General features: G+C 45.8%; 1 protein-coding gene across 1 annotated transcript; it reads left to right on the top strand.

Annotated features, from left to right (window-relative positions):
• The first annotated feature begins 12,706 nt into the window (after positions 1-12,706).
• On the top strand, positions 12,707-113,915 carry GAS7 (growth arrest specific 7). Its single transcript, XM_027668429.1, has 14 exons — positions 12,707-12,889; positions 49,144-49,264; positions 68,650-68,721; positions 71,035-71,120; positions 74,311-74,364; positions 83,766-83,855; positions 86,497-86,612; positions 91,482-91,556; positions 94,605-94,683; positions 97,525-97,653; positions 99,322-99,445; positions 101,619-101,698; positions 104,774-104,872; positions 105,589-113,915. Exons 1-14 carry the CDS (start codon positions 12,707-12,709, stop codon positions 105,700-105,702), a joined length of 1,422 nt encoding a protein of 473 aa, XP_027524230.1. The 3' UTR covers positions 105,703-113,915.
• The last annotated feature ends 7,447 nt before the right edge of the window (positions 113,916-121,362 follow it).

Raw genomic sequence — 121,362 nt, 5'->3', positions numbered from 1 at the left:
CTGCTCCTCCTTGTCCGGGAGAGGACACAGTGTTCGAAGCACACCGACAGCTCCAGGGGCTCATTGTGAAGTGTCCTGAAACGCTCCTGAACTGTGACAGGTGATCCCACAGACTGCTCCTTCCTGCTGCTGCCCAGCGTGCCAAGGCACAGCCAGTGCTGGCTCCAGGGCCGTGGTCAGGCCAGGCTGTGCCGGGTGGCTGTGCTCAGCTGGGTGGCCCAAGTGACAGCTAGTGGCTCTGGCTGCTCTCGGTCCCATTTCTGTCTCCAGGGGCACCAGTACCGTCACCCCACACCCACTGGTCACCCCAGCCAAGGCTCCTGTCTCCTCCCATTCACATTCAGCACTCAGTGGCCCTTCCTTCTGTCATTCTTTCCTCCTAGTGTATTGATCTGCATCAGTTTTTCCCCTACACTGTGTTCCATTTGAGTTTCTGTCATCCTCCTGTGTTTTATACCCTGTCATCACTGCTGGCTGTAATCCATGTGCATCCTGAGTGGCCATTCATCCTGTTCGCATTCAAGAGTCCTTCGTGCCGGTCGAGGCTCTCCAGTGTGTTGTTTGCTGACGCAGACAGTGGTCTGCCATCTCTGCCTGTCAAGCTAACAAAAATTATCCCATTGTTTCATTTCCCAGCTGCGTGGCTACCTGCCATCTCTGGCTCTGGCTTACATCTTCCCCAGCATGGCACTGTGTGCTGTCAGAGATGGATGTGGACAGCCAGATCACAAACACAGCAGTCTGTGATTTGAACAGTCGTTTTGTCCAGCCCCCCAAACTGCATGTCCTGCCCACACTCTCACATGACACGATGCAGTTTTCATTGCGCAGCTGTGCACATTGGGACCACGTCTGCCTCAGCCAACAAACAGTGCTGTGATAAGCAAAATGCTAGCTGACAAATCAGTAGATTAGCAGGGTTTATCCTTTTGTTAAGTGCAGACCTGTTCTCAATAATCTTATTTGTACATAAAGCAAGAAAAAATGGAAAGAATGAGAAACAGCTCTTGCATGGGAGTTTTGTTCTGTGGGAGTGTTCTTGGGGCTATTTTTTGATCCATTATGATGATGGCTGAAAACATATTTATAAAGCTGAAAGAAAAGCCTTTGTCTGAAAGTTTCTTTGCACTCCCAGAAGCTTCTAGATGTGCTTTGTAGTTGTCATGAGATCTACAGAGCCCTCTGAGTCCTTTGTTTGTCCCAGTATATCAGGAAAGGAGAGGCAGTGGGGTGACCAGATGCATGAGCATGGCCCAGGAGCCAGCACTGGCTGCGCCTTGGCACACTGGGCAGCAGCAGGAAGGAGCAGTCTGTGGGATCACTTGTCTCACTGTAGGAGTGTTTCAGTATAGAAGCCTGTTAGCTTCATTGGCTTCCTTTTGTGACCACAGACCATGCCACTTTAAAAATGACAGCACACACTCATGTCATCTGTTCTTCAGAAACTGCTCCCTGTTCAGCCATGTATCTCTACACAGAGAGAATAAGAAGGCAGGAGAGAGGTGTGGATCTTCCAGAGCCTGGCAAGGGCCTGAACAGAGGTCTGTGTTCAGCAGTTCCATTAGCAACTCTAGACTGTTCCCAGCTCAGTGGTTTTTGTATTTCTATATCTCTCTGCTTAGTTCTTTGCACTCACTTTATCGGATATGCAGGTGTGTTTTAACATTCTGAAGAGAAGCAGGCAATTCTGGAAAATAGAAGGGGACAAAAAAAAATTCTACCTCAAAAAAAGCATGGAAAGCTGGAAGGAAATTGAAATAGGATAAGTGGTGGGTTTTCAAAATAAACTTTATTTATTTCTTTAAGAACAAGAAATGTACCATTTTTCATTTAGTTGACCCAGAGGTAACATGAGATATAAATTATCTCTTCTTGTAGGAAATAAAAAACTCTTTATTTTAGAACAGTAACAAATTAGTTGATTACAAGAGCTGGAGCTGTGTCCTACCTCAATGTGTACGAAGGATAATTCTTGCTAGTATGCCTATCTGCAAAGTCAAAAGAAGGATTAAAATGCTGATTTAAAACCACACCATGCACACACAGAGCTCATCCCCTCTAGGAATGGTGCCTGCTCCTCCTTTGAGGTCCTAGGGGAACAGATAGAAGTGGGATTCATTCCAGTGGCCTACCAGCTTCTCTTTCAAGCCTGCAGGACCTTTTGCTAGGAAGAGGGTAATTTGTGCTGAGTTACAGCCCCTTTGCTTATGTCTGTGACAGACATCAGAACTTCCTGTAGAAAAGATTTCTCAGGTATGAATCAGGGCTACCATGTACCACCGTTGCTCCATATTTGTATTAGTACCACATTCAGCATGAGAGGAATGAGGGTTTAACTCTTTAATGACGTGATAAATTTGTTCTAATTCACCTCATATATTTGTTTTTATTCTCTGAAAAATAAAATCGCCTTATTTTTTCAACCTGGAACAAAACAACTCCATGCGTCAGTTCAAACTGGGGATTGATTGTAGGGTGCAGCCCTGCAGGAAAGGCCTTGGGATTCTTGTGGAAAACAAGTTGGACCTGTGTCAGCAGTGCTTCCCTGCAGCAACAACAGTCATGGGATTGCATTAACAAGTGGTCAGCAAATGGAGGATGTGGTTATTCCCCTCTGCCTGATACTGGTGAAGCTGCATCTGCAGTATTCTGTGCAGTTTTTAGAAAACTCCCCCATTATATGGGAGATGTTGACACACTGGAGAGGCTCCAACAACAGCCCCAGTATTGGTGAGCAGGAGCATGTGCCATGTGAGGAGATGTGATGGGGGTTAGGTTTGTTTGGCCTGCAGAAGGGAGGGCTGGGGGATCTCATTGCAGAGACACTGTTGAAAAGGGAGGTGAGAATTCCGATGCATCCAAGCTTCTCCTGCAAGTGAAAGAATGACAGGCAATGGTCTCATGTTGCAAACCAGGGAAATTCTTTTTCAACAAAAGGAGCACATTATTTACCAGGAGAGTGCTGCAGCCTTGGGAGAGGCTGCCCAGAGAAGTTGTAAAATCTCCATCGTTGGAATTTCCAGGATACATGTGGACAAAGCCCTGAGCGACTTCAGCCAGCTTTGAAGTCAGCCTTGCTTGGAGTAGGAGATGGGACCTCAATGTACATTTTTCACTCATTCAGCTGGACTCACTAATGTAGCAGGAAGGAAGTTGCATTCTGCTGTTTGGGGACTGATCAATTCACTGGAAAGGCCAGAAGCACTGATGTGGTACAAGGCACATGAAGGTCAGGACCATGCAGGGAGCGGGGAGGGTGGTGGTCAGGGAAGGACAGCATGGGAATGAAGCCTCTGTCTCACACACTGTCCGAGTGAGCCACCTACTTCAAATCGCCTACTTCAGCCTGTAAGTCCTCAAAGTGGTGATTCCAGTGTCGTCTTTTTTCCGTGACATTTTTACGGCATAGATTTGTAATCTCCATCACTGGAGACATTCGAAAGCTGTCTGGACGTGATCGTGGCTAACTTGTCTAGGAGGCCATGCTTGTCCAGGGTATTTGTACCAGATCACCTCCAGTGTCATCTCCAGCGTTCCCTTCTAACCTCAACCACTCTGTGATTCTTATTTTATCTGTTAATTTTAATATTCTGTCCATCTCCAGACACTCAGCTTCACTCACAGGAGCATGCTTCTTTTCATCTATTGGTACTTCTGACCCTTGCTTAAACACCCAAAATCCTTGAGAAATTTCAATATCTGATAATAAAATTTCTAATAAATTTTAATCCAATTGAAAAACTGTTTATTTTATGTATTTTTTTCTACGTATGGTTTACATATCTGGAGTTTTCTTACAATTACATTATTAGGATATGTCACCATTTGTTTTAAATTTTCTTGGTCATCTTCAGCCCCAGATTGTCGCCCTTCTGAGGCACTGCAGTATGAGAGCCCTGTTATCTTTTCTTTCCATGGTGTTGGACAAGGGGCCACAAATTAGAACCATCCCTATTAGTCAGAGAAACACACTTGATTTTTAGAAACTCTTCTTTCTGCACTTATTCTGACCGCAGGAGACTGTCTGATAAAATCCTCTGGATACTTCCTTCCTCTCAGCTGAGTACCCAAACCTCACTAGATATTTGAAGTGAATATCATTGTGATTTTTTGATACCAGTATGGATCCCTGCCTCAGATATTCCCTACAGCCAACTTCACAGTCTTCTGGGCAGCCCAAGGTCCAGGTGTAGCTTTGCAAGGGGTCAGGAATAGTGACCCTACTTTTTCCCACTGACTCACTGCTGTTGGCAGAGAAGTAGAGTATACTGGAGATATAAGCAAAGGGACTGGAGAGAGTCCTCTGTGTGGGCTGAGAAGAATGTGGGAGATGGACGAGTTGCTAGTTGGATCCTCATTGGAAAATGGAGTGAGGAAAAGGTTGGCCACAGTGAGCAGGGCTCTGCTGGGTCTTTGTCTGAGGCAAGTGGTGGATGTGCAGCACCCTTTACAGAGACAGTTTGCTGCCAATCTGTTGATTCTAAGTGTGTGTCAGCAACAGCAGACTTTAAAGATTAAAGCTTTTAAGGGAAAACTAATGCTGAGTTTCCAAGACTTTATGAGATTGGATCCTCATCTTCAGTACTACTCAGGATGAACATAATTCTTGCCTAATTCTTAGAGACTTTCCTGTATGAGTTATTGTTCATGAGAGAATAGCAGCTTTATACACAGATGGTTGTAGAACAGAGACACCATTGAGAGGCAAACACGGAGACATCTATGTCCTGCAGATACAGGCACACACACACACAGATCAACAACTTTATCCACAGAAAGCAGTCAGTCCTGCTCAGTGCGGTCAGGCAGAATCTCTACTCTTTCAGGAAATAAGAAATCCCTGATGGAATTCAAGTAATGAGCAATTCATGCTGAAGAGGAAAGCTTAGTGTCAGGGAAATACCAACGTCCAAACTAGCACACCCTGAAGGAGTTTGGCCGGAGGGCTGCCTGGTTGGATTGCTCTTCTTAAATGGCCAGAAGCCTAGCTCTCCATGAGATCAAAAGAGAAGATCAGAGCTCTGGACCCAGCAAGCTGTTCCAGATTATTTGGCAAGCCCAGATCATACCACTAAGACTGATATTAAGCCAGAGAGAAGGATGTTTGAAAAAAGGTTTGGGTGCTTTCATCAGAGTCCTCTTAGGATGTTTTCCTGCTTTTCCAGTGCCTCTCCATGTAATCTTGGACAGGTCATAAGGGACCTGAAAGTAGGTCATGCCCACATCTTCATATGCACGTAATTTTCAGTTCAATGGTTTAGGTTTGGACATCAGTGCAACTCTTAGGTCATTGGGGGTGGGTTGAACAGATAAAACAGGCAAGGGACAGGTTCTAAAATATAGTACCTGCACTGGAAACCCTTGCTACAGAATTTTATGGGTGCCAAAATTTTGCATGGGCTCAAAAACTAAAATAACTACCCTAAATAGTGCAAATGATACCTCCTCTAATGGGGGAAGACCTGAGCTATCATTTGCTGCAAATAAAGAAGATGTTCTCAGAAATGTGTCTCTGCAACTGTCCTTGTCCCTAGACTTCTGCTATAAGATATTGCTGGAAACAGGATAATAAACTATACAGTCCTATCCAGAACTATTTGTCTTACACTGGTGTATAACACTTAGAAGCTGAAATCCAAGTGGTCATGGTTTGCTTGTTATTTTATACTGTAATTATACAATTTATAGATAATTTCTTCCTTTCAATGACTTTTCCATTTAGCATGAAAAAGTTAAACGTTCAATAAACCCAAAAACCTTAAATATTCAATGACCTACTGTTTATAGATCTGGAAGAAGAGATGACAAGGCCACAGCATCTGCTCTAACAAAAATAAATGTTTAGGAATCATTGAGGTGGTCTAAAGTCAGGCTCGTCCTCTTCTTTGTGATCATCCTGACCACCATGAAGTGCCCTGCATGTTTAGTTTGCAGCAAGAGGAATAGCAGCGAGATGGACAGAGGGAAGCTCTCATTTGAAATTCTGTAGGCAGCTAATAGGAGCTGTAACAGCTGTAACTGAGGCTGTTCAGAGCCCCAAGGAAAGAGAGATGAACACTGAACTGCTGGAGAGAAGGCTTCGCATCACCCTTTCAAACAGCGTTTTGTGACAACTGGCTGCTGCTGACACCTAACTCTGAGGCGAAGTGTCAGAGTTATGAGTCACATTTCTATGACCAAGTATGTGCCTGCCACGTAACAGGGTGGGACCTGCCCTGCCTCTCAGTAGGAAATATGTTGACTGGAAGTAGGCTGATGTTATTGGAACGGTTTGTTATTCTCAGCCTGCTTCCAAGAAAGGAAGTGAATGGAAGCAGTCATCTCTCCAGGTGAATTATCCTCGCAGGCAAATCCAGTTTATTCTCAGGTGAATCACCACAAGCTGTTCATGTAATATCGCTGTCCATTTATAGACAGAAACTACGTTTGTTTATGTCTGACTCTAAAATAGTTGATACAGCTCTGGGCACTGTTAAGACAAAGATGACTAAATCTGCCCTGGAATACCACAAAGTTTTACTATGACCGCAGCCAGGCAGGATGCCACGCATCTGATCTCATTTTCAGAGTTGATTGTGTACTAGGGGAGTTCCAAGTTCAGCAAAGCCACCTGAAAAACTTCTGAAGGCAGAAGTCAAAGGTAAAGCCATTCTGTATCCTTTAGTGCTTTTTAAAATTCATGTTTGAATCACATATTTGATCATATGAACATGACTCATAAATCTGAGTCCTCTACTTGGAATATTTGAGGTCCTGGATGCCTACATTTCCAAGTGTGATACCCAAGATATCTGTTTAGGAAATCCCTGACCTGCAATTTGTGGATGATTGGCGAGTATCCACAGGAAGCACTGCTGTGTGCTGTCCTGCTCTCTCATTCAGCCCATGCATTCTCTAGGAGTCGCTGACTGGACACCAGATGAAATTTCCTTCTGAGCTGCTGTATCTGTTCTTGTATCTTGGCCGTTCAGAGCATCGAAATGACCCCTTCCACCAAAAGATAGAGCTTTTAAGAATTTTAACAACTGAAAGTATGCTTTGTGTACAGGCTCAGAACATTTCCTCTCCAACAATGGAACTAATTTCTGCTACTCATTTAGACTTTTAAGGTAATTTAAAGATCCAGTGCTACATGTGGTTTCTTTTTAGTCTCTTTCTTTCCTTGTTGCTGGCCTCATGAGACCTGAAGCTGCTGTCTCTTGCAAACAGGTATCAATTATTCATGCGAATCTCCAGTTCATCATGGTTAAAAAGTTTTTCCATGCACCTATGCTAACCCTCTCTCATTGTGCACTCTGCAGGATCTGTTCAGTGGAGACAGCTGGAGTAATTCAGATCTTTTTCATGGGCTAGACAGATTGTCAAATGTTGCTTTAAACAAAAAAAAAACATAGACCACGCTTTTCCTACAGCTGTCAGGTGTGAACCTTCTTCTGATACTCCCAAGATGTTCTTAGGTCCCTCTTCAGGGAATCTGCCCATCTGTACAGGCCTTGTTTTAGTGGTGTCATTTTAAGCCCCAGGTACAAGCTGTGAAATCATGGAATAGGCTCTCTCTGACTGGATGACCATAGCAGAGGCTCTCTGCAGTATTATATGAAGTTGGCTCTTTCTCATTCACAGATACCATTTCTTGACACTGAGGTTTGTTAAAAAGTTAGATGGCCAAGACTGAGGTCTTCACCCAGGGTTCTTTGGTGATAGACAGGAAGAAAATGGCCCTTTCAAGATCTCACCCTAAAACAGAATATGTCCACATGATAATAATTTAGAACTGGTTTCTTATTGCTAAGTGGAATACCCTCCTAGAACAGATGGCAGAGTGAGTATGACAGTTGTGATGGCTCAGGAAATAAATTCAGAAAGATTTTGCAGACAGAGGGATTGTTTTGAATATCCAGTCAGACCTGCTGTGTACTGCCCAGGGAACACCTGCATCCCACTGAATGCTTTAGCTGAGCTGAAACAGAAGGTAGGAAACAAGGCTGAGACTGAAAGCAGACCAGTCCGTCCCAGTGCCTCGTACCCTTGAAGTGGTAAATCTCCATATTTCTGGGATGGCTTCTACATTCCATCATGACTCTGGCTCTGGTATCTTATGCTAGATAAAAAAGCTGCCTATGCTCAGAAATAATTTTCCTCATAGATCGCAAACTTCTCCCCCTTTAACATCCTTCGCAATACAGACATTTCATGTTGCAGAAGCAAACACGGATCCAAGCCTTTGGCAAGAGCTGGTCTTCTTGCAGGAAATAAAGCCATCCTGCAAGTTGAGGAGAAGGACCAGACGTGACTCAAGAGAAACCAACAGCTGTAATTATCTGCACAATGAAATAAGGACCTGTTCAAGAGATATTTACCTCCAGTGGCTAAAGGGCGTCCTCTGAGAGGAACAGAGCCCTTCTTCCTACAGACAGGACATTCATACACAAGCCAAAGTGAAGTTGTAGTAACAGGTTTAGAAAGAAATTTTAAAATAAAAATTAAGTTAGTGTTTACATTTGGGCTTGGCTACTGAAAAGCTGAAGTTTGTAGTTGCTTCAGGGAGTGGACTAGGACTGCAACTCTGCTAGAGTCTTTCTCGACAGGAAAGTTTAAGCAAAGCAGGACAGGAGCCTGCAAAGATATCAGAAAGGGAGACAGTAAGAAAAAACAACAAGTTGGTAGTAGAGGAAAAAAATATCAGAGAATAAACTGAAGAAAACATCATTGAAGTATTCTGTTAACATCAAACATAAGAAAAGCGGAATTTAAACTAAACTTCATTATTTTACATGAAAGCTCTGACCTATTTGGATCCGAGTTGCAATATAACAAAGCTGGGTTTGTATATACTGAAGAAAAATATGGGATTTTGTTTTGGTTTCAGTTCTTGCCTTCTGTAAATGGCATTGTTAAGAACACCGCTGATAGATGTACCTGGATGTGTGCCATGATATCAGGTCTGTGAGGTTTTGCCAAGCAAGGCACAGCTGGTATGATAATACCACGTAATGGATCTGCAGTTATCAGCTTAAATGCTTATCAAAAGGGGATGATTTAAACAATTTACCACAATTCAGAGAATCAAAAATAGAACTGTGGAAAGTTGTCTGAAATTTGTTGAAAGAAAAAACCTTGACGAGCTCAGCTCAGGTTGCTGCTGTCTAAATGAAAGACAGCTACATTGAAAGTCACCTTTTGAAAGATATAGGAGAAAGGCTACAGTCAGGCTACCTGAGTGCTCATTTCAGAGAAACAGGTATTGTGGATTTCTAAAATTCCAGGAGGAGATAGAGATAAAAATACTTCATTAAAGTGTTACATTAATAAAAAGCTTGTACAGCCCCAAGCCAGGAGATACACACATGATAATACATTATGGGCACAAAGATGGTAATTGTTCTGAACTCACACCTCATTAGTGATTGCAAAGCAAGAACAAATCAAAAGGAGAAACTGGAGGCTCTTCCTCCATGAAAAAAAAAAAAAAAAAAGATGAAAGAGAAACAAATCTGAATCTTAGGAACAGCAGTTAGTGGCCAGATGGGGTCTGTGAAAAGGACTGATCTCCCAGCACAACACCACAAAATTTTGCAGAACTTGTGGAGTGGTTCACAGAGGCACCTGTGACCTTTCCACTGGGACAGAAGCTGATGCAGGTGCCTCAAAATGAAGGACCTGCCCCAGCACCTGCTCCCTGAAGTGAGTTGCACAGACACAGACAGCCACAGGCAGGTGAACACCTGACTGTCACGCACTGCAGTAGGTCATGGACACGTGTAAGGTGACAGAGTTACAGATGGGCAAGGAGCATCACACACAGGTTGCAGTCACGTGAACAGCTGTACACCCAAATGTGCAGCATACAAATGGGACTCTCACGTAGTAGAGCAGGACAACAACCGAATGGTTTCCATGATGGAATATGGAGACTATTTTGTAATGTACACAGGGAGAATCCCTGACACAGACCTCACGCTCTCCAGAGCAGCATGCATGAATACACTGTAGCTTATACAGGAGCACACATTGTCAAATGGAGGATCTCCCCAGCCTGCAGAGAAGTGCCTGCTGTTGTCAGGAGGTACACACACTGGACTGAGGCAAATGATGCATCCCAAGTTTCGTGAGCTGTACACATTGTTAGGTTTTGTCACATTTCCAGTGGACTTTCACACACACAGTGAAGTGAGTGATGTTTACACAGACAAGTGTCGTCCTACACGTGTGTATTCTGGAGTTAGTCACAACCCCTGTACTGCAGTCAGCCTCTCCTGTGGACCAACAAGGTTCTCAAACACATGCACACTGAGTTCAGTGCTCATGCACTTGTGATGCTCCAAAGGGTCTCATAAATGCACTGGAAGGAGACACGTGTTTTCCTGCTCCTCCACAGACACACAGTGCCTGGAGGCAATCTACAGAGTGAGCTTTAGAGGAGACATGGACTTATCTGCTGGGCATGGCTGGCTCCCATCAGTCAGCAGGGAGAAGGACCCATTCCTCTCACTGATGTTGGAACTCAACATGAGGTTTGTTCCCCTCTCCATTAACTGACTACAAAAGGATGATGGGTGGCAGGCTGTCAGACAGGCAGATCCATCCCTGCCACAAGTATGCTGGTGTGACTCTTGCACATACTGAAGCGAGACTCTCCCTGTCCTCCACATGCCACACATACTACTGATGGGTTCCATGTGTGCAGGTCACTGTGCAGCAGGTTGCACTAACATGGATAAGACCCTCATATACACTCGTGGTGCAGTGAGTCACACCAGTCACTGATTCTTACAGATCAGGGGCAAGTGTCTTGTGCACAGGTGTACACAGACACACACCGCCAGCTTACACACAACCACACAGATGCACACATGCAGCTGGATCTCACATGGCTGTCCCATAAGCACACATAAAGGTCAGTCTCCTGTGTGAGCAAATCCTACCCATTCAGGGAAAGCCACACATAGATCGCACAGGCAGCTCAGCCTCAAGGTGTGTGCTTACATGCATCCCTGTGAGTCACACTCACAAAGGGAGTCTCTCACATGCACACAGGTGTCCCCTGCACAAGCAAACATCTCTACACTTTCATACAAGGTTGAGTTTCTCACATAAAGTTTTGTGAGACTCTCATACACAAACACGCAGGTACATATCCCATAAACAACACACCAGATGTAGCACAGGCACTCAGGTATGTGTTCTCTGCCTTGCAGGTACACCTTTGGGCACATGGAGACCTCAAGAACTCTGTGGGCAAGTTTCACAACATGCACATGTTCTCTCACACACACAAGGAAGTGCAGTGGGTCAGGCAGCCCACCCTGCAGCAGGTCACACATGCATATGTGCCTGGGCTTCATACACATGCATCTATACCTGTCCTTGTACAGGTATAGGTTACATCTATGCAGTGAGTCACGTGTGCATACCTGGACAGACACACACACGTGTTCATACACACCTAAACACAGGACTGGTAAAGAGCAAAATCAGGACGTGTACACACACAGATGTGACTTACCCAGACAAACACACAAGTCACACATGCTGCAGAGTGAGGCAGGCAGGCACACCCAGAGCAGGTTGTGCACAGAGTGGGTGTTCATAAACAAATTCACACAGGATGGTGACTCACACACACATATGTACAAGTGTCACCCAGATGAGGATGTCACACATACCCTGACAGTGCATTTCTCACAGACACAGAAGTGCCACACAGAGGTGTCTCATGTGCTGCAGTCAGATGCCCACATGAAGCAAGTTGTGCACTCAACTGAATGCTGCAGAGACACATGCACTTGAGGATGTGTCACACACACACTTCATACATGCTTGGGTGTGTCACACAATGTCTTTCAGGCAAAACGGATTTCACACCTTTGGGTGTGTGTAACAAATGCACACATAGTGTCTCAGACATTCAGAGATGTCTCACACAGACATGAGTCTACAAATCCAGACACAGTGTCTCAGATGCAGGGGGTCATAACTGCTGGTGTTACAGACACACATGGTGCCTCACACACCATCTCTCACAGACAGGAGACAGACACACAATGTCTCACACTCTTCAGACACAGTGTCTCACATGGCTCCTTTCATGGACACACAGGTGTCTTACTGTTACAGATATGGTGACTGTCATACACACGGGTGCCTCTCACAGACACGTGGGTATCACCAACGCACTCACGGGATGAAACAGCGTCTGTCCCTTACACACAGTATCCCTCACACACACACGCGCTCGCACACAGAGGTGTGTCGAGCACACCGGTGACACACAGAGCGGTCCTCGGACAGTATCTGTCACACACAGACACACGCATGAGGTTTTTCCCGTGCACTCGCACACACACGGTGTCTCCCCCTTGTCTCTCAGAGTCATACACGGTTTCTCTCTCTGTCCCGCCGACACGAATGTCACAACCGCGGATCGCTCTGCGCACCCGCGTGGCCTCTCCTCCCCCTGCTTCCTCCCGCTCTCCCCTCCTCCCCCTTCTCCCTCTCTTCTCCTCCCCCTCTCCCCCTCCTCCCGTCCCGCCTCTCCCGCCCCACCCTGAGCCGGCGGTGCCTGTGGGCGCCGAGGCTGCTCCGCTGTCGCTGCCCGCGCTGCCCGCGCCCGCCGCGGCCCCGGGCGGAGCGGGGCCCCCGGAGCGGAGGGGCCGGACCCTCCCGCAGCCCTGCGGGGTACGGGCGGCGGGCGCGTCCCGGCGGGATGTCGGGGACCCGCTGCCAAGCGCTGTACCCCTTCTCCGGGGAGCGGCACCGGCAAGGGCTGCACTTCGCCGCGGGGGAGCTGATCACGGTGCTGCAGGTGCCAGACGGCGGCTGGTGGGAAGGACAGAAGGAGGACGGGCTGCGAGGCTGGTTCCCGGCCAGCTACGTCCAGCTGCTGGAGGTAGGACCGGGGCCGCGACCAGGGCCGCGTCGAGCGGGCGGCGGGGAGCGGCGGCCCGGGGATGTCCCGCGGGGGTGCCGGCAGTGCTGGGGGGGCCCTCGCGGCCCACTCGGCGCTGCTCTTGGGGACCCCCTCGGCATCGCTGTGCCCTGTGCCCCGGGCGGGTGCCCCGGCTGAGGCTGCTGGGTGCTGTAAGAGTCTGCGGCGCTCGGAGGGGGAGCCGCCTGCCCGGCCCCGCTCCGGCAGGTTCAGAGCATTTGGTACCCGCAGTCGTAGCCGTGAGCAGGGCTCAGGTGCGTGGCGAGCTGTGGGATGGTCCGGACACTTGGGTTTTCACAATCGGTAAACAGCAGCAGAAGTCAGTGGCTGCGGTGAGGCAGCCCCTGCCAGTCACTCACGAGGGCCAGATGCTGGGGGAGTTACACTCCCTCCTCTCTCTCCCCTGCCCACTCCCTTTCATTTCTTTTCACTGAAAGTCTCATGGCTTTATGTTGTGGAAGAGGTAATTCAGATATAGAATCATAGAATCACAAGATGGTTTGGGTTGGAAGGGGCTTTAAAGATCATCCCATTACACCCTGCTTGCCATGGGCAGGGACACCTTCCACTAGACCAGGTTGCTCCAAGCCCCATCCAACCTGGCCTTGAACATTTCCAGGGATGGGGCAGCCACAGCTTGTCTGGGCAACCTCATGGGAAAGAATTTCTTCCTAATATCTAATCTAAATCTACCCTTCTTCAGTTTGAAGCCATTCCACCTTGTCCTGTCACTCCATACCCCTGTCTGAAGTTCCTCTCCAGCTCTCTTGGAGCCCTTTTAGGTACTGGAAGATGCTCTAAGGTCTCTGTGGAGTCTTCTTATTCTCTTCTCCCCTTCTGTTGCAGCAGTTCCCCAGCTGGCTGCAGAAACCTTGCTACCATATATGTGGCATGGCTCAGGGAGCCCCAGCAGAGTTAGGGTCAGTCACCCAGACCCAAAAGTTATGGACTTTCTGTCACAATGCTGAGAAGTTCTATTGGTTTTAGTTGTTTTCAGGACCCTAACAGTTGGGGTGACAGTTGGATTCCCAACTCAGGACTGCTTGTACCTGAACATGTTTATTGTTTTCTGTCCCATGCAAACAAGACACAATGAGAGTGTAAAATATATGTCCATGAAGGGTGCCTTCACGATCTCTGCATGTGAAATCTGAAACATCTTGTGCACCAAAGCAAGAACCTGCCATGACCCCCTAAGTCCTCCCCTCACTGGCCATGCCCTGTTGTCATTTGGAGGATATGGGTATGGCAACTGTCTCCGGGAGCATCTCCATGCAGTGACTGGGCCGAAGCCATTAGCAGCACAGCGTTTCTCAGGTCAGCTTCTGTTTGTCCTCCAGGTTCCTAAGGACCAGCCTGCTTTGCTTGTATGCAAGGCTGGCAGTGCCCATCCTAGATTTTCCATGCATACCCTCCAGGGAATTCAGAGGGGCAGGAACCTGCCCACCAGTTGCATGTAGAGCAATGTTCTGTGAGTAAAAGATTCTGTGCAAAAGGACGTTTTGCCCACAGATCTGGCATTGTCTTTTGGTTTCTCATGTCCGAATAAATTAAAAAATCTGTGATGTTTCTGTTGAGTTCCTGTTTGTCATTATTACCTGGACAGACAGGAAAGTAGGAGTAAAACTTGCCCACTTAGTGCTACAAGAGTGAGGCCAGGGACTTTCCCGTGCCACTGAAGCACTTGGGATTTCTTTTGTTAGTTTTAGAATGTGGGAGTCCTTTTGTTTGGCAGTTTTGCCACCTACAAGATCATTTACTGAGATATGTGAATGTTTGTAGTTTCACAAATTCACAACGCTGCCTCCATACAATCCTAAACATCCACTGGTCAGATTATGTGACTAATACATCTGTTCTAGAACAAGCAGCAGTCACAAGCATTGAGGCCATGTTACTGAGAACACAGCAGGGCACATCTCCAGGATGAAAGATTTTCCTCCTCCCTAAGATTTTGCTTTATGGTGAACTTGCCACTGGCTGCTGCATGAGAGGAGCCCCGAAGAGAAGATACAAGGACTCCCTGAAACAACATCTCAACCTTGACCATATTGATCAACATAACTGATCTACTCTGGCCTCAAATCGGGAGGTCTGGAGACACAGCATCTATAACGCTGCTGCTTCCTTTGAGAACGCACGCAGGATCTCGTCTCTCGAGGAGAAAAGACAACGCAGAAAGAATCGTACCCTGCAGAATTTACCACCTAAGGAGTCCTTCTGCTGCGCCTTTTGCAACCGGACGTGCCTGTCTCATATTGGCCTTTTTAGCCACCAGTGCGCTTGTAACAAACGTGGGTAGAGACCCTTCCCAAATCTTCGTTCGCGAAGCCTAGCCATGATGAAATATTTGCACATCTAACCAGGAATTTAGGAATTGTTTGAGGCAAAGTGTATCATTAGATGTGACAAACTCTGCTAAGCAAAGGCAGGGGGGAATCACTTCTGCAAACACCATAACTTTGCTTTCTTGTCATCTTCTCGGAAATTCCCCTTTCCCTGCTTAAGTCTGAGCAAGTTCTACTGTTCTCATATCAGTACCTGCAGTCCCGCACATGTGCCCTTCTGACCCTTGGCTCAGGTACCAGTGAAAACTTTGCTGAAGACCAGTTGTCTATACAGCCTGGCCTCTTTTCTCTTGAGCAAACCTTCAGGAAGAAGGCAAGAAAGATGGCAAGTGCTGAATATGTTCGCTCTGTCATGTTTTCCTTTACTCCAGAGATGGTACCTAATAAGGACTATAAGCTGGAGTTAATAAATATGTCAAATGACAGCTAATTAACCAAATTTATCAAATTTATGGGATCACAGGTGCTTGGCACACATCACAGTAGATCACAGGTACTTGGCACATAGAAGAAGGAAACTCTGTGTATGTCTGTCTGTCATGGTTCTGTGCAGGTAGCCTTTCCCTTGTGTACAGGTAGCCTTTCCTTTGTGTACAGGTGGCCTTTCCCTTGTGTGCAGGTATGCAGCTTCCTCAGGGACCTGATCCAGCTGAAAGACGCCACAATAGAAATACTGTTCTCTGTTCTCTGATCCGAGTCCCTACCCAGTCACATTGACATTGGAGCTGGCTTCAGGGAGGTGATGACAGTGCATGTTCAGATGGGGCCATGGCCATGAGTCTCCCTTCTGTACCAGCCAGTTCTTGCATTGACTTTGGGTGGCCCTGGCCCTTCAGTAAGGTTCCATGCTATGTCCTGAGCTGAACTTAAGCACACATTTTTGTTGAAAGAGGAAGATGTTCCTCCCTCCCTTTGTCCTGCCATCATTTCCCCACACCCAGTTCACTCCAGAAGGTACCTGTGCTCTCTCTGGAGCCCAAAGGAGAAGTAGCTGCATTATCTGCCACGGCAGTGACTGAATGTGGCTTGCGGCATTGTCCAAGGCTTACCAGGGCTGATAGTGTTTCCCCTACATGGCACACACCCTTTCTACTCTCAGCAAAGTTTGTTGAGTGGCTGGGAGCTACGAAAAGGAGGTGGCCTTCTGGAGCCTTTGTGACTTGAAGTGTGCATTGGGTTTAGACAGAAAGGCTGGATATTCTCATTCATAGGTCTTCACATTTATCAGTACTGGCATCTCCTCTGACAAAGCTGGTCTAAAGTCTGTGCTGAGTTTTGGTCCGGAGCTGAAAGAGTGAAGTGAGAAAGGTGTGAAGAACAGCAGAGAGCAGAATCTCTCCCACCCTCGAGTGGTGGCTCAGCAGGTAGTCTGAGGCGTGCTGGTTCCTGCCGGATGAAGGAGGAGAAATGACTGTTCCTGATGCTATCACTGATTTGGGAGGAACCTGATGCACCAACAGCACCTGCATCTCCTCACAGGCAGCCGGGCTTTGGAGCTGCCAGCACTGATCATTCAGCTGGCTCCTCCAGGAGCTGAGGATGGGGCAGCTCTCCCGCCTTGTGTACCCTCACAGTGAGTGGTAACTCTTGGCTCTTGCAAAGAAAACTGGGTAGGCGTGGCTGGTGGGTAACCTGAAGAGGCTGTAATGGCAAATGAAGAGTTGGGCAGCTCTGAGAAAACCACAAAGATGGCTTGCAGGAAACAAAACCCAGTGCCAGAGATGGGTGTTCCTGAGGGCTGTTGCCTTTGCCACCTCCTGAGTTCTCTTGCTAGCAAAAATGTATTTTCAATTCATTCATCACAGAAGATCAAGAAAAGAACCAAAAATGTTGGAAGTGTGGTGCAAGCAAGACACAGAGAGGTAAAGACATTTGGCATCCTTTGGTTCCTGCTCCTGTGGCTGCTGCAAGCCTACAGTGATGGGTTATAGGAAAACAATGACGGCTGGAGGTTCATGCTCAGGGCAGTGATGGAAACAATGAGAGCTGGAGGACCGTGTGGTAAGGATGAGCCAGAAACGACATGTCTCTGTGAGCTCTGGAGAGGATACTGTTGTCATGGAGCAGAAGGGCTAGCATAAACCAAAAGACTATCAAAAACAGAGAGCAAAGTGAGCAAGGGAGGGTATCAGCTCCGTGGTGGGGTTCTGAATGGATTCCCTGAGGCCAGGCTGATTGGGAGAAGTTGGGGAGGCTGCTGTGGTTTTGTTCACAGAATCACTGGATTGGAAGAACCTCAGAGATCAGCTAGTCTGGCTTCCCTGGACATGTCTGTCAGGTTTTGAATGTGTGCAAGGGTGGACACCACAACTGTTCTGGATAATGTGTTCCAGTGTTTGACTGCCCTCACAGTTTTTTCTTGTGTCCCTCTAAAGGGATTTTCTGTGTTTTAATGTGTGCCCATTTAATCTCATCCTTTCACTGGATATCACTGAGAACAGTCAGTCTCGACTTTCTTTGGTGTCCCCCTATAGGTTTTTATTCGCATTCAAAACATCCCTCTCAAGCCTTCTTGTCTTCATGCTAAACAGTCCCAGTTCTTTCAGCCTTTCCTTGTACGACAGATGCTCCAAGTCCCTTAATCATCATTGCGGCCCCTTGCCAGACTCTCTCCAGTATATCCTTGTCTTTCTTGTGTTGGGAAACCAAGTAACTGTTCCTTATACTGTTGTGCTCTTGGAGATAGTAGGTTAATGGAGAAATGGTCCCTAACCAGTATTTCCTGAGCATGAGAATCCGTGGACACCAGAGGAATCCTGAAGACTGCTGCCAAATTCAGCTGCTTTTGCTTTGAGTGATCTTGGTCTGTGCAAGCTGATCTGCAATGCTCAGAATCCCATTGAGTAGATACCATCAGCTTCAACCCTCACCCCTCCTTTGGTGATTAACAGCTACAGACTGTCAGCAGTCCCAGGTTAAGTAGTTGCTCTTCCCAGCCTGGTGCAAGAGGGAATCTGTGCAGATGCAGGTGAGAAGCCAGCACTGCTGTGGCAAACACTGATGTAGAGCCAATGGAGTGTGGTGTGTAATACACTGAGGGATTTTTTGACAGCTCATGCTTCCTACCTACCCCAAGACTGGCTGCCTCCTTACCCCACCTGCATCACAGATGCTTGGGATGATGATACGTGTAGAAAGATCCAGACCTAAGAGCAACCTAGGGCAAGGCTCAGTTGTTTCAGTTTGTGACAAACATTATGGGCAACATAGACGTCAAGAGAGCGAGGTGGTGTTAGACCTCCGGGGTGTGTATTACAGGAGGACCAGCATGGGACCCTCTGGAGAAATCTCTGTTGCGGCTGCCTTTTCTAGATAAGTGATTTTTGGAGGGCTGGGGAGATGTGTCATTCAGTCACATTTGCAAGTGGTTTGTTTTAAAGCTATTTTGGGCCTTGCTTTTTGTATTTGCAGTTAGCTAGAAATCACTTACATAAGCAACAGCAGGAACACATGCAAATTTGCTGGAAATTGTCAGCACTTTTTATAGCTTCAGTCATCCCACAGATGTAAGTCTCTGTATGAAGCACAGCGTGCACTTCCAGCATGGATGGAGGTGGCTTTGGAATCTGACTGGACAAGCTGGACTGAGTAGGACTGCAAGCTGCCACTGATCTTGTCTGCACTTTACACAGCTTGATTTACCAGAACCGTGAGGCACTTAGGAAGGAAGGAATTGTGCCCTTCTCCCTGGGCTGTGCTTCACCTGTGCGTGTCCTACAGAGTGTTCATTGCTTCCACGGCTGTGTAATACTCGAGGGGTAATGCACCTCCCCTAATCCAGCCTGGGACAGCTGCCACATGGACACGCAGATGCGCGAACATTTGAACCTGGAGGTTGAGGCACATCCAGCTGCAGGAGGCATGGCCTGCCATAGCACAGACTGCTTCCTTCGTTGTGCCCAGGGAGTCATAGAGAAAAAGGGTGATGGGAATACATAGAAATTATAATGCCTCTAATTTATTTTGTAATAGCAGATAATGTGTAGAGGATTTCTGTGCCAAACTGTATCTTGTCATATGCTGATAGGATCCAAGGAGATAGTGTCCTAAGGGAGAAACAAGAACCTGCCAGCTGATGAGCAGGGAGGATTCCATTTCATGACAACATTCTGAACATTTCTGTGAAACACTATTATGAAGAAACCCCTATTTTTAGAGAGATTTTTTTTCCTCACCTTAGTGATGGAGCATATTTTCACTAAGAAAAACCCTAAACCATTTTGTCTGAAAATATCCAGCCAGTCCTAGAAGCAAGCATCGCTGCACCAGTGCTATGATGGGATGGCTGTGCTGCCACAGCAAGCACTGGAACAGGCAGCTGCTGGAGCTGCTGTCTGCCATCATGGGAGCTGTATAATGTGTATAATACACTTGAAAGGGAGGAAATGTTGGTACCTGCTGAAACAGCTTTTCCTGGTGACTGTACAAAGGAGAGTAAGGTTGTGTATGGAGAGCACCTGGATGCCCGTATCCTCTGCACACAGTGATGGTACTTTGCTTTCTCAGAAGGTTCTTCTGCATTCTTGGAGTTTGTTATCACAGGCTCTCTCATTCCTTCATCTCCCCACTCAAAAATCAGCTTAACATAAAATTCGTGGAGAACCACTAGGACCAAAGGGATGCTTTTTTCCTAAGGATACTCCATGGAGGAAGTAATGTTCGTATCTGTAGTCTTGTTTGATGGGAGGGAAATCTGGTCTTTAATCCGATGGGATAAGGCTGTGGGTGCTGAACCCTTCTTTGCGGCCAGGGAGTGCACACAGTGTTGAGCTCAGGACACCTGTTCTGGTGCTACAAGCTGAGCAACTGGTGCTCCCTGGAAATGGTGCTCCCTGCCCAGGGATGCTTGTGGCACCCTCCTGAGTGTTTTGGCCATTTTGCTGCCCCTGAGAGATGGTGCTGGGGAAGCAACCATGGCTGAAGTGGGGATGGCATCTCCCGTGGGTGCAGAAGGAAGGTTTTTGTTCTTTTGGTGCAGGGATGACTCCCTAAGGAAGGCAGAGGGGGAGATTGGCATTGTTGTAGATGCAGTCTGCTGTGGGTTTTGTCGCAAGGGAAAGGCGAAATTTTCAAAGTTCAGTGCTCAAAGGTGCTGAAGGTGGTTTGCTCTGCCTGATTTAAAAGCAAATCTTTGTCTAAAGTGAGGTGTTTGTGAGACAGGAGTGACAGTGAGAATCCTGTGGGATTGCCTTGCGGTTTAATTTTACAATGTCTTTTTTGTATCTCTGACTTTCTGTAACTGTATTTTTCAGAGTTTGAAACTTGTGGTCATCTGACCATTGACATTTCTGGCAAATGTGAATGAAATCAAATATAAAAGAGGGAGGAAATTATGTTGTGCTGCCAGAAAATCACTCTTCAATCAAGTTTTCTGGGGGAATTTAAAGCCCCAGGAGAATGTGAAGGAGATGTGATGCTGCAGTTCACAATCCCTCTCCTATAAGAGTGATGTCTGTTATGTATCTGGTGATAATTGTCTCAAACTGTTGAAGTTATAGATAGAATATAAAAACTGAATAGTGCCATAAATAGCCAAAATTTGTGAAGGGAAGGGTCTTACGAAGATAGTTGCGGCACTTTTTGTGAGCTCTTCTGTCTGCTGCACAAGTTGGGGTGTTGCAGAAGCTGGACTCATGGATGCTGCACCTGTAGCAGGTGAGAACAGTCACACTGTTGGCCTTACAGAAACTGCACAGGACAGAATTTATAAAGATGTTTTTTCTTTATCCTTAGCTAAAAGACATCCTCATGGGAGGCTTAAACTGGAGGATATCTTACAGCCTGGTGGTTACAAAGAGAGTCTAAACACAATCTTCCTGCAGATGGCTGCCTTCTAATGTGAAAGATTGAGTTACTATGCACCTGCATGGAAAGGGTGGATACAGAGCGACAGTGAAAAATGTGGATCATTGAAGACTTACCTGAGGATTTCTCAGTTTCCTAAAGAATTCCCAGCTCATTCTGTGCTCTGAATGGGGCACGTCCCGTAGAAAAACACACAAGTGATTTCTGCAGCGATGGCACAGGGAATTCTAGTCTCCCTTTCCAGCTTGGGTGCAAAATGCACCTTTAGTGCCTTGAGTATTGTGCCACAAACACAGCACTGTATACTAAATGTATATAAAGTTTAAAAAGACACAATAGGAATAATGAGAAGATGCCAGATACTTGTTATTTTCTAAAAACAAAACTTTATTTAGGTGTCCAGTATGGAAAATTTGGCTCTGAAACAAGACCAGAAGGTTCTGGCTGTTTGATGAGATTTGATTTTCTCTACTTATTTCACTTTTACTTTTGTGATAATAAATGATCAGATAGAATTAATTGGCCATTTAACTAACCAGATTAAACCTTTGTTTTATTTTCTATGATACCTTATCTTTCATGATTGCTTATGCATATGGAGCCCATTATTATCAGTAATGCACCCTGGTGCTGTATTTTCAGAATCTGAAGTGTCTGAGTATGGGCTCAGGAGTTGGTTTCGGTACTTCACTGACTGCTGACACCAAGTGCGATCCCGAGGATAGGACATTCTTCTGTTTTGGAGAAGTCCCACAACAACAGCAGCAGCAAGTATGTGGTGCTGCAGCATTGCAGATAGTATCTGTCTTTGGAAGTGTTTGGGACTGTTGTGGTTGTTTTCACTGTGGCCACACTACAAGTTGGGGCTGTGGGAGTTTCTCATGTTGCCTATGTTCATCCTGTTCCCACTCTCAGCAGAGTGCAGGGAGCCAGGCACTGCTAACTTGTGTCTTGGAATATTTGACATAAGGCACTGATATTTCTGTCTTTGATTTCTGGTGCTTCCAGGGAGCACTCATTCTGGGCAGCTTTTTCATCATCCAGCACTTTTGGGCTGTGCCTCTCTCCCTGAGCACACACGGCAGGTTTGCTGGAAGCTTCCCAAAATCTGGGGCTGTGGCATGGTGGCTACTCCCTGTGTGCTCATTTCAAGTAACCCTGCATGGCTCATGTTAGCAGTCAGGGACAGAGGACCTGGGGAAACCTGAAAGCAGCATAATGGATTTGGTGGTCCCCACACTGTTCTTTGCATGTTGTCATCAGTTCATTTTACTTGAAAGTGTCATTGGCCGTATTTAATTACGTCACACTCCTTTTATTGGTATGAGCCCCTTAGTGCGCAGAACAGCATGAAACCAGGGGCAACTGTTTGCTCAGCCACTGTTTTCCAAGAACAGTGTGCTTCAATGAGTGTTTATCTTGAAAAATATAAGTATGCTTTAGTGTATTTGGAATTTTTTATGTCACGCCACTGTGTAAAACATTACCTGTTGAGAAGACCTGCTGTACAGGGTTGGTATGTGGCAGGGCTGTAAACAGGTTTACACTGTACCTGCAGAGCCCCTGCAGTGAGAGGTTAGCGAGAGCACCTTGCATACCTGCCATATCTGCAAAAGTGCACTTGTGACTGAGAGGGAGAGCAGGCTGTATGCTCCCTGGGATATAGACTCCCTGGCAGCACTGCCTGCCACGGTACCTTCTCTGTACCTGCCACGGTGACCACCCTGGGAGGCACTCCTTTTACAGGTGTGCAGAGAAAGCTTTTTGCTTGTACTAGTAATCCAGTTTTCCACATCATGTTATCAAAATAGCTTTTGTATTAGCCTAATACATTTGTGGTTTGCTTTTTTGCTGGTAAATTCCAGAAAGGGGTGCCATGGTTTGCTCAGAATCTGCCACTCTGCATTTTGTAGAATATATCTGGTAGTGGAACAGGCCAGTGTCTTTTCACATACACCTTTGTCAGCACTTGTGAGCAGTCCCCCCAGTACTCAGTCATCAGTAGAGGCACTTTGGAGTTCATTTAGGCTGACTGACAGATGTCTTTGGTCACTGATCTTTGAGGTCCTCAACAAGTGCAGACCCAAAGGTTGAAAAATCTTTCTTTGACATCGTTTAAGACCTATCTGGCGCTTTTCCTACATTCATAGTTGGTAAGAGTAGAGTGTGCAGACTGTTCTTGAGCCACAGATATTCCCACTGCGATGCTGGCAGCAAAAGCGCTGTGATCTTCCAGTGTTTGTTTGAGCACCGTGTTTGTCTATTGCACAGATCTCCCGGGGCTTTCCCAGCTCTATGGCACTTGCAGTGGCCTCCTGGACCTCTGCTGCTGCAGTCCCTGAGAACAGAATCATTTCAACATTAACTCTTTTGCCTGCTGTCACTTCTTATGCCCCTATTGATCAGTTCTGTACCTCTCTTCTGCCCTGTAAGTTGGTTTTCCATGGAGGAAAAAACCCTCAGTAATAGGTAATTAGAAATAATAAGTCTTGGGAGCACCTGGGATTTTGTATCATAGAATGGATCAGACCAAGGTCTGTAATGAAGGTATGTGAGTTTTCCATGGCTGTTCTACAGAGTGCTCTGATGAGATATTCTGTGATTTTAAGCAAGGAAAGGGCACAGCTGATGTAAAGCTGCAGAGCATCTGCCCAGCCCAGCTGCTGAATCCAGAGCTGGGCAGCACTGGTGGTGATGCTGCCGGAGCAGGGACAATCTGCAAGGCTTTAGCACATCACAGAGAGGAAAAGCAGGAGCAGGAGCTCCTCTGGGCTGGATATGCAGCCTGGAATTGTCAGGCTGTCCCATTAGCACTGAATCTTGGTCTTTGAAATGCTCTTTCACTCTTGGGGAACCCAGCAATGAGAAAAAGGTAGAAAGGTGTGAGGGTGAGGAGGGATCAGAGGCACATCACAATATAATTAAAAGTCCCAAGCCGCTCCTTTCATCTTCCAAGATTTGCCCCTATCTTTTACTTGGAATCCTGATAAAAACTTCCTTAATATCTGTTAGCTCAGGATTAAATGCAGTTGCTTACTGCACCTGCAGTGTAGTTCTGGTAGTTCGGCACTGCTCCTGGTCCTCAGAGCCCTTCAGCCAGGGACAGGCCTGAGACTGCTTGAGAAAATACAGCAGTGGAATGGGGAGCATGGAAGGGATTAATGTGGAGCAGCAACCTGGGCTACAAGAGACTGGCTTTTGTGGAAGACTGAGGGAAGGAACAAGAATCTTTGGGCTGGTGGATATTGTTTGGGACATAAAAAGTACCTGTCAGATTCCGATTATTACCTCCATATGTAATATTTCACATTTATTACTAGTGTATTTTGTTTCTTGTGTTGTTACCTCTTCTTTGAAGACTTACCAGAGTTCATGTAAACAGTCATGTATAACTTGAACATATATTCAACACACCTCACTTTTCTTTTCCTGAATTGTCTGAGGAGCAAGTGGCATCATCTGACCTTTGTGGCTGACCTTTGATTAGAGGAAGACTCACTCTTTTTTACTTCTGCTCCTTGTCTTCTGGCGTACCTATTTCTTATTTTGCACAGTAGTTTTCTCACTCCTTGACGTCTTCTTTTCTCCTGACAGTCTTCACAGAAAGGAGTTTATACTTTCACAAGCATACCTGTGATAGTTGGTGTAAAAGCAGGTATCACCAGCACTCCCAAGAGTACTGAACACAGATGCTTATGCCACCACGGCTATAGCATTGCTAATTGAGTATATTCTGTCGTTCTGCTTAGTTTTACTGTGGTCTCTATAAGCACTTTCAGAATGTTCTTTTAAATTGGCTGACTGGATTTGCTTTGTCTTCCTGATCCTTTCTAATTCACTTATTTAGCACTTTAGTCATGTTTCCAAAACAAAACCCTGCAGCTGCTGTGTGCCCACATGCTCCTCCTTGAGCCATTGCCACAAAGCCTGACCCACAGCGACAAGCTGGTGCAGAACAGGAGCAGTTCCAGTTGCTACAGAAGTGAGGTTTGGTCATAGAAGAGGCAGTGTCAAGATCTGGCAAGATTTTGGTAGTGGGGTAGAAGGAATCATTGGTATGGAGGAGTTTGGAGGAGAAAAAATGTAGATGAGAAGTGATGGAGTTTGCAAAGGGTGACAGCAAATGAAGAATTAACAGAGTTTGGATTTGATACGGATATGGCAAAGTGCTGTGCAGTAATTGCACAGAACAGGAATTGTGTTTCCAAGGGGTGAGCAAATGCTTAACTCAGAAAGTAACAGACAGAAACTGGGTCGATGGAAGTAGTTTGTTTTGCAGTCCTGGAGAACTGTGTGCAGAGTTCAGTTTAAAAATGCTGCTGAGGTCTGTGTGTGCAGCACACGGCTGAGCAGTTCCAGCCCTGCCCATGTAATGAGCTGCCTGAGCAGCAGATTTGCTTCTCCTGTGCCAGCTGCTGTATAATAGGACTAATTCATTACCCAAGGCCAAGTAATCACTCTCAATAGCAAGATTTAGAGGAGAGCCTGTGACTTGTCGCATTGCACTGCAACTGCTGAGGATCACAGTGATAACGGGCACCAGATGAAGACTGGAGTTGAACCTCAGTCTGTTATGGGATGAAAAATAGAACTTAAGATATTTCCAAAAAGAAATCATGTGTAAATTTTCAATAGGTCTCGTTTGAAAAATAATTTTGCAGTAACTATGAGTCAGTGAGCCCCTGTACACAGTTCTTTTGAGCTGCATTGCCCCAGGGTTGGGGGACTGCCTCAATCCAACTCCCTTCTCTGCTCTTGGCCAGCACCATTTACCAAGGCTGAATATGAATCTTTGGTGAGGGACAAAGCTTTCTCTCGGTGCTTGCCAGAAACATAATCATGGGCTCTAATTCATCTCAGGGATGGGACCATAGCAAATTCTTCTGCTGTGCATCTTGCTGGCAGCGCTGAAAATGTTGGTGAGGAGATTTTGCTGGTGCAAACCACCATTCCCAGCATGTTGTGATCACTGTGGCCAGTGCTCTGTACTGCCCGCTGCGAACCAAGCAGGATACTGCCTGCCTCATCCTAGGAGGTAGGATAGAACAGGGCATTTTCCACCATGTCCATGATAGCCCACTCGAGAATCTTGTCAGTTTGGAGGTGGGACATCTCGGAGGTGGGATTTTCTGCTGGTACTGGCCAGAAGGGCTGGTGGGAGGGGAACACTGAGTGGCAGGCATTGGGTCTAGTGCAGCATCACAGCTCTCAGACTTACAGCAGAAAGACAGTGATTTTGGTGACATGTGGAACAAAGCTAGCTGCACTGAACAAAGTGGCTTTTTGCTAGGCAAGATGTGGATCTCTGGAAATGCGTCTTTTGTGACTCTAGGATCAGAAACACACTAGCAGGGATAGCTGTAGTCCCTGTGTTAGCACTGATTAGTGCTCTGTGTGTGTGTTCCTGATTTATGCAATGTTGTTAGAGCCAGAGGGCTCTTCTGCTGCCTTCTAGGGGCAAGACTGCTCCAAGCTCCAATTTCCTCACTGGGGTCAGAGTGTGTGTCCTGGCAGCCTTTACAGAGATGCTCAGAATCTTCAGCCTGTTTCCAGCCCAGAGTCAGGCCCTGGAACAAACAAATCCCAACATTCACTTCTGCTTTTGCTTTCAGTGTTGGAGGATCCAGTGTTCAGCTATGGTTAAAGAGAATTTGAAAGCCCTTTCTTTACTCCTTCCTCCCCATGGGAGGGAAGTGTTTTGGGAGGTTGATGTGACTTACTCAAGTCCAGGCTTTCTGCTCCCTGTTCTGGGATGGGATGGTTCCTCCTCACCACCAATTGAGAGCCTCGTACAGTCTTCTGCTGTTTTTGTCTTATCTTGGAGGATTCACATTATAACCACTGTGCACCTTCATCCGCCAACACATCCCACCGTTGGAAGAGTCAAAATGAATCTGAGTCACTAGTCCTTTGCTTGGAAATAGCACTGATGCTAGCCACTGACCTCTGCCTTGCTCTCAGTGAGGGAGGCCTTGGAGGTTCTTGCATTGCTCGTTTTAGCAGTGCACCTCTTGGTGGTACCTGCCCGGAGTGCACACCTGTACCCTCCCAGAGAAACGCAGCATTATAGCACCTCAACTGTTTGGCTTAGATGCATCAGACAGCTGCCATGAGGGGTTCTGCCTGCCAGGGACGGGTCATAGCATGTTTTTAGGTAACAGTTTGTCGTTGTCTCTGTGTTTGGGTGGCATGCAGCTCAAAGGGCAGACATCCTCCAGCTTCTTATGATCTGAAATGCAGTGCAGCTAAAATCCTTAAAAATGCTTACTTTTTCCTTCTTCTTACTAATTTTAGCAAATAAGGTTGCAGCTTGGCCTTTGATAGCCTGTACCTCTAAGATGTCTTATTCTGCTCCACAGGGAGTGGTGATTGTGAGAGTATTTCCAAGGAGTATGATTGAATTAGTGATCATCACAATGTAGGACACATTTTTTTCCTCTTTTGTAAGCTTTTTCCTTTATTTATGATGATGCCTTCCTTGACAACTTCCACATTTTATTCTCAAGGTGAGAAACGTATTAATAGCTAAATAAAATATATAAAATTTATAAATCTTCACTGTTGTTTATTTTTTCCCCTGTCTCTGCTAGGCTGCAGCTCCAGCAGTAGGAAGGCAATATCTTCAGCTGAAGGAGTTAAATATATCACCCCGGAAAAGAGCAAGCAAGATCTGGAAGTTGTTCCTGTAACACTAATTTTGATCTCAGCCCTGTTTCGTGTCTAAAGACTTTTCTCTTTCATTGGAGATCATGAAATGTTACGTTCATTACTGTACTCAGAACATGCTGAGTAGTTAGGCAGTAGATTCAATACATTTAAGTATGCACGGCAACTTACTAGAATCAGACCAAAACCAGGATAACCTCCCACATTTCCCACACATAAAGCAGGTTTTATTTTTCTTCACATAGTGAGATCCTGCAGCTGTGCAAAATTCACCAAAAAAATTACTTCTGCAATGACACCAACTTTTTTTCCTTAATCCAGTCAATTACAGAAACTTGGAATGAATAACACAAAGCTTCTGTGGCAGAAGCACCGCTGCACTGCTGACACCTTTGAAGTGCCAGTGAGGGCACTGGTCTGTGGGGACTGCACAGGAGGGCAGCTCATGTACAGATGCCACAGGCACAGTGATCCTGCAGATCCCAGGCTGTCAGGAAACTTTCACTTTTACCGTTCAGCAACAGGCACAGTGATATTTAGAGCCATGTGAAGGGTGTTTGGGATGTGACAGGTGAAGGCCTATGGTGATGGTGGAGAGCTGAGCTGCTCTGGCCTTCCCTTCAACCCTCCTGTGCCTCCTTAACCCCATCTGCACTCAGCAGCAGCCCCATGAAGGCCCTCTTGAACCTCCCTTTGGGCACCAGTCCAGCTCTCAGCACTGATGTTTTCCTGGGGTGGCTTCTGTGTGGGATGAGCTCGTGGGGCCACCGAGTACCAGAGCCTGTTCAGAGTGAACATTGAGGGTGGGGACAGGAACTGCTGTCAGCTACCTCAGTGACTCCCCTGGGATTTTTTCCCTTGTGGCTACAGCAGCCAGGATGCTGAATATGTCCTGTTCTTCTCTGGGTGGGGGCTGAAGCAGTTTGGACACACAGATCGGAAGGTGTTGCAGATGGCATCAGAGCCAGACCTCTACCTGGTCTCTAACATGTAGGTGTTCTGCTCAAGCAGGTCATCTCCACCTCTCAGGAGAGTTATCCAGCCCTTCTGTACAGATGATGCCAGAGATGCTGATTTCTCCAAAGGGGATGAGAGTTGGTTTAAACCTAGCAGAAGCTGCCCAGTGCTCACCTGTGGAAAAGGCCAAGTCCTGGGGGTGATGTGGGCAAGGGCTTCTCCTGGCAGCCACTGTTCCTGACAGGGCTGTGTAGGAGGGCTGTATGTGTTTGATGTCCACCAGCTCGTTTATAGTTAATGGGAAAGAAGGATTAACCACCAACCTCCTGGGGCAGGTGAGCAACTCAAGGGCTGATAGACATGGCTTCAATTTTCTCTTCCTTTGAGTGGAGTCGAGCATCACCTCTCCATTTTTCAGGGAGCATGGGAACTGCTGGACTGTGCCATGACTGTCCTGCTGCCTTGGGGAGCTGTCAGAGAGCAGAAGAGCCAGCACAGAGTGTCCAGGGGGACAGCAGGTTTCCCATAAACTTCAAGGGTTGTGATGGTCCAGTGTGGACAGGTGAGCAGTCCTGGAGCAGGAACTTCTCAGTCCAACATGCAAACACTGAAGAACAAATTCATCTTTATTTCCAAAAGACAAAACACTCTATTCCTTTGTAGCCAGCTGAGGAGGAGGAACTTCTGAGTTCAGACTCTCCCAATGCTTTTTCAGATATCCAGGCTGAAGGAGATGGGTCCTTTTGTTCTCCCCAGTGATCAGAGCACCAGCCCATCTGGCTTGGCTGTAGGCATCTGCTCAGGTGAGGTCTGCAGTCCTGAGTGGAGGCAAGAGCATAGGAGCTCTGCCTGTGGATGTACTTGTGCTCAAACAGGCTGTATGGCAATCCCCACAAGGAGCTGCACTGAGATATAGTTTTCATGTCTTGCCAAACCATTCTTCTCTTGCTAAGTCAGAGAGCAGGAGCCTGGGGGTGTTGTTATCAATCTGTAGTTTGAATCCAGCATCTGTTCTGCGTCATCCTGCTTCTTTCCTAGGCATGAGGCCAAGATTTGGTGTCCAGGAGGTGGGACCTGCCTGCAAATGCAAGGCTGTGCTCAGGCTCCCCATTCCTTCCTCCACAAACAACACTGTTGCAGCAGAGTAGGAAGGTGCAAATACATTTTTACAAAACAGAAAGTGGCTCTTGGGTTTGAATTAAAATGATTTTCCCAGAATTAAAAGCTTTTTTTTCCCCAACTTGAGCCCAACACAAGTGTTCAGGCAGCAGGGTGCAGTCCCACGGATGCCATAGAGAGGTTGGCCTGGGGACTTTGCAGGAAGTCTCGGAAGGGAAGTGGTACAGGGGGTGAGGTGTCGTGAGCAGGACAGGCTCCTGACACAGGGGACCGCATAGGAGTTTGGTGCATTATAATACTGAGAGGGTGTTTCCATGGCTCCTGGATTAGCTGTACCAAAAGCTGTGCTGCAATACTCTGTTTTTATTCTGCTCTCCAGGGTAGCAGTTTGTTACCAGGAAATTTCTGACCATGTATTTCTGCATCAAATCTAGGTTAAAAATGGGCTTCTAGTTTTTTCACCAAAGCACATGAACTAAAAATCCCATGGCCTTAAAAATCCCATCTAAAGCAGTGGGATGTAATCAGCAGACTCGATCGAACTTTCTTGTCTTGCCTAGGTTTAATTTTTTTTTTGCAGTCCCAGACTGCAAAATACCTCAACTGCAAATGCTGCTGTTCTTCACATGCGAAAGTTTGCAGCAGTTCATGTGGAGAGGGTTTATAGTCTAGGAATAATTTCTTTATGCCTCTTTGAGGTGATGATGTCCAGGTAAGTGCATGTGAGGCCAGAGGCAGTGCCAGGTGCTGAGATGAGGAGCATGATGGGGGAGTGCAGGGCAGCAGGACAGTGCCTTTGCTGGGCTGGAGCCTCTTGCAGAAACCCTCAGATGTTGCAGGCACATGGGTGCTGCAGTACCTGAGGGTTTTGACAGAGACCTCTCTGCCCAGCATACTTAGTGTGGATCCAAGGTCATTGATCCACAGAATCCTTTGAATAATCCAGCACAGGCTTCTATCTGTGACCCCATCGACCTCTGTCTGAGTTCTGTCAGGTCTTTTCAAAAACAGTATCGTTGCGTCTGTGTGAGTCAAGTACTGGCATTTCTGAAGGGCTGCAGGACAAGCCCAGAAGGTTGTCTGACTTCATGATTTAGAGTGAGTTGGAAAAACTCTCTTGCATTTGTGTTATGTATGGAAAATTGTCTGGATGCAAGGAAAACACAGCTGATCTGAGAACTGATTGATGAGCAAAACCAAACACAGGTCTTCCACACCCATTTGGAAATAGTCTGGTTTGGGTGTCTGCAGGGAGCTGTTACTGATTTAGTTGGTGGTAATTGAATCACTTGTATTTGTTCTTAAATACCAGGATCACCGGGTCTCTAGAACCTTATTCCCAATCACTGTCAGTCTAAGTTGTTGCTCTGACATTGGAGCCCATTACCATCGTAAGAAATTCCCCTCAATAGAGCAGAAATGAGGTAGAGTTAAGCCGTTTCTCAGTAATCATATAAGTCAAGCATCAGAGACCTGTGGATGAAAATGGTTTGTGATACTGTTATTAAAGATTTAATTGGGAATGCCTTCAGAAAGATTGCATCATCCCCACCCCAGTTCTTCTTAACTTACAACTCCAGGTGTTGACCCTTGCTAAGCAGCATTTTCTCAGATTAGATTTTGTTTTCTTTTTAATACAAGATATCATACATTAAATTATATTTCTATTTTCATATCAAATGCATCTATTCCAAGCACCTCACAGTGGAATGTCAGCATAGTGTGATCTTTGGAAACAACTGCCTAGGGAACATATATGTACTTCATACCATAGTCCCAGGCTCACTCCTTTGCTCCAGAAAGGCTCGATAATACTTAGATCATTTCTTATAAATAGTTATCTGGTATTTTCTTAAGGAAGTTCAACCTATACCGTGGCTTCAGTATCACCTCCATCCTGAACCTTCCCACCTGCAAGTTAAAGCCATTCTTCTCTCTCCTATGAGGGATGGGAAAATAAACCATCCTTTTTCTTTTCAGCAGATTGATGACATATCTGAGATACTCCCCTCTTACTCATTCCTGGCCTGTACTAAACAACTTTTTCCTTTCAGGTATTTTTTCTAGATCTCTGGTTTTCACTCTCATTTGGACTAGACAGTTTTTTCATATCTAATAGAGTGAAGCTCAAAACTTGACAGGTAGCTCCAGCTGAGGTCTCACCCAGTCCATGTTTCTTAGGCTGCTGCCTTGTTTTCCTTCCCAGTAAGATGTGTCTCCTTAGGAGAGTGTACGACTACTGACACCTCTACAGCCCCATTTTCAGCTAGGGGCTGGTGTTAAACCACATGCAGGTGATCAGATTGGTTTAATACACATATTCTGGACAAAATGATGTAGGCTTTTAATTATATCCTTGTTACCTGCTGTGGGTCCTTAAAAATATTGTTAAAGAATTTATTCAGTTATTTTTCTAGGAACTGGAGTTCAAGTAGTTGTTCCACAACTGTGTCCTTCTTTTCTCATTTTTCCAAGCTAGACAATATCTGTGTTGCCAGAATTCTCCCTCTCCGATTTTCTATGAATTCTCAGAGATGATGAGCAAATGCTCTGAGATTTGTTAGCCAATTCTTCACAAGTCTTAGAATGAATCTATCAATCTCAGGCTTCTCCAACTTATTCCTTCCCTATTGCAGGCTAAGATCTTTGTTGATGATATTAACTGTGACAGCCACTTGATGATGGATGGATGACTTCTTTATTAACGGACGACTTTTTTTTTAATATCCTGAACATCTATGGGTACTCTCCTTCTCTACTGAGCTACAACTGGTTCCTTTGCTTGGTCTTCCTCTTAATGCACATTTACAGAATATTTCCTGTTACTGTTAATGCTTTTCTGCTGATTTTGGTCTGCATTCGTACCTACACTTCCATACTTGTTATAAGAATAACTGGCAGCTTTTTTTAATTTAAAAACAATCTAAAAGGTTCATTCCATTGCATGCATGGCACCAGGCACAAGGGCTTCCCGTTCCCAATGAATTCTGATGTTTCCATATTATAATTATTCAAATTCAGTGCTGAAGGAATGTCCTGTAATGCATGTAAGAGGAAGATAGATATTGAAATGCCCAATTCCATAAACAAGATTTACTTGCTAGATGCAGAGCAATCAAACAAATAGATTATCTACTTTGAGAGAAAGTGTGGTTTGATGAGTCTGGAGTATGCAGCAGGTCACAGTGTCTGGACCATGTTGGAAATGCATCTTCACGGCAGGATAGTCCCAGGGATTCAGTTGCCAGCCTTCCTCCAAACGAGTACACTCTGGTCTCTGCTCTGTGATGAGCTTTATCTCTAATGGAAATTAAATCACACAGGCTTGGTGTCTCTGGTGCCCTTGGTATAGCTGCAGAAACTCAACGCTAGAATTACATTTCTGCTTTATTGTTATGGTAATAGGCAGTTTCTCTGCTTGTTGGTTTTGTAGGTAGCGCGCTTAGGCTGGAGCTCACTTATCTTCTAACAGCAAAAGTTGTGAATTGCACAGAAAACATGATATTTGGGGGTGAGTTCAGCACTGAGTTCTGTACTTGTGTGTCTCATCCTGTGTCAAAGGGTGATAGTGTAGTCACATATTTCATCAGTGGTGCACGTCACTGACTAGCAGGTCACCAACAGAAAAGCTGGGCTTGAGAAAGAAAGGCAACCTCAGGTGATGTGTCCACATTGCAGTTTACAACCTGGGCTTCTGTTCCCCGGGGCCCATGGAAGTCATACCAGGAGCAACCACCACATCCTAGCAAAACTTCCACGTTACTAGGCACACCACTCAGCTACTAACTGACCGTTGGTATAACCATGCTTTAACACTGGACTTTTTAATAAAACTTCCTCCATCCTTTTTTGCTGCATAAACAAATTTGAGGTGACGCAAAAATGCATCCTCATAAACATCCAGTTGGGAGTTTGAAGCCTGGTAAAGTCCAGAAGAGAACAGAGGATCTAGAAGGGAAATGTGGCAGTTTTAAAATGACCAAGTTATTCATGTTCCTTAAACCACTGTTAGTGGGATAGGGGGCTGACTGGGAAAAGAGAGGGGATGGAGGGGACCCAGTGACACTCATTGTGTTCTTCCGAGGATGCTCAATTACCACATGGAGTGAATTAAAATTCATAAATAACTGTTTCCAGGGATTTTGCCCCTGCTCTCTGGGTTTTTTGGCTATTTTCTCCTACTTACACTACTTACATTTTTTCCAAGTTGAATATTGAATTGATATTTCCTGTATGTTTCTGACTGCTCCATTTTTCCGCACGTGTCTGTCCCATTTGCAGCTGATCATCTCCCACCAGTGGGTCTCCCTAACCTGGACCTGCTCAGCTGCCGCTGTCTTCCACCACATTCCTTGAGGTCTGCCTTTGCCATCCCTTGTCTCAGTCCTGCTCACCACTGGCAGTGTGCTGCGTTATTCTTGTATATGGGCTATCCCAGGACTGAATGAATTTCACTGCACAGATGTAGTGACCTGGATATTCTTCTTCTCAAATGAAATGTTTGCATGGTGGAGTTTCATTGAAAAGAGGTAAACTGGGCAAATGAGACCTGAGCTCCCTTCAGCATGCAGAGTGCCGGGAGCAGTAGCTACGAGGACAAGAAACGGAAGTTTTTCAAATGCTCAGAGGTAGGCCACTAATTAGAAGGTAAAAATGAACATACCCTTTAACATACGCCAGAGATAAGAGGCATCCACTTCACCGAGGACTGCCTGTCTTGTGAAATGACTGCTCACATTACAGTCCTGGGAAGGTTCCATGAGGGAGAAACACACAGGTGTCCTCTGCAGGTGTCCTCCTCCAAGACAGAAAGGCCAGAAGAAGGAGCAGACCCATTGTGCAGGAGTGCTGAAGAGGGAGCAGCAGCTGCAGACAGCACTTGGTGCTGCTGGATTGATGTGAACCAGCTTGGTCCTTTCCAGGAACAGGGGGGAGAGGGGACCATGTGGCTCTTGCAGAGCATTGGAGACCGTCTGCTGCTCTGCCCACTAAGGGCATCTTCAGGGTGCTGCATTACTTGTATGTCGCATTCCAGTTGGTCTCAATGGTGCCAGCAGGCAGCTCTGGTGTGGCTGTCCATTCCTTCCAGTCAGAGAGGGTTGGGGCAGCCAAGCGAAGACGCTTGTGGTCATGCTCAATATGTCCTGCCTGAACAACCTCCAGAGTTGCTGAGCCTAGTGCAGAAGGAAGATTTTCCTTAGCAACATCTCAGTCCTCTGTTGGGGTACAAAGGCATTTTTACAGAAGGGGCCACTGGAAAAATGCTGCACACGCAGTAAGTGTAGGTGTCAACAGAGCTCACCCTGCAGGATGCTGAGCCCGACAGGAGTCTGTGTCCCAGCTACAAGGGGGAGCAAGTGTTCTGCACTGCTCCTAAAGCCCCCAGTCCTTCCCATGCCACCCTGTCCTGCCAGCGGGGATGGACACATGGCCCTGCTTTCGGACCAGTGGTGGCTGTCTGTCCATCTGCCTGTCCATCTGACTGTCTGTCCATCTGGCCACAGCAGTGGACGGGGGGCGATCCAGGGTGAGCCATGGCTCCACACAGGGGCTCCTGCAGTCTTGTTCAGCCTTGCCAGCTTGTGGGAATAGCCTTCTGCCCATGCTTCCTTTTGTTGTTTGGTTTTTTTGCTCATTTATTAAGATTTGTAGCAGCAGCAAAACTAGAAAATAACAGTGGTATGTCTGTGTGAGTATGCTGTGCTGCGGAGTTAGAGGCACAACAGTCACATTCCCCACGCCTGAGAGAGATTATGAGGGAGGGCGCAGGAATGTGCATCTGGCAGCACTTTGTATCTTGGCCGTTTCATTACTTTCTCTGCATCTGACATTCCCAAAGTTTTGGTCGTGGAGGGCCACTGAATCCAGGGAATATCAGGTTGGGGGCTGCAGAACAGATTTCCTCTGCAGGAAAACATCATTCAGGAAAAACTGAGGATGGTTGTAAGTAAAGTTTCCCATCCAGGCTGCCTGCAAAAGCAGCAAGGAGTGTTATCTGGAATCTGCCCTACAACAGCAACAGGGGGAAGCAAATTTCATTTTCAAGTAGAGGAAAATGTAGCTGTAATATGCCAAAACATTAATTGCTTTGCTTAGGGCGTGGGGCCAGAAACAGAATATGAGTTAACTACTCCAGTTTTTTTAATTGCATAGGTTTTGAGATAATATTTATAATAAAATTATCGTAAATGCAGATCATTGAACATAAGATTCTCAGGCACCTTGTCCTAACATTCTTTCTGAAAGAGAGAAGGATATTTAAAGTAATATTAAAAGTAGTTAAAGATAAATAATTAAATGCCCCATCCCTGGAAGTGTCCAAGGCCAGGCTGGACAGGGCTTGGAGCAGACTGGTTTAGTGGAAGGTGTCCCTGCCCATAGCAGTGAGTTAGAATGGAATGAGCTTTAAGGCCCCTTCCAACCCAAAGCAATCTGTGATTTTAAGATAAGTACAGACAAGAAACCGAGATCATTATTTGAGCAATCTCAGAATGTACTTTCATTAAATTCTCTTGAGAAGGAGAACACAGTAGCTCTAACTTATAGATATGTTACTTGCTCCAGAATGTTTCTGTAAATAGACAGTTTTTGCAGATGTCTGCAGCAGGGTGGAGGTTGCTGTGCCTTAGCTCTGCTATGCATGCGTGTGCATGTGGGAGAGTCTCTATAATTTGAGGGAGAATCCCTTCCTTCCTAAAAGAATACTAATTATTAGTTGTTATAAAGTGATTTTATTGTGTCTGGGAAACTGCAGAACACATCAGTAGAACCGGGCTTTTTAAAACCACAGTGATGTATGAGAAATGAAGCATGTAAAGGCACGCACTGGCACAGTCAGGAAGAGAGGATTCTGGAATTGCATTGTTTGGAATTGCATCCAATTGCTGGAATTGTAGAGGATACTGCAGAAAGAGATGCTGTGATTCCTGAGAGTTGTGGAGAATGCCGGAGGCTGCCATGTTGCCAGGAGTACCAGGGCTGGCAAAGGGGTCAGCAAACAGCTAGGCAGCCCACAGGAGCTCACCGGGGGCCAAGGGCCCCCTGCCCACACGTCCAGGAGAGGTTTATTCTAGGGATCAGGAGAGCAATGTGCAGTGTGGTACAACACAGAAGATCCATGCATGAGATCATGAGTGGGCTTGAAAGACCTGCAAAGCAAGCAAGGCACAGGTTTCTTTACCACTCTTTCATTTCTGCTAGGCTTCTGTTCAAGTTTTGTCCTATTTAAACAGATACTTAGAATCACAGAGTCATTAAGGCTGGAAAAGACATCCAAGATCATCAAGTCCAACCTTTGACCTAATACCCCCGTACCCACTAAACCATATCATGAAGTGTCATGTCTACTCATTTTTTGAATCCTTCCAGGGATGGTGACTCCACCACTGCCCCAGGCAGCCTGTTTCAGTGCTTAACCACTCTTTCAGTGAAGAAATTTTTCCAGAGTGGCTTGGGGCTCCCTTGCAGTTCTTTGTGAATGTGATTGGTAGCTCACTGCAATGTCTCATGAAATACCCAAACCTGACACTGCATCTAATCCCAAGAAACCATCAGTGCTTCTTGGCCCTGGCCAGAGGGAGGGGACACATTCCTGCACGCAGGTGAGCGTGGGGGGCCTTGGTTTTCATCCTGGGCTAGTAAGAGTGTGTTGTGTCAGCACAGGTAGAGAGAGCGCTTAGCTAGGCCCAGCTTCCTGCAGCGCACGGGCTGGAGGCCCCACAGAAAAACATTTGGCATTATTCCCAGATGTTCCATTTCTCCAAACCCAGCTGCACTCATAGACGTGAGGATTCCAGAAGGCAGCAGTGCTGCCCAGCTCTTTGCCTGCCCTCAAACCTTTTGCGGGTGACTTTTCTGCCCACCTTTTCTGTGCCACAGCCCAGGGAGAGGGGTCAGACAGTGAATTTAAGTGTCTGTGGGAAGTTTCTTTTTTTAACTGCTTCCAGTCACCCTTCCAGGGCAGAGCACCTAGAGCAAGCAGCATGCCCCCAGCTTCTTGGTTGCCTCTCGGGCCTCTGACCCATCTTGCTAGTGTGCCACACTCCACAGTCACTCAGGGAGGAATTTGTCCCCATAGCAGGTCATTTCAAACTGGAGACAAGCAGTAATGCTGCAGCTGGCCTGATCTGGCCTTGTGACTCTCTGTGCTTCTGTGGGTGACTCTGACAGTACAAGGTTTGCTCAACAATGGCCCTGTTGTCCCCAGATGCCCAGCACAACACAGCCCTTCAGAGTGCTTGGCCCTGGTGCTCTGCCTCGTACCAGATGCTGGTGTCAGAGACATTCCCTCTGAGCAGGCTGACGCTTGTAAAGAAATTTCTCTACCCCGGGTTCTCCACAACAGAGTCCCAAGCATGTGATTTCGGGGAAAAAAATAACTTTATAATTGAGTGGGGCACAGCAACAGGAACAGATCTGGGGAGGGACCCTGAACAAAGGAATCCCTGGGCTTTTATTACCTTACAATCCGCATACCCCATGGTTATTTTTGGGTCCAGGATTTCTTGCTGTTCTCCGGCTCCAGCAGAGTCTCATGGTCCCCCTTGCCAGGGCCTCCAACCATGCCCCTCCCTGGGCACAACCTGCATCTCGCACTGCAGTTGCCCCCTGAGCTGGAGCACAGGGGTCCCACAACAAGGGGAGGAGGCTCCTGCCTGCTCTCAGGCTGCCCTGGCACAGGGCGCATCCAACCTAGGGTTCTTGGAGGCCTGGTGCTGCCTCATCCCCAGCCTTTCACCTTCTTTTGCCCATTCCTACCCTACCAAGCCATGGCGTGATAAGTCCTGCTTGGGGAATTCTTAGTGTCCAGGAGAGCCAGCTCATGGCAACCTGTGACAGAGCTCTGGGTCTCCGTTCCCATTGAGGGGATGGGGCTATGACTCATGTAGTTAATGTCAAACTGTCATATCCGAGTGGGCTGTACAGAACAGCATGCAGAGCTTTGGCATGGAAACATGAAACTGTGCTCGTGGCAGCTCTGGATCTCTTGAGAAATCAGTTTTGTCCCAGCTGGCCACATCCTGTTATTTCAAGACATTGTAGTAGGGAGACAGCATGGCTTCATTTTCTGATGATAGAAAGGTAGCAGGGCAGGGCACTCAGTGTGCTGCTTGTTGGTAACCCAAGCTGTTCTGGCACATGAACCTTCCTAGGCTTCCAGAGCCTATACCTGCGCTGCTAGTTAACAAATCAGATTCCAAATGTTAACTTTCTGAACAGCAAGAAACAGTGGTGCTGAAAGGAAAACAGAGGAATGGGAGAGTGCTAACTCCTGTATTTCTCTTTGGGAAGAGAATTCAGAAAAAACTCCTTGACTGCTACAGAGAAACTGGCTGCTGGGAGGAATTGCTCCAGGTTTGAGGGGGGCATTTGAACATGGATGTGCTTGGGAACTGGTAAAAGGTACCAGCCCAGTCCTTCCTGGCATTCTTGCACTGGCCCCTTAACTTCTGTATGGTTCATATGCTGGCATCCCACAGAGATCTCCAAGGCCAGGTGTTGATGCCGAGATCTGCCTTTTCTCAGTACATGGTGCCTTAGACGGGACCGACCACAGTCATCAGTCAGGGCATGGACAGAGGAATGTGATCACCAGCTGCCTATTTACATGTGACTGGCTCCTTGAATCCTCTTACCCTTCACTGGTTTCCTCCCTTCCCTTGCCTTTGTTTTTACCCCTAACCATCCCTTGTCTTGTATAATACCAAAACATTCTTTCCCTGCATTCCAGTGTCAGTGTGTTGCGTGTTCTAGAGAGCTTTTCCTGTGGCTCACTGTGATGATTTTCACCCCAGACAATGGGGCTGATGGCTCTCATCACAGGGGTGGCTCCAGGCAGAGTGCTGTGTTTGGGGGATTAGGATATCTCAATTCCCATCCTCCCTCTGTTCTGTTGCTGTTCCTCTGTGCTCCTTTTGTGTTGGGCCCTTCATAGAATCACAGATTCCTTAAGAATGGAAAAACCCTGTAAGTCCAACCTGTACTGCCAAGTCCAATACTAAACCATCTCCCTAAGCACCACATCTACACATTTTTTGACTACTTCCAGGGACAGTGATTCCAGCCTTTCCCTGAGCAACCTGTTGTAATGCCTGACCACCCTTTCAGTGAAGAAAATTTTCCTAATATCACATCAGTCTCTCTAGTTGACCTCTCCTTGGCCTTCCCAGGACATGCTGTAGAAGTTCCACCCAGCAGTGCCAGCTCCTTGCTGCTGCCATATATTGTCACCTGCAGCTTCTTTCCTGTCCAGTCTCACTTTGGCCATCACCTGTCCATGCATGGCTCAGCTGGATAACAGGGGCTGCTCAAAGGGAACTAGACAGATTTGTACATTAAATGACTTGTTGTCTATTAGCACAGAAAGGGAAAACAACTGTGTGTTTTTCTGGGGGTGATTCCTGGGCTCCTTGTGGGTGCATTGTCCTTGTAGGTATGCCCATGTGCATGCAGCCATGTGTTCTAGATGGACTTTCTCACTCAGAACAGGCACTACTTCCAGCTGGCTGCCCACGGTCTTTGGCACCTGCTGGGAGGGTGGTATTTTGTTTCCCCTTTCTTGGTTGCTCTTTCAGCACCAGGTCTCTGCACCCTTGTCAGATAGTGCTGAATGCTGTCACAGGATTGCACACCCCTGAGAGCACACAGAGGAGGGAGCACAGGAAAGGGGTAAACTCACTGGCACCATGCAGAGCTCAGGCAGAGTGAGAGGTAAGAAGGCTGGCAGCTGGGATGTCCTTTGCAGACTGTTCTCACCCTGCTGCACATCTGCCATTCCGCAAATCCCTGCTGTCAAAGGCTTTTTATTCTCTTTCTTGCTAACCACTCATCAGGGCCCTACTCCCATACTCTTTCCCCACACTGAATCTAAAAGCTCCCCCATCTTTCTTACCCTTCCTACTTCTTATACCTTCCCTCCTCAGCCAAAACCCACTGGTAGCCATTGCCAAGCACTCCCTGAACTGCTGCTTTGCCAGGGAGTGAGTATCATCTGGGTAGGATCTGGATCAGACCTGATGCCACGAGTCCTACACTAGCCACTAAATGGGCCAGGCTCAGCTGCAACTCAGCGCTGTGGCTTCTCCCAGTCTGGCACATGACTCCGTGTACCAGGCATGCGTTGGGAAGGAAGAGAGAGGTCTGAGCTGCACTGGAGTTACTCAGATTTTTAATTTCTGACTTGACAACCCCTGTTTTGAAGGGGTCTAGGTGGGATTCACAGGTCAGAGAATTTCTCTTCCCACCCATTTTGGTCTCTCACACAGCACCGAGGCAGAAAACATCACCCAGTCTGTCTCCCTGGGTCGCGTATGCTTCAGAAACAGTTTGTTTTTCTCTCATTTGGGATACTGGCAGAGAAAAGTATACGAGTCCCAGAAGGCTTATTCTCTGCTAACACGGTGCTATTCATGGATATTACCTTAAAGCAAAGTCCTGGACACATGCCTGCACCACAGCCAGGGACCTGGGCGGGAGAGGAGGGAGGCTTTCGGCAGCTGTGGATCTGGCTGGAGAGCAGGCAGAGCTGGATGGGAAGCATACACACTGTATTCCAGAACTAAACGGAAAAGAAAGGGGTGCAAGCTATGGGACAGCTGGCCATCAGGTTCTCCTGGTCACAGCCACAGTGGGTTGGTAGAAAAGTGGCAGAGATGGCATCCAAGGAAACAGCAGCTGCATGGAGATGCTGAAGTTTTTTAGGAGGAAGGAGTGAAGAAGACTTGCATGGCACAGAGGAGACTTATTAGCGCAAGGAGATTTTTAAGACTGGGAAATATGAGAGCTGTCCTGCTAGACTGGCATGTGGGTGTGTGGTGGGCATAGCTCAGCCCACAGCTTCAGCCTGGCAGTGCTCTGAGACGCCCTGACACTTGTCACAGGCACGGGCACTGTCCTCTGTGGGGACAAGGACTGGTGTCACAGGAGGCTGGAGCCAAGGCCAGTGCCTGGAGCAGAGGAATGGCACAGCAGGGCTGGAGGGCAAGGGCACAGGCAGTGTGGTGCCCGCAGGGCCACCCAGGGTGGGTGACTTGTCCCCATCAGCCATGTGCCATCCAATTCAGCCCAAGGGGAACCGTGCTGGTTGCCATGACAACAGAGACTGGTCATATGGCCTGTTCCACTTTCTATATATAAATCTGTTTCACAGTTTATATGACTCCATGGAAACCAAATGTTGAGCAAGAAAGATTGCATAAAAATGAAAAAAAATACAGAATGACTCAAAGTATGAGGGAGAGAGAGGCTGCGGGTAGTGCTGAGGGGTTTGTGAGGGACCCCGGGCCTTCTCCTGAGCCAGATCACAGGTTGGTGGGGGCATGCCCGTGCCCAGCCTTGGAAGGGTCTCTGAGAACTTCTCAGTGCTGGGATCTTTATGCCAGACTTGGGATGGATATGAGTGTTGGTGTTGGCATCCCTGCCACCAAAGGTCTTCGTGTACATCTTTCACTTAGCAAATCCTGTTTGCAGCATCAGTTGAGGTCAAAGACAGACCCTACTGCACCATACAGCACACTTGAAGGGGCTCCCGGGCAGCTGCAGAGGGACTTTGGACAAGGGCCTGGATTAACAAGGGGTAATGGCTTCAAACTGACAGATATTAATTATTAGAAAGGAACTCTTCCCTATGAGGGTGGTGAGGCCTTGGCACAGGTTACCCAGAGAAGCTATGGCTACCCCATCCTTGGAAGTGTCCAAGGCCAGGTTGGACGGGGCTTGGAGCAACCTGGGATAGTGGAAGGTGTCCCTGCCCATGGGAGGGGGATGGAACGAGGTTGGTTTAAGGTCCTTTCCAACCCAAACCATTCTGTGATTCTATGATTCTATGTCTACCTTTTCTGCTCCATACCCTGGGACTAAACACACACCTTTTCCAGGTTCAGTGTTCATACAAATGGCAGTCAGACAGAAACATAAGTTCAGTAATATCAGTGCAGAGCAAGCCTTTCCCCACAGGACAGAGGCTGTTCTGTGCTAGGTTCATGCTGTGGTCGTTTTTACCTTCTTTGTCCTTGTATTGCTCCTTAGAGGGAGTTTCCCCTGCATATTTTGCCCAGCTTTCTGTCCAAGGTGATCTTCCAGCACTGGGCAGGACACTGCAGGGCAGCTGCTCAGTTGGGCTCTGTGGTCTTTCCTTGTGCTTCTGGGTCTGCAGCAGAAGCAAGTGTGACTGAACCAGTGTCAGCAGCAGGTGAGTGTGCTGACACTGCACTCCAGTCCTTTCCCACAGCCAGATACTCCTCTTCAGTTGCTCCAAGGCTGCATGCTCTGCTGAAACAGGATCATAAAATCATAGGAGTATTTAAATTGGAAGGACTTTTGGAGGTCTCTGGTCCAACGCCTTGTTCAGAGTTAGATCAGACTGCTCAGGGCCTGAATATTTGGGTTTGGGATTTTACTTTTCCTTGGGTTGTGTGTTGGAAAGTGACCCTGGGCTGAGCTCTGCTGGAACACAGTGAAAGCTGACACATCTTCAAGGGAGCTTAGTACAGATGTTTCCTCCCCAGGACCCCTCTTTGAAGGAGAAGGGGGATTTCCTGCAGTTTGAAAATGGGAAGTCATTTTCTTCTGTTGAGCAAGGCAGAACTTGCCTCAAGGGGGTCAAGTCAGCCTGCATTGAACTGATGTGTGGAATCCCCTGTTGCCTCACTTTGCTGCGTAAAATCTTGTTTGGCTTTTTTCCACCATTGGGAGGGGATCACACTGCCAGGTGGTCTTCCAAAGGAACAGTATGAATTGGGCTGCTATAAACTTGTTTAAGAAGACCAAGAAAGAGAAGAAAAAGAAAACAGTCAGAAAGTCGGAGGAGTGGGAGAGGCACCCCACTGCCTCCCTACTGGCCATTCCGCCCTCTTCTGAGCCAGCCCAGCCAGATAACAGGTGTCAGGACTCCTACAGGCAGGTCCTGCTGAAGGCTACTGCTCTTCTTTGCATGGAACATCTGGGATGTCTGATTCAGTTGTCCTTCTCTTCAGATATGCTTCTAGACCATCTGTGTTAGGCAGCCTAGAGATGAAACGCTGTTCCCTGGTCAGGGTTGTGATGCTGTGGGGTGGCTCTCCTACCCACATGGGTTGTCCTTCTCTTCCTGACATCCTAATCCAGTACCCATGGATGCAAGGGAAGGGGCACAGATAGTGGTCAGATTCATGTGCCCTGCCCTAAGCAGTTCATCCTTCTGCCTCTTGTCAGTGCTGCTGACCTGGACTAGGTGAGTTAACCCCACAGATCTGTTCTTATTCCACATGCTTACCTTTGCCACCTCTCTGTTGCATGGTTTCGTGCTAAAGAGCTCCAGTGCCTTTCTGCTTTGAGATGTCTTTTGCATTTGCTGCTCATTTCTGTTTCCTCTCCACTGTGCATTTATCAGAAGAATCCTATGCCTGTGTTTCTGAAGACAGCAAATTAAAACCATTGTTTGTCATATAGAATGAGGCCTGTTGGGTGGCTGGCTCTTGTCTACCCCTGCATTTACCCCTGATACATGGAATTCTGATTCTAGGAAATCTGGTAGGAGGGAAGTGCTTGTGTTGTTGGATTTGAATGTTTTGAGAGACAGTTTGATACCTTTTCCAGGCACCAAACACAGATGCAGGAGGATTTCACTGGGCTTGCATGTCCTCTGCTCTCACGTTGTTCAAGTTTCCTGTTTTCTCAACAGTGTATTGCAGACATCCTTTTTGTGTCCAGATCTGCCTGTCCACCACCATGGTGACAGCAGCTGGTGACACTCCCAGAAGTGACAGTGAGGGGAGTGCTCTGAGCATTTCTCAGCTCAAAGGCACTGTGGGAGTTGGAAGGTTTGGAAAGCGGAAGAGATTGCAAGCCCACCCAGCCTGAGCTGGGGCAGGGGTTTCAGGGTCCTGGCTTTTTCTCTTATTGGAGTAGAGAAGAACTTACAGAAAGAGTCACTTAATCTCGATGGAGGAACTAGAAGTGCACAGTTCCCTGGTAAACTCTTCCACTTGATACTTACCCTCATGATCAGCAGATTCTTTTCAGTCCAAACCTGTCTAGTTTCAACTTCCAGTACCTGTCTGCTGGTCTCTCTTTGCTGGTTCACAATGCTCTCTGCTGATAGGGAGCCTCTTCTCCATACAGATGTCCTCTGTTGGGATTTACTGTTCTCATAAACTATCCTGGCAATAATTCTCCTAAAATAGGAGCAAGAAATAGAAGTAATACCCCAGTCTTGCTGATCTGTCTAAGGAAGAGATGTCTCTATGCACAGGTCCTTCTAAGCACTTTCTTGTTATATATGGCTGGGCACAGGGTGTACCCTGGTAGGAGTTGGGTTTGGTAGAGCTCTGAAGCCTGTCTGGTGGTGCTGTGCCAACTGTGGAGCTGTGCTGGATGTGGAGCTGTGCCAGATGTGGAGCTGGGCTCTTGAACACCATCTCCCAGTTACCTCCCCTCCTTGTGCAGTCTCATGGCCCCTGTCCTTGATGTGTCCCAGCAACAGGATTGCCTGTTATCGCATGCGAGTTTAGCCAAAACTTCTCCCATATGGGTGTACAAACATGGTTCCAGTTTAACTGTGCTGATATAAGAAGAAGGAACTGCAGATAGTCTAGCTAGGATGATTGTATCTACTGAGGAAAACAGAGCAAGAAAGTCTCTTCCTCAGATCTCCTCTTTTGGCAGAGAAGGGACAGTGTGCTGCCTCTATGGCCTCTGTGGCACTCTCACGCCTGAAAGGATGCATGCGTGTGCCATAACTATGAGGTACTTAATCTGTGATGCATTATAGAGCCCAGTCCTACATGCATCTATCCCAAATCCCATCATCCCACATTATCTATCCCCTGGGTTCCTACACAATGAGTGTAGGGCTTATAGTGATATGACAAGGGGGAATGGCTTTAAACTTAGATTTAAATAGGATATTAGGAAGAAATTCTTTACTGTGGGGGTGGTGAGACACTGGTACAGATTGCCCAGAGAAGTTGTGGACAAAGCCAGATTGGACATGGCTTGAAGCAACCTGGGATAGTGGAAGGTGTCCTTGCCCATGGCAGAGAGTTGGAACGGGATGATCTTTAAGGTCCCTTCCAACCCAAACCATTCTTTGATTCTATGATTGTCTACAGGCGGGGTGGTGGGAAGACCTGAATGAAGCCAAGTTTTGTTTCTTCTTCAGTTTCTCCCCTATGCCATTTTCAGTTCCTCTTTCCCCCCCAGAACTGCTATAGGAATCGGAGTTCAACTGTTGTTGGGAGGGGATTGCACTGGGACAAGTTAGGGACTCTAACACAGAAGTGGTCCCAGCATTCAGTGGATCTTCCTCTGCAGTCTCCATGGGATGATAAAGTCCAATCTAGTAGTGAACTGGTATTTAGGATCACATTCCTTTCTAAATCAAAGAGAAGAGATTCACACATCCATACTCCATGCTGTCTTGATTTCAGCTAAGTTAGTTTTCTTCCTAGTAGCTGGGTTTTGGATTCAGGATGAGAATAATGTTGATAACACACTGATGTTTTAGTTGGTGCTCAGTAGTGATGACTCCTAAGTCAAGGACTTTTCAGTGTCCCATACTGTGCCAGCAAGGAGCTGCACAAGGAGTCAGGAGGGAGCATGGCTGGGACAGCTGACCCAAAATGGTCAAAGGGATATTCCACACCATAGATATTCCACACTGGGCACATCATACCCAGTGTATAAAATGAGGGGGTTAACTGGGAGGGGCTGAATCCTGCTGGCAGACACGGGTCAGCAAATGGTGAGCAATCGTACCGTGCATCACATGTCTCTTGGGTTTTGATTCCTCTTTCTTATCTGTCTGTTCTTTGTTATTATCATCATCATTGTTATTATTATTATTATGTTTTTCATTATCATATTTTATTTTAATGATTAAATTGTTCTTATCTCAACCTATGAATTTTACCTTTTTTTCTGGTTCTCCTCCCTATCCCAGGGATGAGAGGCAGTGAGTGGGTGGCTGCCTGGTGCTGAGTTGCTGGCTGGAGTTAAACCACAGCACATGCACATACAAGCAAACTATTTCCCCATTGCTTTCAAGAGCTTCAGCATTTGGCAGTGCTGATATTTCCCTTATATTCAGTCCTCTTGACCATCATTGATAGAGATTGCTGTGCTCATGGCACTTTTTGACTGGTGAATCAGAAGCAAAGGTAAAAGTATTAGTAACTAAAAAATACAGTATTATCAATTGCAAAACATAATGCTTGTGTGCTTTTTGAAGTGATACACATTTTGGCAGGGACTACAGCTAAAACATTGCTCTTTATACTATTTGTAGCCATGGCACCTGTCTGTGAAAGACTGCTTTTCCTGCAGTTGGTCAGGGAGACATGAAGCAACACTGAAAATGTGACTCAAAGGATGTAGGGGCAATTTAGAGCTTCCCTTAAGCATACTGGTAGTGTCTGTCCTTGCAGGACGCTGGTGCTGACCGTGCAAAATGGAGGAATACCATGGGCCCCTAAAGTGAGCTGAGCCTAGCTGTGACCTCCTGGGCACATGGGATTGCTGTAGGATCACATTAAGAAGTAAGGGTAGTGGGAATGGAGGGACTTCAGTTCCAGAAGGGAAAATATGTGTTAAGTACAGAAATGGTGAGTGTGCAGCAAAAATTTGTGAAGTCTAGATCTTCTGAAACAGAACCCAGGGTTGGATTATCCCAAATTCTTCTTTATGAGGCTTTCGTGCAGAACAGAGATATTCTGGAATAACTTTGTTATTTTCGAGGCCAGAGATCCATGCAGGGAATATAAGGGACCCAACCTGCTGCCATATCCTTCAAGAGCTGGTATACTGCTACTGCGGAGTTTACTTTTCTTCAGTGTGCTTTAGCAGATAATAATGGAGGACCATTAACCCTGTGATGGAGAGAGTTCAGGAGTTCAGGATTTGTTCCAGCACTCTGCTATCCAATGGAACATGCTAGGAGAGAGACTAGTTTTGTGGCTCAAAAAGTAGCTTGGGGCTACCCTGTTCCCTCTGATATTACTTTCTCTGCATATCTTAGCAGCCTGGAGAGGAGAAGCTTTGGGGTGACCTAATTGTGGCCTTCCAGTAACTGAAGGGAACCTGCAAGAAAGATGGAGACAGACTGTGAATGTAATGCAGTTGCTTCAGACCTGCCCCCCACCATGTCAGAAGGCATTTCCTGGACAGAGACTAGCTTCTGTGGGATAAATATTCAATTTAACATATTTTTCCTTGTTATTTTGCATTTCTTCCTTTGAAGACAATGGAAACAAACAGAGAGACAAAAGAGAGTGCCTCACATGCCTGGTGTGCCATAGGGAATATAGAAAGGTGAACTGGAGCTCCCTGGGTGTGAGCCAGGAGCAGGCTGTTGTCTCCATAGCTGCAGCCCTATGGGGTTGCAACTGGCAATCTTTGGCCATCCACTTTATCTCCTGGGTGAAGAGACCGGGTTCACGCTTCCTTTGTAATGAAGCCCTCTTTGCCAGTCTCATATCAAGCAGCTGCTTTAAATCCCAAGCTACCAAGGAACCAGTAGAATTACTTGGAAAAGGGAATAGTCCAAGTGATGCAATGTAGTGCAGACGATTACCTGCACTTCAGCTTCATCTCTTTCTTTTCCTGCACCCTGAAGCTGCACTGAAACTTGAAGCTGAGTTGATGAAGAGATGTACGGCTGAGATGTGGCGCCTGAACCCTTGTAGCAGTGTGTGTGTGCCTGGAGAACAGGTGGCAGCCTGGTGCTCATCTCCTGCTGTTCCTAATTATACGGATCACTCTTAGTAATCTGGATCCTAATGATCTTGTATCTGGATGATATGGATCCGGATTACATGTAGATCATTGCTAATTACATGCATTATTAGTATACAATCAGCATCCTGATAAATTTACTTCAGCACTCCTATAGGCTGAATGGTTCTGCAGTCTTGGAACTGTCTGAAGGTGATGGTGCCCCTGTAAAATAAATTGGGAATGCACTTCCATGACCAGTGCTTTGACCCACCGGTATATCCACATGAAGGTAAATGAGGACCAGGTGCCTGCCTCTCTCTCTCAGACACTTGATCATTTTATGCTTTGCATTTTACTGCTTAATAAGAGCCATTTTCTTGGACAAGTCCAGGTGCTCTTGGGACATCAAATACAGAGGGGTTCATTTTTGTCCCAAAGGGTGGTCTGTGTAGTCAGTGCTTCAAGGGAGTGTTGCTTCATGTTCTGGGTGAAGCTAAGACAGATGAGGGGAGAAATGGACTGAAAGTCTTTGAATGTATTGGAATCTCTAGAATGCCAAACCTCATGGTCCCTTTCCATTACATTATCTTCATATTGACTTAATGGTTGGGTTTTTTCATTTCTCATCAGAAACCCGGAAAGGCAACTCCTCAGCCAGGAGAAGATACCTTGAATGGCCACCTTCCCCCCGGCTGGCAGAGCTACATGTCTCCCCAGGGCCGCAGGTACTATGTGAACACCTTCACAAATGGTAAGTGAGGGTGGGGGTTCAGTAAGTGTTTCAGCCTAACAGGACAAATCTGCTGCAGGAAATCATCTTTCAAGTTGATTTTGATGACAAAATAGGCCCAGAGCCAAAGGAATTAATATGACCCTGGCACCATGTGAAAGAAAATAATTATGAGATCTAGTCTTATGATCATCTGTCATCTTAATTTTGACCATCAGAAGACATCTGAAGCATTTACAAAAGACAGAGAATGTAAAGTAGAAATACCCCCATCATCAATGTTTTAGAATTTGAAACACTGTTAAGGATATAATTTTTACCACATTCCCTATTTCCTTTCCCTTTAGCTGGAGATATTTCTGTGTCTATAGATACATACATGTGAAGTAGTTTGACAGAACTAAAGCACTAGCACTAAAGCACCACTGAGGAAAACAGAAATAGTGAACTGGTCAGACTCAGCTTGCCCATGAAGACAAGGGAAGAAAAACACATGTAATGGGACAGCACAGACGGAATCTTCAGTTCTGTACTTGTGTGTTTTATTCACTGTCATGTTGGTAGAGAAGCAGACTTAACTCACGATCTTATCAACTGCTCAAGACATGTCAAACTTGTACCACCTCTGGCTTACCTAAGACTGTGTCTACCTGCTTTTCTCATCATGAGCTCAAAGCAGCATTGCAAAACAGGGACTTGTGACCAGCAAAACCAGGTTTCTTTAGCAAAAAGAATGCCAGAATGACAAGGAAGAAGAGGACAGTGGTTAACAACGGAGTTGCAGCCATCAGAAATGACATTCGCATTACTCTTCCTGACTTACAAGGAGAGCCATGGACTGTCCCAATGCACCTCATGGTCTGTTCTGGGACTGTGTTTTATTTCAGAAGCCCTTGGCCTGGAACTTGGTCAAGTCATTATTTACCAGATTTCAATGCATGAACATCTTGTAGGACCCTGCCTCCAGAAGGCACATTTCAGTCTGCTCTGGCTGATGGGCAGCATCCTCTGCACAGCTGAGGAGATCAGCAGGAGTTAGATACCCCATCCCCACTGCAATTCAGAGGTGGGTGAGGAGGTGATTAAACTCAGTCCTAAGACATCATGGGAATGGACCCTTACTCACCGGGTTGAGGCCAGATAAAAGCAGTGAGAGGCAGAGACTTTTTTTATGTGCTAAGAGCTCTTGCCACAGGGACCCTACCCCAGAAAGGTGGGTGGCCTGGACTAAGTTTCTCCATAACGTCAGGCAGCTTTGTACTTTCCTCATAAAAGTTACAAGCAATGTAACAAGGACCAGTAGCCACATTGTGCTTCGGAGCTCCAGGCCAGGAATCAGGAGAGCAATTTTCTCTAGGAAGGGATGATTAACCCTGGCACAGGCTGACCAGGGAGGTGGTGGAATCTCCATCTTTGGGAAATCTCAGAAACTGCCTGGACAGAGCTGTGGCTGATCTGTTGTTAGCAGTGAACCTGCTCAGAACGAATAGATGGGCTGAAGACTTCCAGAGATCGCTTCCAACCAGTCTTTCTCTGGACAATGCCCAAACCTTTGGTTGTGGTCTCAGCTACTACAATGGAATTGTTGTGCATCAGGAAATATGGTTCTCAGAATAATAGCATGTAAGAGAGGATAGAAGTGGGATTTCTGTATTCTGATCTTTGCTTTAGGGAGCACCTATTCAAATCCTGTTTAGATGAGAATCTCCTCACTAGAGTAATCCTCAGCCCAACTGGCTTTGGAGTTATCGCGTGCTCTTGTTTCCTATTCTGGGCATAGGGAATTTCTGGGCATTTCTGAGCCTCCCATACTTCCATGAGGGCTGTAGCATTTCATGAGACAATAGGAACCTCCTGCAGCATGTACAGGGGCACTCTGACCCCTCCACTACTTCCAGCTTAGTTAGCGTTCCTGGCAAGCTCATTTGCTCTCAGCCCGTTCAGGTAGCATATGCTGCTGCCTCAAAGTCTTCTAGCTGTGTAGATACTGCTTTGTGCTAGTTTATCGGCTTGGTGATATCACTTGAGAGTATTTTTGCTCTAGTTAGGCTGTATGGCATGATCAGACAGATCTAAAATGCCTATGCTTCCTCAAAGTGGATTATATGCCAAAAAAGTATCACCTGTGGTGTCATCTAGGCTTCAGACAAAGCAGAATGCAACCTTCAGACCTCTCTGCTGAAGTGTGTGATGAAGCCTTATCCAGTCCTGCCATGGGCAGCTGTCTGGACACTGTTTTGATTTAATCTGACTAATTGGCTTTGACTTTTGATCCTGCAAAACTTGTAGTTCAGGACTATCCGTAGGCTCATGTTGGTCAAATCTCATGTTGATGCACTTTCTTCCTTGACTGTGCTGCAGAGTTGGACCTACTGAGACATGCAGTCACCTTAAAGTCAAGTTTGGCATGTGAGGCTAACAGTGGGATTGCACTTTGACACTCAAGATGTATTCTAAGTCAGAGACAATACACTATAAACCTGCAGTCCCCGTTTTTCCTGTGGTAGAGCTGCACTGGCATGGGTAATGTTTATTGCCAGTCTCAAAGACTGGACAGCTCTCTGACTGCACCTGCTGACTTGTCTGAACTGCTTATTTGTCCTGTCACTGCTGCAGCTGCTGCTGGGAGTACCAAGATACAGTGGCAACGTTTGTCACGAGGTTATGGTGCCAGCAGACATCTCTGTCACAGGGTTTCATGGGCTTCCATCCTGCTTTGCCTCCATAGCACCATTGTTTCAGCAGCAGGAGCCAGGTCTCTTCTCCTTCAAGGTGTAGATGTACTCCTAGGATGCTTTCTCTTTACCATAGCTATCACCAGATGATGGCAGTATGCTGAAGCATTTTAGAGAGGTATCACTGTCTAGTGACACTCAGAAGTCAGGTGAAGCCAGTTGGCTAGCCTTCGGTGTGATCCATGCAGTTAAAGGTCTGCTGCTCATCATTACCCACCAACAGCAGTTGATGCAAAACTCTTGGTTTGTAAGGTCACAACCACTTCTCAGATCTCCCAGGAACCAGGCAACTCTTTTACTGAGAGGGTTGATCGAAAAGTGTTTCTAGACCTTCTCCTCCTATCTGAGGAAGAAGTATTTGCATCTCCAAGGGAGTGAAGGCATCCTTATTTTAATGAAGACAAATGACCAAACTGTCTCTTAGATAAGGAATGAATACTGTGAGATTCAAAGTGAAAGATTAAATCTGTCTGAAGCCCCTTAAAAGGGTTTGAGAAGTATCCTTCTCCAGCCAAGAAGCTTCCCTGTCGAATATGTGTTCTCATGCAAGGGCTCCCCTTAGCAGGTGCAACAAGGCACAAGGTATACTCGGAGAAGGAAGCTCTGTGTAACACCCTGCCAGGAGATGATTGCACTTCAGAGCAGTAAGGGAACGAGAAAGAACTTTCTGGTTATTTTCAGTATAAGTTGTTTAATTGTAGTTCTCTTATTTTTTTTTTTTCCACTTCTGGCTTCCACAAGCATCTGTATCTGCTTTGCTGAAAATAGATGTTGCGTATAAAGTATTTTATTGGAATTGTACAGTAACATAGCTGCACTGGAAGGTGAGTTCAGGGCAACTTAGATAACAGCAAGGCACTGTTTCATGAAGGTTAGGGTAGATGTTTCAGTGGAGGGACCTCAGACAGTTCACTGTCTGCTCATCCCTACCAGGGCCTTCTGCTGCGTTGAGTAGCAGGAGCAGTGGCTCAGAGGAGTGAACACTTTGACATATCACAAAACACTGGGACACACTGGGCTGTAAGGGTTTCCAGGGACCCTGTTACACTGCTGTACACTGAAAAATGAGGTTTTCTTCTTCTCCATTTGGAGCCTTCTGTCAAAGAGGACTTTGGTTTTCAGTTCCAAAGTGGAAGGGGGTTCTGACTTCAGAGCAGATTAGGCATGTCCCTGTGTATATCTTGGCTCCCATTGTCAGGATCTAGAAAACTTCCTATTCAGCAAGAAGAGACATGAAACTGACCTGGAAGGGCCCTGTATCTGTCATCGACCAAAGCTCCTCCCAGGCTCCTCTGAAATGCTCTACGGAGTTTCCATCCATTTCCAGGTGCAGAATCTGGATGTGGATCAGAATCACTGTGCCAAATCAAGGATGTCTTCTCCAGGTGCTGAAGTACCAAATTGTCCAAAGAGACTGTACAACTTCAGCTTTTGTTACAGTGGCTTGTACTTTAAGTAACCTCTTTTTTTAACAAATATGACTGTTTATTCTTCTAGCTTACAGCAAGTCTCTCTAGCTGCTGTGGAGACTGGTTTTATGCATTTTTCCCTTCTTATTTTAAATAACTTAGAATATCCTTCCTATCAAAGCTTTTCTGTATTGTTTTCTCTGTGCTTCTCCTCCCTACTGAGGCTAAACCAAGCAGTGGAGCTGAAGTAGAGGTAGGAGGCACTCTGCTTCTACTCAAACATGCAGAAATTTGAGAGGAGAAACTAATAATAATTAGAAGCAGCACAGAGCTGTCCAGTGGACTGAGGAGGAGGGAGGGAGGCAGGAAGGAAGGAAGGAAGGAAGGAAGGAAGGAATTCTTCTCCATGACAGAGCATCCAGCAGTATCCTCAGCTCTCGGCTGGAGCCTCCCCAGAAGTTCCTTCGTGCTCTGCCTTGTGCATGTGCTGTGTGCACCCTGGGGATCCTGTCCAGCTGCTTCCATCCACGGATGCAGCTGCTGAGCCCCCACCAACAGCGTCCTACTGCCCACTGTTTCTGATCCCACTTTTTCTAGAGTCCAGAGGCATGGCCCCAGTCTGGACCTGCCACTAAATGCAGTTAGTGCAGTAAATGCTGGAGTGTTCCACTCTGGCTTTTCTTTTAGGGCTACTGTTAGACAGCAAACATAGCACTGCATTTTAGGTTGAACAGCACTCTGCAAGGTCTCCTAGAACCCACAGATCCATACTCTTGCTTTCTTTTTATACATGTCCCTTAGGCATTGCTATCATGCATCCTCTCTTTGGTTGTCCCTTCCATCATAGGTCTCTCATGCGTGAGGTGGAAGACAGTCACACAGCAGTTTGGTAAGCATATGTGGAAGCTCCAGGCATTGGGTTCACTGTCTGTTCATGTAAATGTTGTATTTGGACATCCTCAGAGTGGCATGTCCTTCACATGCAGCACTCCAACTGTCCTGGGTGCCCAACCAGTTGCCTTGCCAGTCAGTGGGAGGCATACTCTAGTGCAGAGTGAGGGGATTCATCCAGCTCAGGACTGTGGTGGAGCCCTGGATTGGGTGAGAGCACAGCACAACATCCTTCTGCCCCGCTCTGGGGCCTTGCTGGCACCCACTGTCTTTCTAAGGGGGGGATGCTATCAAGAGCAGCCTTTCTTGGCAGGTCCATGGTAGTTTTAGCACTTCCATCGTTGAAAAGCAAGGGTGAGAGGAGGTATAGGCCTTCTCATGGGGCAGGACTGTGGCTAAACATTTATCCAGCCTCTGGGCAGGGTCTGTGAGCAGGGCCCTGCATGAAGGAAAGACAATTCATTGATTAGGAAAACAGGTCTTAAAAGCAGCAAAGGCAGTTTGAAAGCTGGCTGGAGGGAAAACAAAAAGGGGACCATAGTTAAATTATAGTAAGCTCATGCAAAACTGCTTGGCAGATCATTCTCAGAGCATAGTTATCAATGGTCCCTTGTCAAAGGGTAGTTGGTACTGAAGGGAATCCTGCAGTGATCTGCCTGAGAATTCGTTCTAGTCAGTATTTCCAGTAATGAATGGCATGTTGACATTGAGAGCACTTACTCAAACAATAACTTTTAGCTGGAGCTGGGAAGAACATGGTGTGCACAGAACAGGCTCAGAATTCACAATCACACTGAAATAGAATGCTGTTCAGTAAAGATGCACTTAAGATCAGAGATTTCATCAGAAATAATTAAGTGACAAAGACAGGCAATGGAACAGTTTACACACAAAGATGTCAGGAGGATCTAAAGCTGAGTGCAAGCCAGCAGTGTTGTTCTAGTACAAACCAGCTAGCATTTTCCATTGTATAAATAGGAGTGTTGTCTGTGAGGCATGAAGTAAGCCTCCAACTTTACAAGGAAATTATAAAGCCTCAGCTGGAATATTTTATCTTACTTGGACTCTACACTTCAGGAAAGATGTGAGTCAGTTGGATAAAGCCCAGAAGAGAGTAGCAAAAATTATGGGAAATGTGGAATACATAGCCTGTGGGCAAATGCTGAGAGATTGGGGGTGTCTGTCCTGGGAAAGCAAAGATGTGCATGGGGATGTGAAGGTAGGCTTTAAGTGCATAAAATGCCATTAGGGAGAAGACTGTATGCAATGCCTGTCATCACTAGAAGACGCAGTAACACACTTCAATTGCAACAACTAACCCTTCCAAGCTCTCTGAGATAGCGGAGTGTGGGAGCAGGGAGTTGCCTGGGAGTCTGTATCACTGGAGGTCTCTAAGAGCAGGTTACGCAAAACCATGAAAATTCATGTTTGCCTTGCTCTGGGGCACACAGCAGGGACAGAATGGTTTCCTGAAATCCCTGTTGAGCCTGTTTTTTCAGTCTGTAAAGCCTAAACTATATGAAAAATATTTATCAATGTAGAGAATGACAAATGTCTGGGACTCACATGGGAGTTGTTCTTTATTTGGTATCTTTATATTTCCCCAATTTTCACATTCAACACATCTAACTAGGCTCTTGTCACTCGTCTGCTGGTTTGCTTTTTCTGGTTGTCTAAGTCGAAGAATCTTAATGAGTTCAGAGGAACATTTAGTTTGCTTCTTTTCGTGTGCAGCTCTGTTGAATATTCCCACTATGTTTTGGGACAGGTCCTGCTCCTCCCTGGACAGTCCTGCCCTCGAGCTTTCCAAGGAAAGGCAGGATCAGCCAGGAATGCAGCAGCAGACAGACTCCACACCACGCAGTCCCAACAGCTGGGATGGGAGTGTGGCTGGGAGCAGGGAGGGGACACAGTCTTTGAAGAAGGTCAGCAAGCAAAAGCTGTACAAGTTTTGGTGGAGCTCTGAGCTGCTCCCCAGCAGCTCAGTGTGTAGTTCTGCTCCCTCCTCCTATAGACAAGAGGTGTTGGGGAACCTGTCTGTCCAACAACTCACCTTTGGGACCATGCCTGGTGCTGCATCATCTCTACCTCACCATTTCCTTTCTTCCTCACGCAGTGCAGAATCCTTTTTTTTGAATGAAATAGGTTTTGGTTTTTTTCTCTTTGTGCTTGAGCTATTCATAAATCTGAACTCAAGTATGTGCTCCCTTTCCTAGGGAGGGAAATGGGATTTTAGGACCAAGTAACATTTTGATTCTTCTGAGCCTTCAAAATACAACAGAACCCTCCCTTCTTGTGAGGCATTGCTACTATTGTCAGCTGTTTCCAGCAGTTAGTGTCTTTCCACATTATGATTATCTGCCTGTGTTATCCATACATCTTACCTGACCATAATAATATTTCCACCATGTGAGTTGTTGTGTGGTCTAATTTTCATTGTCTTTACATGGAAAACATAAGGAATTGGTTTTTAACAAGAAAGAAAAAGAATTTATGAGACAGTGTTCTTATGTGGGAAAAAGACGTTAGGAAGATCGTTAATGAAAGAATTGGGGTGACTGTGAAACAAACAGATTTCCATAGGTAAATAAGCCAGATGACAAACAGCACTTTCCTGTCTATCTCCACTTGGTGGTCCCACCAGATAAGCACTCCACATTTATTATCCTTTGAAACAGGTTCAATCCTGAAACCATCGTGAAGGCCTCTGACCTGTATACGATCTGCACAATGAAGTCCAAGACAATTTCAATATACTTTAGGTTTTCTCAGTATGAACTTGCCGAGGAAGTTTGAGTCTGCACCAGTTACATTATAGCTGAATGCCTGGCATCTGTCTTGTGCAACATCTAGAGACATCCCAGCTTTACATGTCAAAACATAAGAAAGAGGAGTGAGATGGCAAGCCACTCTCAAATGTCTGGCAGATCCTTCCCTGTAGCACTTATGGTCTTCATTGTGCATCATTAATTCTGCAAGGAGCGTCTAGAAGAAGAGTTGGGATCCCTCTACCAGGATTTGGAGTGTTAAGTGCCTGTTTGCACTCTCTTTTGAGAACTGGCACTACATCAAGCAAGGATAATGAGCTGTCAGGCTTCTGCCACCAGAGTCCAGAGCACTGACTGGCCTCTTGGATACTCACTGCCCTTAGATAGGTTCCACCGTCTCTGTTGCTGTCTGAGCAGGGTGGAGTTTGATTCACCTGACAAGGTACCAACTGCAGGGTAGACAACTCCATTTGAACAGGATCTTCCAGTCTCACCATTTATCCATGAAAAGAAACAGTTAGCTTTACCTCTCAATTGTTTTCCTGATGTAGGTGTCTACTATAGCTAACATGAACTTTGCCCTGTAAGTGCCAATCTCTCTTCATTGACTTTAGGGAGAGCCTCAGTGACAATACCTACTCCCCAGACAGGTAAAGCTGGCTCTGGCATGAACCTCACCAAAGACCTGAGCTCACAGCCAAGAACTGAAGGAGAACTTAAGAAATTTCCTCAGTTTCCCTGTATGGGATTATTGCCCCTTACTGCTCCAGAGAGGTAAGCTGTGATGGTGTCAGCAGGCACAGAGAGGGCTGAGCAAACAGCCTCTTTGTGTCAGGTCATATGGTGAACACACCTCCCTTCACATCCAAAATATCCGCCCTGGCTTTCTTTCCCATCAGTGTGTAGGATGAATAGGACACCTGTAAAATACCACACCTCATTTCTACACTTCCAGCTGTATGTTCATGCATCCACACATCTGCACATGTACTCCGGCTTCAGAAGAGGGGCATCTCTTTGGGGGAGGTTCAGTGTCTGGAAAGCCGCAGTGTTCCTGGGGGGCTACCTGAATAGCAGGAGCTGGAAGGCCAGGTCAACAGCTCTGCAAATCACAGAGTCACAGAATCTCAGGATGGTTTCAGTTGGAAGGGACCATAAAGAACATCTCATTCCAATCCCCTGTCATGGGCAGGGGCAACTTCCAGTAGACCAGATTGCTCCAAGCCCTGTCCAACCTGGCCTTGAACCCTTCCAGGGATGGGACAGCCACAGCTTCTTTGGGCAACCTGTGCCAGGGCCTCACCACCCTCACGGACAAAAGTTTCTGTTTTACACAGTAAAGACCAAGGCAAAAGTATTTATCCAGAAGCAGGAAGTCTTGACAAGTGTAGGAAATACAAGAAATATGACCTGCTGGCATCGTAATGATTGAGGAAAAAAATACGTGTTTAGATACCTGCATTGCATAAGTCCTAATAATAACCCAGGAGCCCCCATGGAGCCTGGAGGGAGGCAATGGAAAGGAGAGGCAGGTTCTGCCAGTACAGCCTCGGGGATGTCCCAGGGAGGAGACCACCTTCCCCATAGCACATTTGGCCTCATTCAAGGTAGCCACAGCATATGGCTTAGAGCTGGCCAGAGCTGCAGCTCATTGTTACAAAGCTGTCAGCCCTACTGAAAGCTTCTCTACGTGATAGAAACTGCTAGGTCTGAGCTATGCCAAAATGCAAAAATTCATTTTGTGTGCAGTTTGTTTGAGCAGAGAGCAGAGAGAGGGGGGTGATACTTTTCTGCTCCTATAGCAATGAATGGGAGACCAGTAGTTACTCTGAGGAGGGAACAATACTACTCTCCCTTAGCTATTTTACCCATCAAGTTTTAGATGTTAAAATCTCCTCCTAGCCAGTGTTTGGCTCTCTCCAAGCCCATGCTTCCCTTCTTTCTCCAGTCACAGCATCACCCACAGGCACACAGCACCTTGCACTACCATAAGCCCTCTAGGACATGTGATCAGTCCATGTTTTCCCACATCCACTGCATAGCCAAGGGAAGAGGAATTGGTTGTTTGAAGTGTGTAAGCAGCTTGACCCCCTCGTCCCCATCTCCTGAAGCTCCCACTGTCCTGCAGAGGAATGGTGCTGGTGACTCTGGGTGAGAGGAGCATGGTGTGCAGCCCACCCTTCCCTGGCTGACTCCTTCCCACGGCCAAGAGGGGTTTTTAGGGGTGGCTGCTCCTGCTTCCCAAGGTTGGGGGAGCATGTTGGCAGCTGGACGTGATGGCAGCTGATGGACTGAGGGAGAAGGGGGTTTGTACATCCTGAGAGGGGTGGAGTTAGGGGTCCTGTTTGCAGGCAAGGGGAAGAAAAGCACAGACAGATTGGAGAGAATGTAAGTCACCCTTATGCACAGCTCCCATGCTTCCTTTGAACCAGCCTAGCTGCTCATTTAATTCCCCTGTTTGCCTCAGGAAAAATATGAACACAGGCTATTTGTTATTCCTCCCTCACCAGAACTTTGCTGCCCTTTGTGTTGGCTTTACCCCAGCAGACAGTGGTGGGCTTCATCCCTTGAGGCCAGTTGCCCACCACCCTCTCCTTGGGCTTTCAGGTCAGGCCTGATGTTGACCTGTTTGAACAATTGTGAAATAAGGCCTCCAGAAGCCGCCGGTTTTCTTGTGACCTTAATATTTCAGGTGAGTTGTCTTGAGTCCTTGGTAAATGTCCCAGTGCTTTCTGCACACTCCTCTGTCTCCGCCTGTGACTCTGGTGAGGTGATGTTGTGTGTGATCTTCCTAAAGAAAAGCCAACTGGTGTTTATGTGAAGTGCTGTGGGCCCCTCAGGGCCTGTGTCCCTGTCACCATCCAGCTGAGATTGCCTGTGTCTGGCTGTGCAAAGGGGTGTCCCTGTCCATCCCCTTCCAAGACAGGTACCATTGCAGCAAGTCAGTGAGAAGCTTTGTTGTTCTGCTGGAATTTCAAGAAATAAATGTCCTCAGGCTGCTCTGTGTTGCAAAATCACTATGTGGGAAGTTTTCAAAACCTTTCGTGTAGTGAGCTGATGGGAAGATTGTGAACAGGAAGAAATCCTATCTGGGAGAGAGGGCAGATAGAGAGAGTGTGGACATCTGCATTCAACTCTGAGCACATCTGGACAATCTGTGGGTCTTTTGGAGGTAGGTGCTGTTAAGGTGAAATCATTTCTGCCCTGGAAATCTCTAACCTGCCAGTTCCTGTGAAATAACTATGTTTATTTGCCTGCTGCTGTTTTGGGGGTTTGGCAGTGGGCTTCTAACCCAAAGCAAGGAAAATAGCACTGCTCTCCCCTGCCTGCATTTCCTTACAGGGCTTCATATTTGGTTCAGGTAGTGTCAGAACTGCTGGCAGCTTCCTGCAGAGCCTCTCCCCTTTCCCAGGGTTACACTGACATCATCTGAAACATATTTCAGAAGCAACTGCCTAGTATGACATTTTCTTATTGACAATAGTTGTAGTTCTTTGTAGTGACTGAAACTGAGAGGAGACATGAATGCATGGGCACAAGTGATGGGGAAGGACATAAAGACCTGGGGTAGGACAAGTAGAGGGGCAAAGAAGGTGGGAAGCAGGCAAGGTGGAAAGGTGAAGATGCTCTCCAGTCTCTGAAAGGTGTAAAGGATTGTGTGCTTCACATAGCCTCCTAAAACCGTCTTCTGAGCATGGACAATACTTACCCATCTTTAAGAAAGCTGGGGTGAGCAATCTCCTCTGCTTTGACACCCTGTTAATCCTCTTTTCAGATATGAGACTGTTGTAACGCTGAAGGGAGCGGACAGAGCAGATAACTTGGATTGTAAGAGAACAAGAAAAAGCTTCAAGCCTGCTTGGCAGGGGTGCCCTTTGTATGTTTTCTGAAAGGGGAACCCTAGGATCCCACTGCTGTGCTGAGTTCAAAGCACCAGGTGCCCAGAATGCACAGCTACTATGTGGTTAACAAGTTGCTCAGTGTCTGTGGGAGGGGTTTACAGTTGTGTGTGGGTGGTAGATTCATCAGGAAAATATTTGATTATGCTGAAGAAATTCTGTGATGGGCTGCAGCTGTGATACCTCTTGTATTAGTCAAACAATTCTGCTTTCACATTGCCTTGATTCTAATTAAGGTCCATATATTCTTATAATGACAAATATCACTAGTAAAATGCCACCTGCAACAGTAAGTTCTGGCGCAGTCCTGAAATGTGTAGCTAAAAGTGATCATTTCCTTGAAAAGAATCTTAAGTCCAGCACTTCAGAGTTTTAGGAAAATTTTCCGTGATCTGCCTGAAAATATGTATTACATAGTATCCTCCTGGTATCACCAGTCAGTTTTTCTGTTTCTGCTCTCCTGGGTGCCCTTTCCATCATATCCTAATTTACCCTTCACCTTTCTTCACTGAAGTTCCTGGTGAGCATCTGGGTTAGCATCATCATAGAATCACAGAATGGTGTGGGTTTGAAGTGACCTTAAAGGGATCTCGTTCCAAATCCTCTGCCATGGCCAGGAATGCCACCCACTACACCAGCTTGCTTAGGACCACATCCAGCCTGGCCTTAAACACTTCCAGGGACGTTCTTTCCATTCAGCATGGTGCTGTCTTTGTCTTGCAAGTAAATTTCCCAAACCAGTATCTGCTAAAACATCCTGGTCTGAGTGGTTAAGCCCTAACATGTCAAAGGCCCACTGGAATGCACAGCTGGAAACTCCACCAATCTTCATCCTTCTTCTTCCTTGTCCATGGCTGCTGTCATGAGCAGTGCCTGGCACCGCTTGGGCAGGTAACAGTGGTTGTGGTCAGCTTGTATGTGACACTGTTGCCATTAGGACACTCGCTGGGTCAGAGAATACCCACAGAGACTCAGAGGGACTTCTGCATGTTTTGAGGTTCTCCATTAGAGGCCAAGGGCCCTCCCGATTCAGGACAGCAGCTCCTTCGTCCTTGTGCTCCCACGTTTTGGTCCAGCGAGCCTCGCAGTAGTGAATCCCATATAGGTCACCTATAGCTGTATCATCTCAAAAGGCCCAAACAACCAGCTCATGCATGAGCCTCTGAACTGCAACACGGTCATCTTCACAGTGGCCTCCCAGGACCCTGGCCTTTACCTCCATCCTTATACCTAATGAAAAGAGACAAGAAAAGTGGACAGAAGTGACAGATGCAAATCTCTCTGCACCTGCATCGAACATGAGAGTCAAGCTCACAAGTGCTGAAAGCAGAGTACTGGGTACTGCATGAACTAGTTCAGCAGGAGTTGCGGTGTCAGAACTGAAATGCAGTTCCATCCCACAGGCAGTTCAGTAAAAAAGAGACTAAGGCTGCCATACAGCTTTTAACCTCAGTCCTGAAAGACACACCATGGAGACAGGCACCATCCAAGAGTTCTTGAATTCTTCTGTCTGTGTGTTGAACATAGAGGTGCTTGTTGCACGGGAAAAGCTACTGGCAAGAGCCCTCACTTGATCTTTCAAAATGATTACTGGGACCTGTGCCATGCCCTTCTTTTTGCAAACACCGTGTGACAAAAGCAAGGCTTTCATTGCAGGCTTAGCAGAGATAATAATGCTATTTCCAGCACTTTCTGAGACACACTTTATTCTTCTAGGTTTTAGGCCACTTTACCAGGACAGGTTATTATATCACCTTTTAGCTAGGGCATCCTGTAGCAGAGGGAAGCCATCACTAGAAGTTTTATCTGTATGAGAAAAAACATGTAATAAAAATGCTTGACATCTCTTTTGTGTCTCCATAGATGACTTACTCTGAGCTGCAGTTCATAGGTTTAGTTGGAGTAGGGGTTGACTGTAGCTGGTGAGGCATGAAAAAAACCCATCAGCACACAGACCGAATCCTTCCAAGCTTCTTAACTAACTCAGAGAGATAGAAAATATTAGACAGAGAGTAGGCTGTGGTTGTATTCCTTCCATCCAGTGATCTCCCACATCAGGTCCAGCAAGTAATCCAAAAGAGTCAAGAATTGTCTGCAAGTGGTGAACTTCCTCACTGCTTTTCAGCACTACGGCACTGGTTTTCTTCACAGAGACAGTCTCTGTAAGGCATCTGCCTTTGCTGAGCCCTGGGCTGACACCTGCACCCCAGCTCTCAGGTGTGCTGGGCAGGAGCTCCAGGAACTTGCCAGTCTAGCCAAATTATTGGGTCATCTCGCTCGATGAAATAGCTTTCAGTTCACTTTGAGGTCACTTTCTAACCAAGCAAAGATAAAATTTCGTGTTTATTCTCTGAAAATAAAGAGCTCAAGATTTGGTTGGTAAAGGTCGGAATTAGTTACAAAATGACCAACTGTAATTAATAGCCTTAGTGCCATCCTTAGCTAGAACTGTTCCAGGCTGTGCTTGGGCTGTCAGGATGGATGTACTTCCTCTGGAGAACTGACCACTCTCTTACCATTCACCCAATTGCCTTCCCCATTCACAACAGCACCAGTGAAAATGCAAATATCACTGAGTGATCACAGAGCAGAAAATTCTCCTACTTAGTCTGTCATCTTCCTCCAATCCCCCAGTGAAGTGCAGCATTATGAAAATTGCTTTCATATTCTTGATTGAGGTCTAGCTTGCAGTGGTGCAGTAGGGAGGTTTCCTTTGCACCTGGTGCTTCTCAATTTAATCCTTTTTATGTGATTACAATGCTTAAATATTATGTGTCTTAGGAAAGAATAGTTGAGCTTGCAACATCATAATGTTCCAGTGCTCTCAGCTGTGGCATTGCATAGAAGCTGTGAGACAAAAATGTGCTCCCACATTTTGGTTCAGTGAGCCCTGCAGTACTGAATCCCATACGGTATATTACAGGGTCTGCAGGAGGTCAGGTCTGGTCTGAGTCAGTTCTGTGAACTGATGCAGAGGTGAGGCCTCCTCATTCCAAGAAACAAAATCTTGGAATGTTTCTTGGAAAACACTTTCATTGTACTCTCCTCTGCTTCAAAAGTTTTGTATGGTTCACCCCCATCTCAGGGCACTGCAAGCGATGTTCCCTCCTTACATGTCCAAACCCCCACGCTCCACTGGCCATTCCTTTGGGCTGTTTTCTCCCACACACAATATCAAGAGATGAAGTGTCATGAAACCCCAGTTTATCACAAATGTCAGGAAGATCTTAGCCAGAAAGGGGATATGAGGTGCAGGACCCCTGACAGGTCTCTGCTCCTGGCTGGTGAGGTGAGGTTGGGAGTGTCATGGCTCTAGGCAAATGGGAGGTTTGGGCTGGGAGTGTGGTACTGTGCTGTTAAAGGAAACCTTTCCAAAGCAGAGCTATTCGCCCTCCCCTCTGACTCACAAGGCCAACCAATCAGGCAGGCCCCAGACCTTGCTGAGAGCCTATGGAGATGCAATGGAGAAGCAGAGGAGGGCTATGGAAGGTTTGCAAATTGCACATGCAGGTGTTTCCTCTCTGCCATTGGCAAGAGGAAAGTGAATCCAAAAGAGATGACGCAAGGCTGTGGGGACTTGTTCTACCCTTCTGCAAACGTGACTTCTAGTTCTTCTTGTTTTCAGGAACAGTTTGGGAGAAGTTTGCAGGGTTTCTTCTTGTGGCATGGATGAGGGACATGTTCTGTTGCTGTTATTCATCCTTGTCTGTGCATGTTCATCCTTGGCCTGTGCAGCCTGCATAGCTTCGGGTTATTCAGGGCAGAAACTGGGTTTGGAGCTGCTCAGCATCACAAATTTATTGCTCTTAAAGCCAAAACAAGCTCCAAACCTATTTACAAAGACATGAGTTAGCACCAGTAGTTGGGAGACACATGGCAGCTGCTACAGATCCTTAAGACCAGAAAAGGTCTGCACAGAGGTCCTCTGGCTTGATCTGCCCCATTCTTGTAGTTTAGACAATGAAACTGTGGAGCATTTAGCTCCTAAAATACAACTACACATGACACTATGGAAGAGGTACTAAATCCATTCCTGAAAGCAATATAAGCACACTTGTGAGGGATTGTGCTTTATGTTCTACATAAAGCCTTGATGTTTGGCTGATGTTGTATGTTCAGACTGGAAAGCAGCTGCTTTGACCTCAGTCCTACTGGATTCATGGAAAGAAGACAAAAAATTTCTTCTTCGTATGCTGCACTTTGATCCCAAAAATCGTCTGGCTCAAGACCTCCTCACGAACTGTGTTTTTTGACTAACATGACATCCCAAAATGTGTGGGTCTCTGAAGACCTGACACATCATGTCATTTCTCATTGTGCCAAAGAGATGCAAAGTGAACTTTCTTCCCCCAAACACCAGAGGTTTTCACTTTCCTTTGGTAGGAAATGTTTAACCACATCTGTGAAAACCCTCTCTGGTTCCATTGGCAAGTATAGCTTGGATCATGTAACCATTTTAACTCTTACTACGTCATTTCAGTTTGCACAAGTGGTTTTCTTCTGCCTTGCTGTTCAGTACCTAATTCCATATGGTTTGGTTTGGAAGGCACCTTGTACCAGCCTCTGCAGGGGATAGCTGTAGGTGTCCCATGGGCAGGGCCACCTTGCACTTAGACCAGATGGCTCCAAGCCCTAGCCTTGAATATCTCCCAGGGCTGTAGGACTTCTTTTTGTTGACAAACCTCCTTCCCAGTCCAGAGGGTGACAAAGAAGCTACTAGTTATTCCTTCCCCTCACCAACTAAATTAAGTAATTAACATGTGGCTGATTAGAGAGGACAGAACTTGTTGGTGTTGGTCTGCCAGCGCTAAATTGCGCTCTTAGAGTACAAGGCTTTAGCTTGACTCCAGCATGCTCTCTGGAAAATTGGGAGGGATATAAAATTCTAGGCCAATATTGAATCTATTCCTAATAGCTGTGATCGTTGTTTTACCACAGGGTTACAAGTAGTCTTCAGATTTTCCAAGCACCGGGATCAAAGGCTCCAAGATGAGTCTCTGCCTTGGTTGTGTCAGACAGTGCATTATCTCTCAACAAGCCTTTCCTGTGTTGCTGTGGAAGAAAGTCATCCCCCCACTCACTTCTAATCCCCACTCTCACTTATAGTCGTGACCAAGCTGCAGAGAAATTTGTAATGTTGCAGTTCTACCTTGGTAAATTTAGCTGCTTCCAGTAGATGGCATTCCAGCAGTGCAGTCCTGATCTAGATTAGTTCCTATCCCTGCTTGGGCTGCTGAAATAATCCCTGTTACTCTGTGCGCAGAAGTGGACTTTTTTTTTTCCTAGCACCCAAAATAAATGGAGTTAAAACGCTCTCGCTCTTTTCATTTCCTACCCAATAAAAGATGTTATTTCTATTTTATGCATTTTATAGCACTTTCTTGTTTTATTTTTGATGTGTTTAACTCCACGATCACTTTATTTTGGAAAATTTGTCTAGATGCTGAATTCACAGATCTGCTAACCACTGGGCACTGCTCAGTGTGAAATTTCTGCCCTCAAGTTATGTATCTGGGCTTTCTGTGTGGCAGAGGGGAAGAGTGAGGCACTGCACAGCAGCTCCACAGCAGCGAGCAGGCAACACAGAGACCAGTTACAAGAAGCAGCTGGTAATTTTAACTGATTAATTACATTTCAAATATATTTGGTAGGTTTTTAGGTACATTCATCTGTATGGTCACAAAAATATTGTAGGCAGATACGCTTGCATAAAAGCCCCAAGCCAAATATGAAAGTAACTTTCTTTACTGCTAATGTCAAAGTAAGTGCTGACAAAAACACATTACTTTACTGACTGCACTGGGGCACAGCATCAGTGGGCATCACAGCCCTTCCCCACAGATCTCCAGAAACCAGTCTTTGAAACACTTGTCTTCAAGTCAACTCATTTATTGTTATTACTCATTAATCAGCAATTTACATTAGAAAAAAATTTACGAGAAACATGGGTAGCATACTGCATTGTTTATCTTTGCATTACAATAAAAGTAAATTGGAATTTGTCATTATTTAACCATGCACTTGTGGAGTTTAAGGCAAGACAAGCTGACTCATAAAAGACAATTCTTAGCATTTGATTTTGCTTCTGTTTAGTTAAAACACATTCCAATTCTTCCTCATTGACCTAGCATGGAATTTATTTACTTACTACCCAATTCACAAAACCAGACTAAAATTTAAATATTCCCTCGTGATTCATTAAAGCTTCTAGTTCACCAGGTTATGCACTTGCAGGGGAAAAAAAAGCCCAAAGTATTTTTCTTTGCAAGCTGTGGCTCTGTGTGTGTGCTGTGACCTGGGGAGGGGGTGAGGGGAGGGCTGGGCATGTATCCCAGGGGCATCATAGATGGGAGGGGAAGGCACCTGCTTCCTGACTCCTTTCCTGAAATAAGGAACCTAATGCAACCCTTGAGGACATCTCTATATGTGTATATACATTCATACGTGTACATATATAGATATATATAAGCATATATATACATATATGTATATACATATGTGCATGAATGTATATGTAAAAATAGGCCTTTTATGGTTCTTGAAGCATGTTAGCATCCTTTTTGGAGCCCAAATAAGCACTGAGCCAGGACAGGAGGCCTTATATGCCTTGAGGGAGGGTCTGACTGCCAGTCCTAAACTGTTACCACCAAAAACTCTCTCAGCCTCCCCTGCTCCATCACCACTTGACCATGGCCATCCAGAATAATGACAGAGATGCAAGATTTCAGGCTTTGGCAGGGTTATATGGTTGTTGGTTCAGATCTGGGGAATCAAGTGTTTCAAATGAAGTGGCCAAAGTAGTCTTTGGACTTGATTACAATGACTTGCTTATTTTCTTATTTGATACCATCTGGCAGTCAGTATTGCGTAGTTGATTTGGAACTGATATGTTAATTCAAAAGGAATGGTGGCTTGGGCTTTCTAGCTGGACTTCTACAGAAGTTGCTGCTCTCACTCCACTGTCTGCTGTTCAGAACTTTTACAAAGATTTGCAATTAAATCTTCTGTCTTTAGCATGCGGTCAAAAATAACCTTCCATTCAGTGTGCAAACGAGCAGAACAATTAAACAGAGGCAACTGAGGGAGGGAAGCAGCAGCAGTCTTTGGAGTGTCACTGGTGTGACAGACATTTGCATATCCCAGCTGCTAAATGACCTGTGTGGTAAAAAGGAAATTTGCCAGGGAAATAGCTTTTTTGGGGAGAAAGCATCTCGGCATGTGTATATGTCACTGAAACCACATCTGTGAGTCACTCACAGCTGCCTTTCATGTGGAGAGCAGGCAGAGGCAGTGGCACTACTTGGTCCCTGTGCCCAGGCTGAGGACCAGGCTGGCTGTGCTGCAGCTGCTGCAGCCACACATCATGATGCTGCTGTGGGCTCCAGGTAGGGTCCACTCTGGGCTGGATTTAACGCCACCTGGAAAGGCTGTCAGTGCAGTGATGCCCTAAGCATTGCTGCACTGGAAGGACCAGTGATACAGCTTCCAATCTGCTCTGTCTCCACCCATCCCAGCTGGCAGCTACAGCAGGAAGAGATGAGAGGAGATAGGAAGTGCAGGGAGGTGCAGGCATCTTCCTCACAGGGTGAGAGCCTGGTTCAGAGGACACTAAGGGTCAGACTCACAGGTATGTATGTAATTGTCATAATTCTGGTGTGTGTGCAAGGCCTCCATCACCCTTACGCTGATGTTTCCCTTCAACAGAAACAACCTGGGAGCGGCCAAGTAGTGTGCCTGGGACTCCAAAGAGCCCTGTGTCACAGAAGAGTTCTGCAGGTAGTGTTTGATGCTGTGCTTGACCACTATGCAATATGTGAATCAGCAAAGCAAAAGAAAATGCTGTGATACAGTGGGATGTAGACTTGATGTACATATAGAATCATTGACTGGTTTGGGTTGAAAGAGACCTTAAAGACCATCTTGTTGTACCCCTCTGCCATGGGCAGGGACACCTATCACTAGACCAGTTCCTCCAAGTCCCGTACAACCTGGCCTTGGACACTTCCAGGGATGGGGCAGCCTCAGTGTCTCTAGGCAACCTGTGCCAGGGCCTCACCACCCTCACAGCCAAGAATTTTTTCCTAATATCTGATCTAAATCTACCCTCCTTCAGCTTAAAGCCATTCTCCCTTGTCCTATCAGTGCAGGCCCTTGTCCAAAGTCCCTCTCCAGCTCTCTTATAGCCTCTTTCTGTATTGGAAGGGGCTTTACGTTCTCCCTGGACCCTTCTGTTCACCAGGCTACATGGTCATGAGAGTGTAGCAGAGCAAACATGGTGGGGCTTTCCCTTCTGATATGTCTTCTTGACTGCTGTTTCCCTGCCAGTCCATCTTCTGGCTGGGTGTCTGAAGTGTCTGCTCAAGAGCTGAGGTGGCTCCCCCTCAGAACACAGAGCCAAAAGGTAGCTCAACAAGCCCTTTCCCAGTCCTGCTCTATGATGGGGCAGGGAAATTAAATAGCAGCAGAGGCACGTGGGCTGGCTGATGCTCTTCCATGCACAGAGAAGTGTTTTAGCTTGTGATAGCAACAGGGCTGACCACATCACCTCTGTTCTGACTTGAGATTGCAGGAATCAAGTAACAGAATCAGGTGCATAACTGTAATGAAAAGCTCTGGGTACTGCAGAATGACAGAGCAAAGCAAAAGTTACTCTAGAATAAAAAGTATTATATGTAAAGGCCATTGCTGCCAGCTGACTGTAAATAATGCAGGCGAGATGATGTTTTCCATAGAAATTTTCAAACCGATGTCCCTCTTTATCAGCAGATCTGAGTGGAAAGTCTGCGTGAAAATTGTGCAGTTTGCTGTGAACAAAGGATTTGTAATGTAGTTGAGTATCTTGTTTTAACTGTACTTTGAGCATTATTCTTTGCTCAGTATATTAAAAAAGAAATGGCAACCTACAGCTGCATACATGAAACATAAACATCTTACAAGGCTTGCCTTCTTGATGTGAAAACCCAAATCCATTAAACTAGTGCCTTTTACAGATGCCAGGTGCCCACCAAACTACTCTGTCACTCTCCTCCTCAGCTGAATGGGGGAGAAAACTATGAGAAAAGGCTTGTCAATCAGGATAAGGCCAGGGAGAGATCACTCACTGATCACTGTCACAGGCAAAACAGATTCCACTCAGGAAAATATTTTATTTGTTACCAATCAAATCAGAGTAGGGTAATGAGAAATAAAACTAAATCTTAAAACACCTCACTCACACCCCTCCCTGCTTCCTGGGCTCAACCTCACTCCTGAATTCTCTCCTTTCTCCCCTCTCAGTGGTGCAGGGGGTTGGCGAATGGAGGATGTGTTCATCACACATTTTCTCCGCTGCTCCTTCCTCCTCAGGGGAAGGAGGACTCACACTCTTCCCTGCTCCAACATGGGGTCCCTCCCACAGAAGACAGTCTTCCACAAACTTCTCCAAAGTGAGAGGCCGCAGTTCTTCACAGACTGGTCCCCACAGTGTGCAGTCCCCCAGCAACAGGCTGCTCCAGCATAGGTCCTTCCCATGGGGTCAGTCCTTCAGGAACAAGTTGCTCCAGCATTGGTCTCCCATGGGCCACAAGTCCTGCCAGCAAACCATCTCCAGTGTGGACTCCTGTCTCCATGGGTCCTCAGCTCCTCAGAGACACTGTCCCTGTAGCACACCCCCTAGCAAAACATGGCTGCACAAAACCAGCGCAACATATCCCATTTGTTCAAACACATCATTTTACCAAACAGTGCTATGGGAACTGGTTTGAGTCTGGAGGTGTCTTCTTCTTGCTTTTTCCAGCTCAGTAATTCCTGTCAAAACTTCTGATAAGAGCCCACTGCAGGGTCCTGAGCACAGAGTGGGCCCATGGGCAACTGCCTGTTTTGTCCTTCTGCAGAGTCTGATTCTGGGGTCTGTCTGGCTCACATTGCCAGCCTGCTGGGATGGGGGGAAGCATCCGTACTTTCTTAGGCTGGAGGCAGTGAACACTGTTGAATCAGAAAAAGCACTGTGATCTAGATCTGCATATTCAGTTATGAGATTAGTTTTTAAAATGTGCAATTTTTTATTTGCTACCAGCAGCAATCCTGATGACTCTCCATCTGTTCTTACAGTGAATGGCTACTACATTTCTGGGACTCCGGTACACCAGCTTGACTCTGGTCATATGAGCCTCCGAAAAGCCAGTGGGGATCCCCAGGTAAGTTTTTGGGAAAAAGCCAGACAACAGTATCCAAGAATAGATGGGTCTTCACTTAAGTAGTTTAGGAATCCACCCAGAGCAGGTGGTCAAGAGCCATCTTCTTTTAGAACCTGTCAGATCAGACAGATTTGTTGCATGTGGAATAGTTAGTCTTTGTGTCCAGCTGGTAAAACAGTAAAAAATGCCAAGACCCTTTGGATTTTTTTGTCCCATGACTCCTTTCTGAAAAATCCACGAGGCCACTTCAGTCACTAGTAACAACCCTACGAATTTTCCTGCCGCTCCAGCCTGAAGCCTGGGCTTGTGTCCAGCACAGTCCTCTCTCTACACTCCCATGTCTGCCCATGTCTGTGCCTCATTGTATTTTCTTGCAGCTCCAGCTTTCTGTCCCAAAGACAGTATACAGAAAGAATTTGTCCAAAGCTTTTTTCTCAATGACTTCATCTACTCCGGCCTGTCCTTTCACAGCCCCTCCTCAGTGCCTCACCCACCACATCACCCTGGGCTAACCTACAACCCGTGGACAGCCAGCCTCCCCCAGCCCATTTGTCCAAATTTCCAATAAATATCTCTGCACTTTTTCTTGCACCACATCATGTCCCTGCAAGAGTCTTCCCAGCAGGTCTGCAGATGCAGCACAGGGCCCTCTTCCAGCTCCTCCCATGAAACTTTTCGCTCTCTGCCATCACCATATTACCATGTGACTACCATAGCTGGTGGGTTGCACTCCAGCTGGGTCGTGCTTCCTCACCCACTGGTTCCCCCAGTTCCTTTGCAGTGCAACTCCCTAAATACCCACGGGGGAATGCATGTTTGACTGGTGTGCTGCTGCCAGTGTGGCTTGTTTGGTGCTATCAGTGTCTTTCTGATGTTCCCTGTTTCTTGTGTTGTCTGCCAAATGCCCCTCTTTGCCTCAACCCCCTTTCTCGAACACTGCCTTCTAACTGGTGGCCTTCAGCCTGGCCCTCAGGTGGTCTGTCTCATCTAGGTCAGTATTTCTGGTTTAGGTTCATGGCATCTCTCATGATACAGTCCAGCACTTTGTTAATCCTTGTGCAAAAAAAAATTCTCATGGTATCCAACCCCCATGTTTTTTTATTAGGCTTGAAACACAGGTCAGATTAACTGACTCCTCCAGAACTTCCTTTGTAGCAACATTTGCCACCTTCTCTTTTTACAGTGCTGAGTCTCACTCAAATTCATGGACATCTTTTTGGTCAAATTCACATCTGAGATACGTGGGGAGTCACAGAGTCATAGAATGGTTTCGGTTGGAAGGGAGTCTAAAGACCATCCAGTGCCAACTCCCTGCCATGGGCAGGGACACCTTCTACTATCCCAGGTTGTTCCAAGCCCTGTCCGACCTGTCCTTGAACACTTCCAGGGATCCAGGGGCAGCCGCAGCCTGGCAACCTGTGCCAGGGCCTCACAGGGAAGAATTTCTTCCTAATAACTAATCTAAGCCTGCCCTCTGTCAGTATGAAGCCATTCTCCCTTGTTCGATCACTCCAGTCCCTCGTCCAAAGCCCCTCTCCAGCTTTTTGTACGCTGCTTTCAGGTACTGAAAGTTCACACTAAGATCTCCCCAGAGCCTTCTCCAGTCTGAACAACTCCGGCTCTCAGTCCTTCAGTGCTATGCACTGCTTTGCTCAAATGACTCAACCATCAGCCTGTCAAAAATCCCTTTCACGACTTTTTTCATTCCCTTCATCGTCTCCATGATATTTTCTTTCCATTGGTCCTTTATTACAGGTTTTTCCAAATGGAAGTCCTGGCTTCATCCCTACTTTGAACCTGCTTTGAACTAGTTTTGAATCTTTAACTGGCTGTTGGTGTCATTAATTCTCAGAACAGCTTGTGTCCACGCCCACTTGGGAGCCTGCTTTTCCTGGAAGCTGTGGCAGCTTTTGCAGAAGAGTCCTTAGTAGGGAAAACATCTGATCATAAACTCTTGCTTGCAAGAAGCTGTGCTCTACACCCTCAAAGTCTTTTTGGCCCGTCCCTCTCCTTGTGTATCTTGGGCCATCCCAAACTGCTTTACTTTGACTACCTCCTTGTGTGTTCCCAGTACAGGCTGTTTCCCACTGTGGAGCAGCTCCCAGGCATTCGCTGGGGTGCTTTCTTAGACCTGGGTAGCAGCCACCATGCAAACAAACGCTGGCAAGATCCCTCTGGCAAGCTCAGCTACATTTCTTGGAAACAGGTCAAGGGGGGAAAAAGCCACAACTGAGAACAACGCAGAGCTGTGCTGTGCTGGGCGCAGGGCCAGCCCTTGTTTATGGCTTCCTAGAGAGCAGCTAAGTGCTGCCTGTTCAGGTTGTCACAGCTGCCACCAAGGGAACAGCAGAACAGCCATGGAACTGCATGTGTGCGGCGCTGGGCATGATGCTGCTGCTGGGCATCAAGTCCCAGGATGAGCACTGGGTGCCTGGGCAGTGGGATATGGGGTGGGAGTCCCCGACACAGCCCAGTGATGATGCCAGGAGCGACCTGTGTGCTGCAGATCAGCTGTCACAGCATCTGAGCTCCACCAGGGATCCCAGTATGTACCCTGCAACAGGGACAGAGGGCACTGTCAGCCTGGGGGAACTGCGGGGCACAATGCCACCATTCCACAGGCAGGCAGGAACTGTCTGATGGTAGGACACTGCCACCATCCCTGTCCCCACTGGGGCACAATGGCACCCTGTGGACCCCAGGACCCTTGTCCTCATCTCCAGGGGGGGCACGATGGCATCCCACGAGACAGCAGGACACTGTCACCATCCCACAGCATGGCAAGACCCTGCCACCATTCCTGTTCCTGTCCCCATATCCGGGAGGGCAAAGTGCCACCCCACGGGACACCAGGACCTCTGTCCCTGTCCTCAGGGGTGTGTGATGTCCCCGCCTCATCCCATGGCAGAGGAGGACACTGTCTCCATCCCTGTCCCCGACAGCGGGTGCCATCGTCGCACGGCACAGCAGAACCGGTTTCCGTCCCCACGGCGCTTCAGCCCGGGCCGCCCGCAGCCCCGCGCGGCGGGGGCGGGGGGCGGAGCGCCGGCCGGTGCCTCCTCCAGCTCCCCCTCCCGGGCCGTGCCGAGCCGAGCCAGGCCGTGCCATGGGATCCGCCTCTCCCCCGCCCCGCGCAGCCATGCTGGGCTCCGAGAGCGGCCGTGATGATGCGCTCCGGTTCTCTTCGCAGAGCCCGGGGTCCCCGGCGGCACCGCGGCGGCAGAGCAAGGAGAGCAGCCTGACGGTGAGTGCGGGGGACCGGGCCGGGGGGAACCGCTGGGGGCTCCGTGCGGCTCCCCGAGCAGTGGGGCTGGGGGAGGCGGGCGGGGAGAGCATCCTTCATTCGGCATTTTGGTGTTTAAACCCTAAGAAACCCAGGGAGGCTTTGGGATCGCTGTCCTAGGCAGGAGTCCAGGCGCATTTTCCTGTTGATTTCGTTGGTTCTAGGATGAGCAGGAGGGAACGCGGTACCTCAGACTGTGAACTAGGTGTCCTGAAAAAACTTCATCTGATCACCTCCCCCCCAACAACAGTTTCTGTGTCGGGAAAAGCACTGAAAGGTTGGAGAAATACAAACAGCGGAGGTTGATCGTTGCTCTGCCAGGGCAGGATGTTTATTTTTTTTCTCAAAGAATCTGTATTTTTTTCTCAAAGAGGTGTCAGAAGGTTTCTTGTGCCAGTGTCCAAATGAAGATTTCTGATAGATAGTATAGGCAAAGGTTTTAAGTTTCAGTATGAAGTTAATCTTACATTTGCTTTTAATATTTGATTAAATATAATTGACTCAATGAAGAGACTTTACACAAGAACACATAGTGACAGGACAAGGGACAATGGTTTCAAACTGCAAGAGAGCAGGTTTAGATTAGATACTAGGAAGAAATTCTTCCCTGTGAGGGTGGTGAGGCACTGGCACAGGTTGCCCAGAGAAGCTGAGGCTGCCCCATTCCTGAAAGTGTTCAAGGCCAGGCTGGATGGGGCTTGTAGCAACTTGTCTAGTGGAAGGTGTCCCTGCCCAGGGCAGGGAAATTGGAGCAAAGTGGCCTTTAAGGTCCTTTCCAACCCAAACCATTCTATGATTCTATGTTATGGATAAAGATGTTCTCAGTAGCATGATTACAGACATTAATATCTTTTCTGTGCTTGGTGACCCCATCTGGAACACAGTTTGCATATCTGGGCCCCTCAATGGAGGACAAACGATTAAAAACAGAAAGGAAAACAAAATAGATGAGTGAAAGTGACTGGGAAAAGAAAGTTTTATTTAAATGGAAATCGAAAGAAATGAATAGATAAATTAATTACAGTGATAAAGGTGAGGCAATAACCATACTTACAGCTGCGAGCATTGTCAGGATATCAGATCCACAAGAGCAAAAGGAATAATTCAGTGTTATACATCCCTGTTAATGTTACTACAAGGAGGAGATAATTGTCTATATTATCGCACGCAGCCTGTGGATTTATTCATCAGTAGGCTGGGTTGCTGGTGACAGAGACCAGGGTTTGAAAGGTGCACATACAGGTGTCTCTGACTGCAGAGTGGGTCAGTCACTGCCGTGCAAGGTACAGTTTTCTATGGGGAGAAAAAATCTTGAACAGTTTTTGAAAAAAACACTTGAGTGATTTTGATACTTGATTATCAAAATCAGTTGTTGCAAATGTTATTATTGTAATTAGCGTATTGGGAGAGTGGTATGGTTTGAAATAAGTATAAATCTGTTGGTTTGGGCATTTTCGCAGATGTCCTGGGAAATCAGCTGCTCCTGGGGGCTACAGTGGCTGGAGGAGGAGGCATGTCCAAGCCCCCAAATGCAACCCTTGCCTGCTCAAATCAGTGGGGTAGGAGCAAATCATAGGCTGAACATGGTGACCAGAGGGACTAGACATCGTTACTGGGTGGGTTACACTGGGCTGCAGGGCACAGCACAAGAGCAGGAGTGCTTGGTTTTTTGCAATCCCCATTGTTTCCAGGGCTGAGGACTCAGGCTGTTCATTGAGGGTGGTTTTTCGTATTTGCTAGCCCACGTACCATCAGGTAACATCTGCAAAGCAAGAAAGTGTGTGTTATGTCAGGGTCACTGAGCGTGCGTTTCTTCAGCAGAAGTCCAAAGCTTTCAAGTAGAATGCATCAGACAGACAAAAATAAGCTAATTTTAACAGCTGTTTGCTCCAAACCATTGCCTCCATCCAGACAGAATTGTGAAAAACAAATCTCATATGGAGTGTAAACTGTAAAACAATATAAGGTTTTCCCCTGTCTCTTAGGAGGTTCTGTTTGCTTAGCGCCTCTCCAGCTGATGTGTGGATGATCTAGTTAGCAGAGCTGCAGGGCATGTCCTTAGCGTGCTGTCAGATGCTTTTCCTTGGTCTGTAGCGATGCTCAGGCAGAACCTCTTCTTGTAGAGGGGAATTTTAGGGTTAGCTTTGAGGCTCTTGGTCCATCAAACCTCCCTCCAAACTGGAATCCTTTGGCACACAAGGTGTGGACATCAGGTGATGTTCACTCTGAGCAGCGGCTGCAGCCAAACTATCGCTGCGTCATTGCCTTCAGCAGAGAAGTGGGAGCTCGTTCCCATCTTCTTCAGAATGCATCTCCCTCTTCTACATCCAGCCAGCATTTAGGAACGCAGCTTCTGGAAATCCTGAAGGCAGGTGTGAGCTGGAGTATTTCCCATCTGTGTGCGCCCAATAAGAAGAATAATCTGGTGTTTCCTCTTTGGTCAGTGATTGTTACCAACACAGTCTTCCATTTTTTTGGAAGGGAAACCCCAACAGGGTGTATCAGAGGTGTTAGGAAGCTGCTGGTTGCACAGAATACGGATGCTTACTTAAGAAGCAGCAGTGCAGGTGTGTGGTCTGCTGGTTTTGTAGTGAGTTTCAAGGTGCACTCACTACTTTTAGGCTGGATGGTTTGCTAGCTGATTTCTGAAGAAGAGATCATTTACGATAGGCAAAGGAGAGTTAAATGGAGAATATGCAGGGGGATATCAACTCAGGAACAGATCTACGTATCACTTGAAGAGCAAGAAACTTGCCTGATTATAAGGTGTTCCTGAGTGTGGGTTTCTTTCTGAAGAATTCTCTAGTACCTTGTCAGGATAGTGCAAGACTTGGAAAGTGCTGGTGTTCGGACTGCATGTGTTGGACACGTCAATGAACACATGCTGCAGACGGGAAGAGGGGCAGCCTACGTGCAGGAACTTTGGATTTCCTGCTGCTGTGCTCTGCATCTGACACAACGTTAATGAATGCAAGGTTGTGATGAGCACAGGGTGAGGCTGCACATTCAGCACGGTTCTCCCCTCTGCCCTGGGGCTGACTGCATGGTAGATACTGTCAGAAACCCCTTGACTTGGCAGGGGGATGAATCACCCCTGAACTTTTCTACAGACAGACCAAGTAAAGAGGGCTCCTGAACACTTTTGGCAGAATCTTCCCTTTGAAATAGGAAGGAATCAATACATTTGTTAACAATGAGGACTTTGGTTGTCAGTTCTTCCCTGCTGTTGTACCGTAGCTGCAGCATCACCCTGCCAGCGCTAAAACCACAGGCAAAATAATGATGTTGAAGCTACCTAGACACAACCTAGTCATTCCTGGGCTTCCCTGTCTGGGGAGAGTTCAAACTGCCCAAGCCTCTATCTGTGCCCAAGCTCTTATGAGGTCTCTTCCAGTCTTTGCATTTGGTTGTTTTACCCAAACGGTTCCATTTGCAATATGAACTGACTTAGTGGAGTTGGATGTTGTACTTTTGGGGTCTCAGATGACACTGTAAAGAAGATACTGAAGTGAGGCAATCTGGCACAGCTTTGCTGTGTTAAGGTGCTGTGAATATGCAGAAATCAGGAAAAATAATGTGCATTTTTAAGCTGAAGAAATGAGCAAAAATGTTACCCTACTTTAGTCAGTTCACCATGGCACAGTAAGCTTACCCGCTGTCTGCTAATTTATTTATGTAGTATCTTATGTAATAAACATGTAGTTGATTATCTAGGCCTTGATCAAATTATTATTGTTTTATTCATGTTGCTTAGCAATGTATCATTTACTGGTGAGTGCTGGTAGCAACTTCAAAGCCTCCAGAGACTTTGAAATCCAGGAGATTAATGTACATGTCCAACCCAAAAAAGTTTGTTGCTTCTGTGCAAACCCTGTGCATTCACCTGGCTCCCTGTGTCTTTTCCTCTTCTGTCACCCTTTTGTGTCTCAAACATAATGAATGTAATACCTACAATGTAAACAGCTCATTTTACCCTGACTGCCAACATGCTCATGGGAATAGGAGCTGGAATATTTAGCTATTAAGAGTATAATTGCATTTGATTATGATCAGTACACAGGCAGAAGTATTTTAATCCATTGAGTTTGGCATACAGCTTGTCAAGAGAAATGTATCAATTTGTGCTGCTTCTCTGATCCTGTGTGTGTGTATGTGTGTATATGTGTGTGTGTCCCACCAAGCTTTGTTGTCACCATGTTTTTACCAGGATGTCTTCTCTAACTCTGTACCTTTTTCTGTCCTCATGATCCAGTGGCTCTTTCACAGATTTTCTGGTGCCAAGCATGGCCAGGGGCAGCTGGAAGGACAAGCTGCTGGGAAGATTTACTCAGCTCATATTTGGGAATTAGCCCTGCTTAATTTCCCTCTACTGCAAGCTGACAACAGCCATTATTTTTATTAGTGAAGAGGCTGGATGAGAACTTAATATCACGGTGAAGCTGATTATCACTTTGGCTGTCCCGGTGGAGTCTGTGAGAATGTAATGCAGGTCATCACACCTTGTTTTCTCTTCATGTTCTGTGACTCCATCATTACCTGAGATATGTGTTTTAATTTGTTTTGTTTTTTACTGGCAATTACACCTGCAATAGTCAACTTCTGCAAGCTTTTGTTAGGCCTTGCTGGTGAGTCAGCATTGTTGAGAGATTAGCCATGGGTTTGAATTTGGACCTTGCACAGCGCCTGCCCAGCTGTCAGTGATGTGACTAGTGAGAGTGTGGTCCCTCAGGATTAGTAAGGGCAGTGGTCCCTCGTGTGGAGGGAACGTCACTGTTCATGGGACTGATCAAGCTGTTTAGTGCTGTCAGACATGGGGACATCATCGTGAGATGCTTTGGCTGTCTTCACCATCAGTCAAAAAGCTCATCAGTGGGACTAAGCTGGTGAAATAGAGTGCTTTTTCCAACTGTCTTTACTTTTAGAAAAAAGAAAAGTAGCATTTCAGAGGGAGGACAGGGAGAGGGGGAATGCCACGCCCTCTCGCCACTACTGGTGTACGACTGTGTCTTGCTCACTACCAGCCTGGTGTTCCCCTCCTGCTGGGAAATCCTGAGAAGTTTAAGAACTGTTAGGAAATACAAATCCAAGAGCTCTTGTTTAAATATAACAAATCTGTGGTGATGAAAGGAGAGAAAGATCACGAGATTTCCTATGCAGTCATATATAGTTTTTAGTAATATTTCTAGAGCTTTGAAACTTTCCATGCCCCTGCTAGGACTTAGTGTAGAAAGGTATAAGTTCGGTTAAGTTCTGTTTACCACACAAATAATTCTTTCTTTTTTTTTGTGAGACTGCAAAAGCTTCTACATTTTAGTTTTCTAATTCTGACATCAGTTCCCTTTTAAAAGTGATACTAGACCCAAATGGCCTCATGACTCTGTCCAGACAATTCAGCATCATTTCTAGATAGTCTTCTGAGAAGTGAAGAATGTTTGATTTATTCCTAAATCTTTGAGTCTGATGACATTCTTTGAGAAACATATGAATTAATCCTACTCTCATCACCTGTTGATGTGCATACTCACTGTTCCTCTTCCTGCTGCATGCATGGAGTTCAGTCCACTGCAGTGTGGCACCGTCACGAGTCCCAGCCTGGGCATTTCCAATGACTCTGTGGTTAATGCTTCAGGAAATTAACTTTAAGACTCACTGTGATATCACTAATCAGCAGTTTCCAACTGACACAGATTTACTTTTTTGTGAAACAGGCACTGCCTTTAGCAGAGAATAGGAATTTCCCTTGGTCTTTGTCTGTGCAGATTTTTACACTGTAGGGAACAACTTGCGTGCCACTGTATGTGCTCCCCACTGCACATCACCTCCCTGTCCTGGTGCACAGTGCCATGATGCAGTGATCCAACTCAGGATATTTTATGTTTCTATGATTCTGTGATGCCCGGTGTTCTGGTCTTTTGCAAAATACACTTAGGAGGTGCTTGTTTTCCCCCTTCTCAATATCCAGTGTGAAAATGTTGGGCCCTTGAAATCTGCCTTGAAAACACTGCTGTCTTCATGGGAAGCACTTGGTCATTTCCCAGTTGAAATAAGTCATCTTGGACAACACAAAGCACACTCAGCACTGTGTTTCCACAGTGGACATCCCAGCCATTCTTTGTGAGACCACCAGTATGAGCACAGTGGAAACCAGAATAGCTGTCCTTTCACCAGTGCTGTATTGGTGCTTCTGGTGGGGAGATGTGAATCACTTCCAGCATCCTGAAACTTCATGCAGTCTCCTTAACTCTTTTGCCTTGTGCTGCTAACTGTTTTTAACTTGAGCTAAATCCTGAGTTCCTGTAGCTTGGCAGTCTGCTCTTGAGAGTCAGCATCTTGTCCTGGGTGCTCATGAGGTGTATTGTGTAAGCATACAGAATAGCTGTGCTCAGGGCAGTGTTTTGTGCAGGCTGCCAGGTAGGAGGGACTGGAGTGGCTGAAAGTGCTGGCATGCAGGTGTTGTGAGATCATACAGATTTTTATTCAGTGAATATGAAATACAGCATCTAAGACAGAAATCTTCAAATCCAGAAGCTGTGTAAACCTGTCTTGACACCATGTACCTTAATGTGGTTCCTTGTAACATTGCCGTTGCTGACAATTCTGCATCTTCCCTTCTCCGTGAGGATGAGCTGCAGCATTGCTCACTCGCGGGAGTCAGTTTGCCTTCTGTGATATGTGACAGTGATTGTGCAGGGGTTCTGGAGGCCATCTCATTTTTTTGAGGCAAAACTAACTGCAATATGTTGTATTATTTGAGAACTGATGTGTGGTTGTGCCAGCACAGAGGCATGACCAAGTACCAGTGCAACCCGTGCTCAGCAGTGGCACTGGATTTCATAGGATCATAAGAGGAGTCATACAAAGGCTTGGGTTAGAAGGGACCTTAAAGCTCATCTCGTTCCACTTCTCTGTCCTCCCTTGGCAGGGACATAGACCAGGTTGCTCCAAGCCCCATCCGACTTGGCCTTGAACAATTCCAGCAGTGGGACAGTCACAGCTTCTCTGGATCTGATGATCTCTGAAGCGAGGTGAAACCTGTGTTCTGTCAGGCCTTGTTCAGCAGCCCAGTAGCAGTCCAGGCCAATGTTTATCAGACACTGCCTGAAAGGAATAGTTTTGCTGAAGGTTTCCAGACAGTATTTTTGAGACATTTGGGATGATCAGTTTGAAGCTTCCTGGCAGGGGAGAGAGGAGTCCCCTAATGGGGTGTTGAGCCAGTGCTTACTGGCTCATGCCAGAGCTTTGCAGAGCCCGCAGGCGTCTCTGCACCCCCCTGCTTGCATCAACTGTACCCGGGGGACAGATGCCAACTCCTCTTCTGGGGGAGATCTGCTCATGGGCTTTTAGTTTTTTGGTTATCCCTGAATGGAGGAGGGAAGGTAACCCTACCTATCTAAAAAAAACCAGGGCAAGATGGGCTTGCAGTTTTTCTGAGAGAACTTTGCTGACAGGGAAGGGACAGGAGAGGAGAACTTCAGCAGAGATAGAAGGTGTCCTCAGTGAAACATCTCTCATGGAGGCTGCAGTGGTGACAGAAGTCAGCATGGGGGCTGAGAGGCTCACTGCAGCAGCACAGGCAAGCCCAGCTGAGTGTGACTACAGTGGTATGTCCCCTGGCTTGTCTTCAGGGAGATGTCTGGGTGATGGGGAGCACTGGCACCGCTGTTGCATGGCCATCCCAGTCTGAACTGAGCTGATGTTCTGTAACTCCTGATGTAACTCTTCTGACAGGGAGCAGGGAGGGCGTTTGCAGTGTTGTCTGTTGCTGAGACCCTGTGGCCAGTGGAGGCCGGTGCTGTCTGGAGAGGCTGGCTCTGGCTGGAGATGATACAGGCTCTGGCTGGAGAGGCTGGCTCTGGTTGGAGATGATACAGGCTCTGGCTGGAGAGGTTGACTCTAGTTGGAGGTGCAGGGTCACTAGTGCATGGCTGCTGCCTGCAAAACCTTGAACTCTGACCTCCTGCAGATCAGTTTTGAAGCCTGATGGAAACTGGAAGGGAAGACTCATGGTTTAGGATCTGGCTGAGGTGACAACCAAAGACAGTGTAGGTACAGGGTCCTCAGCCTGCTTTGAAGTGGACTTGGCATGCTCTGGGCAGACTGATTTATGTAGAACAAGCTCTTGCATCACTTACAGGAAAACTGCTGAACCTCCAGCCTGGGCAGATGGCAGCAGAGCCAGTGTGGGTTTGTAGGAGCAGCCTTGTATCAGCTAAAGGCTTTGTCTGCTTTGCTCTGGCATGGGGGGTTTGCACTGTGTCAGCACCCGCATCCTTTCTGATCCTCTCTCAATAGCCCAAAGGCAGACTCACTGCCTGTGAGCACTGCCTTTGGGTCTGCCCATGCAGCTGTGCTAACCCTGCCCACAGCTTTGTGTATGGATTTCCTGTGAGCATTAACTGATCCAAAACAAAACCCCACACCCATACAATTATATCTGTGAGTCTCCCATCCCGAGTATCTGTTGGTTCCTTGATTAATACCCAAGTACTCTTAGTGTCCCGTGACCCTGTGGGTGCACTGAGAGGGACTGATCTTAGGGACCTGCTCAGCAGGGAATTGGGGCAAGCATTATAAACTGGCAGTGAGCTCTGACTATTACTGGTGCATCCTCTGAAGGGCTTGGCTGTGTCCAGAGTTGTTCTGCAGCATGTTCTGCAGTAGCTGTCATGCTCTTAGCCTTCACTGTGCTTTTATCAGGCTGCATGTTCCACTGCAATAACTTAATGAGGACTTGGGCTTTTTTATGCCATTGTTTAATGACCATGTGATGAGTCCTGCCTCACAGATTGCTGTGGTTTTTGCACACTGAAGGCTCGCTGACCTCAGAGAGCCCCTGTTCCTTGTAGCAGGGCCCATCACTTTCATCTGAAAAAGTCTCTGAGATAGATGGAAGGGCTGTGCACTGAAAAAATAACCTGGTTTTTGTAATCCTATAGGAGACTGGGATAGCCGAGGTTTTTTGCTGAGATACGCCATTCGTGCCTGCAGCGCTTTCTGATGCTCACTGTGTTTCTGTGTTGAGGGTGTGCTCAGGGTGTTTCACATAAAGTTTTTTACCACAGTTCTTAGGGATCTGGGAGAACTCCCCACATGGTGCTTTCCAAATCCAGTAGGTTTCCCTCATGTGAAATGGGTAGTTTATTTTCCTCTGAGCTGACGCTCCTGCTTGCATAGAAGAGCTTTCTGGGAATACTTAGCCACTGTTTCCATGCAACAAGGAATTTTTCTTCACTGTCATGCATTCACTGCGGATTTTCTGATGGGAAGTGCATGGATATAAACTTTCATTTGCATATTTCTCATCAACAGCTAAATTTCATTGTTGTCTAACTCCCTTTTTTTCTTCTTTTTTTTTTTAACAGATCAACTGTGTGACTTTCCCCCACCCTGACGTAATGCCAGAGCAGCAGTTGCTGAAACCTTCAGAGTGGAGCTACTGTGATTATTTCTGGGTAAGTAGGCAGCCAGCCACATGCCGTATAGAAGCTCCAGAGCTTCCAAAAAAGTGGAACAAACAGCTTGATTTGTGGCACAAGGTAACGGAGAATTTGGGCTGAGATACAGTGTGTAAGGGCAGTACCAGGGAGACTGGCGATGCCAGTGAAGATCTTGTGGAAACCGTTTGACCAGTCTGAGATGTGGGCGATCATCAGAGAAGTGTTCAGAAAGGCAAGCACATCTGTCAGGAGATGGATTGGGTCAGGAAACGGGGAGGATATAGGACAAGCCACACATCTCAAAATACCTCAGGCAGAAGAGCTGTGCATCAGGAAGGGGATGGAATCACAGAATCTCGGAATCATTTGGATTGGTAGGGACTGTAAAGCTTGTCTAGTTCCAAACCTCTGCCATGGCCAGGGTCACCTTCCACTAGACCAGGTTGCTCCAAGCCCCATCCAACCTGGCCTTGGACACTTCCAGGGATGGGGCAGCCACAGCTTCTCTGGGCAACCTGTGCCAGGACCTCACCACCCTCGCAGGGAAGAATTTCTTCCCGATATCTGATCTAACCGTACCCTCTGTCAGTTTGAAACCATTCTTCTTTGTCCTTTCACTCCAAGCCCTTGTCCAAAGTCTCTCTCCGGCTCTCTTAGGACCCCTTTGGGCACTGGAAGGAACTATAATGTCTCCCTGGAGCCTTCTGTTCTCCAGGCCGAACACCCCAAACTCTCCCAGCCTGTCTCCATAGCAGAGGTTCTCCAGCCCTGTGACCAACTTAGTGGCCTCCTCCGGACTCGCTCCAACAGATCCATAGGTCCATAGGATAGCAAGGTGTCTGGCAGGGAATATTATTTCAGTGTTTCCCAGAGCACAAGAGCTAGGAATACACAAGGAAGCAGGGGATGTCCCTTCTAAAACAAGGAGATAGTTACAAAATGTATTTTAAATTCTAAAACTCCCTCCCATGGGATATTCTGGAGGTCAGAGAAGAAATGAGGTTTTTAGAGGATGAGGTTTGTGAAGGACAGGCCTATTTGTAACTTAAGTTGAGTAGTTTTAAGACAGCCTGCAGCATGAGAAGTCTTCAGTGTCTGGTTCTGAGTGTGCCCTCTCATGCTCAGCTCTGCTTTCAGGTTCCTAAATCAGATTAAAATGATGCAATAATCCTTGGAGCATGGAGCTGATAGAAAAAGTCTTCTACTGGAAAACTTTTCTTCTACTGGAAAATATTTTTTTGGGGTGGGAAGAATACTACAAATAAATATTTTAAAAGAAGACAACAATGAAGATTTTAGGAATTCCATGTGTGTTTTCTGTTATAAGTTATTGAAGCGTTTCCGTCTTAAAAAAAAGTGTCAGTGTTGGATGCCCAGCAGCACATCCTGTTGGGCTTCCCCAATGCTGGCGTGACGGCTGATATCAGGGACTTGCTACAATACGCTGTCATACTTGCAAATGGTCACATTATCACAAAACTTCCTCGGTTCCTTCCAGTCTTCTGATCCCAGTGAACCCTAAATCATTAATGGCATACAGACTGATTTTATGCATGTCTTACAGAAGTCCCTCTCTTGCTTGGTTGCCTTTATTAGGGCTCAGCCACTGCTTGGCTCTTTGGGTTGGTTAATCTCGCTCTTAGTGAAACTCTACTTAAAGCTGCCTTTCTTCAGCAGACTTTTATCCTCCCATAACTCCACTCCCAGGACGTTCCTCTGCTTTGGCCTTGTCATCTATGGCATGTCCACAGCTCGCCCTCCTTGTTCCATCAGCTCCACTCCTCCTGCTGTCTCAACTGGCTGGTCACCAGTGGGGCGTCCTACCAGTCTCGTGGTTTGATTAGTGTGGCATTTTTCTCTAGGCAATTGTGCAGCACCTAAGGGATTGCAGCAAAACTGTAGTACTTAGGGAAATGTTCTCTGAGAATTTGTTTGTTGGGAAGGGGGTAGGAAATGAAATACTGAAATATGAACATAGAGAGGAGAGAGAAAAGAGGCAGCAGAGAGAAAACTCTGTTGGTCCTTGTAGCAACACTGAAGTCAGTGGAGCAAAGGGTCTACTGGGCTGTGTAGGAAACAAATGGTGAAGGATGGAGTGTATGGTGGTAATCTACGGGACAAGTTGCTGGTTTACCCTGTTTTACAGCAGATCCATGCAGACTGGCTGTATTTTTGTGAGTACAAATCAGGGTCGAACTTGGCAGTCGTTAAAGGTCATTTAGGGCTGTGTTCCCCCTGGAAGGAGCAGCAGTGTCCCCCCTCTGCCCCAGCAGTTCCCCTGTGCTGGCTCCAAGATCCCTTCTTTTTGCAAGCTGAGCCCTCGGGGCTGACACTTGCCCAGTGACATTACCAGCTATGAAGGGTCATGGACAGAAAGGACAGCAGTGCTGCTGCTGTGGCCCCCACATCATTTTATGCTAGCTAAAAATAAGTGTAAACTTCCCTGTTTAAATAAAAAAAAAAAAAAGGAATAGGAGGAGGGGGAAAGAGAAAGTGTTGGGCTACTCCTTTCAGAGGGACTGAGGTGCTGTGGCCATCAGCTGGTCTCATAGGAGGGTTCCTCAGGCCCCACTGCTGGGCAGCTGCTGCTGGGAACCACATCTTTCTGGGTTTAGTCCCCATAGCTTTTTGTTGAACCTCCTTTTATTTCTTTCAGGCAGATAAAAAGGACTCACAAGGGAACAATACGGTGTCGGGATTTGAAATTCTTCTTCAAAAGCAACTTAAAGGGAAACAAATGCAGAAAGAAATGGCAGAGTTTGTTCGAGAAAGGTAACTAGCACTTTGTTACCAAATATTTATGGCAATTGTTTTTTCCTGATTTAGATATTCCTTCAGTACATTAATGATATCGCTTGAACTGCATAAAAGGTATGCTACCAATTCTTAATGAGCATTTAATGCTTCTTTAATGTCTATCCACACTCTCCAGCCTTCCTCAGCTCTCACTTGTCTCTCCTGCTCTGTCAGTCTCGGTTGTATTGCACACAGGCTGTCTGTTTAGAGGGAACCAAGGTTTTAAGCTGCAGCTTCAAGGAAAAAAACATGAACATGGAAGAACCAGAGTGGTCATGATATTTAGAAGGGAAGTATTTTGTCTGAAAAATAGAGAAGCAATTTGTTCACGTGGAGCATAGACACAGTTTCCTAGAGGAAGATGTAAAAAGACATCACCTGGGACTTAAGCCAGTTGCAGAATCACAGAATGGTTTGGGTTGGAAGGGACCTTCAAGATCATCTTGTTCCAGGCCCTCTGCTCCTCTGGACAACCTGTGTCAGGGCCTCACCACCCTCACAGCCATGAATTTTTTTCTAACATCTAATCTAGTCCTACCCGCCCTTCTCCTGTCACTCCAGACCCTTGTCCAAAGACCCTCTCAAGCTCTCTTGGAGCCCTTTTAGGCACTGGAAGGGCCTCTAAGGTGTTCCTGAAGCCTTCACTTTTCCAGTCTGTCTCTCAGCCTGTCTCCAGAGCAGACACTCCATAGGGTACAAACAGTGTTTGCTCTCTGGAGGAAGGCGTTGACGCTGATGGATGTTCTCTCCTGGAGGCAGTTGCACCAGTTGAAGGAGCTGCTGTCCTCTGTTATTTTCTCTCTGTTGACACTTGGTGCTGAGTTGGTGTTGCCTTCCCACTCTGCTGCTGCAGACATGGTGTGATTGTGCTGATGAGAATAAACACTGGTGCAAGAACAGAACTAGGCCATAAAACAGGCCCCTCTGTTGGCATTTGGTGTGCAGTTCAGTTGGGAAGAACTTGCACATAGTTGCTTCATTTGTGGTTTGTTTTCTTTCTCCTTCGTGTCTTTTTTTTCATACTAGGGATATGGCGGCAGCAGTGGGAAAATGGAAAGTAGCACAGGCAATAAAGGTGGTCACATACACGGCTGAGCATTCATGTGTGGTTTCTGCAGCCTTTGACGTAAGACAGTCTGAATGACAGTTACCTCTGTAATCCGTGAGAAAGTGTGACCAGAGGTAGAAGAAAGAACAACCTGGCACATTAAAAATACAATTGAGAAATAGGCTTGCTAAGGGAGAAGATGAGAAGGCAAGCAGAATTATGATAGCTGCGGCCAGGGAAAATAGGGGGAAAGCTGCTCCAAAGAAAGTAATATATAATGAAATTTGACAGAAATAAAAGCAAAGCGCATTCAAGAGGAAGGAAAGTTGGTGTAAAATTAGAGAGAGCAAGGAGAGCAGCTCTGACTCTGGGGAGGAGCATGTCTGTGTCCTTGGCAGGCACGTTAGAGAGGAGAGACAGAAAAGATTCACTATGTGCTGGAAACAAAGAAGGTTTGGAATTGAGTGTGAAGAGGGTCTAGATGGGAGTTATAGAAAGATGAATATATTTTTCATCTGTCTGAAACAAAGGATCAGGATTGTTCTGTGTGGAAAAGGAGGAGGATGCTGTTGAGCTGGAGAGGTTAGTCATGGAAACAGAGCTCAGGCCATCTGTATCTCCAGCTAAGAGGGCAGAACTATTGATAAGATTTTCATGATGACCACCAGGTGCCTTGGGGAATACAAGACCCACATTTAAACTAGGAGTTTTCCTGGCCAGAAAAATTCTCTTCATCTGTACAATCAACCTGCTGGAGATGAGATTCAGCCAGCTAATAAAAACAGCCCTTCAATGGGAAGCTGGAATACGACTTGATAACCAGATTTCTTCATCAAATATACAACAAGAGGCAAACTAAGTGAAATTTAGTTTATCAAATAGATGCTTTACAGGAACTTCTTGTAAAAAGCAATCATAGACTGAGCAATTATATGTTCATTCAGTTCTTGTTGACAAAGTTAGGGTTATAATACAGACTTTGAATTTTAATGACAGACCTCAAGAAAGAGAGGAAAGTAATTAATAAATTGACTGAACTAAAAGATCAAGAGTGTGGGTATGAAAGAAGGAAAGAATTACTTAAATCTAAAGTGAAAATAAGGTCCAGTATTTGCATGCAAGGAAGCACTCCAGAACAGCCAAGAAAATCTGCAGACTGCCCTGAGAAGCACCAGTCTCTCCAAGTATAAGTAGTGGTTTTATTAGCAAAGAATCACTGTCTTAGGCTTTTGGCCACTCACTTTTAATTATGCTGTGCTATGTTTAGAAAATGCAAAATAAATAGCAGATTATTTAGCTTCTGCCATATTCAGCAGATACTTGTATACATCTTTCACTGTTTGTCTGCAACAATTTGTGGAATACTTCTGCAGGCTATGCACTACAGGAAAAGTAATTATGTTTCTGTTGTCTGAAAATTTCATTGTTCCCCTCTAATCCGGAGAAATAGTGTAAGAAGACTCATCATCACGGTCTTCCCACAGCAGCAGTTGTGTAGCTGTCTGTCATATATCCTCTACCACCTTTTCTCCCTGTTCCCCCTGTTGTCTTAATTTGTTTAGTTTCTTCTTGCATGGCAGTCACATCAGATCATCTTTGCCTCCCTGTGTAGTTCTCTCATTTTTCTTTATCCATTATAACATGGCATGACTGAAATTGTTTGAGTGGGGAAAAACAAAGCACTTTATTTTAAAAAAAAAAAGCATAAGAGAACAGGACATAAACATCCAAATAGCAACTAGAACTAATAAAGTAAGGACAGTATGGGTCAAAATGCACTTATAACCTGTAACGATTCTGACTATAAAGGGAGTGCAATTCTGAAGGTTTTCAGACAATTTAGTGGAAACAAGAACTTGGAGCTTTTTTGGTGGGAAGGTGGGATAACTGCCAAACAGCTACGTGAGTTTCTGGAGGTGGGCTCACAGGACTCAGGAGTCATGGCATGTTGGTGTTTCACAGTCACCACAATCCAGAGTTTGCAGAGTATTTATATTGGACAGGGCCAAGAGGCAGATTTTTTTCCCCTCTTTGAGGTTTATCATGGTTTTTAGCCTCTTCTGGCCACAGATGGTGACAGGACTCCAGGCTGGGGTAGAATAATTTATGTCTTATAATTGGGGCTCTTAAGCAATAGACAATTCACCTTTTTATTGTTATTTTTTATGTTATTTCTCCTTACCAGGCAGTCTGCCCTTTTAGTAGTGCCATCCACTTGCAGTACAGTAACACTTGAAATCCCTAGAAAAACTTGAAGCCTAGGCCAAGGCCGGGACCAGTGAGGAGCATATTTAGAGTGTGTCAGGTGAAATGTGTCTGGATAAAGCTCTTTCCATAGGTCCTAACCCAGTGTAGCCTTGGGTACTAGACAGTTTGTTGGTCTTGTTAGAGCAGGCATGGGAAGCTGGTTGGTTTTGTCCTCATGGGAGGGGGAAGAGGAGGACCCCCAGCTCCTGGGTAAGGTCTGTAGCTGTACTGTGCCATACCAAGCTCAGTATCATCTTGGGCCTCAGCCAGCTGCGTCCCCCAGAGTGCCTGCCCAGTCAGCTGCTTTGCTGTGGAGCTGGCAGCTGCAGGACACATACCTGCTCCCTCTCCTGTACATCTGTGAGCATAACAACAGAGTGGCACTTTCACTCCCACACCATCCACCAGAATATTTCAGCAGCCCACAATATCAGATCCCTCTTAGGTATCTCGGGGGACCCCTTTTATCTCAAATGTGCTCCGCAAAAGAGCACTTGCTCAACTAGTTACTGCAAACAGACATGCCAAAAATATCTCACCTTCTGACTTCTCACTGGACAGAAATGGATTTCAAACCAGGTTTTGCCCCTGTTTGTACATAATTGGCATATAATCAGGAGTTGTTCCACCTAGGGGCCGCACAGCTCTCTCAAAATGCTATATTGAGCAAGCTGGGTCAAAAACCAGTGAACAGAAATGTTTGCTTTGCCTGGGAGCATGTGTGCCTTGCAACTGTTTCACTGTAAGAAGAACTCAGAGGAGATGAACATGGTTTCAGACATGATGCACATCATCTCTGGACCAGCAGCTGCTCTTTTCACCCTGCTGGGCCGTCAGCATATACCCTTGTCCCCACACTCCACAGCTGCACTCATTCTCCCTGCAGCCACCTCCACAGTGGTAGCGTGTCAACACCTTTCCTCTTCTGCACCCTTGCCACTGGCGAGCTCAGGTCCTGTTCCTGGTGTGGTCCCTCTGAGTGAGTGGAGACAAGGGCAGGGCAGTGAGTGGAATGAATGAGGGGAAGGGGCTGTACCACCACGTGCTGATGACAGAAGACCCTGCCACATCTTTTCCAGCTTTGTCACCTGTAACAGAGCAGGAAGCATTTTGTGTCCCTAAGAAAGGTGCGATCCAGCACCCCAAACCTCCTTTGGATTTTTCCTGGATCACTGCATCCCTTCATCTTTTCTTCAAGGATGTGCAGCCTCACGTTTCACAGCAGACTGAACCACATGCTTCTGGTTCTGCAGACAGTCCATGTTCCACAGCAGAAACACTCTGTCCTTGTTATTTGCTCTCCAGAACTGTAGCTGCTTATTCTAATTTTATCTCACATGCTGTCCTGCATATAGCCCTGCTCTTGCCACTGCATTTTAGCATATGGAGGAGAGAAGACAGCTGCCAAGCCCTGGAGACTGAAAGAAAAATTCCTATGGCAAAATCTGTTAAAATGCAGAGAATTTCTTCAAATTATGTGTGTGGGTTTCTGCCTTAAAGCTTACTTACTTCTGTCTTTTTATTTTCTCTTGGTGTGTATGTGAGTGTAGGATAAAGATTGAGGAGGAATATGCTAAGAACCTGTCCAAACTGTCTCAGAATTCCTTGGCTGCTCAGGAAGAAGGGTAAGTGTGTCTCTGTGACTTTCACAGAAGATGAATTTTAACATAAAAGGCATTTCTCCCACGCAGGTACATATAATTTCCCCCGACTCTCTCACCAAGTAGAGGTTTATTTAGATTAACACCCCGGATGTGTTGGGGAAGGTGGAATTGCTACAGAATTGGTTTTATTATTTCGAGTTGTTAATGATAAATTTTTTAGGAGTATATGTATGAAACATTGCATTTCCAATCGTATTTATGCTGTCCTTGTTGTAGCCAGGACTAGGTCCTTTCAGGATTGGCATGTATACATGCTAAATTACTTAGAAAATGGAAGAATATGTAGAATATATATACTGCTGAGAGTAGATCTGTAAGGTCAATGCCAGTACAATCAAGCAGGACAGACAGAGGAAGGACAGAAAGTCTCTTCTCATTGGAGGTCTGACCCTTCAAGAAAAGCAGCAGATTGTCCCTTATTTACAACATTTTCACACTTTGGAAGTTCTTGAGATGGTATTAGACAATGCAATTCAGCCTAGATTGCAGTTCTCAGTAATAATGAAAAGACACTTCTGAAGGATCAGAGACTGTTAGCTCTATCTGTTCCAACACAAACCCTCTAAGCACTGAAAGCCAAGGCTGGAAATTACTGTTCTCGGCATAGCTTTGTGTTTCTGCTGGCACTGAAGCTCCACGAGGTATTTGCTCAGCTTCCAGGATACAAGGACAGAGATTGCTAAAGGCTAACTAGACTGTTACTGCTCTAACCACCTACAGTGACAATGGTTTCTGTCCTTCTTTCCCCTTAGGGGTGGATGCTCACTTGATCCGAGCAAAGCTAAAACCACTTTCTTCCACATCTTCCTCTTACTTTCTCCTACCACTAATGGGAGAAGAAGGGAATGCCTGAAAAAATAAAGGGGAAGGAAACTAGGTGAGAATAGCTGAAAAGAGAGCTAATGAGGACCAAATCATAAGAAATGTTGAAGTAGGGAATTGGAGAGGACACCGTGCAGAGTGCAGGGTGCTGAGAGCACTGTCCAGTGGTGCTCTGCCTCAAGGGGTTGTAAGGTGATAGAATGGAAGGAGGTTGTGCTGAAATTTCTCCTCCTGGCCTAACTGGCTAGGGCCAGGAAGAGGCTAGTGAGAAGATCGTGGGAATTGATGAGGCCCAGGAAATGCTCTGTGCAAGCAGCAGTTACCACTGCTGGTCTCACACTCCACTGAGCATTTTCCAGCTTTTCTGTGCAGCAGTCTGTGGAATTGACACAAAGTATGGGCTGTCCCTCCAGGGTCCTCTGCCCTCCTCTGATGATAAGCAGACTCTCCATCATGTATGTGATGGGTGACAAGATGGGACCCATTGGTGGTACTGGGATGGTTCTGTCTGGGTTGCTGTGAGCACAGTGCACAGGAGGTGATACAATCCATGGTCATTGAAGTCGCGGGAGCTGGACAGGAGATGTAGAAGACGCTCATCAGTCTGAAATACCACCTTTTCTTAAATAGATCAGATAAAATGGTTATTGTCAGTGATAACTGGGCAGTGGGAGGAGATCTCGGGGTGAGTCTAGGGGAAATGTTGGGAGCACTTCTGTAGGTGAATCTAAGTTGTTTAGCTGATGAACACCATACTTGAGAACTCAACTCCTTGGAGCAATTTCAGAGATGACAGACCATTATTTTAAAATTGCACATGACAGGCAATTTTTCAGGCTATCAGGAAGGGTCAGATATCATTGTTGTTGAAATGGGTGTGGGGAGGAGATAGAAGGAGCCAGGAATTGTAGATCACTCAGCTTTATTTAACCTTTGCAAAGTGGTAGAATAAACCATCAAACTTCCTAGAAGCACTTACTGGAAAACTAAGGTGATGAGCAGTTGTTGTAGATGCATACAGAACAATGCCAAACCAACCTAAATTCCTTCAATGATGGAATAAAAGAGTAACTCAAGCATCACAGCCCTTAATTTAGTGTAAATTTTTGCAGTGGGAGATTCTTGTAGGCAGACGAGAAATGGTGGCCTAAATAAAGCCTAGTATAAAAAACTAGGTAGGAAATACCCACTATTTACAAAAAGTAAAGTAGAGAAAGTAGCTGTGGGCTGAGATCAAATAAGGTTTGTCTCAAGTCCAGGGGTTTTTTTCAATGTTTTTGTTAATGAATGGCCTGTGGTAGAATAAATAATGGCTTGACTGTAATCAGAGATGAGACAAAGCTAGGAGGGTTAGTATGTATAGTTCGAAGAAAAGATTGCAACTCAGAATTATTTTGTTAAACTGGAATAAATAACTGGGAAAAAAAATTAATGCATTTTAATGAGGATAAAGTACCAGGTTTTATACTTTCACAGGATGTGAAAGATACAGTTACATAACAGTTTGTGGGAGAAGGGTCTGGCTATAGTGAATCACAAGCTTATTCATCAACAACTTCATGCTGTTGTCTAAAAAAAGCAATCATATTGAGATATGTAGAAGAAAGAGCGTCTGATACAAAATAATCTGTTACCAGTTTAGCAACCGGAAGACCTGTACTGGAAGACAGTGTAGTTTTGGTAATGATGCTTTAAGAGGAGTCTGGGCTGTTGTAGAGGGTTTGGAGCAGTGTACCTCAGCTGCCATCATCTCGGAAATAATGTGTCCAAAAGAAAAAGACAATTCAGAAATTTTCAAATACTGAAAAGCTTCTCTGAGGAAGAGTAGAATAATCTGTTCATCAAAAGTAGGGTGTAAAGTAGAAGAGGCAATGGACAAACGGCGTTGGTGAAAACTTTGTTATGGTAAGGATAAGACACTGAAGGATCTTGCTTGTGGAGGCTGTGGCATCTCTGTAACTGGAGACCGTTATGAACAGTGTTTTCAAAAATCTGCTACATACAATGCCAATACAGTTCTGCCTTGGTCACAAGGGTTGGTTGTCTTCTCAGGTTTCTGTTATCCCTTTTCCATGATTTTGCTCAGCAAGACATAGTACGAAGCGTTGTGCCAGATCTGTCTGACAGATCTCATGGGAAGGATGGGTAAGAGACAGGGCATTGATTGCTGTCCCTCTGTTCTTCCAGCACACTGGGAGAGGCTTGGGCTCAGCTCAAGAAGAGTCTAGCTGATGAAGCAGAAGTTCATCTCAAATTTTCTTCTAAGGTAAGTAGTTCTTTCTTTTCCAAAGATTTTTGCCCTGAATTGGTATGGATCTCCCTTCAGTATATGTTAGTGGGGGAAAACATTTGCATATGCATACACCATGCATATGGTACAAATTTAGAAAAATTAATAAGTTGGCAAACAATCTTACTGAAACTCTGTCTATTATTGCTTCCCGAATCAGTGTATTTAATCTATCTGATGAGAAAATAAAAACACATCTAACCTTGATTTTTCATAAAAAAAGGAGAAAAACTGATTCTAAAGGTTGTTCACCGGAGCTCTAAGTTCTCTAAGAGAACCAGAACTCTGACTTCTTTGTATCGTTAGCCTTTCTGAAAAGCACGCTGGGAATGTCATGTTATTTTTGGGTTTTCTCTCAAGTGATGCCCAAGGAGATTTCTTTTACAAATTATGGTATTTATCTGGGGTTTTTCCATCACATGTGACACGCTCTTGAATCCTGTTACGTTATGTTAACCTCTGTGGGTGGTCAAGTTCAATACAGTGGCAGATATCTCAGCACAACAGCCATGTTCTGGAGGAAAATTATAGCTCTGCACTGTTCATAAGTGATTCTGCAGAGGTTACTCAGGCAACTAGCTGCTGCCTTGGTAACCTGCTGCTGTGCCTCAAACTTTGACATCAGGGCTGTAATTAGTGAAATACTTTTTGCTCCCCATTGTCCTCCTGTATTGTTTTCCAAGAGGAAGAAATGCACCCTGGTGTGGTGTTTACATGTGGGCAGGCCATGTAGAGGAGCTCTTTCATTATTTTACTTTTGTTTAAGCCCTGCACAGAAACTCCAATAGCATCCTTTAAACCCTCCCCACTGTGTGCAAAAAACATGTGGATGTGGCACGTGGTTTAGTGTTGGACCTGGCAGTGCTGGGTTAATGGTTGGTCTTGATGAGCTTGGAGGTTTTGTCCAACCTTAGCAATCCTATGATTCTATATTCCCATACCTGTTTGGGAGTTCCTAGCTTTGACTTCCTTTTATTAACATAGTATGTTTTTAAACATACTGATTTTTGGTATTACTTTCAGAGAAGCGATTCTTAGAAGCAGTAATTCTGTTTCGCACTGATAGTCGACCAAACCCAGTCAGTGCTGGCACAAGCAGGCAGTGCGATGCAGAGCACACCAAGAGTATTCAGACACAAACGCCAGCCTTGAAGACACTGAACAGCCTCTGTGACAGTCCTTCATACCACTGCTACATGGAGAGTCAGGAACAGAGCAGAGAAGGTGACAGCACTCTCACAGTACTTGGAACATAAAATATTATTGCACTACTGCTGCCTGTACAGCCTGGCATGCCAGCTATAAATACAAGCACACGAGGAGACTTCAAGAAGACTGTCATGGCAATAACCGCTTCAGGTCTTTATTTTTTTGCCTGGGGCCATGCTGATGATATTGTCAGGAAAACCTTGTCCAGAATTTTCTAGTCCAGCACTTCCAGTCAGAGCAGGACTATCACCCACAGTGGATCAAGTCAGCTACATCTCTGTCTACCTGAGATTTGAGTATCTCTAAGGACAGAGATTTCATAATCTCTCTGGTCAGCCTTCTCCAGTGCCCAGCCACCATTCTGGTGATGTTTTTTGTTTTTTAAAATTGTATTCTTCCTGCACGTCCCAAAGCTCAATTTTCTCTTGTGACTTTGCCTGGCCCTATGAAGAAGAATTTGGCTCAGTAACCCTTGTATCTGACCTTCAGGTAGCTGTAGACCATATTAGATCACCAAGGTACCAGTCTTCATCTGCCTAAACAGACTCCACTTGTTTAACCTTTCTAGAATGTGTGCTGTAGTGTCTTGGCTGACTTTGTAACCTCCGTCCAATAAAAGACTGTACTGAACTGTGACAGGAGATGAAATGTCTGAATCCCTCCAGAGCACGTTTTCTAGCTGTCAAAACTGTGTATCAGAAGGCCAAAGAGGAATATGATGCAAACTCTTATCAGAGCTGGGAATTACTGGCTGTCAAGATAAGTCATGTGTCTGGTCTTGATGCAGTTCATTCCAGTGGTTTCTTGCCACTACTTAAAAAGCTTCAACTAAATAATCAGGTTTTTCTTTAGGCTCCCTTATACTTGACAGAAATAAATAAAATGTGGCCTTCTTGGATCTCACTTTGCCATATGAGAAATGCAGGTGTGGCACCACTGCCCATGGACTCGCCTCACTGCAACCAGGGTTAGTGGCTTTAGTTCGGGTACATTGGGTTTTTTAAAGCAAGTTATATCAGTTAGGCCAGAATCAAAGCACCTAAAGCAGTGCTCTGGATATTGCCTGTTGTTCGTTGTGTAAAAAGAGAGAACCTATTGGAGAGGGAGGGGGCAAGACAAAATTTCTGTCCTTTTGCTCCCTTCAGTTAATATTCCCTTAACAGAGGTCTCCTAAAAAGGGATGAGTTTTGTAGTAGCTTAATTCAGAGCACTCTTGGGGAAGAGGAGTGTTACTGTCTGTCATTGCCTTTAGCTGCAGAGTGTGTATTGTTTCCTCTTTGTCTTGAGCTCTGCTCAGCAGAAGGAAATGGCCTCAAGTTGTACCAGAGGAGGTTAAGATTAGCTATTAGGGAAAAAAAAAATCACAGAAAGGGTTTTAAAGCATTGCAACAGGCTGCCCAGGGCAGTGGTGGAGTCACTGTCCCTGGAAGTTTTCAAAAATCATGTGGATATGGCACTCGAGGATATGGTTTAGGGGTGAACATAGTGGTTCATAGTTGGACTTGATGATCTTGAAGGTATTTTCCAACCTTAACAATTCTGTGAAGAGCCAGGACTTACTGCCCAACTCCTCATTACTGCCATTTCTTCCTTTATTTTCATTACCAGCTTCAAAGTGAGGTAGAGAAACCCCTGCTCAACTTCAGAGAGAACTTTAAGAAAGACATGAAGAAGTGTGATCACCACATTGCAGACTTACGGAAGCACCTGTCCAGCCGCTACACAGCAGTTGAAAAGGTGGGAACAGGGAACAAACTGGAGGGTTTCTGAAATACTGCTAGTTTGGGCAGAAAAGCAGCTGCCCGTGAAAAGTTTCTGTTCTGCCACAAAGAACCGCAGCTGTTCCTGCTGAGGGCTTTCTGCTGTTAGCTGTGCTTTGCTGGGCCCCAGACGTAGTTCATTGCTTAGCTGAGATCTGGGAAATGGGGGGCTACAGCAGGGCTACCATCTTACTTCTGAACTGGCTTTTTGTTTCATCCTCCCCTTTCCAATTTGGGACAATATATTTCTAATACATTTGATGCAAATACTTCTTGTTTGTGTGCATCTGGAAGTCACATCTATTGCCCTCGAAATTTAAAATACCTTGCCTTAGAATGGCAGCAGAGTCAGGCAAAATGCTCACCTGGCTCGACATCCTCTCATGCAGTTGCTAAAAGCAGATGGCTGGTAAAGGCAGCTTGAAACCTGCCCAGCAAATCACAAATCCTTCACAGGAAACATCCTCACCCGGTAAATCCAAACAGCAGCAGCACACAGTTATAGGCTGTATAATGTAGTAACATGAACCAGGAGGTGGCTGAGGTTGTGGTGTAGGGAGTTTGACCCACAAAAGACCTCTCAGCAGCAGCTGGCAGGAATTGGGATGCTTCTGCCTCAGTTGCCAAATTGTATCCTCACGTGGTTTGCTCTTGGGTGTAAGTTGGAAAGGAACATACCATTCTCGGTCAAACCAAAGGTTGCTTGTGCTTTCATTAAAGATCAGCAGGAGTTCTCCCAGGGACAGAATTGTTGCAGGATACACAAGGTCATTAGGCTGTGTGTATGCAGGGAAGACATTTTTCTGTGAAACAGTAAGTTCTTCACACTCATACGTGCAAAGAAACTCAGTAGTGACACTGGGAAGAGTGAATTAGAGTAGCCTTGAGGAGAAAGAATTGGAGCAGGGAGGAGCCATGCCTGCAGTGCATGAGAAGAGCTCAGCCCCTCACCAATTGCTGTCCTGCAGCTCCCTCTCCCTGCAGAACTGCAAATGGAAAAAAATCCAGTAATGCCTTAAGAGGGTTGTAATGTTTAACAGCCTGAAGAACTTTTAAGTAAGGTAATTCAAGTAATCAGTTGTAACTAGACCTCAGGGTCTTGATTTCTACAGCATGAACTGTTGGCCTGAACCTGAATAAGTTTTTCTAAATAAGTTCCTATTGTTAGAGGTTCTGATAGATGTATAATGAATCCAGAACTTGCTTAAAGACTAATTTTGTAAGATACTTGAAATTATTTCAACAATTCAGGTCCTAAGAAAAGTGAATGGAAGAGGTGTCTTGGTGATGATGCTGTTTAAGACATTGGGAAGAAGCTCCAGCCCTCCTTTCTTCCAGAAATAGTGAGGAAGCTGTTAGGAAACGTGAGAGTCTGATGATGCCATTTGTCCTGTACCTTTCTAAGAATCTACAAAGAGTTCAGATGCTTTTGTGATTTGTTGGTGCTGACTTCTCTGTGATCATAGGACACTTCTTTGAACACCACATGATGCTGTAAGAACCTGAATCCCAGTTAGGATCCAATTTCATGCAAAGTCACTGACTCTTTACTGACAAATACTTGTGTGAAGGAGTCCTAGATGGTTGAAAGCAGCTGGCAGTTCTTTTCCTTTAAAACACGTGGCTCTTCTTTAATTACTCCAAGGCCCGGAAAGCCTTGACAGAGAGACAGAAGGATCTGGAAATGAAAACGCAGCAGCTAGAGGTGAAGCTCAGCAACAAGACAGAAGAAGAAATCAAGAAGGCGAGACGAAAGTCCACTCAGGCAGGTGAGTACCTATGTCTGTCCACGGTGGGAATGAGCATGGCCCCATGAGAACAAGATGGGATGCAACTGCCCATCCCTCCACGTGGTTCTTGTTTTTTAATATTGTACCTACAAAGGCAAAGTGAACCATGCTACTAATCTGTGATATTAAATCCTCTGAAGAAACAAGCCTAGTTTTTCCAACTCACATGTCACAAATTGTTGATAACTGGGGTGAGAACAGTAAAAGTAGGATGACTTTTCCTTCTGTTTTGTGAAAGTTCTTTAGATTACGGAATGTTTGTGTAACTTTCCAAGTCAGATTCAAAGAAGCTCAGCTGAGGATGTTTCTTCCTTAAATCATAGTTTGTTCCTTGGTTCTTTCCTAAATCACAGTCACCCACAACTATGTGAGTGCCTATTATACTTGCCATTGCTGTCTTTTTCCTTGAAAGTGAATTTTTTGTCTTTTTTTCCACTGCTACTCAGTGATTAAAATAATTTCTGTTGTAGGAATACTGAGGAGATAGTAGTGTGTGCTGTGTTGCACTGAGGACAGGGCTACTTGCTGTGACCCATGCATATTTTACAGAGGCTCAAGCCACATCTGCATGATTCCTTCAGGAACTTTTTTGAGATCTGCAAAACTGATACGTGCAGCTCCATTAGTACCTTTGCTGAAAATAGGTTTTAACTAGGGCTTCCATGTTTCATCCCTTCATAGAGCTGTTCCTTGGTAGAGTGGTCCTTCAGAGTTCTGAGGTTTTTAAAACTTCAGGATAGCATGTCTGGGTTTTGAGGAGAGTCACTGGCAGTGTGACCATGTGTATAGGCAATCATTTGAGGAGAAATAAAAGTTACGAGTTCGTGACAGGAGGCTCCATGAGAGATGTTCTTTATTCACCTGCAAATTCACAGACACTGTGTTCCTTGCATCCTTAGAAATTGGTTATAATGGATACTTATTGAACAAGCAAGAGAGAGCTGAAGATCAAAGTTTGCTGTTAGTCTTCCCGTTACTGCTCTCCACTTGGTGCCACCGTTCTGGTATGTGGCAGATGAGGTCTTGTCCCACCCCCTCAGGTGGTGGTTCCCAGAAGCAGCATGTGGTCATTTGGCTTTGAAAGGAGCCCTGTTGGCAAGTGGGTGATAGGACTAGAAAGCTCTAGAGCAGAACCCTTCTATGATCCCATGGGTTACTGATAGGTGGTGTTCCTTTCTGCTCCCATGGACCGTTCATGTATTTCATGGCTTTCTTGTTCCTGACTGTTCAGTGGCTCAGATTCACTCGAGCGAGTGGAGGGTAACCCCATATCAAAAGAGCCCCTGAGGAGCCTCCTAGAGTGTGGGAACCGTTAGTTCAGACTTGTCGTAGAATCACAGAATGGTTTGGGTTGGAAGGGACCTTAAAGGTCATCTCATTCCAACCTCTCTGCCATGTGCAGGGACACTTTCCACTAGACCTAGTCATGTTGGACTTTGCACCCCCTTCCTGGGTGGATGAGCTTATTGCCAAGCTTTGAGCCCTGAATCCTGGCTTCTTCATAGAGTTTGGTTGCCACCCGAAGTTCTAAGCCCAGGAGAAACTTCCAGATGCATTTTACATCCTTGGCTCTGATTGGTCTGTGGAGTCCTGTTCTTAAAGCTTGGTTCGTCCTCAGTTTATGTATAAAGACCATTTTGCACCTAAAATGGTAAGATGTATTTGAGCCCTGGACATAGACATCACACCGTTCGGGAAAGCGAAACTGAACCTCATTTAAAGAACTAAGAGAATTTCCTAGCTGAAAAGCAGCAATCTCTGAGACACCCTTCAGCTCCATAACTCATATTATTATTGATTTCCCATTTTAATTACTTTATTTTTCAGATATAACTTTCTGTCTATGACTTTTTTTTTTTTAACTGAAGTAATTTGCTTTCCTATTTCTGTAAAATACTACTTAGTGCTCATATTTGTTTGTCTTTCCCCCTCATTCTTTCTCACCCCAATCACCTGCTTTTTTTGCCTCACATCAAGTGCATGCAAGTTGAAATTCTGGTGCATGTAACAAATGTCATGTGACGGAACTGCCGTGAGCTCCACCAGGGCTGATCTTCAAACCCTCGGGGTCTGTTCTACAAAACCTGACCTGCAGTTTCCTTCTAAGGTCTGGCTAGAGAAGGCTAACTTGTTGCTATCTTGACTCTTTCAGGAGATGACCTGATGCGCTGTGTGGATCTTTACAATCAAGCCCAGTCAAAGTGGTTTGAGGAGATGGTGACCACCACTCTGGTACATAGCATCTAACACTGTAACATTGCAAAATTGTAATGGCCTACAGCATTCGTCATTCACAGCTAGTTCAGTGCAATGCAGTGGGGGAAACTGGGTGATATCTCTCCCATTGTATTTCCATTCTCAGTGCTAAGAAAAACTCACTATTAGGGGAAGGAAGAAATAATTGTTTCTTTGCAGAAGGCATTAAACCAGTTCAGGACTGCTTAGGGACCAGGACACTAGAATTGTCCTCAGGAAGGATGAAGTAATGCACAAGAAAACCATGGAAAAAACACATAATAAATCACTGAATTCACTTAATAAATTTTTGTATTCCATGATTTTACAATTTCTTGTGCAGTATTGCCACCTCAGACAAGGCGTGCTTGGCTCTCCATTTGGTTATTATTTTGGTTTTTTGAAGGTAACACACTTCACAGACCTTTGTCATAGACCTTTGGGTTTAGGCACCAAGATACAGCTTTGTTGTGCCAAGAGGCAGATATTTTCCCAAAAACAGAAGAAGAGAGAAAAAATTGTCTGTTCCTGTACATAAGGGACCTGATTTCCTCTTTACCTTCACTGGCGTTTTCTCACTGATGCAAATGACACTGACCACCTGTGCCACTGTGGCCAGATACGTCATGGAATCAGAGAATGGTGTGGGTTGGAAGGGGCCTTAGAGACTATCTCATTCTTACCCCCCTCCCATGTGCAAGGACACCTTCCACTAGACCAGGTAGCTCCAAGCCCCATCCAGCCTGGCCTTGAACACTTCCAGAGATGGGGCAGCCACAGCTTCTCTGGGCAACCTGTGCCAGGGCCTCATCACCCTCACAGGGAAGAATTTCTTCCTAATTTCTAACCTAACCCTCCTTCAGCTTAAAGCCACCTCCTCTTGTTCTGTCACTCCAGGCCCTTGTCCAAAGTCCCTCTCCAGCTTCCCTGGAGCCCTTTTGGGCACTGGAAGGGGCTCTAGGGTCTCCCTGGAGCCTTCTCTTCTCCGGGTGAACAACCTCAGCTCTCTCAGCCTAACTTACTACAAGCTACCTCAGAGCGTCTTCGTGGCCTCCTCTGGACTCAGTCCAGCAGCTCCACATCTTGTGCTGCAGCCCCCTGACATGTGTGCAGTGCTCCAGGTGGGGTCTCACTAGAGCAAAGCAGAATGGGAGGATCACCTCCCTCCACTGTATATGTGAGCTCTGTATTTGCTCCCAGAGAAGGCACAACTTGCAGGTGCACTAGTAGATGGCTCAAGTGGGCAGCCATAGCCTGCAGCTGCACAGCAGGTTTCTCATTTGTGGAACTCAGGCTGACAAGCATTCGAAGGCAACTCTTGATACACATGAATATAAAATCTGTATTTTAAACAGTCTTTGTCTGATCAGCTAAGACACAGATTAGTTCATATGGAATAATACCAAGTTGAGAGTGTCAAGGTCTTAAGATTTCTGCTTCCTTCCTGAAGTTTCTGGTGGAGATACAGTGCATGGTCTGCATATGGCACCAGCATACTGGGTTTGGTGTTAAGGTCCTGCATATCTGTGCCCTAAAAAAGGGAGTCTGAGTTTAAAGTGGGCCATTTTTTTCCCATAACAGCAGTACATCAGCTGCAACAGCAATAGGAGCCCATCCATTCCATAAGCTCCTTTGCTCATCTTCGTCCCCAGGCAGATAGTCTGCCACCTGAGATTTTTGTGCTGTAATGAAGAATGTTTCCCAAGTTTAACAAGTTGCAGATAGCACTGGGAAGGCCACGTAGCAGCCTACCTGCTTGTATGTTTCAGTTGCACTCTGCTGTAATGCTCAGTAAGTGGACACCAGAAATGCCCTCTGAAGGCAGGGTTTGTAGGATTTGGCCCCACAGTATCTGTCTCTAAAGGCAGACTTCCATAGCATCTCCCTTCCGCTGCTGCTGCTTAGATCACAGAATCATAGAACCATCATAAAACCATAGAATATGCTGAGTTGAAACAGACCTGTCAGGATCATCAAGTCCAACTCGTGGCCTTGCATAGGACACCCCAAGAATCCCACCATGTGCCTGTCCAAATGCTTCTTGAACTCCGATTGACTTAGTGCTGTGACCACTTTCCTATGTAACCTGTTCCAGTGCTCACCCTCTGGGTGAAAAACCTTTTCCTGATATCCAACCTAAACCTCTCCAGGCACAGCTCCAGCCATTTCCTTGAGTCCTGTGCTGGTCGCAAGAGTGAAGAGATCAGTGCCTACCCCTCTGCTGCCCCTCATGAGGATGTTGAAGACCACAATGAGGTCTGACCTCAATCTCTTCTCCAGGCTGAACAAACCAAGTGTCCTCAGCCCCTCCCCATACGGCTTCCCCTCAAGGCCCTCTGCCATCTTCTTGGCCCTCCTTTGGACACTCTCTAATGGCTTAATATCTTTTTTATACTGTGGTGCCCAAAACTGCACACAGTACTCAAGGTGAGGCCACACCAGAGGGACTAAATGCAGATTTTGGGATATAATTGGAGTATAACCAGAATCCAGAAGAGGGAGGCAAAAAATGTCAGAAGGAAAGATAGAAACCACCTACCTTTCCAACTAAAGTGTTGCTGGGGTCTGCTTACTGCCAGCTTGGCAAGGGAGAAATTTGTCCCAGTTCATCACCTGGTGAACAGATAAAAGTGCTCTGACCAATATCTGGTTGGACTGGGGGGCAGTCTGACCCATACACCCCAGTGTGCTTCCTTCTTCCCCAAGGAATCACTGTAACTTTTAGAGCTAGCAGCACAGCATGCAGAACCTCTTGCAAGAAACAGATTCCCTCTTGCTTCCCTCTATAAAGGCAGTGGCTGCGCTCTCTGCCTTGGTTGTCTGTTTTTGAGCCTTTTGGAAAGGTTTCGACCTTTTTTTACCTGTCATTAGGTTCAGGCTGAGGTGACTGTTGTTGCTTGCTGTTTCTGATTCTCTGCAGAGCAGAGGAATGTGCAACCACAGAGTCCAGCTCCAAAGCATGACCCTGGGGCAGTATTGAACTCAGTGGCAGCTTTTTGTGTAACATCCTTTCTCCAGGTCTTCAAACTCAGGTTCAAGTAAAAATATGAACTTGTTTTTCTTCATGTCCAGGAGCTTGAGAGACTAGAAGTTGAGAGGGTGGAGATGATTCGGCAGCATCTGTGCCAGTACACACAGCTGCGGCATGAGACAGACATGTTCAACCAAAGTGTAAGTCTGCTTTTTGTTCCGTTTCTGTGGTCTTCACTGCCCTTCAGCTGAGCAGGACAGCCCCTCCTGATCTGACTGACCTGTGTCGAAGGACAGGTGAGAAGCGTCTGCAGTCAACTTGTTAGTCTGCAGCAGTACTGTGCTGCCTCCTTGCAGTCCTGCTCCTCCAGGACTCTGATCCTTGTCACAGTTCATACTGCTGGATCACAGCTCTGCTGGGAGAGATACAACTGCTTGAAGTACATTCGGCCAGTATGAGCCATTATTAGCTCTCCCAGCATGAAGCGCTGCTGCTTGAGGTCTTCTGTTTGTGCAAGGAGGATGGTAAATAATTTCGCTGAGATGGAAGTAGATATATTTTTCTTATTAAAAACTGGCTACTTAACAAATATTAAAATATGGGAAATGCATGCTGACCGCAATACAGTTGTATCTGGTGTAAGGCACAGATTGCAGGACAGGAGTCATAGACCGACTGGCCAATGTCTGGCACAGGAAGCCTGTCTCTGCTTGATGTTAAATCTCCTTTTTCTCTGCTTCCCACTACAACGCTGCACATTCAGATCTGGCTGTTGTCCACCAAGTCTCGTGTATGTGCAGCTCTCACTTGTCTGTGAATGCAGTGTTGGCATGCCTATAGCTGCTCTACATGTAAGAGCAATGACTCTGCTTGAAATGTGCCCTTGACATTTGGATTCTTGTTTTCTTCATTTTAGACAGTAGAACTTGTGGATCAGTTGCTTCGGAAAGTGGATCCTGCCAAAGACAGGGAACTGTGGGTAAAAGAACACAAAACTGGAGATATCCGACCCGTGGACATGGAAATTTAGACTGATCTATAGTTGTATGTGATGAGTCCACTGAATTAACCAGGCTAATGTTTGTTTTTTAAGGTTCAGAAGAGCATAGGGAAGAAGTTGTTTTACTACCAGACACCTTGTAATTTATGCCTCTATGGGCTATCTCTGTTCCATTTAGTCATTACAATGGTCCTCATTGTGCTAAGCCTTAAGCACCAGACATTCCAGGGTGAAGAAACCAGATGTGTGCTTCCCACCACAGGTTCCCAATTGCACGCAGCTTCGAGAAGAAATCTGCTTTCTGGTACAGAAAGTGCTCTGTTCTTCAGTGACTTTGTTCTCCACCCCTTGCATGACTATCTTTATACAGTATGTTAGAACAACCATGCAGTGAGCCTCTGGCCAGCGATTAGATAACTGAACATGATGCAGGAGGCAAGGAAGTCCTGATCATGAATCCCAGGTCTATCACTGGCTGCTTTCATGGCCACAGGCAAGTCAACTAACTTTCCTGGCTGCCCTATCTATAAAATACGTGTATCTCACAGCAATGTTGTGTGAATACATTGATTTCATTAAACACTGTTTTTCACCATGGCAGTGAAGTGATGGCCCTTCTCCCAAAATCTGTGGAGAAGACTCCTGTTCTTCCTGTTTTATACTCCCTCTCAGGGATATATAAACCCATTATTATGATTTCTGTTGTAGGCCAATCGATAAGGTTGAAAGTGTTACCATCACAATTTTTTTATCAGGAAAGACTTGGTTGTGCTATACCTACCTCATTAGCTGTTGGAGTGCCCTCAATGACAGGAGGTTATATACCAAGGAATTAATGAGATGTTCAAAACCTTTCCTGCTCATGCAAGATGTTTTTTTCACAGAATCTTCTTAAAGACAGTCCTTATAGTTTACTTGGGATCTAGGTTTAAACTTCCCTTTGTTGGTTCCTTCAGGTGAATATCACAGACGTAGATATCTTTAATTACCAAGTTTGTCCAGCTAAATTTTGGCTTTTATCTTTTTGAAGCCTGATTTTCAAAGGTGCCATGAATCTGTGATTGCTAGATTGCACTCAGTCTAGATGTAGGTGGCCAGCACTTCTGTACTATCAGTCTTAACCTGAGGTTTTTTTCTATGTTACCCTTACTGCAAACCACCAAGAATTCAATACTGCTCTTGGCAAATAGTGTTATGTAGTTTGGAGACTGGTTTTGAGCAGACACTTATTTTATTCTCCTGCTGTTATTTCTGATTGATTATTCAGTGTTGGTGTTAATATCTTTTTTTCAGCATTTCATACAATGCAAAGATTCTTCAGATTCTTGATATAGATTCAGTAGAAACCTTGATTCTCACCACTGTGGCCTTTACTCAGTGTTTAATGTGGTGTTAGCTACAATTTCCCAAACCACAATCTTTCATTTGATCCACAGTTATGCTCCACTTTATTTCACTGTTATTGTCTTTTTCTCCCCAGCACCAGAATTACATCCTTCTTTTGTTCCACTACTATTCCAAGTTTTTGTTCACCAGCCTCAAAGCGCTGTGATTAGATTGCTGGGAATCAGTAAAATTTTATCTGAGGCACGTTTATAATATTGCTGCAGTGGTTATTTTTCTGGTTTGTTATATCAAACTGAATTCTCTTGCTTTTTCCTATTGTTCCCTTTTTCTCAACCATGTCTTTATTAGTACAGGTTCATTCCTGTCTTCCAAATGCTCCTGCTACCCACTTCTCTGCTGCCTCATTAACCTTTATAAACCTTTGCATGTTGGCAGGTGCAGTGTCGTGACTACCGCATGCTCAGGATCACTGTTCCTGGTGTGACACCATTTCCACTGCATGCTTCAGAATTTGGACTAATATTTTATTCTTGGTCTTGGAAGAGCTTGTTGCAGAGACCATTGCAACACCAGTGAAGTGTTTGGTTTGCCTGAGCGTCATTTAGTCCTTGAGCTCAGAGTACATATGCTTCCCTAGACTCCTCTTTTCATTCTGCCTTCTTCCCTCAAGCAGGGTAGTTTCCAGATGAGCTCTCATTTTCAGTCTTCCTACTGATTCACTTGCTGTCCTATTAATTTTTGGGCATACTTTTCCTAACTCTTACCTTGCACTTTGGAGGACAGGCACTTTTCTATTTTTTAAACCACAAGTGCAGGGTGAGCTTTTAAAACTTCAATGGCCAAATCAATATAATGGGAGTACATCAGAGCTGCATCTCAGGTTGCCCCTGTGTTCTAGGCTGTATTGTAAATTGAAATGAGTAATCTTGACAACACCTAAGCACATTCTTATTTCAATTGCAAAACCAAACTAGTTGTGCACTTTATACAGTATTCTCCTTAATAAATACCTGAAATAATCTGTTATCAATTACACTTTATTTTTCCTCTTTCTTTAAAGATGTATGTTATACATAAAGATGTATGTTATTTTGGACTGGAAATGCTGTCCATTAGCACAGGTTTCTCTTGAGGACCGAAATGTGTTTTGGTTCCTCTGCTAAGGTGTGTTTAAGCTGCTCTCAATTCCTAGTTGTATTTTCTGGTAATTTTTCTTTTTTTACCTTTTTTTTTTTTTCCAGACAGTTTTCCTGATTGTAGTTTTTGGTCCATTTGAAATGTTTTAAGGATGTGTGAGTTGCACAGAACAGTAATTCTCTTAATGGAGTCTGTATCTCCACTTCAATAACCAGAGGAGGGCACTGGTACCTGGTTCTTGATCTTTCCCAGCTCCAGGAGGCTCATGCACGGTGCTGCTCTGTGACAGGTGAGATGCTTCCTCTGCAGCAACACTTCCATCTGTAATTGGTGGAAGTGATAAGGAAGTTTTGCTGTTGCTTCTAGTCAATTTCTAGCATATTTCTTTCAAAAGATGATATTCCTTCATGATACAACACTCAACACTGTAGACAGTGGGATCAGTGTTATCTGGATTTGTTCTTTGGCTGATGGATCGTGCACCTTAGAGATCGGGGAATGCTGGAGGCCCTGTGCTTCTGAACTGACAGCATCTTCAAAGAAGGTAGTGGCATGTTTGAAGGAAAACATGGGTGTTTGCCCTCATGTTCATTCCTAAGAAGGTAAAGATGTAACTTTGGGAGTTTCAGCAGTGCTCTGTTCATCTTCCACCTAGTTTCAAAACTGCAGTGGAACCCAGTCTTTCCTTGTTCTTATCCTAAACAGCTGCTTCTTCAGAGCAAGATCAAGCTTTGCATTAAGTTAAAATAACTAGCATGTGTCGATGCTGCGTGACGATGCTGCAGTGTCACTGTTAATAGAATAGCAAAGTAAGTCTCTTACCTGCAGACGTACTGAGCTTAAGCATCATCTTGTTTCATCTGGCAAGTGGGCTCACACACTTGGTGTGAGTTTTTGCTGGTTTAGTCACTATGGGTATCAGATTTACAGGACTGTCTTGCATCTTCATAGGCTCTGGGGTCACAGAGCAGAAGGTGAGTGCTCGATCAGTACTGTGTGGTTTCACCTGCAGAGGTACAAGTGGGAATTTACCTCTGGTCCTTGTAGCTCTGGTAGCTCTGCTTGCCCAGGTCTATTGGAGCCACCTGTATTTTGGGTGTTGTCCTGCCACCCCTGCGGAGCTCCCTCTTTGTCTGAGCAATGCTGTCACACGCTTGTTCCACGCTGTATGGCTCTCTGGTGATCTCCAGCCAGACTCTCTTGGCCCTTGTTTCAACGAAAGGGCTCCCTGAATTCCTATGGCTTTGGATCTGTTGGATGTCCTGACACCAGTGCCAGAGCTGGTGAGGTGCTTGCCAGCTGTACCTTCAGCTGCCCATACAGAATGAGAACTTTTTATTCATCATCCATACCAACCTGCCTGCATCTTCAAAGCCATCTTCTGGCACAGTTGGATTTCTTTCTCCGTGGTATTCTTTCAACTTATTTCCTACCAGAACTCGTTCTGGTTCCAGTGCTGTTGTCTGATTCTTTTTGGAGTTAATGAGCTGAAAGCAGTCAGTCCTTTACCATGTGGACCAAATGCACCCTTCTTCCTTCAGCAGCAAGATTCCAGTTGCTTTCATGGAGCAATATCCAAAAAGGCCTAACGCAGATTTCCAGTCTGCTCCACGTTCAGTCATGTCTTTCACTCACATTTGTTCATCGCTTCTCTGTTTTGAAATCTTTTTAGTATCTCTGCAAGACTTTAGTTGTTCCCTTATAGGAATGTTATTTCATTATTGCATGCTGGAATCTTTAGAGATACCTTCACTTTTTTTTCTTTTTTTTAATGTGAAAGTACTGTAACAGCAGTGAAAATCGTATGGAAATTCCTGTTACGTTTCTAGACTCCCTTTCCCCCTCTGCAGACCTGTCTGAGGTGCTGGGGAGCAGCTGTGTTCCCCCTTGTGTTGCACAGGGGCAGTAAGCACTGGAAGCATTTTTTCTTGAGTTTTTAACAGGCAGCATGCAAACTTTGTTCTGCTTCTCTTTACAGCTTTTTTTTTTTTTTTCAATTGGGTTGGGTTTTTTTTTTCCTAACTGGAATTTTTTGTTCAGGAAACTTTCACATGCTCAGTAGCAGTCGTAGTTTCTCAAGCTTTGTCAGAACCGCCTTAAATTTGTCCCTGTTTTTAATGTCGTTATTTAACTAGTCACTGCAAGTTAGGCTTGTTATATAGAAATGTGCACTCTTCACCTCTTCTTTGGAACCGCTCAACACTCAGAGATTTCTTGGAATATAACAGGGAGCTGTTAGGTGATAAGAGTCTTTGAAAATCAGGCTAACAAACAGAAATGGACAAGCCTCTTTTTTCCTTAGTTGTACTTAATACATGGATAAAGTAAACATTAAGAAACGCGAACCTCAAGTACTTAATGGATAAGATGTTGCTGCTCTCTGTGCAGCTCGGTGCAGCTCTAGGAGTGTCCCTGTGCAGGCTGTGGTCAGAGCACGCCACACAGGTCACCCGTTGATGCAGCTGTAAAAACCCAAATCCAAAATTCAGTGACAAAGTAGCTCGGCCCATCTATTTCTTCAGTCACACATGGAGAGAAAAGGCATTGCTTACCCAGGTTGGTCCTTCACTACGAAGCACCTTAAGAAATCCAGACCAGCACCTTGAAGGTCCCCCTGGAATGAGTAGTGACTTCTTGGTGTGATTATTTGATTGTTTCCTTCTGAACTGAAAAGAGATTTGCTATTTCAACTATGAAACATATCTCATATGTTCTTGTGCACTAGTGCAGCTGGCTGTGTCTGTTCCTGGAGATGGCAGGCACAGTCTGGTGTCCTGGGAGCAATCCTGGTCACCCTGACATTTCTTATTTGGCGAGAACTGTGCCTTCAAAAGACAGTGTCAAAAAGGTAGTTTTCAAAATAACGAGCTTTTCTGATCACAGACCTTTTCAGAAAGCCTGTAGGCTTTTTGCTCCCCAGTCTGTGTTGAAGTAGGAGAATGAGGTCCAAGAGATTGCTGAACCATGGCTCTGAGGGGTTCTTGGTGTGTGACCATTCCTCCCGTCCTTGCACCAAGGATGGGGAACGGCCGATGGGCATCCCGTGTGCAACAGAGGTGTCTAACATGTCACCAGAGGAGCCTACTGGTCACATTTACCTTAACTAGGTGGGCAATAGTCACAGGATTAATTCAGATTAAAAACAGACACATAGGGCAGGAAGATATTTAGCTTCCCAGGTGACCTCTCTCTCAGACCTCGATGGATCTAGTAAGAGGCCCATCACTCTCCCAGTTTTGCTTAGCACATGAAAATCAGTGATGAAATATTCCCTTGTATCTATAGCTTCATACAGAGCTTTCCAACTTGCACCTGGTTGTGCCAGTGGGAGACCAGTACTTACCAATGCCACTCTGGGAACCGCAGAGCGGGTTTGTCGTTTAGCGGCACAGTGACGTCCGGCGCCCTCGCACTGCACTGCTCATACACCAGGCTCAAGTGTGCCGAGCCTGCTGTGCTCCAGGAGCTTGGAACACACAGCCTTGCTGTTGCACAATGGTGAGGAAGTTCTTTCCTTGCAGTAAATCCTTGTCTTTTCCTGAGAAGCGTTATTGTGTAAATAATATCCATTACTTTGTCTTACAGTAGATTTTATTCATTTGAATGGTGCATCTTTCAACTCTTATTTTTCCCTCTCCACTGTTACTGTAGCAAGCCCTTCATCACTTTTCAGAACCTTTTCTTTAATTTTGAATTTTCATAGAACATATCTGTTGTTTCATCATGCTGACCAAACTTCATGCTTTTGAGTATTTTCTGGGAGTTGTAAGTGCTTTTTGGAGAGGTTATTTTGTCTTTTAATTTGAATTTTTCCTATCAGCCACCAGGTTTGAAAGTAATGACTCCTTTTTGTGCTAACCACAGTTTCTTTTTTATTCCTGGACATTGTTTTCTGAAGGGACCAACACATAGCACAATTTGACTTAAATTTCTAATCCCAGGCATTCCTCAAGGCAGAAACCTTTTGTGCCTAATGATGCATCTGAATCTAAGAATTGTACATGGATAAAATCTTTCATAGACCATTAAAAAAAATAAGTCTTAGGTTAACCACATAATTATAGAAAAAATATGTATAAATTTGAAATATTCAAATTTAACTCCCTCAACTTACATTAAGTTGAACTATTTCAGGTGTCTCATAAGAAACAAACTCAGTGGATATTCAGAACAAAAGCTTTCCAGCTGCTGTATTCAGGTTCAGTGACTGGATAGGACTATAGTTTTGAGTATACTCAGTCTTTTAGGGCTACTGATGTAACAAGTAATTGAGTAATGGCTTGTATCACAAATTAAAATTCTACTACTAGATCCCCTTGAAGTGCCTCTCTAAATAGTATCTGCTACAAGCATGTAAAATACACAGATTCACACTACAAATTTCCAAATCTCAGGAGCAGCCAGTGTGTACAAGTCTGTGCAGGATTCTCAGCCCCCCTTCCTTGCTCTGAGTTGTTCACTCTTTTCAGACATCCACATCTCCAGGACACCTGCCTTTGTCTCACTGATAGTTTACTGTCCAGCACAGGCATCCTAAATTCTCAATGCTGAAAATAGAATAGGAAAATTTAGACTTAAAAGCAACTGCATTAGATGGGCAACTGCATTAGCCCATTAGATGGGCTAATCTTCGAGCCCATCCTTCAGTGTAGGGATCTCAGTAGACTGAGCAGGAAATTCTGCATAAAAATAGGATGCAGTGATAATTCTGAATAAAAGAGTTGAGTAGTTATCCACTTTATTGTGTAAAATAAATAAATTAAAATAGTAATTATAAAAAAAGAATTAAAAAAGCCACTACATTTTTTTTACACCTGTTACTGAGAAGAAATGTTCTGGTCCTGGAACTCTAAAGCTGAATAGTGATTTCAGGGATCTCATATCTGCTGACATGATAATCTTAGTCATGTGAATTTGGGAATGCTTGACCTGAAGTCCCATATTCCTTTGGAGTTTTTTGATTGAAAGGCTAAGATTATCAGAATAACCTAAGGAATTTGGATGTCCATTTACCACTCTGGCAGGTCAAAAACATTGACAACAGCCTCTATCTGTTATGAAAACAGCAGGTACTAGTACTGGACAAATATTTTCTTCTCCTTCTTAGATGATTTCCATGTTTTCTGCAACCCAAGACAGTGAGAATTCCACTGGGCAGTTCTGCAGTCATTGTAACAGCAGGGATTCACAGGCAGGCCAGATCACTAAATCAGAGTTTTCTACTAAAATAAAGTTGCTTATTTGGTCCTTTTTGTGTAAGTTTTCCTAAATACTTCTAAATTTCTAGGAAAATTGTCTTTTGCCAGTACTAATGACTTATTTTTAAAGATACTTAACCAAAATTTTATAACTTCCCATAAATTTTGGCTGAATAGACCCCTTAAATAGTTTATTTATCATGCAACCTCTGTCTGAGTAAGTAGTAAACCTTGGGTCATTGTGGAAATTATAGGATGGCTTTTGTTCCCTAAGGATACATGAAGGAATCACTTACTGAAGTTGAATGAAGAAAAGATTTAAGGGGCAGATCTTCAGCTTGGGTAAACTGCCAGAGTTCAGTGAAGCTACTTGATGTCAGCTGTGGATCTTGTCCTTCAGTGTTGAAGGCATTTCCTATATGTAATTTTTCTGTCTTACTGTAAAACAATTTCATATGGTTAAACTGTATTTTCCTATACTGTTCTGCAAGTTTATATGCATCATAGTGCTCATCTCATCTCCTGTAAAATAAACTGTACAGAGACACATTGAGCATGGAATTGTCTTTACCCAGTTGCTTTTTCTTCTACCACAGCCCTGCACTTTGTGAGTGCAGTTTGATCAGAGACACTCTGTGGGGTGCCACATGCATATGGACAGCTTTGTTGATACCAGTGTAGCACAGCGTGAATTTGCAATCACATCACTGGGTGTAATCTACTTTTACTTATCCTTTTCAGATCTTTGCATGATAGTCAGATGCATTCAATCCCTCCTGTCCGTACAATTTCAGAAACTACCTTCAGTTAAATGGTTCTTAAACAAGCAAGGCAAGCTGACCATGAGCAACCTGATAGCAGCTGCCATGGAATGGGCGTACTTTCAATGCTTTAAGTGATCTGCAAGTCTTCCTCAACCAGTCAGTCCTTTACCTGCAAGTTTCACGTGCAGCTTGAAGCTTAGTTGAAAACACTGATATAAAATGTTGTTACTAAAAATTGTTCTCCTTTGAATATTTGAATTAACGTGAATGCTGACAGGTTTTCTGACAAAGTCAAAATTGGCCCTGCCAAAATCCTGTCTAATCCTACAACTGCCTGCAGCAGTGACCGACATGGGCAGCCTGCTGGGCTGCGCTGTGGAAACAGAGCTCAGAGCATGGAGGAGTTGCAGTTCTGCAGAACACAAACCCACCTTCCAGCAAGGTGTGACTCAGGCACCTTGGAGATAGCCCATCCACACATCTCGTAAACCTCACTGGAGATTCCTTCTAAGAATTTTTCCAGTTCTGAACTCATATAAAAATTTTGTTTCTGCAACTCCCTGCAGAAGGGCATCCCACAGCACTCAGTGTGCTTGTGCACAGAGGTAGGAAGAGTGGCAGAGGTATTGCACACTCTTCTCAGAAAGAAGAAGACACTGAAGGCAAGATGTTGTAAAAATTCCAGGTGGAAGCTTGGTTTTCACAGCAGTCTTTGCACCTTGCCCAGAGTAGCCCAAATCTGTTAAAAAAATCTCAGAATGTTGTTTCAAATTCTGGTGCATGGTATAGACCAGCTTGGTCAATACTGTCCACATGCTGTGGTACGTTAAACTGCAATTTACCAGCACTTTCTGTTGTAGACTTTCTTTGATATGACTTTGAAATGCACGTTGGGGAGTTACTGAACAAGCCATTTACTGTGCTGGTGTAGTGCCAGTGCTCAGAAAAACATCATGGCGAGAGGACAGGATGCACCATTCTCAGAGGGGAAAAAGAGTTCTACCACAGGAACTAGCAGGGCTTGTTGATAGAGCTTTAAACTAACTCGGAAGGGGGAAAGAGGCAAAACCAGGCTCGCCAGTGATGAGAAATGGGATGGCAAAACTTGAGAAAATGAGCACTAATGGGATCCTCAATCTGCCTCCTGAGGTGTTGGCTACAATGTACCACACCCGAAATGTTTCTACACCACTGCAGCAGCATGAGGAACAAACAAGAGGAGCTCCAAGCTTTGGCCCAGTCCCAGAGATTTGACATCAGTGGCATAGGTGAGCCCTGGTGGGATGAGTCCCATGGTTGAAGTGCCCTGTTGGATGGTTACAGGCTCTTCAGGAAGGATGGGCAGGGCAGAAGAGGTGAAGGGGTGGCACTGTGTGTAAATAAAAGGGTTAGAATCTCTGGAGCTCACAGTTGGCCATGGCACAGTTGGGAGCCTCTGGTGAAAATCAAGAGGCAAACAAATAATGCAGATGTCACTGTGGGAGTCTGGTATAAACCTCCCAGCCAGGATGATGATGCCAATGAATTATGCTTTGAGGAACTACGGGACACTTCCAAGTCAACTGCCCTTGTCCTTATGAGAGACTTACCAGAAATTAACTGGAAGCACCACACAACTGGTACAACTCAGACCAGAAGATTCCTAAAAAAACCTGGATGACAACTTTATGGAACAGGTCCTAAGGGAGCCGACTCAGAAAGACACTCCCCTTGATCTGCTGCTTGTCCACAGATCACATCTTGTGAGCAAAGTGGAGATTGGGGGCCATCTTGGCCACAGCGACCACAAAGCGATCGAGTTTAAAATCTCTTGAGAGGAGGAAAAGTACCAGCAAAACCTCAACTCTGGGCATGAGGAGAGCAGACTTCAGGCTGCTCAGGTAAGTAGTAAGTAAGGCCCTCTGGGAAAATTTTTTTGCAGGTGCTGGGGTCCGTCACTGCCAGCCACTTTTTAAACATCACCTCCTAAGGGCACAGGAGCAACAATTCCTAAAAGTCGGAAGTCAAGCAGGGGAGGCAGAAGGCTGATTTGGCTGAATAGGGATCTTCTCTTGTAAATAAGGCAAAAAAGGAAGGTGTATGCCCAGTGGAAGCAAAGTCAAGTGGCCTGGGAACACAGAGATGCTGCTGGCCACTGCAGGGAGAAAATTCATGCGGCCAAAGCTCAACTGGAGTTGAAGCTGCCAGAAATATGGGGGACATTAAAAAGAGTTTTTTCAAATACGTTAATGGAAATAGGCGGTATAGAAATATCATCATGCTGTTACAGGATGGGAATGGTCACCTTACAAACAGGGACAGAGACAAGACAGACGTGTTTAATGCTTTCTTGGCCTCTGTCTTCAACACAGATGATGGGCCAAGGGGGTCTCAGTGCCCTGAGCTGGAGGAATATGACTACCAGGATGATCAGCTCCCAGTCAACCCTGAAACTGTGTGGGAACTGCTGCTCCAGCTGGATCCCACCAAATCTCTGGGGCATGATGGGACTCATCCAAGAATTCTCGAAGATCTACTGATTTCATTGCAAAATCTCTCTTGATGATTTTTGAGTGGTCTTGGGAATCCAGAGAGGTCCTGGCAGACTGGAAGCTGGTGAACATTGTCCCAGTTTTCAAAAAGGGCAAGAAGGAGGACCCTGGAACATGCAGGCCTGTCAGTCTCACTTCAGTGCCTGGTAAAGTTATGGAGAAGGTTATCCTTGGAGGTATTGAAAAACACCTGAAAGACAATGAAGTCATTGGTCACAGCCAGCACGGCTTCATGAGAGGAAAGTCCTGCTTATCCAACCTGATTTTCTTGTATGACAGGGTAACGCACCTGGATCAAAGGAAGCTAGTTGATGTGATCCTTTTGGATTTCAGTAGAGCTTTCAATACAGTCTCTCTCAGGATCCTTCTGGACAAACTGTCCAGCCCATGGGTGGATAAACACATCATGTGGTGGGTGAGCAATTGGCTCATGGGTCAAGCACAGAGGGTGACAGTGACTGGAGTGACATCAAACTGGGGACCTGTCACTAGGGGGGGTTCCACAGGGCTCCGTCTTGGGCCCTGTGCTCTTCAACATCTTCATAAATGACTTGGACACAGGACTGGAAGGGACACTGAGCAAGTCTGCAGATGACCCCAAACTGGGAGGAGCTGCTGAGTCCCTCAAGGGCAGGGAGACCCTGCGGAGAGACCTCGACAAATCAGAGGGTTGGGAATCACCAACCATAGGAAGTTCAACAAGGGGAAGTGCCGGATTCTGCTCCTGGGATGTACGGACAGGCTGGGGAATGAGATGCTGGAAAGCAGCGCTGGGAAAGGGCCCTGGGGGTCCTGATGGGTGCCAGTTGACACTGAGTCAGCAGTGCCCTGGCAACCAGGAGGGCCAACTCTGCCCTGAGGCAGCCCTCACCTGCAGTATTGGGTCAGTTTTGGGCACTGAATGTAAAAAAGATATTAAGCTCTTAGGGAGTCTCCAAAGGAGGACAGTGAGGATGGGGAAGAGCCTTGAGGAGCGGCTGAGGGCACTTGGTGTGTTCAACTGGAGAAGAGGAGACTGAGGGGAGATCTCACTGCAGTTCCAGCTTGCTGGGGAGGGGCAGAGGAGGGGCAGGCCCTGAGCTCTGCTCTGGGGGGACCAGGGACAGCACCCAGGGAATGGCTGGAGCTGTGCCAGGGCAGGGTCGGGTTGGATCTCAGCAAAAGGTTCTTCCCCCAGAGGCTGGTTGTGCACTGCCCAGGCTCCCCAGGGCAGTGGGCACAGCCCCAAGGCTGCCAGAGCTCCAGGAGGGTTTGGCTGATCCTCTGGGGCACAGGGTGTGACTCCTGGGGATGGTCCTGTGCATGGCTAAGAGTTGGACTCGATGATCATTGTGGGTCCCTTCCAAATCAGCAGATTCTGTGTTATGTCAGGCATAGCTTAATGAATTTTTTTTTAAGCAACTTGCTCCCTGTGAAGAAACCCTGAGGTTATGTGTCCAGTGTCCTTTCACTCCCCTACACTTCAAAGCCTCACAGTGCAGTTTTTGGAGTGCAAGTGACAAACTTCCACAGCAGATGTCAGTGTGCCTCACTCTTTGCCTTAAGAGGGCTCCAGATTAGGATGTTAGAGAACTGCATCTTGTGGCAGTTGAAAATAGCAAGGTGTATTACCAGGACTGGTGATGGGGCTAACAGCAGAGAGATCATCCCCTCAGCCACAAAAGTGAAAGCCGTCTGCTTTTTCAAATCCGGCTTTGTTGCTACAATTGACTCATTCTTAATCATTGTCAGTCTACAGTGCCTCAATGTGGCCCAATTCAGAACAGGGCCAGGAAAGAGGAGGTGACAGGCCATGTCCTGTGATGTGTCATGTGACATGTTTCTAACTGCATCATTTTCTTCATATATGACCTTGATGTATGGCATCAGAGGGCAACATGACACTTGCAGCCACATTACTTACCTTACTTCAATCTTAACCCTACTTACCTTACTTCTTAACCCTAACCTGAAACCTTTGATGGGATTTCAGGGAAAAGCCTTGCACTTACAGCATTTTTCTAGGGCAAAACAGAGGTTAGGCAGCACATGACACCTTACTTAAAGAGCAAGGCATAACCTGAAGTTCGAAAGAAGCAATGCTGAAGTTTTTTACTATGGAAGACTGCAATTTTGGAAGCACCAAGGCAACCAGCATGTCTGCCAGATGGATGACAGGATGACGAGCCTGGAAAGGGGCCACCTAATCCTATGCTGGACAATTCTCTAATGGAACCCAGTGCAGTTCCTTCTCACATCTTCTGATGTTTCATTTATATAACCATTGCAGATCATCATGTTTCCTGATGACCATTGCTCAGCAATGGTGTCAGGAAGCAGCAAGAGTCAGGGTTGCTCTGTGAGGGTGGAACAAACTAGGAGCTCAGTGACCACAGCACAGGCAGAGCCCTCACTGATCAGGCACACAGGTCTGAAAAGTGTGGAAAAAACAGGGTGCTGTTAACTGGGTTCATCGGCATCCCAAGACAAGGAATTCATCCATGGTTCATCCATGTAATTTTGTCAGGGGGAGACAGACAGGACTGAGAAACAAGGCTACAAGCAAGTTCTGAGGTCCATTCAAGAGGAAAAGCTGCAAGTAACTGCACCTACAACATACCCGAGACACCTATAACATGGCTCAGGCTGAAGTTAAGCAGTGCTCCTGGAACCGTGGGCGGAGAGTATGGGTGGCAACCATAGGGCAGGTAAGTCCTGTTGGTGCATTTAGAGGTCTAACAATGATCTGTTGGGCCTGTCTTTATGTGTTGGCCACTGTGCAAACACAAGAAGAGACAACTGCCTTGCAGGGCTTAGGATGGACAGAGAACCAGGCTGCGGAAGGTCGCAGATGCTTAGGATGATTTGCAGTGCTCATGGAAGGATTCACCGAAGGTCATGGCATAGGAGAAGTCATAGCTACTGCTGTGAGTCAGTTGAAGAAGTTAAACAAGCTGAATGGGCTGAAAGTGGTTTTGAACCCTTAGAGGTCAATGTGACCTGTTTCCTGCATGAGGCCCTTAAAAAGTAAAGCTATGCGCAAAGTTAAAGCAATTGGTTTAACTCAACTCTAGTAATCTTTCCTGGTTTGCTGCACAGGTTCCAACCACCATCTCTGTCATCTGGTTTCATTATATATGGCAATTTCTGAACTGATGGTTGAGACCAAATGGCCCAAGGAGTGCTGTTTGCGCACAGGGAAGGTTTCGGCAGTCAGAATTTTCTAGCTTGACTCAAACCACAGAAATATTCATGTCACATTTCTTACTCAATCTCACTTCTGGAAATTACTGTCTCAGTCCTTATACAAATGAAAAAAAATTACAAACATGCTTTAGTGAAGTATTTATTGTAGGCACAAACAGTCCAGCCTCACTGGTCTGTGCTCCAGGCTGTTTGCACTGGTTTGTTCACAAGTCCCTGAAAGCGGAGGATGAAAACATCCATCTCTGATTTGATTTTGACTTACTGTTTTCTAAAGTAGAAGACCAAACACTCAAGTGTCTGTGAGCTACAGCAGCAGTTACAGTCTTTTTATTTACAGAGCTATGATTTTTTTTATTTTTTTTTTTTGGTAGACTTAGGAAATGCTTCATGACTGTATCATTTGTATGCTTGTTTGTTCAGAGACCGGGACTCTTTTTTTATATCAGCTTCTTGGATGTCTTTCTTTAAGCTGAGTTCTACAGTACCAGTCATGGCTCTGCTCACAGGTACAGGCTTCAGGGGCTCTTCCCACTGCACTTCCAATTTCTCCAAGTCTATGTAAAAGGAAGCAAGGCTGCTGGATGACACTGTGATGAAATGTGAAAATGTGGGAGTTTAGTCAGGATGCCATCTTAGCACCACTCACAGTTCCCAGGGATCCTTCATGTTGGCTCACATTATCATGAAAATGCCTGCAAATGTGTGCAGCTGTGTGCTTAAGAGCGTAGTTAACAGTCTAGTTGCTGTGGTGCTTACATATATCACAGGCAGATGTGTGCTCAATGCCTTTTTGGTCTTTGTTGCTTTATGCTTTTCCTCAGTCTTCTCTATTGCTGAAGCAAACTCATTTCTTACCTCCCAAGTCTGTGAAAAGTAAAAATCTGGGTTAGAACAAAGGTCCGTATAGTCCAGTGTCCTGGCATGCCAGTGACCAGTACGCACCAGTTTCTTAGAGAAGGGTGGGAGAAGAAAACTTTGTAAGGAACACATGAAATACATTGTGATTCATCTCTAGATTACACTTTGACCCTCTGCTGAGGTACTCTCTTCCCCAACAGTGTCTGTGTTGTAGTTAAACAGCACTTGACAGATTTTTTTGTCTCCCATGAGTTTTTGGAACTCATATAACCTTCCCGTAGCATTACCTCTATGACATGGTACAGGAGAGAAGACCTGACAAGCAGTTTGGGCACAGGCTTGGTTTACAAATGAGGTGGTTACAACAGTGAAAATACCAAGTCGTCTCTACAATCCATGTGTGGAGCTATTAGTAATCACTGAAGTATCAGCAATGGCAATAGGCAATGGCTCCAGCACAATGGTGGTCTTGTCAGTTTAAATGGTTTTCTTGCACAGATACTGCCTTTGCTGCTTTTGACCTGTGCTTTTTTTTTTACAATCACACCTACCTGTTGCTCACCCAGCAAAGACAGCATCTCCCCTTTACCCTTGGACACAAGCACTTCCTTGAAGTCCCTCAGTTCCTGCCTTGACCATACACACTCCTCTATCTCATTGCCTCGTTTC

The sequence above is a fragment of the Corapipo altera genome, unplaced genomic scaffold (genome assembly GCF_003945725.1).
Source record: "Corapipo altera isolate COAL_440 unplaced genomic scaffold, ASM394572v1 109, whole genome shotgun sequence".
Classification (NCBI taxonomy): Eukaryota; Metazoa; Chordata; class Aves; order Passeriformes; family Pipridae; genus Corapipo; species Corapipo altera.
Note: the sequence above shows the minus strand (reverse complement) of the source record. Positions and strands in the feature narration are given on the sequence as shown.

What these genes read in the sequence shown, in the direction of transcription:
- GAS7 (XM_027668429.1), top strand. Translation starts at nt 12,707, where the DNA reads ATGTCGGGGACCCGCTGCCAAGCGCTGTACCCCTTCTCCGGGGAGCGG. An exon ending in TGTGAACACCTTCACAAATG is followed by an intron (nt 49,265 to 68,649) that starts GTAAGTGAGGGT and finishes TCCCTTCAACAG; the next exon opens with AAACAACCTGGGAGCGGCCA. An exon ending in GCAAGGAGAGCAGCCTGACG is followed by an intron (nt 74,365 to 83,765) that starts GTGAGTGCGGGG and finishes TTTTTTTAACAG; the next exon opens with ATCAACTGTGTGACTTTCCC.